The following is a 144,179-nucleotide window of genomic DNA, read 5'->3' on the forward strand; positions in this document are numbered from 1 at the left end:
GCCTGCTTCACCTGTGATGTGCCCAAGAACAAAGGCAGCGTTTCCTTCAAAGGGGAAATTATGTCATATCTAAAGCACATTCTGAAATGACGCAGTGTAAAACACAGTTTGACATTTAAATACCAGAGCAATAGGATGCGGTAAATGATTCTACACTGATGTATCTTATAGTTCCCTAAAATAAATAAATGAAGAAGTCTTATTGTGTTTTCCTGTAATAATGGCTTCTATCACTAACAATTAATTTTAGCAAATTTGTTAATAAATTATGATCCAAGAATTTAACTCTATTCATGAGTGATTAGAAATACAATTCATCAGTTATCTAAGATGACAGCACACAGAAAAACAAAACTTACAGGCAGAAACCTAAAGCTCAATAGTTAAAAAAAAGACTTATCTATAATAACTCTGTTAAAGAACAATACTAACATGCCTAAAAGACACATACTGATGAACCTGACCAGCAGACTTTAGCAAAGTTGGAGCTCTGTTATCAGCACCGCTCACCAATGAACCTGAGACCCGTGTGCCTCAACCTTTTGAGACAATACTACAGATACATTATGCAACATTGACAGGTAATGATGGCAGGATTAAATATAATTATAAGGAAGATAAGTGTTTTTGTCTGTGAACCTACATATTTCAAATAGTAGGTGAGAGGCAGGCATGTGGTGCAGATTTTCCATTTTTTTGGACCCCTCCGAGCCCGATAGGTGCGCACTCCTTGTGGTCCTTGATTGCAGCCTGGCTGTTAGAAATGAAGAAATTAGACAGAGTGTAGCTTGTGTGGACATCCTACGGGCATCCAACGGGAACCTATGTATCACCTGCACACTCCGTGCGTGCAGCATTTGCACCTTGCCTCTGGTGGAAGGTTGGCGCAAGTGTGTGGCAGCATAGCCGCCACCAGCGTGTGAATATGAGTGTGAATGGGTGAATGGGTTTGTGACTGTAAAGCGCTTTGGCCTTTGAGTAATGGCGCTATACCAGTATACGCCATTTACCAATTGCGCATGGTCAGTAAGGAGCCAGTCCTTGCACCTTTGTAACGACTAGAGTGTGGCACAATGACGCAGTACGACAGCATCACTCGTAGGTCCTAAGTGCGTGTAACTCACATTATTCTTAATATGTTATAATGCACTTACCACAAGCACAACAATAGTACGTTCCATTTTCATAATGTTCCTTAAGGTGGCTGTACAAGCCTTAAGAGAACTGCAAGGCACAACTGCACTCCCCTTAAGATGCAGCCTCTACGACCCTCCACGCGGCCCAGAGAACCCAAAAATCTGCCCCACCCGTATGGGTCAGCCCCTGTACAGGTCCATGTTACCAAGGCAGTACTGTGATTGATCACTTTTGGAATGAATTACTCCCAATGCTGTAAACCAGTGCAGAGTAGCCAAGTAGTCTGAACCCAGAAGAACTCCAGCTTTGACCATAGGTCTGTGTCACACAGCCACTACGTACATATTGCGGATTTTCCACGTATGAAATTCCGGTCTTCTGTGATACATGTGTAATTGTGACAGGGTTCTTCTCAGCAGCGAATAAATAAATCACTCTCAAATAAGATGACCAAGCCAGCAGACTCCAAATTTCAAAAATGGGATTTTATTGATCCCCCAAAAAATAATCATACAATAAATTCAGCTGATTTCGGGAGAGCCTGTTGCCACCACTGCAACCAAGACTGTCCTCTCTCACCTGGGAAAAGTTCACCCCTTATAGAGGCTTAGCCCCTCCCACATTCCAATTAACCAACAATTCCTTAAAACAAATAACTGGAAGAATTATCAGCATAACTCCAAAATACAGATATTTAACAGAAAAAACGGCAACAATTGAAATACATAATTAGGTTTGAAACAAAATCAATTAGACAGAAAGGGGGAACAAAGCAAGAAAAAAAAAACAATTCTGACACATGACGTCACTTCCTGTTTCCTGTGGATATAGATGCTGATGTGTCCATTGCTCTGGTTTGGCTGTTGGTGGAGGAAAATTTTGATGGTGAGTGAGATTCTGTTTAAAACCAAGTGTGCACCCTTACAATTAAACACAACATGAAATGTGAATAATTTGTGTCCTACAAAACTATAAACTGTTACTGGGCTGGGAGAAAAGAGAAAAAACAAACAATTGAAGCTCATGTTCAGGCTCTGTCCTGCAACCTATGATGCTACTTCATCACAGTAATACACATAATTCATGATTTTTTTCTTGCACTCGTCATTCGTTGATGTCCATCGAGGGTTTCAGTTTTGAGCTGTTCCGAATATTTATATCGCGTAAACGGCACACGTATTAGATTCAAATAACAAAATTGATGCACCAGTCACTAATGACTTGCCACAGTTCATGTTCTATGTTGATTTTTGTATTCTTTTCGTACTTCTTCTGTGGTTTTAGGTTCATTTGTGAAAATTTATTCGGAGATAATACAGACCGCAACTTTTATTACTTTTTCTGTGAATATTCAAGTATGATCAGTTTTTATCAATTTTTATCTGTACAATTTTTTTTATCTGTGTGACACAGCCTCAAGAAAACAAGTTTGTGGACAGAGATCACCTGAGTCCTCCATAACTGAGTCCTCCATAACATCTCACGCAAGCCATTTTCAGGGTTTACTCATAGTTACTGAACATGCATCCAAAGTACTACATTTTAAGTTATTCATGGTTACTATTCTGGGCATGTATCAGTTTGAGGATGTCTGTGCAGGAAAAACATTGTTTCATTAAAATCTTTCCATAGCAGTAATTCTGCTTCACGGCCTTCAGATGTTTCTCAGGATTTCCAGATGTGTTCAGTGGGGTTTGTTTGTTGAGTCTGAGCTTAGGAAAGCTTGTTTGCAGTCTTCCTGTTTGCATGTGCAGCCACTTGGGTATTTCCTTTTCCATAAAGATACTGTGGATCTCTGTGTATGCGGTTGCGTCAGTGCATGCTCATGCTGGTGCAATAACTCTCAGAAGTAGTACGATTAATTTATGTCCTACCTGCCTTTTTACTGAATTACTCTGCACACCCTCGGGGGTTTGTGCTGCACTCAATGTTGCAAATAAAGGCTCAAATGAAAAAATGCAAATGATCAGCCTGGATCCAGCACTGAATCCACAGGGACCCCTTACGCTCACACCCACACACACTCACAAAATGTCTCCTTCACTTGCTTTCTTTCCATCCATTTTCTTCCCTTCTCTCTTTACTGCTACAGGGAGAAACCGGATAAATATCAGCAGGGGTCAAAAAAATGCTTGCAGTAAATAACAAATGCATAATAAACAGAACCCTTCGCCAAAATTATATGTGTCGTAGTTTTTCCTCACACACACACACACACACACGCACACAAAAACACACAAAGGAATCCAATCAATCAGCAAAGGTTTCTTATCTGCTGCATGCGAAAATGGAACTTTAGAAATTAGCTCATTTATTTTGGACAATTAGGGTTATTGGAGTGTGACAGTTAAAATTCAGAGCTCACTCAGGCGTGCACTCAGCAACAATGGTAGGGAGCCAATTGAGTGCGAGAAGCATTTAAAGCTGTAGTATTTACTTATCAGTGTAACTGCCGCTCTGTGTTGATCTCATTAAAGCTTCCTCCTCTGTGTTCCTTTCTTTAGTCCAGACGCAGAGGGTGAAGAAGAGACGGGGGCAGCCGTCCCTGTCGCACATGATATTGAAGCCTGATCAAAACACAGCAATGGAGCCGTGAGAGGAGCCGTTTTTACAGCCAGCTCTGCTTTGTCAGGATCGACAGACTCTAGAGTGGTCAACAACATTCAGCAGGTTTCACATCTAGAGTTTAGACATGCTCAAAGGAAGCTGTAAATATTCTAATAAATCTGTATCACATCAATTGTAACAGCTAACAAAAGAGAGGGAGAAACGTCCAAGCTGCTGTCTGCAGGACAGAGAGGAAGACGTTTAACATCTTTCATGGTTAGTTCTCTTTTCTTCAAGAGATCATGCTTTTGAGCCTAAAACTTTGACGTCACCATAGAAAACCGTATGACTGAATGACACATGAGGACGTTTGTGGGTGTCCTCATCTGTGTGGGTTGGGACGCGATTGACACACGTCTTTCTTCCAGAACTTCATGTCTTCAATTTCCTAAAAATATGTCACTACTAATAATGACAATGACCCAAGCCTGAGCTGCACAGTGGCGCAGTGGTTGGCTTTCTCGCATCACTGCAAGAAGGGCAGCCTGGTTCTTTCTGCGTGGAATTTGCATGTGTGGGTTTTCTCTGAGCCCTTTGGCTTCTTCCCATGGTCCAAAAACATGCTTCATAGGTTAACTTGTGCTTCTCAAAATGGTCGTTACACTTGTGTGTTTATAGTTCTGTAAATGCCCTGTAATGAAGTGGCAAAACATCCATAGCCTGCCTTCCCCCTTTGTTAGTGTGGTGGGCTCCTGAAACCATGACAAGCAGGTTTAGAAAATGCATAGAGGAATCAGAGCACTTCTTATTTGAAAGTCCTGGTACATCGCCTGTCCGTCTTGGGAGAGGATCCCTCCTTCGGGTGGACACCCCCCGAGGTTTCTTCATTTTTTTTCCGGAATCTGTTTTTTGAGGAGTTTTTCCTTACTGAGATGGAGGGTCCAAGGGCAGGGATGCCCAGTTTAGTCTAGTCTGTTTGGTTTAGTTTAGCAATCAGCTGCCGTATTTTATAACATATTTTATATTTTGTGCAATTAGTGAAGCCCGTTGAAAAAACTGTGTTGTAATATTGGGCTTGAATTGAATTGAAACTTTTGACAAACAACATCCTTTCTAGTCAAACTTACTAGTGTTGCTGATGGCAGCTGCTTTGCTGTGCTGCTGTCTGCACCAACAGGAGGAAGATAGATCCATGCAAATAAGTGATTCAACAGTTTCATCATGACAAAGATGCTCAAACATTTTCAAAAGCTAAATTCAGCAAAAATTCGATCATGTTATTTGGTAAGAGTTTAAAGGATTCAGTATTCTTTATTGTCATTTCACCCCAGGGATAAAACAAAATCAGTGTCTCTGGTCTCGGATCAGCCGTTTACAGTGAAAAAGACAGGAAGTAAGAGACAATATGATATATTATGAATATATCATATGTAATATTTTAGTATATATTATTCCTATTGAGTATTGCACAGAGGAGAATATATCACATTATTCCACAATCCCATGATTACTGCACAGTCCAATAGTTGTTGCACTGAAATGTAGCACTGATGAGAGTGGACCTCATAGCACTGCTTTTTCAGGTTGTCCGTGGAGGGGGGTGGGGGTGGTTGTTACCATGATCTTCCAGAGTTCAGCAGTCTAAGTGCTTTTGGGATGAAACTGTTCCTCATTCTGGTGGTCCTGCTCTCTATGCTCCACAGCCTCCTGCCTGAGGGGAGCAGGGAGAACAGCGGGTGTGAGGGGTGAGTTGCTTCTTTCAGAATGCGGGAGGCTCGTTTCCTGCATCTGGTCTTGTAGATCTCAGTGGTGGGCTGCAACCCACTGTCCTCTGCGCGGCTTTAGCCCCCCCTTTGCAGAGCTTTTCTCTCTGCCACAGAGCAGCTGCCGTGCCACACAGTGATGCAGGAGGACAAAAGAAGTCAGGACTGCGATCCCCATCCCTGTGTGCCTGAGGAAATAGAGGCGCTGATTTGCCTTTTGGTTGTTGGTGCTCCAGGTAAGGTTGTTGGAGATGTGCACGCCCAGAAACCTGAAGCTGGAAGCCACTTCCACCGCGGCCCCTCCGATGTGAAGGGGAGGAGGGGGATGTCTGTCCTTCCTGAAGTCCACGATCATCTCTTTGGTCTTGTTCACGTTGATTCAGAGGTTGTTGTCTCTGCACCAGTCCTCCAGATGTTCCACCTCGTGCCTGTAGTCGGACTCATCGTTGCTGGTGAGGCGTCCAACCACAGCTGTGTCGTCTGCAAACTTCACGATTGGACAGCTGGGGTGACTCGCTGTGGAGTCGTGCGTGAGCAGGGTGAACAGGCACTCTCCCTCTTTTTTACATTCCATCACCCATAAACAGTCACCTGAGCACAGGGGTCAGCTCACCTTTGCAGAAATTGCATGCGTGACTTAATGAAATGCTTTACATGTGATGGTTTGTATACATATGTGCGTGTGAACTGTGGTGTTGTGTACGTGTTGACATGTTTGTATGTGAACATTTTTGGAGACAACAAGTATATGTGTGTGTGGACAGGCCCCTTCCCTTTCGACTAACATTTACACCTGACAGTAATGATGATAAACTTCCAGCAACTTGCTACTTTATGTTTCTACCCCGCCCCCCCCTTCTATAATGATCCTTCTATTTCCTTAACCCCCCTTTTTCTTCCCTTCTTCTGTGCCTTACCCCTCCCTCTCTCTAACATCCCTCTCTACTCTTTCCTCCTCTTCTTTTCTGTCCGGTTCAACGAAAAATGCTACAAATATGATCAATGTAAATACATTTTAGCCTAAATTATAAAAGGGGGTTTATACATATATACACCTTGTGTGTTAGAAGATTCATAACCTCCTGCTGTAACAGTAAAATATATCCAACACGAGAGGCCTTGAGCTGTCATTTGTTCACTCAGCTGTTGGACAGGACAAGTAAAGAAGTCTGTAAACATTAACTGTCGAAAGCAGCATTTGTTTTATTACAGACAAACCTTAGGTTCCAGATATGCACACATTAGACAAGGAGCCCATAATATCTTGAGTTCTCACAGGTATTTGCTATATAAGGTTTTTTATTACATTGAGACTCGGGTAAAATGTCAGGCATGTTACAGATGTCAGAGTCCGTATTTCAAGTCTTTTTATTTTATCTTCCTAAGATAATAGTGGCTAATTTTCTCTTTTCTTCCTGATTTTTAGTGCACAATAAGTTTTTTTTTTTTTTTTGTATTTGAATACGGGATTAAAATGATGCTGCATTCTGCACTGATTCTGTTGATGAGTTGCCAAAACTAAAATAATTTTAAATAAGAATGTCCGTAGCTTTTTCCCAGATTTTTCTGATTAAAGCAAAGAATATAAAATACACATCTACTGTTGGTACTCTGCTCGCTTACAGTCCTAATTCATCTTCTTTGTAACATCAGAGGAATGTTTTCCTTTTTTTTATTGCCAAATGAAAATGCAGCTCACAGACAAATGAAAATATGTTGCTGCAGCTTTCTTGGCTGTGGACTGCAGCAGCTTTGCACTTTGTGGCTGACAGACACAAACTGCAGCTGCTGCATTCACCTGCGTGTGCAAGCACGTTACCTGTAAAAACCCCGCTTCACACGCTGCTAATACCAGTGCCTTATCAACACGCAGCCTTCTCTGGGGCATTTCTTCCACATTTAGCTAAGGGACTTGGTCTGATTTATAAATGAACTGTCTTTTACTTAATTTCCTTGTCCAAGTCTGCATAATTCATCACAATCATTTCAGCAGTTGATTTTAATCAGGCCATTTGTGGAGAAGGCTGTTGAATCTGAACAAAGCTCACACAGTGGTCTTCTGGGTAACAAGAGGAAATGGTGACACGACCATCTATAAAGTAATAAATATTTAAAGTGTAATTTTTTTGCATATAAGTACTGTTTGTGTCTTCCTGCTTGTCATTACTTATGCAGGAGTGTTTTTTTTGTGTGCGTGCGCTATCGGCACCTCTTCAATATTAACGCCTCCACAGATGGATTCCTGATTGCCTGGCTAAATACGTGTATCCCTGCTTTTGAATTATTACTGAGATTAACATTATTAATGGATTTTCTGTTTGCAGTCAATTTACATCACACTCTTTGAGCAGCAGAGACGTGTTAGTGTCTCTCCACCATCATTTCCCCCTTCTGCCTTTTTATGCTGTTTTTTCTTTCTCTTGCTTTTCTTGTTCATTTATTAGATCCCACTGCCAGCCCATATAAACCTTTATGTATTCTGTCTGTAAATGAAGGAGCTCCTACACTTTATTACTCAGAGTGTGGCTGTGGTGTTATCTTTGTGTGGGGGCTTGACAGCATTTTGAAATGCAGCTTTCCTCTCTAGCTGCTGAACATGAACATGGCTGAACATGGCTGGTGTTTGATATTGATTAGTTGATGAGATCATCCCATTACTTAACTTTGAGCTTCACCAGGTCAAGATGATTGGTCATGTGTGGAGAAATTACAAAAAAAAAAAAGATGGTTTGTAAATTTGCACTGAAAGGCCTAATTATATTTAAATTAAAAATAAACGAGGATTGTTGTTCATCCTCACAGTTTTTTTTTGAGGAAAATTAAGGGTGAATAATTTTTCACAGACCATATTTAGTTAATTTTCCTAAAATTCCATCATTGTTTTCAGAATAATCAGTTTTGCGATGCAGAGTTCAGTTCAGCTTGAGACAGAGAGGAGTTCTGTATTTATAGCTTTAAGATGAGAACAAAAGTCACAGTTTTTAAAATAAAAACTTCCTCATCTGCAAACATAATGCAGTTTTGGTACCTGTCTGTATATGTACCTGTATAGAAGGCACAATCAAATGTTAAATGTTTGCTTGCAAAATCTCATCAATTCATTCAAAATCTTTTTTTTTTTGTGTCCTTCAGAAACCTGGTTAACATCCTGTCATTTTCTCAACTGTTTTCTCTAAAATCTCAAAAAGGATCAAGACATATTTCTATTTTTTTAAACACATTAAGTTAAAAAAATCTAATAAATATATATTTGTATGTGTTACACGTCTTCAGATGTTGGAGAAGATGCTTTGAAGCAAACACTTACGGCAGCTATTTTTATTGAGCCCCATGAAGAAAACTACAAATTCCTGTTAACTAGGTTTTTTCTTCTAACTTCATTCTATGGTTACTCTTTACTGACGGGGTATAAACAGGGTGTACATGAGATTCACAAGTGCCTGTAGGATGTCTGTGCGCTTGTAGGATGCCCACACAAAATATGCTGTGATTGTCTAATTTTCTCATTTTTAACAGTCAGCACTAACGCGCACTTGCACGTGAACAGCACTAACAGACTCCTTGCGCAGTGTGTGGGGTTAGGGCTAAGCCATCAGCTGCAAAAGATGACAAAGACTAATAAACTGTGAGCATTTGACTTATGTAAAACTGGCAAAAAAGACTTCTACTCTTTATGTTTGCATGCAGTTATAATCCAGATTTTGTTTCCTTTATCACACATCTTTCATTCACACGGTGAATGAAAGATGTGTCCTGGAAAAAACTGCTTCTTTGTCAGTAATAATGACCTCCTTCATTTACAACACACACATACTCACAAAGTTATCATTTGGTATCGGCAAGATCTGAGATCTCAAGATCTGAGGATCGGAACCAGAGTCTCCATCGAGGACAAAGTAAAGACAAGCCGAAAAACTGCAAGACTGAAGGCTGTAAAAGCAGATGCTTGGAAAACATAAATGTTTTTGGAGGTCTGAAAACCCAGTTGAGCCTTACGTTGACCATGTCTGCAGCACTGCCAGAAAAGCTCAGTAGACTTTTTTGTTGTTTCTTTTCTCATCATGCTGTACCACAGTAAACACTGAAAAGTTCTGTTCCGTTTCCCATTTAGATCTGTGCTAACATTTGGATCCCTGGTACTGCATCATACATGAGCTTTTGACCAACACTTCTTAGACCTTAGTCAAAATTAAAGGTGAGAGAGCAAAGAACCAATGTAATTTGAAAGCTAAATGATTGTGTCCTGACATTAACTGTTGGTTTCTTAGTATAGTTTATGTTTGCAGCTCTCATTGTTGTGTTGTCACTGCTCCAAAGTTTGCTCTGACTCCTGAAGCTGTGCCAGCTCAGGCGCCGTCCAGCCAAAGGTCAGCTTCAGGTGAGCCAGGAGAGCCAGAGTACCCTGATGGAAACTGGAACAAGATGAAAATGGAGTTGATGTGAGAACAAAGTGCTGTTGGAATCCAGTAATCCTTCTCAGAGAGGTTACATGCAGAAAATGTGGAGTGAATGGATGCTCCGAAACCCACAATCAAGGCTAACTGCAAAGCAACTAGCATCCACAAATGGCAACTGCTATCACAACTTAAGATTGAAGGGGTACAACACAAATGCAACCGGATTGCCAGAATTTCAGGTCAGGAAGATGGCTGTATCAGAGATCAGGAACAGAGCCCAAATAATTACCATTACGCTGAGGAAATGGTAAATGGCGTATACTTATATAGCGCCTTTCTTCCTACAAGGACAAAGCGCTTTACAGTCACAGACCCATTCACCCAGTCACACACACATTCACACACTGGTGGTGGCTCCGCTGCCAAACACAGGCACCTGCCTACCCCCAGAGGCAAGGTGGGGTTCAGTGTCTTGCCCAAGGACACTTCGACTCATGGGCGTGCAAGGCGGGAATTGAACCTGCAATGTTACGATCATGGGTCGACCTCCCTACCGCTGCACCACGGCCGCCCAACAAAGGCAAGGAAGGCAGTAACTGACCCGAAAGACAAGATCGTGGTTAGCACGAACACCAGGCAACCCTGACACCAGCTACAATGACTAAGTTATGAACCACCTGAAAGTCTCCTGGAAACTGTGAATGAAGCATTGAGAATTTCCTGCCACGACAATCTCTGAAACAAATGAACTGGTCTACACGTCAGTGATCCTAGAGTTGCTTGAATATATAAAACAACCATGGGAAAACAATACACACCATGGAAGCAACAGTTGAAGGCTTAAATCAAGGCAACTCGGAGAGCAGTGAGTCGACTGACAGAAACCCAAAGAGGTGCAGTAAAAATCAAGTCCCCAAGAGATACAGCCAGAAGCCCATACAATTGTTTTATGAGTGTAACATTTAAACAAATAAGATTTCTACAAGACTGTTAGTGTTGACTTGATTTTAGGGTCGTGTGCTGAGTTTAGACATAAATGAACAATTCAGAACTAAGAACCAGAACATGCAATTCTGGAAGCACTTTACATGTGCTGCCAGTATTTGTATCAGATGCACCTGAAACTGAAACTTTTTGCTCCTTCATTAATCACTGCAGATGTGTTATAATAGAGTAGGAATAACGGAGGCCCTCTCTGTTACAGAGGGTCCCTCTTTAACCCGCCGCCACAACAGAGGACACTTCCATCCGCTGCTGAAACACTCCACTAAACACACAAACACTCATACATGCTCTTACAGAATGAGCAAACAAGCCTGGCAGCCAAAGCAGACCTGGCACGGTTCCTAATGATGCCCGGCAAGCATCTGCTCTCGACAACAGTGGGTTAACACCTGCCAACTTTTACCAAGGTGTAAATGTCTCTATTAGTGAGCGCTGCTCCCACGTGTGCACAACGGATCAGAGATGGGAATGCGGGCCCTCTGGTTGCTGTTCAGCACCTTGCGCTCGCCAGGTCCAGCGGGCCTGTTCAGCATTATGTCCACTTCCACTTCACATCACTGATGTAATCTGAAAGAGCAGGTGGAAAATTAGGAAGGGAATTTAAGTACGCTGCCAGTTCAGATATTAGCCCAGCAAGTTTGCACAAGGTAACAATCCTCTGTACGTTTGCAGCAAACAATAGGAACATTTTCATCTTTTTTAAATGTTCCCTCATGTGCTTTTGACTCCAGAGATTTTTCAGACTGATGTTGAACAACCTGTGAAGTGACTGTCCTCCAAACTCCATGGATTCCTCTGAGCTAAATAAACAGATACCGGATTCCATTTTGACTGGAATCCTCATGGAAACTGGCTTTTCCTCTCAATAAAAATAAACATCCCTGCAGTTTATAGACAGGGAATATTTGTTTTATGAGCTTTTAGTTTAGAGAACAAAATTGCCTGTGCTGAAATCAAGTCATCACTTATTTTCCGAGTCTTAATATGCAGAAAATTATTATTTTGTTTTGCATAGATCAGGGATATGTTTATATTTCTTTCTAAATCTCCCTGAAAAGCAGCTGCACCACGTTAAAGAGCCTCCCGAGAGTTAAATCCAAATGTCAAATGTTCTCTCAATTCTGACCTTAAAGCCAGCTTCCCACCCAAAGCAAAGACTGTATTCAAACATGCTGAGTGTTTGAATACAGGATCCTTTCAGGTCAGCATCCATGCGAGGTTTACTTTCCTCAACTGCGGTAATCCCTGCTTTGTTTTTACAGCAGCCTTGTATTTGTGTTCACATTCCCCTCCTATAACATATCTATAGGGCATGTGGTGGGACAGACTGTGGTATGTTGCACATGCAGCAGACACCAGGTTGGTGGATGGGAACTGCAACGCAAAAGATTAAACTAAGTTGGATGTTTTTGAAAGAGCTGCTGTTACATTTCACCATATCCACCTATCCCTCTGAGAAATGAAAGCAACTGTGCAGCCAGCTCAGAAATAATCCCTTTTGTAACGCTGTTGGATTAATTGCATTTTCTCAATCAGCTGCTCAGGAAAAAGAATACAGAACAAATTTATTGATTCCAGGCAGAGAAATTCAGCTGCCCAGCAGTTTAAATTTATTATAGCTAAATACATTACTGGATTATAATGTTCTAATAAAACACAATAAGACAAATGGAAAACTGATCTTGTACCCGTTTCATCTGCCTAGATGGGGACTGGAGAGATGGAGAACTGAAGAGACGTGACAGTGAAGCAGCTCGGATCTGAGAGTTCTGGTCTAACTAGTCGCCGGTCCCTGATTTAATGAGCTTGAATATGGTTCATATTTTAGAAAAATGCTCTGTATTAGTCTTTTTACTTATGCCAGACGTCTGAGTGGCCCATCAATGCAACATATAACAGATCGTGCCGGGACAGGAAGTTGGGTACTAAGTTCAAAATAAAACACAGAACAAATTTTGGGAAAAACAAAATATTTATGGCAAGTTCACAGCGTCCTCACCAAAGGCCTGACACTAAACTGATAATATTTTCTGAGTAGAAATTTCTTCTTTAAACTCTGTATCATTCAGTTTCACAATCTTCTGTATGAAAACGTTTCCAAAAATAAAAAAAAAACTGTATTTGGAAGATAAAATGCAAAAGAGAATTTAGATATGAATCCCAACATAGAACAAGAGTCACATTAGATACAGCTTACAGGAACTGGAGGTTTAGGAGCTCAAAAGCAGGAAACAGAAACCTAAACTTTTACTAAATAAACCTAAAACCCATTGAGACGACTGTTTTTGGGCTATATAAATAAAATTGAATTTACTTAAACAGGACAAAAGCTGTGCAGACACATAAAGCAGATGACCTGACAAGGTAGAATTGAAAACCAGAGCCACTTTTACTCGCTGAAGACAGAAATGACGACGGCCTTGGATGATTAACATGAACCAGGAGTCCCTGATAGGACAGAATATGACCAAAAACACCCCTGAAAAACTGAACTAAACTGCAGAATCCTCACAGCAATTAAAAGCTTTTCATAATTACAGCATTCTAGGGAAAAAATTTATGGGACATCTGTGTTTAAAATATTTCCATCAGGATTAAACATGGTTCATGATGATAATGCCTGCAGCATATTGTGCCATTTTGATATTTTGTGCGACCCACCCGCGTGCTCCGTACAGGTTTGCCCTTTTTTCACCTGCAGACAGCCCGAATCCATCTGCAAAGGCAGTTCTGACCACACCATCAGCTGAAGAGGATACACTCAAACACACTGAGGATGATTAACCACTTGAAGCTGGTGTGACTGTGATGGGGAAAAACACAAAACCCGAAAACAGAACATGAAGCATAACCGAGACAAAATAAACCAAACACAGAGGCACAATCCTCACAGATGTCTATTCAAGAATTTTAAGTCAGCATGTTTAAAATAACTAGAAAACAATGTTCCAAACATGAAATCCTGGAAATAAATCCAAAATTAGAATACAGGTCAAAAATTAGCGAATAACACTGGAGTAAAAAAAAAATGTAAAAGGAATAAAATAACTAAAAGTTAAAATAGATAAATAACCAGATAAGTAAATACATAAACCTCAATAGACAGATATAAATCAGTAAAAGTGAATAAAAATATATCAAATTAGTAAAAGGAGAACATAAAATAATTAAAATATCAAATTGATTCCTAAATTTCAACTAAAAGCTAGATCAAAAAGGTATTTCTTGAGCCTTCCTTTAAAAACATGAACAGTCTCTGCAGCCCTGAGGCTCTCTGGGAGGTGGTTCCATAGGCAAGGTCCATAAAAACTAAATGAGGCCTCACCGTTTGTTTTAATTCTGACTGTTGGAATAACCAAACGGCCTGTATCAGACGACCTCAGGGTCCGCGTGGGCTCAAACTGGGCTCAGTATGCTCATATCAGATATATATGAAGGCCAAAGACCATAAAAACAGAATTGAATTACTTTCTGTGCAATCAATTCTGAATTGTACAGGGAGCCAATGCAGGGATTTTAAATTCAGTGTAATGTGTTCCTGTCCCCTGGTCCTCTTCAGCTAGGCTGAATTCTGCAGCAGTTGTTGGTTTGATATCCTTCTTCTGGGAAGACCAGAGAACAGGGCATTACAATAATCTAATCTGCTGGAAATAAACGCATGCATTTGCATCTCTGTGCTGGCAAGAGAGAGAACTGGGCGGACTCTGGCAATATTTTTAAGATGATAAAATTCTCTATTTATTATATGTTTTGTTTATATGTTTTGTTTGTCGAAAACAACACCCAGGTTTCTTACACACTGAGAAGTTTTATAATTTTTTTAGTTTAGATAAAAGAATCTCTCTCTTGTCTTCAGAACTGATCACTAAAACCTCTGTTTTGTCCTGGTTGAGCTGTAGGAAGTTTTCTGCCATCCATAATTTAATGTCTAAAATGCATTTTAACCCTTGTGCTATCCTAGGCACTTTAACATTGGGAGTTGGGTCATCTAGACCCACTAGACAGTGCTCTGAACCTTTTTTCTTCAATGATTTGTGATCTTCACTGGTGTCCATGGATTACATGAAATCTTTCCACCTTTATCCACCTTTGTCATGGTAGGAAGAACACGTCAATGTAAGGGTGGGGTCATCTAAGATAACACAAGGGTTAAGAGTATGTGGACTCACTCTTTGTCATCAGGAGACACAGCGATGTAGAGTTGTGTGTCTCAGCATAGCTGTGAAAACAAACGCCATGCTACCTGATGACGTCCCCAAGTGGCAGCATCCATTGATTAAAAAGTAGTGAGCCTAAAATTGAACCCTGGAGGACCCCACAATTGATTTCAAAGACCTTTGAGGAGCATGTGTCCATACTTACAAAAAATCTTTGATCTGTGAGATTGGAACAAAAAAGATCAAGATCAAGTAAAAGGCCATGAGTGGTGTGGTAGGGTCAATATTTGACATTCACCATTAAAGGATCAAAGAGAACTGATGTTTACTTAGGTAAAAACGAGGTTTATAAGTGTTCATGAATGTAGCACTTGATGTAATCTGCAAACTGCCTTCTCTTCAGTAAGATAAACAAAGAGAGCAAATCAGCATCTTGTAGGAATACTGACTGAGATAAAAACTCAGGACTTAATGTTATTTGGCCGAGGCAGCGGCTTCTTCATTTTCTATCATTTATGGCTTAGTTATTTCATTTAGGGGTTTTATATTCTTGCAGTGTCTGGCACTCACAATGTGTTACATTTGCATAGATTCTATCCTTGACACCACATTTCATCTGCAATAATGCTCCACCTGCTCCACTGGGATGGTTTGTGTTCCATTTGATGAACTGCAGGTCACAGATAGAGCTCCTGTCAGTCAGCCCATCGGCTGGTGCTGAGTCTGGCCACGTCAACGTGGAGTCAGGCTGTGACCTTGCTTGTGCGCTGTGTGCCCACACAAGAGCACAGCACAAACAGATTGATTGTTAGCTCATAATTAGAAAACACTATGGCTACATTTAGCAACAAGTCTTGACTGCTGACATTTGATATTGCCAGACAAGAAATGAAGGCCCTAAATTATTGAAATACTGAATAAAAACACACGACTGCATGTGCTAAAAAACATATTGTAAAACACTATTTAGTTAGGATCCATGCAATACATTTTGTGCAATGGATAAAGGATGCAAAAAAAGTAGTAATTAAAAGAGGTGTAAGTTTGTGCTACGAATTACTTTTGTTAAATACAAAAAGTGTTTATTTGTAGAAATTCATAATTATACACCCCCCCCACATAGGGACAATTTTAGATTCATCAATTGACCTGTGAAGACCCCCCAGGTCTAGAGTGTGTGAATTTTCAGGCTTCACCAATACTGCAGACTCCAACTTTTGCAGAGCTGATTGCAGGCGTCCTACCCCACCAATCACCTAGTTGAGAGGGAGGTTTAAAAGGTCACAGAAAACTGAATTTCTGGATGGAATTCGTTCCTGGGCCTGCCCCTGCTGTCGGCCTTGGTCCAGAAGCCTTTTAAAGCCTAGTTTTTGTCTGCTCTAGTGGATATGTGGTTTTAGCCTGCTTACATTTGCTTCTGTGGTTTAGTTCCTGTTTGGTTTCCTCTTTAATCAGTTTTCCATTGGGTTCTTGTATTTTGGGGTTTTGTTTCTGTTAATATCTTTAAAGCTGGAAAGCCTGAGAATTCATGTTAATCATTTCCCCCACACTTTGTTTTGTCCCAGTCATATAGGTTTCTTAGATTTGTCTTTGTTTTGTGACTTCTGTCACCCAATTAAAGTTTTTAACCCTCCTGGTTAAAAACTTCTACGGTATATTTTTAAGCTATTTTCTCGCTTTTCTCCAGGTCAGATATGTGACAACCTGGGATTTGAACCAGGACCTATTGAGGCAAGAAGACTAACCACCACATCATTGTGCAGCCCCAGAAACAGGACAAATGCACAGAAAACTAGACACTCTTGACTCTCAGTCTTAACTCACTTTACTGAGCAACAATGAACAACTAAACAGCTTTGCAGCAAAGATCTGATTAGTATTTCCAATGAAGCAAAACAATAAAAGCTTTCCTGGGTCCTAAATGAAGTTCTTGTTTTTGAAAATGTCATTGACTCATCCAAAAAACTCAGACGAACCTCAACAAGTCCTTCAATGTTCGTCCATGAGCGCGCTGCTTTTTTCTTGCTTTTCGACCATGTAGTTGGACTGATTAAAACCATCTCTAACATTTATTCAGTATTAACTGCTTTAAACAAGTAACTGCTAAAAACAAGGCACAAATTTTGGGTTTAGTCAACTTTGTTTAGCATCTTTAGCTATAAATGTTGCAGAACTCTGGAGGAGGACTATGTCTGAGTCAAAATGGGATACATTTAAACAGTTTTTCTTTGGGTGGATGACTGTAGAAATATTAAGAGATGGGTGTAGTGGCATTTACAGCATCTGTAATTTCTGTCGTTTTTTCAGATTTTTATGGGTCTGGTAATAATTGTCTTCTCCTTAAAAAAGGAGTGCACTTAAAGATGTTTTCCAAATTTAATGTATCTTGTGCAGATGCTGTCCTCCACCAACTAATGGAACTTAAAATAATTTTTCACTTTGCTATTGATATTGATAAATACTAAAAATAAATCTGCATGTTTTGAAGCATTTGTTGCTTAAACACTTGAATCAAGAGAACAACAATGTTTTATATGTTATTTTCAAGACATACGGTATGTTGCTTGTCTGATGGTAAATGCTTCATCACAATTGTTTGTTTTTATAACATTTTCCTAATTGAGAGACATAGCATTCAAATCCAGATTTAGCCCACCATCTGTATTACTTTAGGTATAGTAGATAAATACTTCTGCAACCATGACCAAAAGCAACGTATTAAAGGGAAATTTTCTATTTTACCATTCCGACACACGGGAGAAAAAATACAATTGAAACTATAGTATGTCTGTGATTTGGTGAAATATGCATCTTTTACATTCATTTGAAATAGTAAATATCAGACTCTGTTACCATTTTTTTATTCTCAACAAGTAAATAAAGTATTTCCAAGATAATGTTCACCCTTTGGCATATCCAAAGGGTGAGTCTTTCACTAATTTGCACAGGTAGTTACTCTTCCTAACACAACCCTGTATATTACCCGGACTGGGGACAGGCACAGGGAGACCCAGAATTGGACCCCTTTGTGGCTGTAAAAGTGTCTGTAAGATGTAAATAGTGGTGGACAAAATTGTTGGTACCCCTCAGTTAAAGAAAGAAAGTCCACAATGCTCACTGAAATGACTTGATTTTAAAAAACAAACTAATGAAACAGGGCTGGACAAAAATGATGGTACCTCCATAAAAGACTGAGAACTAATTGCCCAGGGGGTCATGATGAATTCAGGTTTGTCCTTTCATTGACATCACAGCTGTTTTCAAACCCATAATCAGTCAGTCTGCCTATTTAAAGGGAGACAAATATTCACGTTGCTGTTTGGTGAAAAGGTGTGAACCACACTGAACATGGACAACAGAAAGGGAAGGAGAGAATTGTCCCAGGACATTAGAAACAAAATTATAGACAAACATGGTAAAGGTAAAGGCTGTAAAACCATCTCTAAGCAGCTTGAAGTTCCTGTGACGACAGTGACACATATTATTCAGAAGTTTAAGACCCACGGGACTGTAGCCAACCTCCCTGGACGAAGAGGAACATTGATGACAAATTGAGGAGACAGATAGTTAGAACTGTATCCAGAGAGCCCAGAACAACCTCCAAAGACATTAAAGATGAACTCCTAGATCAGGTTACATCAGTGTCAGATCACACCATTCGTCGTTGTTTGAGCCAGAGTGGACTTCATGGGAGACGACCAAGGAGGACACTACTGTTGAAAGGAAATCATAAAAAAGCCAGACTGGAATTTGCAAAAATGCATGTTGACAAGCCACAAAGCTTCTGGGAAAATGTCCTTTGGACAGATGAGACAAAACTGGAGCTTTTTGGTAAGGAACATCAGCTCTATGTTGGTAGACTCAAAAATGAAGCATCCAACCAAAAGAACACTGTCCCTACAGTGAAACATGGAGGAGGCTCAGTTCTGTTTTGGGGCTGCTTTGCTGCATCTGCCACAGGGTGTCTTGAAGTCGTGCAAGGTCAAATGAAATCTCAAGATTATTCCTTGTGCTATCTTAGATGACCCCACCCTTACTTTGATGTGTTATTCTTACCATGACAAAGGTGGATAAAGGTGGAAAGATTTCATGTAATCCATGGACACCAGTGAAGATCACAAATCATTGAAGAAAAAAGGTTCAGAGCACTGTCTAGTGGGTCTAGATGACCCAACTCCCAACGTTAAAGTGCCTAGGATAGCACAAGGGTTATCAAGGCATTCTGGATAGAAATGTGCTGCCTAGTGTCAGAAAGCTTGGTCTCAGTTGCAGGTCATGGGTCTTCCAACAGGACAAAGATCCAAAACACACAGCCAAAAACCCCCAAGAATGGCTCAGAGAAAAGCGTTGGACTATTCTGAAGTGGCCTTCTATGAGCCCAGATCTGAATCCCATTGATCACCTGTGGAAGGAGCTGAAACATGCCATTTGGAGAAGACACCCGTCAAACCTGAGACAACTGGAGCAGTTTGCTCATGAGGAGTGGGCCAAAATACCTGTGGACAGGTGCAAAAGGCTCATTGACAAATACAGAAACCGTTTAATTGCAGTGATTGCCTCAAAAGGTTGTGCAACAAAATATTAAGTTATGGGTACCATCTTTTTTGTCCAGCCCTATTATATTAGTTTGTTTTTTTAAATAATTCTGTTAAACAACTCAAAAGTAATGGCTAATTTAGATTATTTAATTTTCAATACATTTTAATTTGTTACTTTTGAACATTTCAAGTCATTTCAGTGAGCATTGTGGACTTTCTTTCTTTAACTGAGGGGTAGCAACTATTTTGTCCACCACTGTAAGTGGGGCAAGGACTTATACTAAAATGAAAGTATCTTTTCTGGCAGATTTCTCTGTTCAACCCTTGTGCTATCCTAGGCGCTTTAACATTGGGAGTTGGGTCATCTAGACCCACTAGACAGTGCTCTGAACCTTTTTTCTTCAATGATTTGTGATCTTCACTGGTGTCCATGGATTACATGAAATCTTTCCACCTTTATCCACCTTTGTCATGGTGGAGAACACGTCAATGTAAGGGTGGGGTCATCTAAGATAGCACAAGGGTTAAAGGAAAAGCCCGCAGCTGGTAAAGATGCTCTGTTAGCAAAAGAAAAACATGCAAAAGAGTTTAGAGAAAATTGGTTTAAAAGTAAATCGACTCTCAGTTTATTGAGTAAGCAGCGACAGAAATTGTGTGTTGTCTCCACAGTGAAAACCAAAGGACTAGCTGGACCTATCAGAAAGCAGCTAATTGTTTGATAAATACACACTGGAGCAGGAGGAATGTTTCCTTATTAGAAATTCAAAATCCCTCCAGGACGACTATTGAACACAATAAATCATTTAGCCTGGCTGCCCGCCCTCACTAATACTGCAGCATCAGCACTGCACAGACAAGTCCTGTATGCACATCAATTATTAAGTTTGGCTAACATTATTAGCATATTCCTCTCAGAGAAATACTGTGGAGTCGATGGATGAAAACTGAATGCAGAGGAGGATTGATAGATGGATGGACTGTCACAATCCTTTCCTCCCTTGTTCATCCTCTGCCCTGGTCTCTTATCTTGGAATGTAAGTAAGTAGGAGTTGGATGGAATCTGACATGTGTATTATGAGGTGATTATTTATGGAGACGTTTTAATTAAAAGAAAAAACGCTTATTAGGAATCCTCGGTTTGCCCATTAATATCTGGCAGAAGAGGAGCCCGTGTTGTTTGGGAGTTGGCAGGGTGCAATAATGGAGAGGTGGCAGTGGGGGAGGGCAGAGATGAGAACTAGTTAGTACAAAATGTGATGAGAAGTGTGGTTGAGGGATGTGTCTGAGATTTTACAACACGATTTGCAAGCGTGCATGAGGTGCACTGCGGCTTTGTTAATTGTTAAAACCTTGTAGACACAATGCTTGTCTACACAATGCTGAAGCGTGGAGATGAAGTGACAGAGAAGACGTTCCATATATGGAGAATAATTGGAAGATTTTACAAGGATTTTTCTGTTCTAATAGGAGCTATAATTTTACTAGCAAGTGTTCTGCTTATTAGTAATGTTTTGTAGTTATTGTTATCGACATAAAAAGACTGCACGTTTACAAGAAAATGCAAAAACAAAGACTTCCAAATGTTAGGGATAGTTCTCATTCATCCAGGTGAAACTGTCCTAAAGTAGAGACATTGATGAAGCTGCTTGGATGAGTGGCAAAATATTTCATGCAATGACTCAGTTTCAAGACAATGTTTCAAATGATACACAAGCTGACTAGCAATTCAACCAGCAGTTCATGAACAAATGAGCAGATAAATTAGACTGTACAGTACAGACCAAAGGTTTGGACACACCTTCTCATTCAAATGAATGGGAAGGTGTGTGCAAACTTTTGGTCTGTATTGTATACACTTACAGTCATGTAAACACTTGCTTACAGTCACCAAAAGCAAAACAAATGGACAAACTTTACATGAAACTTTTTCCCAAAATTTGTGTCTAACAATATACTTACATTTTAAAATGATAAATTACTTTGATGCTTCAAATGTTTATGCCCTCCACTTTTTTTTTAAGACTGTAAATAGCCTATCTAAAGAATTATTTTTAGATCACCTGAATGATCTAAAAGCAGGTACAGCTTTACTGCAAGAGACCCACTTATCTATAGCAGCTGATCATCTCCTGTGCTGCTCACATTCATTCATTCATTCATCTTCTTGACCGTTTATTCCCTTTCGGGGTCACGGGGTTGCCGGAGCCTATCCCGGCCACTTGGGCGTAGGCAAGGGATACCCTGGACTGGTCGCCAGTCTGTCACAGGGTAGAATATCTTCAACCACACATCCATTCACTCTCACACTCACACCTATGGACAATTTAGAGTTGCCAATCAACCTATGAAGCATGTTTTTCGGAGAGTGGGAGGAAGCCGGAGATCCCGGAGAAAACCCACGCATACACGGGGAGAACATGCAAACTCCACACAGAAAGGTCCCCCATTGATGTTGTGTTTTTTTTTTTCATGTCCCCCAGCCAGGACTTGAACCGGGGGCCTTCTTGCTGTGAGGCAAGAGCGCTAACCACTGCGCCATCGTGCTGCTCACAATTTCCCAATTTTATTCATGTACTCTGGTAGTTACAACTCCAAACACGGAGGAGTTGCTGTTTTAATCAATACAAATATTCAACATAAGGATACAGTTATTGACCCAGAAGGCAGAATTGTAATCATTCATTATCAGTTCAGAATCACAACTTCTGCATAGCTAGTATCTATGGCCCGAATGTTGACGACTTCTTTCACAAATTCTTCACTTCTCTTTCAGTTCACTCTGAATCCACAATAATTATAGGAGGAGGCTTCAATTTGGTTCTGGATCCTGAACTTGATTGAATCAGAGCAGCAGCACACATGGTGGTCTGTGAATATTCTACAGCAGTACATGAATGATTTGTGTCTCTGCGACGCTTGGCACTCATGTCACCCAAACACCAAAGGGTTCACTTTCTTCTCTCCAGTTCACCTCTCACACTCTTGTTTAGACTATTTATTAGTCAAAAAATCTCTTTTAAAAGATATCAAAAGTTCCAGTATTCATCCAATTATTCTCAGTGATCATGCGGCAATGGTGCAGTGGTAGGGTGGTCGACCTCTGATCGGAAGGTCGACCAAATCAGATGTCTTGCAAAAATACAAAAAACAAGCATTTTCCATCTTCCACCCAAAGAAATATAATCTGTTTTTTCACAAAAATTACAATAATCTAAAAAATAATCTAAATAAATAATCCAAAAAAATACAAACTCAACGTCAGGTGAGTTATATGACCTGCGGGGTTGGTCACTAACTTCTGGGTAAACAAAAGAAACCAATGATGAGGCTGTCCAAGCTTTGTGTAAGTGAGGATGAAGAGTCGGCAATCACGTATGCACTCAGGGTACCTGCAGAGGAACAGGGACGGAGAGAAAGGTAAGTTTTAGTAAATGAATGGCGTGATTGTGTATCTGCATGTGCACATCCATTAGTGTGGGTGTGTGTGTGTATGTGCGAGCACAGCCACCTGCTGACGGTGCTAAGTCCCCACACATGGCTTCACCGTCACTTTGTGTGCTTGGTGACATGAGTGCCATCGATACAGAGGATTAGTATCTAAAACTCTTTGTATTGCAAAATATTTTTTTACAAAACTAGAAAAATACGAAAAATATTTGGTAACGCTTTCTTTTACAGTACAGTACTTACAGTGTACTTAAGTGGTATTTACATGGTACTTATAGTGTAACCACTGGGTACTTTCAGGGTACTTACATGGTACTTTTTATGGAATTTACTGGGTACTTACAGTGTGTTTACATGGTACTTTACTGGGTACTTACATGGTACTTTTTGTGTCTACTCTGTACTTACATTGTACTTACTGTGTATTTATATGGTACTATTTGGTTCATACCTATGTGGTACATACTGGGTATTTATAATATTCTTACTGGGTATTTACATGTTGTGCAAAGGTGTCTTTTATGGTACTTACCACATGTAAGAACAAGGTAAGTACAAATAAAGTACCTTGACCTTTAGGTCTGCACTCGCTGCACGTTTCATGGTATTTACCATGAATTTACCAAAGAAACTACCCCTTAAGTACAGTGAAACTGTAACTGTAAAATAAAGTCTGCCCTATTTCCACTCAACTACATGGTACTTTCATTACTAAATACCGGGTATGTTCACTTGAATAAGTACTTGGTACTTACCCCTTAAGTACAGTGAAACTGTAACTGTAAAAGAAAGTCAGCCCTATTTCCACTCAACTACATGGTACTTTCATTACTAAATACAGGGTATGTTCACTTGAATAGTACTTGGTACTTACCCCTTAAGTACAATGAAACTGTACTGTAAAAGAAAGTCAGACCTATTTCCACTCTATTACATGTTACTTTCATTACTAAATACCAGGTATGTTCACTTGAATAGTACTTGGTACTTACCCCTTAAGTACAATGAAACTGTACTGTAAAAGAAAGTCAGACCTATTTCCACTCTATTACATGGTACTTTCAGTAGTAAATGCCACTTATTACCTTCCCGTACAGTGTACATGAACACACTTGGTCTTCTGACCTCACCACATGAGACAATGCTAACCTGTTGGTAAGGGTAAAGTAACTACATTGTAAAAAAAATATACTGGCCTGATTACTTCTTGTAACATGAGGCAAGTTTAAAGAGAAACAAGACAGCTGTGAAAACAACAATCTTTAATATGATACATGTCTGCAGCATACAAAGTGTCATCACAATGAAATAGGTTTTAAGTACAAAACAGTACAAAGGAGAATTCTAAAAAACACATTATTGGCCTGAGGGTCGTGCTTTTTGTCCAGTTTGGTAAAGGTGCAGGACTTCTTCAGGGTTTGTAACTGCAAGAAAATTCACAATATGATCTCAAGTGAACATAAAAAGCATAACGACTTTGATGAAATACAAAATAAATTTTACTTATTTAATCATTTCTGTAATGAGTTTGATAAATCTCTATGAATTTTTTTATCGCTTTGACGGTAATGCTTGAAATTAATCAAGTACTATCCTCATTTAAAAACATGATAATAAATTATTCAAAACTTAACTTTTTTTAAATATTGTTCTAAAAATGAACTTTTTTAAATATATATTATATAATGTCAGGAAAATATGTAAAACAACAAGGCTAAATAATTAGTTTTAATACTAAAAACCCCCCGAGTGTGTGTTTTTGTTAAGTATGCCAGGGGAAGTAAAGTTGCAAATTCCCAGCGCACTTGAATGCAGCACAACTACCCCCAAAGTGAACGTGCAGATTAATCCGGAGAGCCTCGAGGCGCGCGCAACAGTTTGAATTTCTCTTCATCTGGCAGGTAAGCCAGTGTTTTTTTTTTTTTTTTAAATTTTGGATAAATTACATGTAAATATTTAAACTGATCAAACTTTATAAAGAAGCTAACCTCGTGATTTCAAGCCGCTATCTCTGTGTTTGAAACATGACGTAAGAGCATGTCTACCTTACTGCAATAATTTCAGTTATTTCATGTATACATTTTCAAAGTTTGTAATGAAAATCTACAAACATTTTTGTTACTTACCAGGAGAGAGGCACCTGTAAAACAAGCACGTAGCCTAAATGATAAAGTCTGTTGTTCTGTGCTCGTTTGACTGAGCGCACGTCTTTCTGGGAAAATCAAAGAAAGGCGTTTATTTAAAATAATGATGACGTACTTCCGTCTTTTTACCGCTTTAGATCAGCTATGGTGAAGAAGACATCCCAGACGAATCCGTGAAGCCACAGGAGAGTAAGCTAAAGTAAGCTAAATCCACCAAGTGGACATATTATTTACATTAATGAAGAGTTTAAATGCCGTTTCCCCATTTTCTTTTCTTTCGCCGTTTTTATTTTATTTTTATTTATTTATTTATTTTCAAATATGATAGAGACAACAATACCACCCAACAGTGAATGTAAATGTTTGAAAATTAAAACATATTTTTGTGAATAACTGTGTTGAATTTGAAATTGCCTATTTATTTATTTTTTCCTTTTCTTTTACACTGCCATGTTTTTCATGCTAATGCAAATTGTAGGTGCGAATAATATTTATAAAGAATAAATACACACAGCAATTGCCAATTAAAACATTGCTTTTGTCATTCTTTGTCTAAACAAATTTGATTTTTTATGGCAATTTTGATTTTTTTTCTTTGATTTCTTTTTTGTTGTTCTTGTTTATGTAACTAAAATATAAAGTTGTGAATAATTTATTGTCATGTTCATAAATGAGGATAATTGATTAATTTCAAGCATTACAGTCAAAGCTATAAAGAATTCACAGAAATGTATCAAACTCATTACAGAAATGATTAAATAAGTACAATTTATTTTGTATTTCATCAAAGTCGTTATGCTTTTTATGTTCACTTGAGCTCATATTGTGAATTTTCTTGCAGTTACAAACCCTGAAGAAGTCCTGCACCGTTACCAAACTCTGCTGAAGAAATTTTGACGGACAAAAAGCACGACCCTCAGGCCAATAATGTGTTTTTTGGAATGCTCCTTTGTACTGTTTTGTACTTAAAACCTATTTCATGGTGATGAGACTTTGTATGCTGCAGACATGTATCATATTAAAGATTGTTGTTTTCACTGCTGTCTTGTTTCTCTTTAAACTTGCCTCATGTTACAAGAAGTAATCAGGCCAGAATATGTTTTTACAATGTAGTTACTTTACCCTTACCAACAGGTTAGCATTGTCTCATGTGGTGAGGACAGAAGACCAAGTGTGTATGTACACTGTACGGGATGGTAATACGTGTACATACCCAGCATTTACTACTGAAAGTACCATGTAATAGAGTGGAAATAGGTCTGACTTTCTTTTACAGTTACAGTTTCAGTGTACTTAAGGGGTAAGTACCAAGTACTATTCAAGTGAACATACCCAGTATTTAGTAATGAAAGTACCATGTAGTTGAGTGGAAATAGGGCTGACTTTCTTTTACAGTTACAGTTTCACTGTACTTAAGGGGTAGTTTCTTTGGTAAATTCATGGTAAATACCATGAAACGTGCAGCGAGTGCAGACCTAAAGGTCAAGGTACTTTATTTGTACTTACCTTGTTCTTACATGTGGTAAGTACCATAAAAGACACCTTTGCACAACATGTAAATACCCAGTAAGAATATTATAAATACCCAGTATGTATCACATAGGTATGAACCAAATAGTACCATATAAATACACAGTAAGTACCATGTAAGTACAGAGTAGACACAAAAAGTACCATGTAAGTACCCAGTAAAGTCCCATAGAAAGTACCATGTAAACACACTGTAAGTACCCAGTAAATTCCATAAAAAAGAACCATGTAAGTACCCTGAAAGTACCCAGTAGTTACACTATAAGTACCATGTAAATACCACTTAAGTACACTGTAAGTACTTTACTGTAAAAGAAAGCGTTACCAAATATTTTTCCGGTGGGGGCAATGAAGGCTCTGTTGGTCGGGGGGTCTGGGTCGGCGCTTGGGTGGGGTAGTTGGGGGCGCCGCGTGATCTTCTTTGCTTGGGCGTTAGGGGCTAAGGATGGCGCGATTGGTATAAGTATAAGTATGAGTGACAAAATAAAATGCTTTACGTATGTTTGTTTGTATGCATATGTGTATGTGAACTGTAGTTGTGTTGACATGATTGTATGTGAAAATTTTTGAAGCCAACAGGTATGTTTGTAACACTTGAGTATGTGTTAGTGGACAGTTTCCACCCCTTTTTGACTAACTTTTAAACCAGACCGTAATGATGATAATCCTCCAGCATCTTGTCGCCCAATGATTTTACTCTCCCACCGCCACCTCTGTAATCATCCAGATCTCCTTAACTCCCCTTTTCCCACTTTCTTCTGTGACCTTATCCCCTGTCTCCTACATCCCTCCATTCTTTCCTCTTCTTCTTTTCCGTCCGGTCAAATGAAAAAAAAAAAACATACAACTGTAATCAATGTAAAAATAAATAAAATTTAGCCTAAATTAAAAAAGGGGGTTTGTACTAATACACACCTAGTGTGTTAGAAGTTCAAGAAACCCATGTTGTACCAGTAAAATATGTCCAACACAAGAAGCTTTCAGCTCCTATCTGTTTGGTCAGCTGTTGGACAAGTAAAAAAAAAAACAAAAAAAAATATTAATGCAAGTCAATACAGGAATCTGCTGTTTGATCATATCAGCTTGGAAAAAATGTCAGCCAGTACAAGTAACTTGGAAAGAATTCTGTCTCTCTGGTCTCCTATTACTAACTTCGTGACTGAGGGGGTGGGGTGCCTGGGCACTACCGCTCCTCGTCCATCTGCCCTTGTCTTGAGGCTGGGGTCAGGGTCTTCTGGCACCTGGTTCTGGATTTTCTTCATTTTGTCTCTCATAGTTAAGGCAAAACTATGATGAATATTACAGACTTCTCTCATCATTTTAAGTGGGAGAACTTTAACAATTGGTGGCTAACTAAATACTTTTTTGCCCTACTGTGTACAAAAATTGTTACCCATCAGGGGCCAAGAGCCTAGGAAAATAATTAACTTGATCCAGACTGTTGAAAAATCTGTGACTGGCCTTCAAGATCTTGTTGACACAGGAGCATTGAAAGCAAATTACCAGACATGTTGAAAAAGGAGTGGCTAGTGTACATGATAAATCTGATGATGAAATATCTGAAAATTGCTTTGATTTCTTGTTTCAGTTCTTCAAAGGACAGGAGAACATTTATGAGCAAGTGGATCAACATCAAACCAGAGTTGAAGCAAGACAGGACAAAAGTGTCCAAAAGTATGTCCACTTGTGGAGTGTGTGGCCATCCAAGGCATGCCCTAAAACTCTACCTATGCAAGAAGTTGGGGACAGACTGGAAAAAGGCAGTGAATACAGTTGGAGCTTGCACGGAGTGTTTAGAAGTTCATGAGAAAAGCATCACGTGTACCTCTGAATTTCTGTGTAGGAAATATCAGAATGTAAAATTTGTCTAAGCAATCATTACTACCTTTGTCCGAAAACTGGAGTCGTACCACAGGGAAGCAAAGCCACGTCAACAAGTGGCAAAATTACAGAAGTGCAAGAAGATTTTTTGGTTAAACTCTCACCTGAACTCGCACAGCAATGTAAAAAGGCCTTCTGCAACATTGTATCCAGAACAGTGAATACTACAGGGTACAAAATAGGTTTGAAAGAAGATAGAGGCCTGGAAGATGCACCAGTCATCATGATGATCTTGCGGGTGACAACAAAAAATGGACAGAAGATTGGTACACTCATTGACTTAGCATCTTACACCAACAACATCACCCATGCAGCTGCTGAACAATTAAATCTAAAGAGTGAAAATATCACCCCTCTTGTTGTACATGGAATTGGTGGAAAGAAGATCTCAGTAGAAACAAAAAGAAACTAGTTAAAAGCCATGATTTGCACATGACAACATGCTTTCAAATCCCAGCAGTTACTGTGTTTTTGACTTCACACTATTGCACACATAGAGCGACATCTTTCAATTTTTTTTCCAAAGGTCAAACTGGATTAACTCAAAAGACCTAGAAGGATAGACTTACTCATCAGTCAAAAGAAAGGCAGGCTCGCCCCCCGAAGGATTCAATTGATAGGTGACCTGGTACTGTGTGATGACCCTTTAGGAAAGACTGTTGATGGCACCACCCAGAACTGTTTGAAGAACTCACGTTGAAAATCCACATGTCAGTAACTCACTTTGCACGTTCAGTGAGGTCAGCTGCTGAAAGATACAAAGAGCAGAGAGATTTTCTGAGATGGTGGCAATGGAGAAGAAAAGCAGAGAAAAATACCTCATTAACACTACAATTCTCCTCAGCATCATCAATAATCAGGCTCAGTGAATCTGTGCTGAATGGCTCTGAGACAAAGTGTCTGGAGGAAGCTTTTGCACGGATCTCCTCACGAAGAAGAAAATATTACACTTTGATAAATGACAAACCAATGGAGCATGAAAGCATGCATTGCAAACAGCAATTACTTCCAGAGCCCCTGCAGAGGATCTCCACGCAGAGCACATTCAGTTTTCCTGTGCACAGTGTGCAGTGGATTTACCAAAAAACACATCCAAACTTCTAAAACAGATCAGTTCTGCAGAACGCTGGTGTTCAGTTTCCAAAATGCAATGCTCGTGACATAAATCACGTAAAAAGTTCCAGCAAGGTTATCCTAGGAAAACACCAAAATGGGGTTGGTAGGGGCTTTGAGGTCAGACTACACACACACTCACACAGAGATAAACCAGTGGCAGGCCCTGCTACTGGAACTCTCATATTGTCTCAGTCCAACAATGCAGCAGCTGGCACAAACAGGGATCTATTTAACAGCCACCAATTGATGCTGCGCCACCAGGTGTTACTGTGTGCTTTTCCCATCCGCATTTTATGCATCAGCAGAATTTCTTTATTTTCATAGCTTAAATGTTGGGGCAAAAAGGCCCTGCCATAAAAGCTGACATGTATGCCTACCTCTTGAAACAGGGCAGAGTGAAAGGTGTGACATTGTTCTTTCTCACACTGCAAAGACAAATAAAAGCTGAAATTTCACACAGATTCACTGATGAAGTGTGCTGTAACATTTATTTATTGTACACTTTTATTGACGTTTGTGTACACATGCGGATACAGGCGTCACTGCGACTGCAGGAGCATGCGTTTCCCAGAGTGCTGTGCTTTCATGGGACCTTTTAAATGGACACAATCTGTTTCTGTTACAGAAGTCTTTGGGGAAAACAAATGTTAAAGTTCAGATTCTCCTAAACCAGCAGCTCTGCTAGTTGATTTACAATTGATACAATGATGAAAGGGGGAAAAAACTATAAAACAGAGTAACAATTGGAGTAATTTTCCTTTGTGGTGTGATGACAGTTGGTGGAACCCTGCAGAGTAAAATCAGAGCGTGGACAGCATTTCTAGTCCACGTTTTGAAGCACAAGTGGTTCCGGTTCAGTGTTCTGTTTGCTGAGGTGCAGCTTATGGGACACAAAACATTCCTCACTTGGTTATGACTAGTGACATTGTCCCAGAGTAAACACATTGTGAGCACAGATGACAAACACACTCAGACAAAGAGCAGCACCTGGTCAAACTCCCTGTGTGCCCAAGCCCACGTTAAGAGCTTATGGTTTATTAGAATGGATCTCTTCTCCACTGTTTTTCAAAACCATCCCTATTGTTTTCAATGCAGCCTGACTATTTGCTAAAACTGATCCACCTGCAGACCTCTCTGAGCAAATGTAAACATGCAGCTCAGACCTTAAGCATTAATCAGTCAATCAGCCTCTGCACCTTTGCTTTCTTCTACCCGTCTGTGATCCTGTCCATCATCTTTACGATAAGTCTGACAGCTGTCAGGCTGCCTTTCTCCTTCTCCCTGTGTGTCTGAAACCACTCTGGCCTTCCTGCCAGGCACGCAGAGACAGACACAGACATGATGTGATGGCCACACTGTCTGATAGCTCCCTGATCCGTCACGCTGTAACTGCACTTGACTGTGGAGGAGCCAGTAAACTGTCTGCTACAATAGGGGACCCGTCCAGGAGATTGGGTATGACCAGGTAGGTCATCTTGCAGATTAAGACTGTTGGAGAAAGAGCTGGACACATCTAAAGCTTATTCACACCTCAATGACACACACATATGCATGCATGCACACAAAAATCTGCACTCATATAGAAATGCATACAGACAGACATGTATTCACACAAAACAGGCCCTATAGACATAAATAAAATGTTTTTACCCCATTGGCAGATTTTCTTCAAATAAGCATAATAAAATCTGCCAATGGGGTATGAAAAAGGGTCTTACTAAGAGTTCTTCTTTTAAGAAAGATATTTTAGTCGCTACGACATGTTTTTCTCAAACTAAGATTATTTTCCTATTGAGAAACTTCCTTAGGATAATTTTTCTTGCAAGAAAAAGAAAAAGACAATTTTTCTTGAAACACGAATCTTTTTGCTTTATAAGGAGGTTCCGTTTTTGCAGTGCACATGCACATAGACAAGCACACACAAACACATCTACGCAAGCACACACAGATCAAAGCATGCACACACGCACACAAAAATGCACTCACACAAAAATGCACGTGCCTGCACACAAGCATGCACGCACACATGCACACCAAAATACAGACACACATTGAGGAGTTTGTATGGTATATCATTGTGTTATAATTTCTCTGCCAGCCCAGATATTTTTTGTATTGTATTCACCTCTGTTAACCCTGCAACAACAGTGAACACGCACACACACACATGTTTAGAGGAAACACACATTCTTCTGACTTTAAGCCTCCCTAATCCCTGAGAATGATTTGCAACAGTTTGACGTAATCCTTTTGCATTTCAGCCCTTCTCACTCCCAAATGCCTCTTCCACTGTAGCTTGTCAACAACCCGCATGTGACAGCTTTATGTAATTGGAACCATCAAAGGCTTTCCAACAAAGAAGTGATTTGCTAATTTTTTACAATGCAGACACAAAGATCCATGCTGTTATTTAAAAGAATGTTGGTTGACTAATAAAGGCTAAAATCTTGGCTCTAATGGTTAAAGTTATATCATTGTTTTTGCACAAAATGCAAAGTTGCATACTTTTAATGATCGTTTTCTACTTGGATTAAGAGGTCAATATCCGGTCTGTAGGGTCTGAAAAAGGGAACATTCACATGTGCTTCATGGTATGATTTCAGGAAGTGCAGGTTTTGGGTAATGTAGGCAGGCGCCCAGGGTGCAGTCCCACAGGTGGTGCCAGCAAAAGATGGGGAAACCAACTAAAAACTGCAGTGAATATGACTGAGAAGTAAAACAGGTAGAGCGGTGGTGGACGGGGTTACCCTTGGCTCACACTGCATCCAGTTTAGCTCCGGTGCAACAACCGAAGCGGTGTTGCCACAGCAAATGACTCTCATTGCCCACGGGTGGCTGCAGTCCTGCTGCAGCCCAGGCTCTGTCCTATTTGTCGTTATCCTCATAAAAAGAATGTGCAGTATCATAAAGGATGGGGTGGTTATGGACCTCTGTGATCACCCTCTCGTTGTCTATGGTGTTAAATGACTGATATAACGCCCAACCACACACTTTGTGACCCAGTGTCAGCGGGAATGACGTAATGTTTACAAAACAGTGAAAACATAGTGAGTACAGCGGAAAATTGGTTTCATTTTGAAAAATGCACCGTATGCAATTTATGATGGCTCGCATGATTTCTGATTTAGGTCGTTTTATTTGCCCTAACTTCACAAAAAAGTGCTCTGGCTTGCTCATTGGCTGTAAAAACAATGGACGAATCGAAGTGTGACGTCACCCAAAGAAAATGCATTATCTCTGGCTCTCGCGAATTGAGGCAAAATCCTTCACCATTGCTTCCTGATACCGGTGCTGCCATGTTGAAACAAGTCGAGGGAGATTGGTCCGAGTCGCTCCGAGTCATCGTATTTATGGACAGTAAATTCAAATATGGACAGTAGTTGCCATAGACAGGACTCAGAGCATCTCGGACCAATCACCCTCGACTGGTTTCAACGTGGCGGCGCCCGTATCAGGAAGGAATAGTAGTTCCTAATTGGGAACACGAGCAGGGAGGGATTGAACTGTCCATTGTTTATACAGTCAATGTAAATATGGCATCTGGCCAAAATTTCAAGCCTACGAAACGGATTGTGAGCGCCGGAGAAGCCCTGTGAAGGCACTTTGCACTTTTCAAGTTGCATAAATTCTTTGTGGAGTCACCGGAGCGGGACTGGACACAGACTCACCGTTTTTGATTCCAGACGGCATGACACCCAAACTGCTGCTTTCAAATAGGTGTAAATAAATAAATAGTTCTTCATTCATAAAATTAACATACTTTATTGGGTATACCAGATTATGTAAATAAAACTAAAAAAACTAAAAAAGAAAAAAGAAATAAACAAAAACAAATCTGTATCAAAATGAACTTGTTCAAATCATCTCACTCGTATTGACTCTGGGTGTTTGACAGGCATAAAAGTCTTAAGTCTATTTAAGGTTGTGAATAATGGACAAAAGTTTAAAGGAAGTATCAGGTGCACAATTTAGAAAGAAAAGAGGAAGAAAAACACTAAAAAGATAAAGGTATGGAGGCCGAGTCTGAAATTAACACTCGCTAGGAGGCAAATGCGACTAAATTTGCAGTTTGGCGAGTAAAATCTTGAGGATCATCTGCCATATGGCTAAAAAAGGTTTGCACTTAATTAGGCTAGTGTTGTTAATTAGCTTATTGGTGGATTTCATCTTAGCTCTTCTGCCGTTCAGATGCAATGAACACAGTTTTCTTTTTTATTCAGTTTTGTGTGGAACTGAAGCACACATAAAAGAAGAATACATTCTTTAGTTTCTATTAACATCCATCCACAAAGCCAGCAGAAATTACCAGAAATAATTCCTTCATGATTTCTGTCAGAGTTGCGTTCCGCTCAAGAAATATAATACTAGGAACATGTGGCGATCTTTAACAGGATCCAGCTTTTTAAAGAAGGCTCTGGCACCCCCGTGACCCCAAAAGGGACAAAACAGATTAAAAGATGCATGTCAAACTAACTTACACACTGTATCCTATTTTGTTCTTGTGTTTGTCTGTATGCAGGCTTTGAGTCCTTGGGGGTGGGACTTGAATGGAGTGGGGAGGGGAGGGGGTGTCAAAATATCCAGGACTGCCTCTGATTTCAGGACAAAGCTCATTCTGATGGCTCACTGTACAGCAGCAGATAGCTGATTCAGGCTGGATTTAATTTTCATTGAAGCTCATAACTGATTTAGTTGCTTTCATATTTGACAAGTTGGCTAGGCTTTTTCTGTCCTAGCTCAAAATATTTTTTTAATAAGTCATTAGAAATAGCAATCACCAAGTTTCCAAAGTTTCTAAAAAAACAAAAAAAAAACACACAGTTCACAGTTGTGTCTTATTTACACTTTAAGTCAGGTGATGCTGGGTCCTCATCTTCACCTTCATGACAGCTCAGTCATACTAAATTTAATCTCACATTAGTTCTTCTGTGCCTGTGATGAAAAGAGCTTTTTCACAACTTTCTGTCATGTGCGGGGGGTGGCTCGAGAGCCGGTAGGACAAAGACGCAGAGGTGGGTCTGGCGTGGAGCCGAGCTATGGCGGGTCAGGCATGCCAGTGGAAGCGGAGACCGGTTGGGGTTCAGGCGGCACCCTCCTGGGAGCCGGGACGGGTCGGGGCGCAGGCGGCACCCCCCTGGGAGCCGGGACGGGTCGGGGCGCGTCCGGGACCACCTCTGAACGTGGTTGTGGTGCATCCGGGACCACCACCGGAACATGACGGGGATGGGGTGCATCCGGCACCACCATTGGAAAGGGATGTGGTGCGTGCCGGACCACCTCTGGAACAGGAAGGGGACGGCGGGGACGGCAGGGACGGCAGGGACGGCGGGGACGTCGACCCCCCCTCATGGCGAGACGGCTCCCAGTGTAGTCCAGGGGGCTCCCACTCCAGGCATACGAGGAGAACTGGGCCTGGTCGAAGACCCAATAAGACCTCGTATGCTCGGCTTCCTGGCAGTAGGCCTCTAGCAGCCGCATGTCCCGCTCTGCTGGGTCCAGAAAATAGGGCTGGTCCATTCTGTCATGTGCGGGGAGTGGCTCGAGAGCCGGTAGGACCCAGACGCAGAGGCGGGAGGCAAACAGTTCCAAGGCCAGGGGGTTTAATAAACAACAAACAAAAGGCGCTGCAGAGCAGGATGGCAAAACAAAAATCACTGTGGCGTGGCATGAAACATGGCATGAACGGACGAAGACACATGAAGACGTTAAACACACGACCAGAAGTTAATGGACCAGCACAAGAGGAAGGCAGAGACAAGACTTATATACAAGCAGGGCAGACAAGACACAGGTGAACACGATCAGGGCAGATGGGGAACAAAGGAAGTAAAGCACAAGTAACAAGACAGGAAACCTTTCAAAATAAAACAGGAAACAGAACCAAACAAGACAGAACAAGAACTAAAATGAAAAAACACGAAACAAACTCAAACCATCACACTTTCAAAGCATGTAAGGATATGACTTTTCCTTTATCTCAGTGAGGATCAGGTTTTCATTCATTTTGTATTCCTTTATTCTCTATAAATACTACTCAAAGTGAATTATTGTGATTAAAGGTAAATCAGGTCAGGGAGGGCCAACAGATCTTTTGCTTTTTGATTAAATTTTAATGTTTGATTTATTTGTGGGGGAAAATGAAAACAAGGTACAACTAAAAAGAGTAACATGAAATAAAGTAAAAACTATACCAAAAAAAACATTTATACTTGCATGTGTAGAAAATAAGAGGGAGTGTTAATTGTTCCTAATAAATTTACACATTAATTCATTGCTGTAGGTTTTTATTATAGTTGGCTATTGTGTTTACATATTTACTAAAAGACAAGACCTCCCCACAGCACTGAGACCCCTCTGACCAACTTGACTAATGATACACATATGAATACAGACAGTGGAAATATATCAGTGCTTGTTTTGCTGTTTTATTGTATCTAATAAAACAATTAATACGGTCGATACAGTTGGCCATGCTATATTACTCAAATGTCTGGAAAACTGGGTGGGTCTTAATGTGCCATTACCATGCTGGTTCAAGATACAGACAGATTGTCTGTATTTTTGGACCGAAAGACCTTCTAGTTTCCAGAGCACCTCATCATTGTACTGTAGGACTCCAACTGAAGCAGCTTGGGCAACAGGCAGCTTGTCCAGGGCAAAAATCCTCTGGACATGTCATGCTTGCTTCAGGAGCCGCCCTGCAGCTCATACTTTGATCACTTAAATAACCAAATTCTGTCTGTTTTCATGCTTTTCATTGAGCTACCAGTGGGCTTTTTCTTCCCCTCTTGTCTTCATGTGGAGTCGTCTTTAAAGTTTACTAGTTAAACGCCCTCCTTTTGCAGCTGTCCAACTGGTGTTTTGTGGTGAGTAATCACTTTTCCCACCTGCAGACAAGCTTGCTGTATGGAAAGAGAACATAGGAGAATGTGGCTGTGTGTTTGTTCTCTGCCTGCATGCACATGTGTGCGTTTGTATGTGATTTATGACCATAGATTTTACCATAGGCGGTGTTTTCTGCTTGGAAGGAGGCTGGTATCCTTTAGATAAGTAGATGAAAGTAGGATGTACTGAATTTAAGTTAGAGGATCAACTAAAAAAAAGTTTAAATTGCAGTTAAATGGGTTAAATTCTATTTTTAGTCTGTAATAGTTTGTATTAATATATTTCATGTTAATTGCATTGATTTAGATTTAGGAATTGCACTTTGAGAAACTAAAAAAACTATTTCAGACAGCCCACCCACTCAATATGCCCCTACAATTGGAGAGGTAGGGAGCAGCTGTGGGGGTAGATGAAGAACTTGGATTCGGCCAAACCCTCTAGTGTCAGACGTGTCCCCCGGTTTAGCCAGCACATGTCCGGGCCAATACCATGTTCTCTAGTGAGCAATTGGATGATCCAGAAGAGGACTGGTGAAATGTCATGTGGTCAGATGAGACCAAACTAGAAGACCACACCCAATGTAAAGCATGGGGATGAAAACATCATGGTTTGTGACTGTTTTCTGAAAAGGGGACAGGACGACTGATCCATGTGAAAGACAAAATGATTGAGGCCATATCTGGTTAAATTAAGGAGAAAATCCTTCTTCCAGCAGGGAGAGCATTGAGGATGAAACATGGCTGGATCTTCAAGCATTACAACAAAGGAGTGGCTACGTACAAAGCATTTTAAGGTTCTGGAATTTTCTAATCAGTCTTCGGATCTCAATCTAACTAAAATTCTGTGGAAGGAGTTCAAAGTCTGTTTTCCAGCAACAGTCCCAAAACATCAAAGCTCATCAGAAGATCTGGATGAAAGAATGGACCAACATACATTGTTGGAAAATCTTTAGAAGACCAACAGAAACGTTTTTGACCTCTGAAATTCTCAACAAAGGGTACATAACAAAGTACTGAAATCAACTTTTGTTATTGACTAATTACGGATTTCCCACCATTAATTGCAAAACAGTAAGAAGCTTTCTGGCTCCTCATCTGTTGAAAATGGACCAAAAGCGAGCTAAAGTATTTCCTTTACTCAGCCATCTAACGTTGTTGTGCAACCGGAGGTAATTTGCATTTGCCTCAACTTCTCTTAAAAAATCTTTCAAAAGACGTTGTTGGTGGGAGGAAGAAGCTCACAAGAAGTTGATTACTCGTAGTTTTGTCATGGTGCCCATTACTTTGCTTAACTCTTCCATCAGAGAGGCAAAGAGAACACTCTGGTGGAAAAGACAGTGGTATGCAATGGAATGTGGTTCATCTTCTTTCATCCGCGTTACAGCCCCCCTCTCTTTTCCTAACATGGCTGGAGCACCTTCTTGTGAGCCTCGTTCTCCCACCAACAACATCTTTTGAAAGATTGTCTAAGAGAAGTTGAGGCAAGGAGATGCTTCAAGGCTGTCTTCGCCTCTTGTGTGCGTCCCAAGCGGCCTCATACCCAGCAAGTCTTTACAAATCTCTTTGGTTTGTTTGTAACAAAAAAAAATCTAAAACCAACCAAAGGTTGAGCACTATCTGTGACATCCATGGACTCATCAATGGCCAAAGAAATGCATTCTGCACTCTGAAAAGCATCCTAAAGCTGTGACAGCACATGAGCTGCTAATATTTCTGATCTTCTGATTGTGCAGGTGGCTGACATTGGGATTTGTTTCATAGAATGACTGAGTAATAGCTGTGTATTTCTTATTAGAAGTCAATGGGATTTTAGGTTCTTGGAGCCAACAGCTACTTCCTATTTGGAAGAGGGGGTCAAGCTGTCCAGTGATATATACGTCCATGGAGGATCTACTTGTTTTTGTAGATTGTGAAGGGTTGGTGCTCAGAGCACAGGGTTTTAGAGGAATTCTCAGAGATGCGTAAATTAAGATAAGATAAGATAAGATAAAGATACTTTATTGATCCCAGCTTGGGAAATTCAGTTGTTGCAGCGTCGGCGTTAGGCTCAAGATACAAACTTACACACAATAGATGACAGAGAACCAAAACAATCAATCGGAAAGAAACATCAGTGAATTAGCACAGTCGTATTGCATGCCACTTCAGGAGAGAGAAAATAGACGGACCATAAATGACTTTATCTATTGCACATGGATGACAAGTTATAGAGTCCAATGGAGTGAGGAATGAAAGATCTCCTGAAGCGGTTTGTGTGACAGCGAAGCTGCCTTAGTCTGTTGGAGAAGGAGCTCCGCTGACCATCCAGTACAGGATGGAGAGGATGCTCAGGATTATCCATGATGGATACCAGTTTATTTAAAGTCCTCCTCTCCATCACAGATTCAAACGTGTCCATTTTGCAACCAATTACAGAGCCCGCTCTTCGGATCAGTTTGTTCAGTCTATTGCTGTCCCTAGCAGATATGCTGCCCCCCCAGCAGACCACCGAGAAGAACAGAGTGCTGGCCACAACAGACTGGTAGAATATTTCAAGCATCTTGCTGCACACGTTGAAGGACCTCAGCCTCCTCAGGAAATGGAGTCTGCTGCTGGCCTTCTTATACACAGCAGTGCTGTTGCTCTTCCAGCTCAGTCTGTTGTCGATGATTACTCCCAAGTACTTGTACTCCTCTACCTCTGCCACATCTCTGCCAAGGATGTTGAGAGGCTGGGAAGCTGGTGGTTTCTTCCTGAAATCCATCAACATCTCTCTGGTCTTTTCCACATTCAGCTGCAGGTTGTTTTCTCCAGACCATCTCACAAATTCATCCACGAGATCCCTGTACTCCTCCTCCCGCCCACCATTAATGCAGCCAACAACAGCAGAGTCATCAGAGAACTTCTGAAGATGGCAAGACTCTGAGTTGTACTGGAAGTCACTGGTGTATAAAGTGAACAGGAAGGGAGAGAGCACAGTTCCCTGTGGGGCCCCCACACTGCTTGTCACCCCGTCAGACAGGACACCGCTCAGCCGGACAAACTGCGGCCTGTCTGACAAGTAGTCTATGATCCAGGAGACTAAGGCGCCGCCCACACCCATCCGCTGCAGCTTCTCACCCAGTAACCAGGGCTGGATGGTGTTGAACGCACTGGAGAAATCAAAGAATGTGACCCTCACAGTGTCCCCCCCTCCATCCAGGTGAGAGTGAGCACGCTGCAGCAGGTGAATAACAGCATCCTCCACCCCCAATCGTGGCTGGTAGGCAAACTGAAGTGGGTCGAGAGATGGTTTCACCAGAGGTCTCAGGTGGGACAACAAAATCCTTTCCAGAACTTTAGCTGCATGGGACGTGAGGGCAACAGGACGGTAATCACTGGGTCCAGAGGGTGCAGTCTTCTTGGGGACAGGAACCAGACATGCTGTTTTCCAGGTGTCCGGCACCTTCATCTGACTGAGGCTCAGGTTAAAGAGGTGCTGGAAAACAGTGGAAAGCTGGGCGGCGCAGGACTTCAATATCCTGGGGCTGATGCCGTCTGGGCCAGGAGCCTTCCGTTGGTTAATTTTTTCCAGCTGTCTCCTCACCTGGTCGGTCGTCACAGTCATTTGGGGGGGCTGGGTTGGTGTAAGGTCGGGGGTGGTTTCAGTCTGGTCAGGTAGACAAAAGGAAGATGAGGGAGAGGGGGGTTGAAGGGGGGTTGCATAATGAGGGATGGGTGGTTGTGAGGATGCCGGAGGGGGGGTAATCCTAATTCTGCTTTGGTGTTGTTTTTCATGAGGAATGAACATCACAAAAAAACGTAAGAACTCCAAAAAGTCCATTTTGCATGATATAGGCCCTAAAAAGATGCAAAAATAGATGTTACCATGTAGACATTGAAAAAATGTTTCAGTCTCCTTTTTCTTTTAGAAAGTTATTTACTGTGTGCCAGCCTTTGAAACACGTCTCCTGCACATTTCTGCCTTCTCTCCGGTTAAATCTAGAGAGGTGCTGTGAGTGAATTTAGAGTTTCTCTGCTGAATCAAAGACATGCAAAGAAACTGAAAATATTTTTCAATCAGTCGTTTAGAGTAATGATGTTTGCTTTGCTGTGGCAACAGTTGCGTGGTACTCATCTCCATTCAGCATGTATGGCCCATGCATTGTCATTAAGGGACTATTTCATGGCACATTAATTTAAATGCTTCTAAAGAATGCCACATCAGCACATTTCCCAGCTCATAATTCTTTCTCAGAGGGAAACATTTGGATGTGTCACTTTCTGAAATTTACTTTTTTCTGTTTATCTTGGTCACAGGGCTTGATGTAATATATTTATCTTGAGGTCAGTATTTTACTAATAATCACATAATGAAAGTGTAAAATGTTTGCCGTCACGCCACCAGAACTCACCAAATGCATAATTTCATGGCTTTTTAATCTGTTCCCAAAAAGAACCATTGGGATTTATTTTAAATGCAGTTTTGGTGAAAATTGCTCACGTAGTAATGGACTACTCTCTGACATTTCTCATCCATGCTTCCATCCAGCCATCCATCATCTTTTGCTTTCTGGAGTTTGGGTCAAAGGAAAAGCCGTCTCAGTAAGAAGATCCAAACCTCTTTCTCCTTAGTTCTTCCAGCTCGTCCAGAGGAAAACTTTCTTTAGCAAGCCCAGAAATATTAGCTCTTCAGGTATTTTGCCTGAGTTGCAGTAAAATGCCTTTATCAAGTCCTCATGTGGATTAGATGTGCAAATCCTTAAACATTATTTTCTATGTATACTTTTTCCCTTCCTTATTGGAATCTTAGTAAACATGTTTTTTTTGTATCAGTGCACCAACCTAAAATGTTGAAATAGCTCTTGTATAGATGATGTTTTACTATTAATTGCATCATGATAGGATGCAGGGTTAGCATTCCTGGTCCTGGGGCCTTTCTCTATCTGTTTTTTCGACATAGCTAAAACAAATTTGATAGATTATTTAGGATCCTACGTAGTTCAGTAATTGTGCGTGTGTGTCTGTGTGTGCACAAGCGCGTGTGTGTGCATGTGTGAACGTGCGCGTGTAATACAGGAAGGATTAAGGGCTAAAATGTTTTTAATTTCATTTCGAAGAGGAGGGCTTTCATTAAACCATTGTTGTCGTTCCTCCCTGAATTTGCACATTACTATTCATGGGTGTGTAAAATAGACATGCACTCAAGCTTATGGTTGCTCATTTGAAATGTCCACAACACACACAAACACATGCATAATGTGTATGGGCAGCATGTTGGGATGGCACAGCTCTAGGATATTGACTTTACAAGTATTTATGATGCATGTTATGACTTTTATTGGGCAGTTTGAAATAATTTCAGAGGCTTGTTAATCCTACTAAAGACTTACCAAACACACCAGCATCATCATTTTTTGATAGAAAGCTTACTGTTTTTCAAAACTATATTGAACAATAAAGTGCCCTAATTTAGAAACACCAGAAATGTAATAACCATCATTCCATCTTCTATACCTCATTATTCCTGTGCATTCCTGGAGTCTGTTCCAGCTGCTGCAGGGCCAAGGCGGGGTACACACAGGACAGTTCACCAGTCTATCACGGGATAGGTTCATTAACTTGTTAGAACAAGCATCGTAAATATTTTTTACAACCTTTACTCCGACAGTTTTCCTTTAACTGTGTCAGGATTTTGGTTAATGAATCTACATTTATATTTTGAAAACACATCTCAGTCTCTGTCAGAGCAACAAAAACAGTGTCAATAAACCCAGCTGAGGGCATTGCTAGCATAAACCCTAAAACTAGAAAAAGAAAGTTTGTTTCTTAATATTGATTGTTTGTCATTAATGGTTCCATTACTGAGGTCATAAACATTGCTACCTTTTTTCTCACAGCACAATCCCTCTGTTGAACTTCCCGTTGAGACACATTTAAGTCCCTATTTGAAACTGTGTAGGTGTCAGTGAAATGACAGCTTCTCTGCAGTCAAACCTAAACAGCTCTTTACCTTGGATATCTGTTTGATTCAAAAAGCCATCCAGAGTAGACAGATTTGAAGTGAACAAATCAAAAAGTGTTTGCTATCCCAGAGGATACAAGTGAAGGCGAGTGTTTGAGCCGGTAACAAGTGGTAAAAAAGCAATTAACTTGCAGAGGCATCTCTGGAGAGACGACAGCACTTTGCAGTTCTTTCCTCACATAAATTAAAAGGATCCAGCCTGAGGCGCCGAGACACTGTCAGCCTCTGAGGCCTCTCAGCTTTCACATGATGCCACTGCAGGGCCGAGTGGTCCAGCAACTGTGCAAATCATTAATATCCTTTATGTGTGTAGACGAGCGAGAATTTACATCCTTTCCCTCTTTCTGTTCTATTTTTGCCAATTGCATTTTAAATGGAAACAGCAGATTGGCTCCTGGTTGATCTATGTCATCAGATGTCACTAAATCTTACAGCAGACGTGGGCTTTTCTCAGAACTGCAGATTCCTGCTCGAGACTCTCAGATGATGCTGTCGTCACTCTATTAATGTAATCCAGAGGCAATTAATGCTGGAAAATCTTCTCTGGCACGGAGTTTAATCCCATTAACCACAAAACACACAGTGTTCTGTGGTTAATACTGTGGTTATAGTGAGATTTTCTCTGTGCAGTCATGCTGGTCAAGACAATGTTGTGTCAACAAGCAGCAGCTTGACAAGCTGATTATGTGATCTTTGGGAAAATGTGGTCCTGCAATATGGCAGAGCTTACAGATAAGCCTCCCCTCTGAATTAGTAAGTCAAACATGAGAGTTGGTCCACAGCCTGCAGGCAGTGGCTGATGTTTCAGAGTGTCTCTGCACACAGGCGTATTTAGACAAGTTTTTACAAATGGATGACACAGATGGGATTTCATTTTCGGATACGATGACTATTAGGGCTGCACGACATGAGGAAAACTTGCGATTTGCTGTATTAGTGATCAATATAACGATATAACTTGCGATACATGAACATAGACCAAAAAAAAAAAAAAAAACATTATTTCAATTTCACTGCAACAGTTTAGTTTAATAAGAGTCAACTTAACTCACATTACATTCCAAACGACCCTAGTCTACATAGGAGGCGATTATCTAGCATTAAAGGGGCCCATCAGATTGGTCAAATGCATAAAGCTATTGATTTGACTTGTAAAATGGCTTACACTTGTATTGCGATTTTCTACCTTCCTCGCAGGCACAAAGTGCTTTACAGTCACAGTCCACCTCCCCCATTCACCCACTTTACCAGAGGTAAAGTGGTGTTCAGTGTCTTGCCAAAGGACACTTTGAGGCAGATATTGAACCTGTGTCAGAAGTCAGAGCTCTGTCTCCCCCTCTGGTCACCGTAGGGAGCTGTCTCCAGAGTTCTGAACACACTACATCTCCCAGCAACCCCAGTGTGCAGTTTCTGAGTGCCACACACCTGACTCCCATTCGCCAAATCACTCACAGTATATTTAGGCATTGCACTGAGCCTTACTCAGTGGGAAGACTTGTTTGTGTCACTCTGCCTGCATTAACGAGCGTTATGTCCGACCTGATCCAAGAATAAAAAAGGTTGTGGTCAGTGGATGTGTATTAACTACCCCAGCCTTAAATTAAATGACTGTGAAGTACTGTTTTTCCCTGCCTTGGGTTCCTGTAGCTCTGGAGCAGCTCCACACAGCTCGCTTCTTCACAAAGCTCGATGGAAGACCACCTTTTTTACCACCACTGGACACTATGAGTACATGGTCGCGCCCTTTGGTCTGTAACGCCCCCTCTTTGTTCCAGGCGTTTGTCAACGACGTCTTCCATGACATGCTGCAACGCTTCATTGTCGTCTACATTGACGACATCTTGATTTACTCTGACATGTTTGAGGAGCATGTCCGGCAGGTGTTACAGCGGCTAATCGATCATAAACTGTAGGCAAAAGGGGAGAAGTGTGAGTTCCCTAATACCTCAGTTGCATTTCTGGGTTATGTGATCAGTGCGGGGTCTTGACAATGGTCCAAGATGGAGGCGGGACTGCAGTTGTCCCAGCCAAAGAGCTAGAGGGGTTCCTCGGGTTCGCCAACTTTTATCAGCGCTTCATTCGCGGCTTCAGCGTGGTGGCGGTTCATCTCACCTCTCCTGAAAGGCACTCCCACATGACTAATTTTGACCTCAGTGGCCGCTGAGGCATTTCGGATGCTGTAATAGGGCTGTACCGAGGCGATCCTGTGATTTGGGAATGTCTAATTCCTTTATCTTGATCTTATTTTTTTGGATTCTAAAATGTGTTATTTAAGTGAAACAGCTTTTCTTTGTGTTTTGATTTTTCCGAACCTCCATCCCCCGGACCCAGCCAGTCAGTTCATTGTGGAGGTGGATGCCTCTAACACAGGGGTTGGAGCTGTGCTCTTGCAACGCCAGGGTCAGCCAGCCAAGATGTTCTCGTTTGACTACCTTTCCAAAAATATCACATCAAAAATATCACATCATATCTGGTGGACTAGGAGGGGCACGACCAAGGGGAACGCTCTTGGGTCGCCACTGAAGACATCCTTGACTCCTCCCTGATCAGCGACTTATACCTTGGCATCGGAGGGCCCCTCGCTTCCGGAGCCGCTTGCAGCAGGGGGCAGAGAGTACAAAATGGTTTTCTTCAGTGGAAAAATTCAGTCAAATGCTTGCCAATGCCTCACGTGATGCAGGTGGTTTAGAAATGTATGTTTCCACCGGCCAAGGCCCGGTGGAAGAATCAGACAGCTTCTGTGACTCATGATGCATTTGCTACTGAAAACAGAGAGGGTATCAAAATTACCTAGTCATCAAGGAATAAAATTTGGCAGCAGTACACTCAGTGAGCATGGATGAGACTAATTTACTAAACATACCCTCCAGTCTCATAATTACATGTAATTTTACTGACATAATTAACTAATTTAATTACCACTCCTCAAGAGCATCAATTATTGATATTACAGAGCATTCAGATGGCAGGCAGGGCTCTCAATGTGGCACGCATTCAGAGGGTGGTAAACACATGCTGGCTCTCCAAGAGTCTTGGCCAGCTTCCTGCTGGCACTCACTGAAGGGGTGCGAGAGGTAGATGCAAAAGGAGAGAGAGCGCCAGCGGAACAGTGTGTGAAGGAGGAAGAGGAGGAGGTGGAGGAGAGCATGGCATCACTGACTTTCAGCGTTCTTCTACATTGTCAATTACAGCTCAATGTCAGTCTCAAGAGGAATGTCAAAGTTGGACAAAAAAGCTCTCTCCTCTCAGATGACTGGATGTCAGCCAAATGTGCTGACATACTCCCCACCCTGTGGCTTTTATTTGTGAATAATATGTGTCCATCATATTCATCACAAGAAACAATGTCTTAGAAGATCTCTGCATAAACCTTCAGGCACAATTGACAGCCTGTTACTGTAACTCACCTATCCTCCCCTCCTTTACCTAATGACATCCATTTCAGTTCAGCTCACGATGAGCAAGGCAGCTTTTTTTGTGCAGCACTCAAAAACATTCATTGTGCTTTACTAAAAACAATACAACACAAATTTACTATTGAAATTATAAATTGCCATTAAAATCCCTTCACATAAGAATAAAACATTAAGGACAAAGACCTTCAGCTGTTTCACCCTGAGCCAAAAACAACTCTTTTAAGTCCAGACCCGAACCTTTTCATAGAGGAATTTGTCTAGCAACCTGTAGCTCAGGAGCATCAAGCACCTCTTTTGCCCCTCCATTGTGGAATTGAAACAAATGCAAACAATTTGAATAAACAATGGGTTTGTAGATTCGTTTTTTTGTTTCATGAAGATATGTTTATTTTTTCATGAATTAAATAATGAGCAAAATAATGGTTAAAGCTTCATTCTACTCTCCATCCATCCATTCATCCATCCATAACAACAGAAAATGCCATGTTTGACTTAGCTTCTGAGCATTTTTAGCTCTGCTGCTGCAGAATGATCTTATTTGACATTTGGTGAATTATATTTTGAAAGGAACTTGTATTTGCTGCTGCCAAAAGTGAAATAAGTCAAAGAAAAAGAGTTGGTATTTGTAGAAAAATTAACTTAATTACTGTGAATATGTAAAAGCTACATTTTATAAATGAATTGCATCATGGCCACAAAAACCTGAACAAAGTTTATTTTGAAGTTTGGCTTCATGTACCTTGCTGGGTTTTGTTCAGGAAGAAACTGGACCAAATGGCTTTTTTAGCATTAAGACTGTTCCAGATTTTAACCACGTGAAACTGTAATTAAACCTTGTCTTGTCTTGATTCTGTGCAACAGTAAGTATGTCCCTGATTATCTCAGATGCTGAGATGTTTCAAGTGGGACCAACATGTCAGAGATGTACTTTGGAGCTATAACATGAGCAGAGCTGTTTAAAAGTCTATTCACTGAACGACGTAAATGGCCTGAGGAAAGGACTGATGTGGTCATAGATGTGCTTTTTGATTACAATGATACTGTAATTGACAATGATCCAACGGCTGGTAGACAATTGGTAGGGAATACCTGCATACAAATACCATTCCTAAATTCATTTATTGATTCAAACTTGTCCTGTTAGAGCTAAAGGCCTCTCGTGTTATTTTACTGTTACAATAGGGGGTTATGAATCTTCTGACACACAAGGTGTTTATTTGTATAAACCCCTTTTGCATATAATATAAACTTGAGAAATGTATCTTATGTAGATGTAAAAGGATTTATTTAAAAAAACATTTTACAAATGTGGAAACATCCCTTTTTAAAAATAATTTTAGTTCAATTTATTTTCAGTGTAACCCTTGTGCTATCCTAGGCACTTTAACATTGGGAGTTGGGTCATGTAGACCCACTAGACAGTGCTCTGAACCTTTTTTCTTCAATGATTTGTGATCTTCACTGGTGTCCATGGATTACATGAAATCTTTCCACCTTTATCCACCTTTGTCATGGTAGGGAGAACACGTCAATGTAAGGGTGGGGTCATTTGGATAGCACAAGGGTTAAAAGTTGTATAGGAAATGTTTCTTTGGCTTAGTAAATAAAGGTGTAAAATCTTGGCTCATAGATAAATTTTCCCTCTATTATTGACCGACGTATCCACTGATGACAGAGTGGCTCATCTTAATCCCGAGCGAGCCACTCTGGCCTGCAGGTGGAGGAGGAGGCTGAGCGCTGAGTGCTGAGGTGAAAATGAAGTGTCTGACATCAGGAGGTGTGTTACTGCATGTTTCCGTGTCCGGGCGTTCAGAAAAGAAAGTGGTGCGAATCAAAAGGAGTGCCTTTGTGAGAAGGAAGTGTAGTCATGTGTTTCATTTGCACTGTAAAGAAGATCGTCATGTTTTGTATGCACAGGATATTGCATGCATACATTTGCGTCCAGGCTGACATACGTGTTTGTGCACTCACATATGACTGTGAGTGTGTGTGAGTGCCCCGAAATATCTCCTCTGTGCTCCACTCTAATTATATTCATAACAGCAATCTGAATGTGCAGGGTCCATGATGAATGTGCCACCCAAGTGTGACTTGCTCCTAATAGGATTCTGGGATACGCCAGCAGTCGACAAGAGAGGGGCCCCGGGTGGCAGACAGCGCCTCATGCCTCCCTGTCGCATAAAAGCACACGGCAACACTCCGACTGTGCACACACACAAACATCCACTTCACTCAAAGTTCACAATTGTGTCAGTAAGTTTTCTTTTGTTTTCGCTCCTCATTTTGCACTCACTTATCAGTACCCTTCACTGCCTATCATTATAATTTTAAATTATTCCAATTTCAACTATGAGGGACTGCTTTGTGTCTTCTCATAAGCTGTGATAACACATCAGTTGTGAAAGTATTTTTTTATGCACCATGTTTAATATGCTTCTCCTGAACAAAGCAATTAGCTTTGTAGTTTCTCCTGCAGAGCATCTTTTTCTGTTCCAGTTGTTACATTTTCTTGTTCTGTTTTGGATGAAGAGAAAGACAAAATCTTGATCAATGTGCCGACTGTACACGACCGAAACAAAGGATGTCTTCATCTGGACAGTTTTCTGCCCCTCTGCAGTCTAACTTTTAAACTAATGTACCTGTCAGAAATGTACTTTACCTGTCAGTCTACAAACTTGCATCTACGTTACTGCAGTGACCTTTGGAATTTAGACATCAAAAAGAGACGTTCTGTTCAAAGGAGTGATATTCCTTTCTTTATTCCCTTTTAAATAGCTGACCTTTTTTTTTATCTGGGCTTTTGGGGCATTTTTCACTCCAGCTTTGTGTTAACAGTCTCAGCTGTGTCCTCTTTGTGGAATATTGTGTCATGTGCGGGAGGCTCGAGAGCCGGTAGGACCCAGGCGCAGAGACGGGAGGCAAACGGGTTCAAGGGCAAGGGGTTTAATTATAACAAAAAGCGCTGCAGAGCAGGATGACAAAACAAAAACTCACTGTGGCGGGGCATGAACGGACGAAGACACATGAAGACGTTAAACACAAGACCAGAAGTTAATGGACCAGCACAGGAGGAAGGCAGAGACAGAACTTATAAACAGACAGGGCAGACAAGACACAGGTGAACACAATCAGGGCAGATGGGGACCAAAGGAAGTAAAACTCAAGAAACAAGACAAGACAGGAAACCTTTCAAAATAAAACAGGAAACAGAATCTAACCATGACAGAACAAGACAGAAAGCAAAAACCAATACAAAAGAAACTCAAACCATGACAGTACCCCCCCCTCAAGGAACCGCTCCGAGGTTCCCAAAGTCAACTGAGGGGGGGGGCCCGGAGGTCAACCTCGACGGGCATAAGAGTCCAAGGAGTCTGGAGGACGGCCGGGGGTCCGCGCCGTCCGGCGAGGCAGGTCCGGCGGACGGCCGGGGGGCCGAGCGGTCTGGCGAGGCAGGTCCGGCGGACGGCCGGGGGGCCGAGCGGTCCAGCGAGGCAGGTCAGGCGTGGAGACGTCGTCAGGCTTGGAGGCGTCGTCAGGCTTGGAGGCGTCTTCAGGCATGGAGTCAGGCATGGAGTCAGGCATGGAGTCAGGCATGGAGTCAGGCATGGAGTCAGGCATGGAAGAGTCTGGCGGGTCGGGCCAGCAGTCAGGCTCTGGCGGGTCGGGCCAGCAGTCAGGCTCTGGCGGGTCGGGCCAGCAGTCAGGCTCTGGCGGGTCGGGCCAGCAGTCAGGCTCTGGCGGGTCGGGCCAGCAGTCAGGCTCTGGCGGGTCGGGCCAGCAGTCAGGCTCTGGCGGGTCGGGCGTGGAGCCGAGCTCAGGCGGGACGGGCGTGGAGCCGAGCTCAGGCGGGACAGGCGTGGAGCCGAGCTCAGGCGGGACAGGCGTGGAGCCGAGCTCAGGCGGGACAGGCGTGGAGCCGAGCTCAGGCGGGACAGGCGTGGAGCCGAGCTCAGGCGGGACAGGCGTGGAGCCGAGCTCAGGCGGGACAGGCGTGGCGCCGAGCTCAGGCGGGACAGGCGTGGAGCCGAGCTCAGGCGGGACAGGCGTGGAGCCGAGCTCAGGCGGGACAGGCGTGGAGCCGAGCTCAGGCGGGACAGGCGTGGAGCCGAGCTCAGGCGGGACAGGCGTGCCAGTGGAAGCGGGGACCGGTTGGGGTTCAGGCGGAACCCCCCTGGAAGCCGGGACGGGTCGGGGCGCAGGCGGCACCCCCCTGGAAGCCGGGAAGGGTCGGGGCGCAGGCGGCTCCCCCCTGGGAGCTGGGACGGGTCGGGGTGCGTCCGGGACCACCACTGGACGTGGCTGTGGTGCGTCCGGGACCACCACTGGGCGTGGCTGTGGTGCGTCCGGGCCCACCACTGGGCGTGGCTGTGGTGCGTCCGGGCCCACCACTGAGCGTGGTTGTGGTGCATCCGGGACCACCACTGAACGTGGCTGTGGCGCGTCCGGGACCACCACTGAATGTGACTGTGGGGGACGGCGGGGACGACGGCGACGTCGACCCCCCCTCATGGCGAGACGGCTCCCAGTGTAGTCCGGGCGGCCCCCACTCCAGGGAGATGAGGAAAACTGGGCCTGATCAAAGGTCCAAAAGGTCTTAGTCCTTTCCGCTTCCTGGCAGTAGGCCTCAAGAAAAAGCATGTCTCGCTCCGCTGGGTCCAGAAAGATTGGCTGGTCCATTCTGTCATGTGCGGGAGGCTCGAGAGCCGGTAGGACCCAGGAGGCAAACGGGTTCAAGGGCAAGGGGTTTAATTATAACAAAAAGCGCTGCAGAGCAGGATGACAAAACAAAAACTCACTGTGGCGGGGCATGAAACATGGCATGAACGGACGAAGACACATGAAGACGTTAAACACAAGACCAGAAGTTAATGGACCAGCACAGGAGGAAGGCAGAGACAGAACTTATAAACAGACAGGGCAGACAAGACACAGGTGAACACAATCAGGGCAGATGGGGACCAAAGGAAGTAAAACTCAAGAAACAAGACAAGGCAGGAAACCTTTCAAAATAAAACAGGAAACAGAACCTAACCATGACAGAACAAGACAGAAAGCAAAAACCAATACAAAAGAAACTCAAACCATGACATATTGTTCAGAAAGCAAGACTGATGGTTCTAGTTTCTTTCTGCAGAACCCTCCTTTTCCTTCCTTTCCTGCCTTCTGTCATGGCTTAGATCTTAGTTTTACCAAATAACAAGACTGTAGTTTTCACTATTATCTTTCTTCATACTAACTGTCATGAAATGGGCGGCACCCACACAGAGCGGAAGCAGGTGCCTGTGAGATCAAGTCATCTTACTTCCGGTTAAGAAAATAAGCAGAAAAATCTCCTCATATTTCATTGTAAATTTGTTTTTTATTGTGCCAAAGGTAATATATTATCATATACAGTATATCAGGGGCGGTTAACACATTGCTCTTGGCCAATGAGCATGTGGCTCTCTGCCTCTTATCGTATTTTCTATATACCATACTTACACGACTACATGACGCACTTAAAAGTCTTAAACTTTCTCCAAAATGTACAGAGGGCCGTATGGTGTGCCTAATATGTTATTGTGTGACTTCGGTAAAGAGGACGTAGGAGGGGACAGCATGAGAACGGAAAGAAGGGAAGTGAGGACATGAAAGAAGACAAAAGAAAATGTAGAAAAAGACAAAACTGGAGGTATGCATGATGCAGAACAACATTGTTTTGGAAACCTTGAAAATGCCGCCTGCAAAGAGACACGCTCATGAAGCACTGTTTAAACTGCAAGCCATCAGCTACATGGAGGAACATGGGAATTGAGCAACTGCAAGAGAATTCAAGATTAATAATCCGTGGTTCGCAAGTGGAGGAAGCTGGAAAACAAACTCCGACAAGTTAAGAAGACGCAGCTGAGTTTCAGCGGAAACAAGGCGAGTTTGCCTAAGTTGGAAAATGGATGTGAGCGCAGCAACTTCCAGCCGATTACAATGAAAAGCTGTCCATTTTCCACTCCTTTTTCTGGAACGCAGCGCCGGGTGAGTTACGCCACCCATTTTGAATGGATTGTAGAAGCTTGGGCTAACATGTTTGCTAGCACCGCTTTGGAAGTGCAGAAAAGCCGACATCATTCATGAGGAGTTGCGCGGCAATGGAGATGCACTCTGATAATGACGAAAGGGAACATGGCGTGTTTGTTAGAAATTTAGCCCAGCTTTTCATTTCAGATACAGAAGATGAGGATTTTGATGGATTTTTGGATGCTGACTTCTTCTTTCACTTTCGGCTTCTCCCATCACCACAGCGAAACAACCCTCCCTCGAGGATGAGTCGCATGGTAAACTTGGCAATAGTTTTAAGCTGGATGCCCTTCCTGACACAACCCTTTCAATCCAACTGGGCTTGGAACCGGCACAGCAGCAGAGAAGGGAATAGGGAGCAGCCTGAAATTTAACCCAGGTTTCATGGACGGAAGTCGCCACAAACCAGCATGAGCTAAACCGACCACCTTTTAGATGCTGACTGATGACTGAAAATGAAAAAAGAAATCCCAACCAACTCAGTTGCTCCCACTGCACTAGCATGCATGTTTCACCAGTATGTGTGAACGTGCCCGTGCCCTAAAACCTGGTGCAGCTTTTGAATGTGTCAAATACAGAAAAAGGCCCCCATAACTAAAACTGCGCCCAATAATCGAGTCCCCCCATGGTCGTGAAAATACCGCACTGTGGCTCTTTGCCTCATTTTATTTTTTAGTTTTTTTTTTGCCTCTTAAACCAAACTCAAATCACTCAGAGGGTATTAAAAACAATTAATAAATAATAATAATAAAATTAATTCTGAGCTGCTTGGGTCCCGTCGCCTGGGGTGCTCCTGGCTTGGGGGTCTCTCCTCCCGTCTCCTGGTCTGGCTGGTCGGGCTGGGGAGGATCTGGTTCACCTTATGAACACACGGTTCACTTCGGCAGCATCCATGTATCTCCACCCCCACGTGCACACTGCCACACTACTCCCTGTCTGCTTCATCCCTCTTCCTAACCCACAGTATATTGATGGACAGATATCTTCCACTCATCTTCGTGTCAGAATTTCATCTTTGGATGTAATATTTGTCTTTCCAGCAGATCTGGTATAATTGTTACACAGCTTAAAATAATAACTTATTCAAATCAGCGCTTGTATCCCCCACATTCTCCACCTCTTTTCCTTTTATTCCCTTCTACGACCCCCCACATTCTTCCCCTCTCCCTCCCCACACACACTAAATGTAACAAATAAATAAAAAATATTTTAAAAATCCAAAACGGGTTTATACAAATTTGCACTCTGGTTTTTCAAAAATATATAACTTCTTTTTGTGATCGTATAACCTGTCCAACACAAAAGGCCTTCAGCTCTAATCTGTTTGCCTAGTCGTTGGACAGAACAAGTTATAAAAGAAATAGCGAAAGAGAGAAAAAGAGAAAAGTCATTAATGTGTAAGTAATGATGGCCTAATTGAAAGCTTTCTTTTGTTTTAACCTGGGATGCACAATCATTTCAGTGTAAGTTTCTGCGGGTATGAAAGTTTCTGCCAGTACGCTCCACCAATGTGGTTTTACTTTTATCCTGATAATTGGCAAATGGCATAAAGATCCAGTTACAAAAATAAAATGTGTAACCTTTTTGTTGCAACTGCTCACAGCTTACAGTTTCTAATGCTGAGAGGAGTTCTGCTTGTCTGCCAAGAACTGCATGCCTTCACTGAACGTTCACATAGCTAAGGATGAAGCCCCCAGCTAGTGGTGTGCACAAGAAAAAAGTGGTTTAAAATCAAAACAAATAAATTGACCTTATGCACAAGATAACACCCACTGTTCACGACAGTTACACAGCCTAGAATGGATCCAGCTGTTGTGATGCTGTGGATCCACAACAAGAAAAGGCTCTGGTGCTAAAAATTTCTCTGATATGCTGTCTTCAACAACTTTTTACGTTTTTTTCTAAATAAGTTGAAATAAAGCTAACTCTGAGCTTTGAGTTTGCAGCTGAATTAATTTTCTGTTTCACTTGCTGCCGATTTGTTTTTGGTAAATTTGTTTTCCAGTAATCAAGTAATTTTGATTTGATTTTACTTGGTGTTTTTCTTTAATAAATGACCATAAAAATGTAATTGCGCAGTATTTGTCTCCGTCAAAGCAGACGTATTAGATAATGACAAAAAATCTAGCATCCTGCCTAAAAACCACGAAATCACAATCAAAGAAAGTAGAGCTGCTGTTTGTAATGGCATGTGATTGTACAGGTGTTCAATCACAAGAGTGATTACAGGTTTTATTCTGGTTGGTCATGTTAGATAGTGGAAAACGGGCAAAGAAGTAAAGAGAAGAGTAAGACATATATGAACAGGGTCTGCACCAAGGTCCCCAGCAGGCTCCTCAGCAGCTCTCTGATGGGTGTGACATTGATATACCATCTGTAGCTGTGTCACAGTGAATTACAGTGAGTGAAAGGGGAACATGAAAACGGGAAGACACTTTCAAGATGGAGTAGAGTTGGTGGGGGATGAATAAGAGATGGAGAAAGAGGGATAGGACGTGAAGGATGAGGGATCAAGCGTCTTCTCCAAAGAAGTTTGCTCCCCCTTTTTTTAGAGACAGACCCTTATCCTGGAAAAAAAAGCCTTAATCCTTGACCTCCAATGTGTTTACCTCCTCCCTCCTGTCCCTCTCTGCAGCTGCTGAGGGACAGTGGTGTCTCAGCTCTAAGGCTTTGTATTCCTTATGGGAAACTGCCTAAGAGATTGATCTGCGCAATGTGAGGAGCACAAAGACCTTTGGGTTTATGTGCCGCAGAGCCAGAATACATCCAGCTTGAGAGTAGTCATACCTGTCTCATCCCATCACAGCTAAACGGACAGATGATGGGGAAAGATCAGAGGAGGCAGAGAGGGAGCAACATGATATTCACATTCACACATTGACAGACAGACATGTGTTTAATGTGGAAAACTATCCTTTCAATTCCAAACCACTGTATATGTAGTAGAATTTTATGATCTTAAGTACAATATATATCAGATATTCAAAATGTAATTTTTTATTTTTTCCATGTTTTCAGAAAAAGAAGGAAAGACTCAACTTTACCAGGTCAAATTGCAGAAGGGAACCTGAACCAAAACCTTTACATTTTTGTGCTATAAATGAATGACTCAGAAGTAATATATTACTTTCAGTAATTAAAATCAAACATGGATTTTAACCAATTTAATTTACAACCTTAATTTGGATTTAGAAAGAAGTACCATGTTTTGGTTCTGTAGGAGCTTCTGCAGTGTGAAAGGTAAGCAGGCAAACAAAAAAACAAAAAAAAAAAACATCACATAAGATCATGATGTCACAAGAACAGCTGGCTCCAATTGCAGCAGGTTTATTAGCTCAGCTAAAAGTCCACATAGCTTAATCAGGGTCAGGCTGGCAGGAGTCAATAATAAGAGGAAACTTAAGTAGTCAGGATACAGGGAGTTTCAGGGCAGGCAGCAGGCAAACAGATTCAGAGTCAAAACAAGGTCAGGAAATTTAGATCAGGTGATGCTATAACACTCAGTAATGCAGGCAGAGTGGCAAAAACAATACTTTGCACTGAATGAGGCTCAGTACAGTACTTAACCCTTGTGCTATCCTAGGCACTTCAATGTTGGGAGTTGGGTCATCTAGACCCACTAGACAGTGCTCTGAACCTTTTTTCTTCAATGATTTGTGATCTTCACTGGTGTCCATGGATTACATGAAATCTTTCCACCTTTATCCACTTTTGTCATGGTAAGGACGGGGTCATCTAAGATAGCACAAGGGTTAAATGTACTGTGGGTGATTGCAAACAAGAGTCAGGTCTGTGGCTTCCAGGAACTGTGTGCTGGGGTTGCTGGGAGATGTAGTGTGTTTACAACTCCGGAGAAAGTTCCCGTCAATGACCAGAGGGCGAGATAGAGCTCTGACTTCTGACACATGATTAAAAGTTGCTGATTTTTGTGTGGAATCTTTTGGCACATGTACCAAAACACTCACTTCCTTCTTGCAGCCATGCCAGGAAAACAAGATTGTTGTCATGTGAAAGTGTTTTACAGTCCATATGTTCTGCTGACATTCAGACCATTATGCTTAGGGGTGTTTGAAAAAATCGATTGGGTAAAATATCGCGATAGTTTATTTGGCGATACTTGTATCGATTCAAAATGCTCTCAGGACGATATTTATTTAATTATTCCCGAGCGTCCTTCAGCGTTTGACTCTTGTTTTCCACTTTAACCTCCGACGACCGCTAGTTGGCAGCAGAGCACACTGAGCCTCTTTGAGCAGCTCTACTCCACACAAGACAACAGGAAGACTGCAGCCAGAGGCAGCTTGTTTCGTTGTTATGAGACATGAACTACTTCGTTTTAACTTGGGATGGATACCAGACAGAAACTTTGTGCCATGTTGCTGTCAGCAACATGAAAAAACAAGGATTGTGGTGCTTTTTAGCAGCTCAGATAAATACGAGTGAAGCACTGCAGCTGCACAGCGGCTAATGCACTGAGCATCGGCTAAAATGCTATCTGCAAAGCGGGCCAAAGTTCTGCAGAACCTCACAGCAAGAGATTTTAGTTTAGCGACATGATCGATCAGAGGGATGTGTACAATGCTCTGACAAAAGGCTGACATCGTGGCGATCAGAATTACTAGTTTACCTCCGCCTGTGAGAAAATGTGGCTGCACTCCTGCAGTGCAGATTGCTATGTAAACAAAGCATCTTTGCCACATTAAAGCAACTTTCCTTCACCCTGTCATGCTGCCTCATCATCACACTTTATTGTTTCTCGAAAGAATTAGTGTGTGTGTATGTTCCATCCCCCCCATTCAGGCTCCTGAACTGTTAAAAAGTACTAGAGAAGCTACATTAAGCAATGTTGAAAATAAACAGCATCTTATTTCCCCAATAGAAACTTATTGGTTAAGACACATTCATTCTTTGTTTTTTCTTATACTGAAAAATATTTTGTTGGGGAAATCAGACAATGTTGACTGTTCCCATTCCATATTTTAAGTTACCAAAACAAAAGCACTATGAATTTGTTTGGGTAAAAGCAACTTACATGAGATACAGTTGCAGTGCTTAACATTGTGATCATTAAATAAACAGAATTTGACCATTTTATTACATTGGAAGACATATTGAAATTCAGGTAGAGGTTTTTCGAAGTCATATTTTTTTTTTAAAAAGGAAAGAAAGTATGTTCCGGCAAAATATCGGGATACATATCGTACCGTGGTGCGCGTCTCAGGATACGTATCGTATCGCCAGACTCTTGCCAATATGCACCCCTAATTATGCTTACTTTAAAAATCTTCATTCTAGCTTCCAGTTTTTTAATTAAACTTGTCCAGAGCTTTAAATACCATCCATCAGAACTCAGTTCAACTTACCTAAAAGCTGACAACACAAATATTAAAGCAAACCCGAAGCATTATTTGAGGAAACAGACAATTGCTTCATTTTTAGTAAAAGCTTTAGCATCTTCATTTTGTTATAATGAATGCTTCCAACAGCTCTGTTTCATTAAAACCCGGCCTATTTACTCTGTGGAGTTGCTGTGGCCTCCTATCAACAACTTGGTAAGACATAATCCTTTTGCATTCTTTTGGCAAAAAATCTTCACATAACTGCCATCTGTCAAATTCCATGGTTAGAGGGCCAATAACATAAAAAATAAACTTCTTTTAAGTATATTATAATGTTCATTCCTCACTATAAAAAACCCCAAAGAGGCATTTTGGCATTTCATCGAAAAGCCTGCACTCTGAGTACCAACAAACCAAAGAACTTCTAAGTATTTCCACAACTTCCACTATCATCATATACTGTCATTTATTATTGAACAGAGATGGTGGACAAACGGCAGCAAAAAGGATCATTTGCCCAAGTTCAATAGATTTTTTCCACTTGTTTATGTTTATTCTCAAAGTTGAGCAGTTAATTTGTTTTTATTTATACACTACCCAGTTCAGACAGACACAACTGCATTACATTCTGGCCTGGAGGTGAGTCTGCCTGTTGCTGGGAATGGAGGGGATTGTACAGTCATGTCATTTTGTATGATAAAATACCAAGAAAAGTATAAACTTCTTTGACTTGTTAATTCTCTGTTCTGTCTTCTTAGTCAACATAGAGTTTACAAACTGCTGACTTCCATATTATTGTTATTAAATCTATATAATTTTAATGAAACGTGCTTCCAGAATTTGAACCCAAATTCTACTGTGTGCTTATAAGTTACTCTTCTGCTGTTCCTGTAGTGCTGCAGGCTTTTTTGACACGGGTCTTTTAGCAATGAAGTCTGATTACAATCTCATAATTGTGTGTAGTTAATGTGATTTTCACTTCAGCTTGGCTCTGCAAGCATGTATTGTCCATTCAGACTTTATTCTGGAGCTCACCCACATACTGTGGGGAAAATAATAAGCACCCCGCGGCCCTGACAGGGCTCCTCAGCCTTTGTGATAGATGGCATTCCTTTTTCTCTATTTCTGCTGTTTCCACTGTTGCAACACACACTTTCACTCAAAGGAAACCCACACTGGCTCTGTGTATGGTGCTAGGCCCAGTGTATCAGTGAAATCCACTTTCTACCTCCATTGTCTGCTGATTTATCTAAGAATCCTATTTTGCTGTTTGATGGTGTGAACGAAGATAGGGGCCCATCATTGAGAGCACAAGGTTACTGAAAATATCAGCACAAAGTGCCCTGCCTCCGCCTGCACTCCCTCACACGCACACAAGCATGCACTGGAACAGGAACACTATTTTATTCATTCACTCTGCAGGCAATAAACAGACACACCCCTGAATGCCCTGACCCCTGATACAATAAAATAGACACAATAGCCTCCATGACTGCAGAATATCAGTCCTCTCAATCTAGATTTAGAGTCTTCTGTGTGACATGATGGAGAGTCTTGACAGCCAATCAGATGCTGATTGTGATCACAATCTGTAGACCTATAGAGAGAGCAATTTTGAAACTTCACATAGCCGCAAAGAATACATCTGATCCTTGTATCATATGTCAATAAACTCTTAACTTTTCTTATAATTGTTTCAAAATTCCATCACTGTGTGTACATACGGATTGGGAGCGCTCACATTTAAAACTAAATGTGGGGTTCAGCCTAGAACATGGTCTGTGCTCACATTTAGAACAAGGTATGGCATGAATGTCTAATGAATAAACCATTTACACAAAGAGCAGTTGCTGAATTTTCTAAATGTGGTCAGACTCAAAAGTTGAGGTAAACAAGGGAACCTCTTCACATCACAGGAGTCTCCCAATCACTGGAAGAGGAATGGAACCCTGTTCTTTATTGACAGATTATATTTCATTAACAATCTGTCATTACTTCTTTCAGGAACCCAGGATGACAAAGATGTAGGAAAAGACTATCCATCAAAGTTGTCCTTAAAATTAATTTAAATAATCCTTCTGTTCTAGCTTCTCCATGGAGTGTGACTCCACAGAGATACAGTTTTTTTGGCATCTAATTTGTTAGCTTGGTACGTTTGTGGCTGTATGGAGGGCAACCCTCAACAGAAATGCACACAGACTGGGCCAGGATTGAGCCACAGCATTAATCCAAGAGGAGCCTTTACCTCAGCTTGGCAGGTCCCACTCAAGTGGGGGCACGGATGCCTCTCGGGCCCTAATTTTAAGGAGACCCTGTGCGAGAGTCATTCCCTCACACCTTGTAACAGACCTATTGGAAGGCTTGATCTGTCCTTTCTGCTGCTTCAGGGCCTTGATACACCCTTATACTGTTGTAGTTTGCTGCTGCTTGCAGGGCGTTTAAATATGTCTTATACCATTTGTGCTGAGTTGACCAAGAAGACTGGAAGACGACATAATGTTATGTTAATAACTTCTCAACCTGTGGACAGAGAAACAAGGTCAAATGCTTCTATGCCCTGCTCTGCCGTGGGTCCAGTAAAGAACAGTAGAACTACATACAATTTCTAATCCAATAGTTAATACGTGTTTTGTTACTAGACATTTTAAATGCATTACAAAAGAGTATTAATAAATATCTGACTCATACATATTTTGTTTTAAAAATGTATTTGGAAGTGTAGTAGCTAAAAGGAAAACTTCATCCCAGGATTTGTAAATCTGGTTGAAAAATTATGTTTTTTATCTGGGTTCACAAGAAGAAACAAAAAAAAAAAAAAAACGCTCCTTTCCTTAGGAGTGAAGATCAGAGTACAGACAAGCCAGCCTCAAGGTGGGAATTTATTTTACAAGTTTAGAGCTTCAATACAGACCCCAAAGAAAATTCCCCCAAAAAAGAGGAAAAAATGGAAAAGACAGGAAAAAGAAGAGAGCCCACCAACAACCATCCTTCTAAATTTAACAGTGTGTCCAGTTAAGTAAGCATGTACAAGGAGTGTGATTGGTGCTTTGCCTTTGTGTGTCGTGGTAATTGGATAATGTCTTCATCCGCTCTGATAGGTTGGATCTTTTTGTTTGTCTATCAAAAAGACGTTTGGTTCTTCTACCTCTGAAAGACCTTTCCATGACTGTTAAATCTGCATTGGAACATTTGGTTAAAAGCCTTCAATGGTTATGTTGTCTTGGAAGGCTGAGTGAAAAAAGGAGGCTATGGACAAGAGAAAGACAAGTCTCATTCGAGACCAAATGTACCTTACCTGAAATGAGCTTATGGAGGACTGCAGCAACACCACACAAGCACCCGTAGAAGATGTCAAACCCAAGAAAGTTTTGGAGTTTCATCTTCAGTAGATGCAGGCAACACGAGGAACACTCTAATATATGCTCTCTCTCCAAATGCACAGATCCACTGAAAATCACACGACCAAAAACCTTGGTATGGGTGGTGTGAAACTAACACCTCCATGCTTTATAGTGTAGTTGATTCTCAAGGAGGGGCTACAGTACAGCTCTGATGTGCTGCATGTGGGTTTCTGGGTCTGGGGGAAAAAAATCTAAATTGTATCATATATCAACAAATACATTTGATCATGTCCAAGAAGACATCATTAAAGAGAAACTGGAAAACGTCAGCTGTGGTGAGTTTAAGCCATGACCAAGGATTTATGATCAAATCTTCCACTCCCAAATTACCACCAAAGGGTATGGCATTTCAAGGTCCAACTTGGTGAAGATTTGGCCCCCAGATCACATTAAGTCCGTAAGGAGGCAGAGGGTAATTTTTTAGAGCTTTGATACTGTCTTTACTCCTGGTCCATAGCCTCCGTTTATGAAGAGGAAGGGGGTAGATCTGGCCCTTACGGGGTTATGTCCCCAGCAGCAAATAGAAAGCACAATAATGGACACGGTAAGGGGACAGAGAATAGGGTTTGCAATTGGGGGTGCCAAAATCCTGTCATTTTTCAGCAGTTTTATTTAACAAATGTTTCTGTAGCCTTCTAAACAAAAAAGAGAAATAAACACATGGAAAGAAACTTTAGTTTTAGGGTTTGTTGCCCAGTTTTAACAGCTGCAGAACTGCTCCTACACCTGCTGTGGTTCCTGTCTCTGGCTCGACTCGCGCCCCTGACTGTCCCCCCAACCACGGCTGGATGAAACTCGTCTGCTGGACTTTATATATGTAGTCATAGTGTTAGATAAGTTAATTCTTCTCTATGAGTTCTTTTTTTTTTTTTTTTAACTTGTCCTGTCCAACAGCTAGGCAGACAGATGAGAGCTGAGGGCCTCTTGTGTTGGACATATTTTACTTTAACAAGAGGGGTTATTAATCTTCAGACAAACCAAAGGTATGTCTGAATAAACCCCTTTTGTAATTGAGGCCAAACTTTATTAATTTCAATCATGTTTGAAAATCTTTGGTGTTGGACCGGACGGAAAAGGAAAGAGGGGAAGAAGAGAGGGGGACGTTAGAGAGAGGGGGGGGTAGGAGGGTGATAATAGGAGGGGAAGGGGGGTAAGACCATGAAGCAGCATAAAGCAACAAGTTTACTGGTTGTTAATCATTATGGTAAGGTTCAAATGTAGTACAAAAAGGGCGGGGCCTATCCACACACACACTCAAATGTTATAAACACACCTGCTAGCTGCAAAAATGTCCACCTGTCGACATGTACACAAAACAGATAGTGTTCACACGCATACTTATGCCTTAAAACCAACTAGTGTGAAATATTTCAGTCATTCAATCATGCAAACTGTTAGTGCAAAGGTGAGCTAACACCTGTGCTCAGGTGAGTCTTTATGTTCTTCTAAAATGGATGGTGGAACGTGACAAGAAGGAGGGAGAGTGCCCAGCCATCCCCACCCCAAGACCCCCACCGCAGCAGCAGCGGCAGCCGAAATCCCCCCAACGCCACACGGGAACCGGCAGGGAACAACCGCCGCCCGGGCGACCAAGCCCGCCACCCAGGCAGGGGCCAGCAGGACCGCCGCAAGGCCCCCAGAGCCAGAGAGCAGGGAGGCACGGAGGGAAAGAGAGCGCCGCCCCAGCCCAACCAGGAGAGCAGCCCCCCCGCCGCGCTGGGAGTGCCCAACGCAGGGCCCCACCGGAGAAGGATGCCCACAGCCCCAGACGAGCACCCCACCACCACCCAGGAGTTCCGGGCATCCCCCCGCCCCTACCCCAGGTACGAGCCAGGACCCCCCAAGGGAGACCCGCTCCGCACTCCAGGCAGCCATCCGCCCGCCCCACGGTTGGTCCAAGGAGGAGCAAGGCAGGGGCCCGCCGCCCCCGCCCAGGAGGGGGGAACCGCGGGGAGGAAAGAGGGCCCACAAGGGGTGTTATAAATATGGCTCGACCAGGCTCGGCCATGTTGGAAGTTTGGCGGGCCCAGCGCTCAGGGGCAAGGACCAGGACACACCCCCCAGGGACACGAACACCCCCGGCTCAGGTGTAATATGAACCCCCCCACCGTGCGGAGAGAGCACCGCCGGGCCCAGGGAGCCAGCACCCAAGGGACACGGCCGCCATCGCCAAGGGGCCCACACCCCCCACCAGGGAAGGGGTACGGGACAGATGGACCCAGGTCCCACCTTCCTTGCAAAATGTGTGTGCGTGTATGTGTGTTTGAAAGGGTGTGTGTGTGCATGTGTGTGTGTTTGTGTTGGAATGTATATATTGATGGGGGAGGGGTGTGTGTACTAAGGGGGGTGCAGTTAAAATTGGCGAGTAGGGCACTAAGGGGACATCTCCTGATTACTCACAGTGATGTCCCCTCACCCTCCCCACCAAGGGGCCCTAAAAGTCTAAGGTGCGGTTAAAATTGGCGGGTAGGGTGCCAGGAGGACATCTGCTGCTTGCTGGCAGTGATGTCCAAGCACCCCCCCTACCAAGGACCCTACATGTCTAAGGTGCAAATAAAACCGAAAGAGGGGGGGCCCACTCCATACGGCAACCATAGGAGGGGGGCCACTGCCAAGTAGCCCCCCCCAAGGCGCATCGCAGGCTAGACCCCCCACCCCCTCACCCTAATATGAGGTTATATGAGGAAGGGGGTAAGTTGGGGACAGCTGGTAGACTGTCCCCCGGTGGTCAAACAGCTGTCCCCCAGCCCCCCCCCACCCCCCCCACCCCCCAGCAAAGGGGCCAGGGCCACCCAGCCCAGGGGCCCCACCCCCTGAGGCGCCGACACCCCAGGCCCGGCACCACCACCCCCACACAGAGAGAGAGGAGCCAGAAAGCGTCGCCCCCCCCGGAGCAAGCCCAGGCCCCCACCCCCAAACGCCAGCCCTAGAGGAGCTCTGGTCAGGCCTCGACGGGACCGAGGCAGCCAACCGGCCGGGGAAACCGCCGATGGCCTCAGCGGAGACCCCGACCCGTCAACCCCCCCCTGCCCCGTACCAATAGTGCCGCCCCCCCCCCCCCCTCCCCCAGAATGCCCCCCCACAGGACAGGGCCGACAAGACCCCCCCCCCACCCCACCCCAGACCCCGCAGCCGAAGCGGATGACACCCAGAGCGACCGGGGGCCCCAAGAGGGTTGTCCCGTCTTGCCCCCAAAACCAGGGAAGGGCCGATCCCAGCCCCAGGTGTAGATGGACAGCCCATCCGGCGCCGCTGGCCCCCCCCCCGAGCAGGGCCCCCCGCCAACCCCCCCAGCGCAGGCAAAGGGACCACCCCCCCAAGCCAAGCCAGACCACCACCCCACCCCCCCACCACACACCCCCACACCCAAGCCCAGAGGACAACGCAGCACCCCAGCCCGCCCCACCCAGGCGCCGGACCCGACCCCCCGACCAACAGAGCCCCCACCACCCCCCGCCAGGCACCGGAGGCCCCGACCCCCACCCCGGCCCACGGCAGAAGGGCAAGGAGCAACGACGACCAGGCCCCCCCACCCCCTAAGTCATGGAGTTAGCTATGGGAGACCAGAGAGACCGAATTCTTTCAAAGTTACTTGAACCTTGGGCTGACATTTTTTCCAAGCTGATATGATCAAGCAGCAGATTTCTGTGTTGACTTATATTTATATTTTTCTTGCTTTTCCAATTTATTAAAATAGTTTTTTTAGCAATGCAAAGAGTTATGAAAATGATAGAGCCTAATCCTCCTTCTACATCGATGGCACTCATGTCACCAAGCACACAAAGTGACGGTGAAGCTGTGATTGAAACCTTAAGCCAGAATGATAGATCGGCACATACCTGCTGCCAGAGAGCCTGGACAGGCGTGCAGAACCATAGTGCATGCATGTAATTGTCGGGCAGATTACCGTCACAGTGCTGACAAATGTCAACAAATGAGTTGCTGAGACCCATCTTGAACATCCTCTGTCCAGTGTAGTAAATTCTGTGTAGAGTTTTGAAATGGATTAGCTGCAGATTTGGACTTTTTGTCAGTTTAAAGGTGTTTAGACAAAGTTCTGACCAAAAGCTCTCATCTGTGCTGATGCTCAAATCCGCATCCCATTTTGTTGTCGGAAGTGAAATATTATTATCTAAATTACATAAAAGTTTGTATATTTTGGAGAGAGTTTTATTCATTAAGAAATTGATCAGAGTGGTAACTACATCTGGTAGCTTTAAATCGTTGTCTCTGTATTTAAACTTTTTAGTAATAATTGATTTAAGTTGCTGATATTCCAAGAAGTTATTTATTCCATGTTTGTCTTGAAGTTCCTGGGGAGTTATGAATCTTCTATCAATAATTATGTGCTCTAGTTGTTTTATGCCCCCTGCTTGCCAAGCTGGGAAGTGGATAATTTTTTTGTTTATGAGGATGTCTGGGTTGTTCCAGATGGGTGTCATTTTGCACGGTTGAATTGATGATTTTGATATTTTGAGAAATTCCACCTAGGCTGTTAAAGTGGCATTTATATTAATACTTTTGAAACAATCCTGTTTTTTAACTGTTTGGCTAATAAATGGAAGATCTGATAGGTTGATCTTTCCACATAACGCCTGTTCCAAGTCTAACCATGAGTTGGTTTCTGGATTATTTTTTAACCATTTTAAGATGTATTGTAATCTATTTGCAAGAAAGTAATTGTGGAAGTTAGGTAATTCTAATCCTCCACAGCTTTTTGCAGATTTTAAAGTTTTTAGACTAATTCTTGCAGGTTTATTGTTCCATAAAAAGCTTGATATGGATGAGTCTAATGTTTTGAACCATTTTAATGGCGGTTGTGTGGGAATCATTGAGAAGAGATTATTAACTTTGGGTACGATTTTCATTTTTACTGTGGCTACCTTGCCCATAAGGGACAGAGGCAGGTTGGTCCAGCGTGTTAAATCGTCCTGTATGTTTTTCAGTAATGGGGTGTAGTTTAGCTGCACCAGTTCTGATAGTTTGGAGGAAAAATTGATACCTAGATATTTGATATTTCCTGATTTAACTGGTATTGTGAGTCTTTGCTCCGCATTATTGTTCAGTGATAATAAAACAGACTTATTCCAATTAATGGAATAGTCTGATATAGAGGAGAATTCATTAATGATTGTTGCCGTTTCATTTACAGAATGTAAATTACTTAAAAACAGTAATATGTCATCTGCATAGAGACTAATTTTATGATGGCTGTGTTTGGTTTTAATTCCTTTAATGCTCTCATTCTGTCTTATTGCTGCAGCTAGAGGCTCAATAAATATAGCAAAAAGAGAAGGAGAGAGTGGGCAACCCTGTCTGGTTCCTCTTCCAAGAAAAAACCTGTTGGAAGTCTGTTTATTAGTTCTAACTGATGCATTGGGGTTGTGGTATAATATTTTGATCCAATTGATGAATGATTCTCCAAACCCAAACTTATGGAGGGCAGCAATAAGGAACTTCCAATTTACTCTATCAAAGGCTTTTTCAGCATCCAGTGATAGTATAGTCATTTCCTGTTTTTTGATGGTGGCAAAGTCTATTATGTTAACGAGTCTGCGGACATTGTCATCCGAGTGTCTGCCTTTGATGAATCCAGTTTGATCAAAGTCAATTATGTGAGGAGTGATTTTTTCTATTCTCTGTGCTAGTGCTTTGCAGATAATTTTTACATCTGCATTAATTAAAGAAATGGGGCGATAGCTTGAAAGACTAGTGGGGTCTTTGTCTGGTTTTAGAAGAAGGATAATGTTGGCGGAGTTCATGTTAGGTGGTAGAGATTGGCTTTCATTGATAAATTTTACCGTTTTATAAAATGTTGGTGCCAGTTGTTCCCAGAATTCCTTATAAAACTCTGCAGGAAAGCCGTCAGGCCCTGGTGCTTTACCATTAGGCATAAGTAACAGAGCTTCATGAAGCTCAGACAACGAGAGCGGAGAGTCTAAATTTGTGATTTGATCTTCGTTTAACCTGGGCAGGTTTACATTGTTGAGAAATGAGTTGATGCTTTGTTCTGATGGATTGATCTGTGGAGTGTATAAGTTTTGATAAAAGTCTTTAAACGCATTATTAATTTTTACCGGGTCATGGGTGACATTCCCTGTTTGGTCCATAATAGATGTGATTGTTGATTTTTCTTTAATTTTAAGCTGATTAGCTAGAAATTTGCCAGATTTATTTGAGTTTTCATATCTTTCCAGTCGAAGCCTTTCTATCTGGAATTGTGTTTGTTTATTGATGATGTCATTTAACTGCAGTTTTAAATTTTTCAGGTCACCCAGTATGTGTTCCTGTGCAGAAGCAGCATAAGCAGTCTCCAGGGTTTTGATTTTATTTTCTAGTTCTAATAAATCTGCTTTCTCTTTGCGTTTTTTATGCGTTGAATAAGAGATGATTTTCCCTCTCATGACTGCTTTTGCTGTTTCCCAAAGAACACTTGGTGATATTTCAGAAGTATTGTTGAATTCTAAGAAGGTTGCCCACTCTTTTTTAAAGAATTCAATAAATTCCTGGTCTTTTAACAGAGATGTATTAAACCTCCAGATTGAACCCGAGGGTGTGGGTACTTCCCTTGAAATAGTAACAGAAACTGGTGCATGGTCACTGATAATAATTGGATGAATGTTTGAACTTTTAATGTCTTTTAAAAGAGATTTACTGATTAATAAATAGTCTAAACGGGAGTGTGAGTGGTGAACTGGAGAAAAAAAGGTGTACCCCTTAGCGTTTGGATGACATGAGCGCCAAGCGTCGCAGAGACCCAGATCATTCATGTACTGCTGTAGGATACATGCAGAGCGCCATGTACGCTGGTTTGCTGCCGTGCTGAGTCTGTCAAGTTCAGGGTCCAAAACAAGGTTGAAGTCTCCTCCTATAATGATTGTGGAGTCAGAGTGAACTGAGAGTGAGGTGAAAAATCTGTGAAAGAAGGAAGAGTCGTCAACATTCGGGCCATAGATACTGGCTATGCAAAAGTCCTTATTCTGAATGGATATATTAATGATTACAAATCTGCCTTCTGGGTCAGTAACTGTATCCTTATGAGTAAATGTAACATTTTTATTAATCAAAACTGCAACCCCTCTTTGTTTGGAGTTGAAACCGGTAGAATACATAACTGGATACTGGGAACAGCACAGGAGATGACCAGCTGATAAAGATAAATGGGTCTCCTGCAGCAGAGCTATATCTGCTTTAAGATCATCCAGGTGATTTAACACTTTCAATCTCTTTGGCCCAGAACCAAGTCCACGCACATTCCAGCTAACGATGTTAGGACTGTTCATAGCTGTTCTAACCGGGAGAGTGCAAGGCTAAATAGTGCGTGTGCCCGTCCGTGTGCGCGTGCACGCTGTGCGTACCTGCTACACTGACAAGCGCTGTGCGTTGTGGGTGAACGTGTCTTGGCTATGAGCTGCATGTTGCGTGCGTCCTGTGTGAGCCTAAGTGAGATTTTTGCAGTTTATCAACGTGTGTGTGCGGGATCGCGTGTGCATGCTCTTATGCGCGCTAGTATGCGCGCGCGCCCGTTCCGTGCATAAATAAATACTCACCGTGGTTGCATTGACTTTACCTGATTCACATATGAGGACATGGGAAGGGGGGGGACAAGAGAAAAGAGAGAGGAAAAGAGAAAGAACAAAAAACAAAAACAACGAAACAACAACAGAAACATGAATGTGAGAGAAAGAAAAGACAGTTTTCCTGAGAGGTGTGGATTATTGATGATCCGATTATTTCCTATTCAATTAAATAAGTTTGCGGGTTTCTTCTGGGCAGCGCAGATGTCAGTGCGCCTCTGAAAGCCTTCAGCACAGCCAGGGTGTTACCTCTGGGTCCTGGAACAGCTTGCCGTTCACAAAAAGTTTATCAACGGCAACCACCCCACGGGCTCCAGCAGACAGGTGCTTCCTCCTCAGCGGGAAGAGGATTTTCCGCCGGCGGTGGATCTCGCCTGGAAACTGATCATTCACGCTATAATGTGTGCCTTTCAGCTCTCGTCCTCTGCTTTTTACCAGCTCCTTTTGTTTATAATGTTCAAATTTAGCAACAATAGGACGGGGACGCTGATTGTCCGGCCTTTTTCCTCCGAGCCGGTGAACCCTGTGGAAGGAGATCTTCTGGACCTATTCCTTGGGGAGCTTCAGGTGGACCTCTATGAAGGACTTAACAATGTTCTCCGGGTCTTCTCCGGCCTCTTCTGGAATCCCTGCGATCACAAGATTGTCCCTCATGCTCCTCGCCTGAAGATCCAGAAGGGTTTCTTTGATGGATCGGTTTTCCTCAGAAAGACGGGCGGTGTCGTTGCCCAGGGTCTTCACGATCTCTCTGAGGGCCTGGTTCTCCGCTGCGAGCTCCTGCACCTGCTGTTGGGTGAATTCCAGAGACTCTCGCAGACCTTGGAATTCCTTATGGAGGATCTCCAGCAGATTTAAACGGCAATCAAGGCTGGAGAGCTTTTTATCAATTGAATCCAGGATATCACTCATGTTGCTGCCTGGGGAGGAGGCAGCCCCCGGGGAGTCTTCGGGACGGTTGCGTTTGGTGGACGGAGTGGCGGTGTTGGATTTCCTCATGAGGCAGGTATTGAAACACTCGTCGATGTAATTCTCCAGATCCTCCAGGTCCTCCAGGTCATCCAGGCTGGCAAATGCTTGACAAACTTTTTCAGATTTTTATTTTTTAACTTTCTGGATTATTTAAATATGGCGGTGTAATGAAATAAATCAAAAATGTTTGTTCACAACTTACGCGCCGCCAAGTAAACTCACCACACTCCTCTCGTCGGCTCTCGCGATACTACAGCATCACGTGTCTTCTACCTCTCACGTGTCTACTACCTCTCACGTGTCTACTACCTCTCACGTGTCTACTACCTCTCACGTGTCTACTACCTCTCACGTGTCTACTACCTCTTCTCTATGAGTTCTGGTAAATCGCCTGTCCGTCCTGGGGGAGGATCCCTCCTTCATGTGGGCACCCCTGAGGTTTCTTCGTTTTTTCTGGAATCTGTTTTTTTAGGAGTTTTTCCTTACCGCGAAGGGGGGTCTAAGGGCAGGGATGCCAGTATAGCTTAGTCAGTTTGTTAGTTCATTTTAGTATTTTCCTATTGAACTCTTTGTATTCATGATCCTTTTGAGTTCATGTTTTACTTCGAAGCCCATCGAGACGACTGTTGTTGTGATTTTGGGCTATACAAATAAAATTGAATTGAATTGAATTGAATAGAACTATTTTAGTCTCTTGAAACCACTGTATCCCATCCAGGCCAGTGATATTTTTAACTCTCTGTTGGAGAAACTCTCCCAAAATGAAAACATGAAAAAGTACTGACAATTATTTGGATGTTTAATCAGGGTGGGTCAACAATTCTATTACCTGGGAGGTAAAGAGTAAGAAATGTCCTAAGTAAAAAAAGTAATAGTGAGCGACCTTGGGAGCATTTCAGGCAGACTACTCAGTGCGTTTACTTCGGTTACTCCCCTAGGGCGGTTTAGTTAATCAACTCACCTATTCAGTGTTCTATTTAAGTCCAGGTGTGCAAGTTTTTCCTCTCTGCCTTTACCGCAAGCGCTGCTGCGTTCGTCGCCCCACCCACCTCCCCGGCTTCCACCTGTGAGCTCCATTAGGGGTAGTTTATTACCCAAAAAGTCACCACAGCTAATCAGCTTCCTCCGTCTAACCTTGTCTTGTGCATCGTCTCCTCTAACACCAGCTACCTTCATGTCTTTGTTCACTGTATCCAGAAACATCCTCTGGTCTTCCTCTAGACTTTTTGCCTGGCAACTCTACACTCTGCATCCTCACGGTCTTTCCTCTTGACATGTCCAAATCTTTTCAGTCTGGCCTCTCTGACTTTATCTCCAAAACCTCTAACATGAGCCGTCCCTCTGATGTTCTCATTCCTGATCCAACCTGGTCACTCCCAAAGAGAACCTCAGCATCTTCATCTCTGCTACCTCCAGCTCTGCTTCCTGTCTTTTCCTCAGAGCCGCTGCCTCTAGGCCGAACAACACAGCTGGTCTCACCACAGTTTTCTACACCTTTTCTTTCACTTGAGCTGAAACTCTTCTATCACACATCACACTTGACCCTTTCCTCCACTCATTCCTACCTGCCTAGACTTGTTTCTTCACTTCATTTCCACACTCTCCATTACTCTGGACTGTTGACCCTAGAATCCTCTACTTTCTTTACCTCTTAAAAGAAAAGTGCTAATTCATAAGGCTGTTAAACAAGGAGGCTAGCATGGCTTTGAGGAATGTGAAATGATAGAAAATTGGGTGCCGTCTTCAGCCACATGTTGTGGCGAGGGTTTTAGATAATCTATTAAATGTTATATAGAATACAAGTTTAATGACGTAGAGTCAAAACTTTTGAATGAAAATCAGTATTTTTTGGAATGTAAAGTAAGACACTCCTACAGACTGTTTCCCAATGTTTATTATTGGTCAAGGGGGTGGAGGGTGTGAGAGGGGAGTGAAGGTTCTGTGTGGGTATTTATTTTTAGTGTGCAGCACTTGGTACATTATATATGAAAAGTGCTATAATGTTACAGCTCCTGGGGGGTATTCCAGAAAGCAGGTTATGCTAGCTCCCACGGTAAGTTTGAGGCTAAGGAAGTTGATAACCTCAGCTTTCAGTTCCAAAAATGGAGGTATGTTTCAGGGTATGTCAAGTTGCCATGACAACTCATGCTCTGAACATAACCTGGTCTGGAGCAGGTTTAGTTGAAGGTTAGTTTGTTTTCAGAGAGGTGAAGCAGCATGGCGTGTCCATTTGAAGATGATTTAGTGGATGAAGAAGCTCAGATAATACTTTTTCCACTGTGAGAGGATGATAAAACCACGAATGGATGTTGGAAAAATAAACTTTTTTACTTTGATCTAACTTAATTATTCTCTTAAGATAAATCATTTTTTTGTTAGGTCAGCTTTAAAATAACACGTAGTTTTCGGACAATAATTTTCCTTTCATTCAAATTAATTCAATTAAGTAGGTTTAACTTTGGTGCTGCTGTTAGATCGGCACCGCAAGGGATCGTGGGATATCATTGCCTGTCTGGATGGATTTGGGTTTAAGTGTGGGTTTTTGACCGAATTTGTTTAGTTGTTTAGCTGTTTTACTGTGTTTTGCCGAGTTATTTGTCCTACTATGCTTAAGCCTTTGCACCATGAGTGAGAGGGAGGGAGAGGATGATGAGTTTATATAGCAACCCTAGTGAAGGTAGTATAAGTATAAGCATCACAAGGAAAATGGAAGTAAGACCAGAAACTTGTGTGTTTACTTTGTTCTTTTTCTACACGCAGAAACTCTTTTTGATGATGCAGCCGTGTTACTTTTTTGATGGACGTATAATCTTCATACGCCGTCATTAAAATGTCCAACTCTGTCTCACTAAAGTATAGCGCTCTCTTTTTTTTCACCATGCGTTTCCATGGTGACTCCGGAAATCCGGCGATCCATTGAGAATGTCTTTATGTACTTGCTGTGCACGTGCATTAACCCAGGGTTACCAAGTCGAGCGTAATTACACCAACTCATAACCGGTCTTCTCGAACCGACATACCCAGAGTAAGCAAGATCAGGCGGATTTCAGCCAGAGTTCAGGCTTAAAATCAGGGAAGTTTAAACATGCTTCCTGGAAGTCTGACATGTATGTTTTTGTTTTGTTGTGTGTGTGCAATTGTTTTGTGTGTATACCCGTGCTGTGTAAGTTTCAGCTCCTGCAGAGGCCCAGCCCCTGGACTGAACCCCTTTCTGCAGAGCTGATTGAAGCTCTCCACCAATCACCAGGCTGGGAGGGAAGTTTAAAAGCTCCCAGAAGCCCCTGCTCCAGCAGCATCAGAATTCCTGAGGGGAATTCGTTCTTCAGCCTGGCTCCTGCTGTCTGCCTGGCATTAGCCTGTGGAAGCCCGTGGCTTTCCTTCCTTTAGTTTTCTAATTGTTTTGTGATTCCCCAGTTAGATTTAATCTTGTCGTTTGGTTACATTTTGTGTAGTTGATGGGTTTTTGAGGGCTGTGTTTTCTGTTAGCAGTGTGTGCTATGAAGCCAGAGAAGATCTGTTAATCATTTCAAACTTTAAGTTTTTTTATTTTTGTTTTGTTCGTTTATTCCCTTGGGGTTTGTGTTGTGACTACTGCCTCCTGTCACCCTATAAATAGCTGAATGTTTAACTTAACCACACCAGTTATTAATTTTTCTTCATGTGGGCAATATTCTTCCTCCTCCCTAAAGGCCCGTACACACCGGGACGAATTTCGCGCGCGATATTCGCAGACGTTTAACGCCGCATGACTAAACAAAGGGCACCACTGTGAGTGTGCATACCGACGCGAAAAACGCCACGTGTAAAAGCGTCACTTTTGAAAAAAACGCCTCGTGTTCGTTTTTTTGGTTTGACGCGCCGCGTCAAAAACTATACGACCAATGAGAATGGCGCTTTTGCACACGTGTCTGGAGCTTCTGAAGTTACAGTAAAACACAACTTGGGGGCGCTCAAACACAAAACTGTCTTGCTGAGCACACATACTTCACGGCGAAGAAGATATACGCCAAGTAGCGTCTACACTGCCAAAGAGAAATAAGACGAAGAAGATGCACTCACTGACGGACATTCTAAAATATCCCCGAAAACGAACATGAAACATTTTTAGCTCTTGTACCAGTCGATAAAACTCCCCATGTTCTTCTCTTCTCGTAACTATGGGATGTACCCAAAATCGACGTCTATCCTGCGTCTTTCATCATCCAACAGAACAATAATTTCTTCATCGCTGGAACTGGAGCTAGAGCTTCTGGTGCTGTAAATATTCATGTTTTCTTTGTTTGATTCTGACAAGCGCGTAAATACTTGCTCTCTTCTTCTGAGTGAAAAGCGACTTTAGGCAAGGCAAGGCAAGTTTATTTGTATAGCACAATTCGTACACAAAGTAATTCAAGGTGCTTCACAAAACAGAAAAATGCATTAAAATCACAATACATCATAGAAATAATCAACGTAAAATTTACTTTAAAAGAAACCTTTCAGTCATATACACGGCTAAACAGAAATGTTTCAAGTCTAGATTTGAACATGAACACAGAAGAGGCCTGTCTTACGACTTCAGGGAGGCTGTTCCAGATTTTAGCTGCAGAATATTGAAACGCCGATTCCCCTTGTTTAGTTCTGACTCTGGGGATCAACAGGAGGCCGGCCCCTGAGGTCCTCAGAGTACGAGATGGTTCATATGGCACTAACATGTCAGAGATGTACTTTGGTGCTCGGCCATGGAGAGACTTGTACACAAGCAGAGCTGCTTTGAAGTCTATTCTTTCAGGTACAGGGAGCCAGTGCAGAGACCTGAGCACAGGACTAATGTGATCATACTTCCTGGTTCTGGTCAAGACTCAAGCAGCAGCATTCTGGATGTACTGAAGCTGTTTTACAGCTCGTTTGGAGAGGCCGGTGAGCAGGCCGTTACAGTAGTCTAACCTACTGGAGACAAATGCATGAATAAGTATCTCCAGGTCTGGCTTTGACACTATGTTTTTGATTTTGGCAATGTTTTTCAGATGATAAAATGCAGCTGATGTTACTGACTTGATATGGCTGTTAAAGTTCAGGTCAGAGTCCATGATTACCCCTAGATTTCTGACTTGATTTGAGGGTTTAAGAGACAGAGAATGAAGGTAGCTGCTGACACTTTCTCTTTGTTTCTGTGGGCCAAAAATAATAACTTCGGTCTTGTTTGAGTTTAGCTGGAGAAAGTTGTTCTGCATCCACGCACTGATCTGTTGGAGGCAGTGGCTGAGTGAATCCACCGGCCCATATTCACCTGTTGTCAGTGACACATAGATCTGAGTATCATCTGCATAGTTGTGATAAGATATGTTATTACTGCGTATTAGCTGCCCTAGTGGCAGCATGTAGAGGTTGAACAGAAGGGGTCCCAGGATCGATCCCTGGGGCACACCACAAGTCAAGGCCATGTAGTCTGAGACACAACTCCCAATTTCAACAAAGTATTTCCTGTCTTCCAGATAAGACTTGAGCCAACTTAGGGCAGATCCAGAGATGCCAACCCAGTCTTGGAGTCTGTGTAAAAGGATCCCATGATCAACAGTATCAAAGGCAGCACTCAGTTCTAGCAGGACTAAGACAGTGACTTTGCCATCATCAGTGTTCAGGCGGATGTCGTTGGTTACCTTGATAAGAGCAGTTTCTGTGCTATGATGGGGTCTAAAACCTGACTGGAAAACATCAAATGAATTGTTTAATAAGAGAAAATCAGTGAGCTGTTGGTAGACAACTTTTTCAAGGACTTTTCCTAAAAATGGCAGATTAGAGATAGGTCTGTAATTATTCAGTACAGTGGGATCAAGACCGCTTTTCTTCAGGAGAGGTTTAATGACTGCAGTTTTTAAGGCCTCTGGGAATATTCCAGATTGAAGAGACATGTTAACTATTTGAGTAATTGATGGCAACACACTGTTCAGGACAGACTTTAGAAATCTAGTGGGTAACACATCAAGGCAGCATGTAGACGAGCTCAGACGGGTGATGGTCTCTTGGACAGTTTGGTCAGTGACAGGTACAGAAGCGTAAAGTTGCGCAGCGCCACCTTGTGTACAGGGGGTATTTCTGATTTACATTAAGCGCCATCTAATGTCAGGGAATGAAATTGCATGTTCGCTCGGCTCATCGTCAGCGAAAATCGCCTGGGTGTGAACACAAAAAACGTGGCGTAAAACGCTGGCGAACATTCGTCCCGGTGTGTACGGGCCTTTAGGAGGGACGTAACAAAAGATTGATTTGATTAGATTTGCTTACACTTAATCACTTTTATTTACAAAGAAAGGTAAACTAATATTTGATTTAGAATACTATAATATAAGTCTAAAAACCAAATTTCGACTGTTTGTTAATTCATTCTTTTATCGTTTCCTTTGGGGGCAACTCATTGAAAAATGCCTAAAGCTGCAGCTGGTAAAGTGTTGGAAAAAACTTAAACACCTTACACAGAGCCAATTTTTATTATGCTCCACACCAAACTACTTTTGTATAGAATGAGCAAATGAATTATGTAGGTCAAACTTGCTTTTATGTTGCTTGAAAATAATCAAAATTTATACTGCAAATATGTGGGTCTTTGCATGTGTAGTGTGTGCATGTGTAGTGTGTGCATGTGTAGTGTGTGCATGTGTGTAAAGGGCCTGCATTAGTGCAGTTTCACTTCAGCATACTGCATTTATATTTTAGAGGGTTCTTAACCATTCTCAAGAGTCCTAACTTGGCAGCCGAGAGTGAATAATGTATGATGGAGATGCAGCAGAAACAGGGTCTGCTTTTATCACACTCTTCAAGTCTAAAATGAATTGTATTTCTGAAACTCTTATGGGGAAAAATATATTAATCACTGTGGACCTTTTTTATAGATCTTCCATTCCCTTTTTATGTGTTGTGTTTTTAATAATTAAGTTTAAGCCCCCTCTCTCAGGATGCAAACAAAAACAAAGAAAGACACTGAACAACAAAAGATAATAGTGTTTGAAAGTCAGAAAAACAGCACCACCGATAACACCTGAGCGTTCTGATGGAGATCCAAAGGATCTTGTATTTTATGGCTCTTTTACAGGCTTTTGTGTTCTCACTGGTGTTTCCATGGAGATGTAGATATGTTTTCCTCTTAAGAGTTTAATTAGAGCAAACACTATCAGATCACCAGGCTGTGGTACGCAGCTCAAACTGTTTATGTCCCTACAATAATGGCAGAAGTGAGTGCAAGAACAAAATAATTTGTTTTGAAGTGAATAATACGACATCTTAGGGCATTTCAAAAGATTTCAAAATAAAATACTATGGCTCAGTTGTATAGAAAATACAAAAAAAAGGAAGTAACTTCCTCTTTATATCCAAATAATCTGTGTTGCCGTAATAAGGAAATGACATAAAAATATACAAATCCTCGCAGACTATTTTGTCTCTTCAAGTCCTTCAGTTATCTATTTCTCCAGCCTTTATTTATTGCCATACTCCGCTCACTCCCCCCACCAACACACTCACACTCAATGATAAATCACATTTAAAGCATGACAACTGTCCCGTCTACAAAATCCTCAGAGAGGAAAATAAGTGTTTGGGGAAATTAAGTGTTAGGAAAAGGGACAAATAGTGCATGTAACTTTAAATTAACTGGGGGTGGTTCAGGGGCCCCTCAGTGGAAAGGCCTGACTCTCTTTCTCTCAGCACTTACAATGTGGAGGCTCTTTCATCTGGTAAACAAATGTCTGGGATCTAAAGGCTTTCCCATCGTTGTAATGCTAACCTTGGAAAAGCAAAGCCACTCCATTAGCATTTGAAGGAGCTAAATATTAGCCAAGAAAGAAAGTGCTCCCACTTAAAGGCATGAGAAAAAGTGCTCTGCCTTTGGTCCTTAACCATCTGTGTTGGCTCCTCTCCCTGCACTGCAAACACAACATCAGCGAGGACTCAGGAAACTATTGCTGCATACTTTCAGCTCAGCCTCTGAAAATGAGCCTTTCTTAAGACACATCTATTCATTCAGATAGGCTCCAGCACTTTGCTTCATTCAAAAAAAAAAAAAAAAAAGCTTTTAGGACTCAAAACCAAGCAGTTCATTTTTCCTTGATGTTCATTTTTAAAATCTCAAACGGATTGTGAGTGATTATGGAAGCTCTGCTAAAACCAACCTGATGATGGGATACAACCAGGAAGGTAAAGACAACTGTCATGCCTTCAAAGTAAAATGTCCACTACATTTTATCAACATTTATTTTAAATTATATCATAAACAGAAAGGTATTCTTATAGAACTGTGATAAACCAAACACACAGAACTTTCATCCATCCATGTTCCTAAACTGCTATATCCCTTTTAGGGTAACCTGACCCGCCCTGCTACTATTGGGTAAACCTCAGTACAGGTCCCCATTCTGTCACAAGGGACACGTGAAGCATGTTTTTGGACTATAGTTGGGTAGAAAACCAAAGTGCAAAAAGTAAACCAACACATGTCATCTGAGAACATTTTTATGGAATCATGTGGTAATCAAATTCAAAAAATCAAAATAAAAAAACTTGTCATTTTCTTGGACATAGTTTCTGCAGAGCAGCAGGAGTTCATTAGAAATTCAGCTTTGAGTTGTGGGTGGGATGATTTGAATGAAAGAAAAATTCAGAAATGCAGTTTTAAGGCTCATTTTCTTTAAATCCACCATCAGATAAGTGCTACAAGAACATTTCAAAAACACCAAAAACATATTTTTCATTGGACTGGGTCTTTAAAAACGCAATTTAACCCAAACAATCAAGCTTTGACACTTCATGGCACTCTGATCTGCTGACAATTATTTTGTTTTTGGTTTTTACCTTTGAGTCTACCTTTGCTATGTTAAATAATGTGTTATTTTAGTAAATTAATGCTTGGTAAAAATACACAAAAATGTGTGTAGTCCATGAAAAAACATGTTTCTTCTTAGTTAATGTATTGGGAAATCAGGCCCTTAAATATAGCATGTATGTCTAACATGTTCCTGATTTAAAAGAACTTTTGAAACTCAGAACATCAGACTGTTACAACGACTAAGAAACTTTTTTTCTGGGTTTTATCAAGACCTGAAATTCTGATTTTTGGTTTAACTATAGCAAACCATTTGCAATTTTAGAACATTAAGATGGAAATTCTAAGAGAACAGATGTTTTAATTTAGTCATTGTTTCAAAGGAATGTCAACGTCAAATAAAAATTGAGATGGTTGAAATGAAATACAAGAAATAATTCATTAAAATTTGTCGTAAAATTTGCTCGCTGATTTTTGTTCCTGCAATATTGTTACAGCATCTGCTGAACTATTCCTACCTCTTAAACCAGAATTGGTCTTTTGGTGATGTTTCTACACGACAGAGAAGCCTCTAAGAACACCTTCTGAAAGATGGGCAAGTACAAAAAAACAGACAAATATTTGCATTTTCATTCAAAACGATTTCTGTAAAATGTTCATTCTTGTGGCAAAAGTGTGCACTACTCTCTAATAGTAGTTAATGAAAATGTAGCCCAACTTTCAGAGACAATATTAATGCTATTAACAATAAGCCTGATCACATTTTGTGAGGTAAGCCCCTACCTCAATGTAAATGTATCCCACCATTTGCCAGTTTATGTTTTTGCAAAGCTTTTTTTTTTCATCATGTCGCATTGCTAAAATGTATTAAGCGCCACTATTATGATACAGCATCCAAAAAACATAAGCAGTAATATGGAATTGCGCTTGTTGTGAATGTGCTTGCATTTGGATGATTGCCATTGCCTGCTTTCCCCAAGGACTAAGCGCAATTAAAGCGTTAAATTCACAACCTCCTCTTCTTCTCTGGATCGATTTGTCCAACCTGATTGAACAGAAAACAAGATCTGGCTTGTCTCCTGTGCAATTACTGTATGCAATGGCACAACAACAGTTTCGCATTTTTTTTAAAAGAAAGACAGAAAGTCTCTCAAAATCTGAGGGCATGGACATTTGCAGCTTTCTGCCCTCCAGTGGGCATTTTACACAGACTATGACATAAGGTGCAAGCTATGAACAGTCCTGTTGCATTCAATGACTGACAGTTGTCTGTTGCTTTCTAGATCCATAATTTCATTGGTTGGTGTGAAATCCTGTATTAGATATGCAGATTCATTGTTCTACTACAAAAAAGAAGTAATAGAAAGCTTCCTGTTTATGGTCAATCACTGGTCACTGTTAGCCTCAAACTGACAAAGTTGAATTGGCACATTTAATGTAATTCATAATTTTCAAGGAGTTTCAGTTTTAGTGTTTTAGTCAATCACTAATGCTTAAACCAGCTGTCTGCAATTCATTTTTTCAAAGATCTGGATCTAATACAAGAATTTCAGGCATACTCCCCACTTTCCAGGGCCTCAGCAGAAAAAAGCATCGTTCTGTGTGAAATGACGTTCATTTAGCTCTGTTCATGCTATGGGTAACTTATATCCATTCATTTTTTAGACCTGCTTGATCCCTGTCGGGGTCATGGGGTTGCTGGAGCCTACCCCGCCTTTGAGCAAAGGCAGGGAACATCACGAACAGTTTGCCAGTTTGTTGCCTGAGTAACTTCAAACAGTTTAAAAATGAATGGGAAATAATTATTTTATTCTATGTGAAAAACTAATCCAGGTGGAGCATGAGGAACATGAGGAAGAATGAGCTAATAGCCACCATAGGCTTCATCCAATTTTAACTGATGTTAAACATGGATGGTATAATAATAATAATGGATACAAATATACTATGTGTGTGACTTTTTTATTCATATAAATGTAAAAAAATAAAAATGACAGCCTCAATAATGCCTTGACTTCTACAGTAGACCTTATTGGCTTTTCTCAAGTAGAGCTCAGACTATACATTTTCAATCTGGTTGACCAGATTGCATCATTTTGTACAATTTCACACGCCATTCTTCTTCATCGTCTCTTCAGAAATTATCATCATCACATCCCTCATCTGGTTTCATCCTGATCTCTTTGAGTTTGCTCAGTCGGTTTAACTCTAGAACTTTCATACGATAAAGTTATCTTGCCCATATAACCGCGGCTACCGTGTTTAAAGTCAATTATTTTACCTGAGTGGTTCCACTGTGGTGTAGTGGTTAGCACTCCCGCCTCACAGTAAGAGGTTTAGCATATTCTCTTCGCCCATCCATGGGTCTTTCTCCAGGAACTTCCTCCCACAGCATGCTTCAGAGGTTAACTGGTGACAAAAATGTTCCTTAGGTATGGATCCTTCTCCTCACTTTTAACATTGTTTTTGAAATTCTTCCAATCTGCTCTTGATGTCCGTTTTCTGCTGGAGGATGTTACTCCAGGTATGAGATGAGAAGTTATGGTAGGGAGAACACTCCAATGTAAGGGTGGGGTCATCTGAGATAGCACAAGGGCTAAAGCTAAAAGTTGAAGCTGTAATGTTGAATGTTGTCAGTGGTTATGAACCCCAGGTAGGACATGAGGACGTAGGAAGTTCTTGCTTTTTTATATTTTATTATTATTTTTGTGTCAGTCTTTTTTCCACTGCTAAGTTTCATCCGTCTCCAAAAATGTGTCAAGTTTCACACAATTGCTTTTAATCTTGTGTGTATTTTTAGAGGTTCAGTTTGTTTCTCTTTTCTCTTTTTTAAATATTTGAGTAAAAAAACTGTTGAGCACTTTGAGCAGAGCTTGTTTTATAAAGTGCCATATAAATTAAAAGTATTTTCACCCTGCAGACAGGAGAGAGGGCTGTTCAGGGAACAGTCTCAAGAGCCCCTAATTGGCCGCGCAGTGATAAATTTGTAATTAGGCTCTTACTCCTTATCTGCTTTAGACCTAGACAGACCCATTCAGGGCTCACATCAGAGTTCAAGTGTGAGCCGCTGTCGCCAAACTGGACTTTTTGGGTCATGTGGCTCATTAAAAGATTCACCTTGACTGCTAAACTTTTTATGTAGAGCACTTTTCATGCTTATGTAACACAAACGACTTCAAATAGTAAAAACCTTTTTCAATTTGAAATACAGAAAACAGAGACCTTGACAGACACACAAAAAAACAATTATAAAACACACACCATGTGTACAACGCCCCTCCAGCCCCAACGCATACCAATGACCCCCCCCCCCCCCCCCCCCCCACCACACCCCGACTCATATTTACAAAGGACGCAACCACACGACCCCCCCAATCAAAGCAAGAGGAGGGAGGTCCCACTGCAGCGATCCTCTTCACTGAGGAGGCTTCATCCTCAGTGGTGAGGATGATCCGTCTGAGGAAAACACTGGAGGTAAAACAAAATAAAAAACACCAAAGTAAAAACTGAGAATAATAGCCTGATAAACAAGCAAACAAACAGACTCAATAAAAACACACGAAGACTTTAGTGAACGGAACTATATAAAAAAGTAGAAATACATAGAATAGTTGACATATATTCCTAAATATCAGCTAAAAGCCAGATAGAAAATATTGGTCATGTGCCTCCCTTTAGAAACAGGAACATACAAATGAAAATGAATCAGAAATGTAATGGATATTTGGTGCCTCTTTGGGAGACAATTACAACAGCTAACTGCTGCCAACCCCTTCAGACTTCACAAAGCACTACTTGAGGTTCAAACCTTGAGGTTTATTATTCTCCATAAAAATGCCTCATAAAAAAAGGACTTGAGACATGCTGGAGAAAAACTGATAAAGATGCTCTAATCTATTTCTTCTGAACAAGTTAGCATTTTATGAATAGATCAGCAGTCCAAGATCTCCATGCAGCAATGACAAAGCGTCTCATGCTTTAAAGGAAGCATTACGAAGCTCAAACATCCCTTCATTCATTTAGTGTTTTTAATTATCACAAGGGAAGTGATGAAACAAAAAGCTGCATGAATCACAAGATGAATAAAATAAAATGGTTGTATTTGAAACTCAAAAATAGAACTCTGAATTAACATGAAATTACTTTACAATGACGACAATAAAACCTTAAATGATGAAAGAGGGACTTTGCCAGCAGCTGAGTGTGACAACCAAAAATCTTCTTTCTGTGAGGATGCCCATTAAATAATGCCTATTTGCTAGCTTCTGCCTCTCTGCTTCATTTTAACATAATCAAGAATTCAATAATAATTCAATGGCATTGTCTTTGTGTGGTAATAAGGACTAAAGTGCTGGCATGTGGCATGGAAGTTTGACGTTTTTAGACTCCAAGTGTTGGCAGAGACTTGCAGGATCATGGTCTCCACCAGCCTGCATCCATCTTGGCGGAGAGATGCATTTCAGGAATTTTGAACTGTGTTGCCATATTTGGTAATATAACAGGATCAGTTCTGCTTTTTCTTCTATTTGTTGTGTAAATGTCCTTCTCTGATGATGTTGTATTAGACGGTTTACAATAGTGACACAAAATGCTTATTTGACTGCCTTCCTCGAGAAAACTGAATGATATGTTTGTGCTTTGGACTTGATCAATATTTCAAATATTTAAATACAAATTTTCGTGCCATTTAACAAAATACGAAAGAAACCCCTCAAGGAGTATTAGAGATCTCCTCTTTCATTCATTTCTGTGGCTGTTTCTCCAAATCCGCCTCTTCTCTGAGAGGAAAATCCAGAAGGAAGTTGGTTGTAGGATCAGAGCGCTGCAGGCCTCTGCAGTCAGGGCCGCTGACAAGACGGACAAGAAGCAGATGGTGGTCTTTGTCATTTCTTTCTCTTTTCAGCCTTCTTGCAAGCTTCACCACCTTTTCCTCTGCTTGCCTCTCCCGCTCTGCGCTCCACAGCGGTGCTGCAGACAGCTGAATGGGCTCTAACCAGCACTGTGCAAGCCGCCCAGAAAGACGGACCTCCACAGCCAGATGGTGAGATTATTTAAAGCAATTAATTCTTTGAGAGAATCAGTGGGAACATGTTTGCGGCAGAGATTTGGGGGCGCATAGCTGAATATGTTGAATGGCATTCCTCCTTAGACACTTTCGGAGGAAAAAAAAAAGTTTTGTGGGGGTGAGAGGCTGAGGGCTGAGGTGGGAGGTTCCAGGAAAAAAACAGACCGAAAGGCTTTTCAATTTAGCAAGAAAGAGCATCTAAACTATGAGAACTGCCATGGGAACCTTTGTTAATGAACAGCAGCTGAGGGCTTGCACCGGAATGCCACATTCCAGGGACAGAAATAAAGATAAAAAGTTTTTCCCATTATTTGTGGGAATGATCTATTTTTAAGAAATGACCAAAACAAATCAGCTTTTTCAGTGTTTTCAGAATTCAGCATTTATCAAGAAATCAACATGCATTTTTATAAAATGTAAAATCTTTTAGCCAGGAACCAACAACTACGTGGATCTGATTTGAAAAGGCTGTAAGTTTCCTCATGTACACAACAGTCAATCCCTCACTGACTCCAACTTCTCCTTCTTTTATCAGACAGTTTTCTGTTAGGAGTTAGTGTTTCCTCCATGACCTTCCATGACATTTCTGGAGTTTGCATGTTTGCAGCATTTAATCTGAGTAAAGGTGATTTGAAATGAAGCCTCATTTCCACCGAGCAATGCTGAACAGGGTAAAGGCTTGTTCACACCGGGACGAATTTCGCACGCGATATTCGCCGACGTTTAACGCCTCGTGACTAAACAAAGGGCACCAATGTGAGTGTGCACACCGACGCGAAAAACGCCACACGTAAAAGCGTCATTTTTTTAAAAACGCCTCATGTTCGTTTTTTTTGGTTTGACGCGCCGCGTCAAAAACTATACGACCAATGAGAATGGCGTTTTTGCACACGTGTCTGGAGCTTCTGAAGTTACAGTAAAACACAACTTGGGGGCGCTCAAACACAAAACTGTCTTGCTGAGCACATACGTCATGGCGAAGAAGATATACGGCAAGTAGCGTCTACACTGCCGCGAAGAAATAATGACGAAGAAGATCCACTCACTGACGGACATTCTAAAATATCCCCGAAAACGATCATGATACATTTTCAGCTCTTGTACCAGTCGATAAAACTCCCCATGTTCTTCTCTTCTCGTAACTATGGGATGTACCCAAAATCGGCGTCTTTTCTGCGTCTTTCATCATCCAACAGAACAATTATTTCTTCATCACTGGAACTGGAGCTGGAGCTACTGGTGCTTGAAATTTTCATGTTTTCTTTGTTTGATTCTGACAAGCGCTTAAATACTTGCTCTCTTCTTCTGAGTGAAAAGCGACTTTAAGAAGCGTGAAGTTGCGCAGCGCCACCTTGTGTACAGGAGTATTTCTATTTTACATTAAGCGCCATCTAATGTCAGGGAATGAATTTGCATGTTCATTCGGCTCATCGTCAGCGAAAATCGCTTGAATGTGAACACAAAAAACGTGTTGAAAAACGCTGGTGAAAAACGTACGCCGAGATTCGTCCCGTTGTGTACGGCCCTTAAGGTGGCACGGAGAACATCAAGCTTTCTGTGCTTGTGCCAATAGCATCTCTTTGAAAAGTGGAGGCAAAAGTGTATTATTTAAAGTATGTCATGAGAAAAAGTTAAAGCACATCATGATTCAAAAACAAGATAAAAATGATGTTGGATTTTCTTTGTATTTTATGTCACTTAACTCAAGGATTGCGAGGAAGATAATCGCTCAGGAATGACGTGTTGTTTGTTATGTTATTAACAAATAAAGATACAAACTGCACCAGGACTGTTTATGTACATTACAGGCTGTTTTATCGTTTGACTTGATGAAACTCTACCAAACAAACAAGTGAACTCCACTCTGCTCTTATTATGTTTTGTCCACCCATCTATTTTCTTAACCCGCTTTATCCCTTTCGGGTCACGGAGCTGCCAGAGCCGAACCTGTTAGGCGAATAAATCTTTATAAAATTTAATTTCATATTTAAGATGATCTGCCCACACGATAACGCACACTAGCACAGCAGATAACACTGGCCATTTTCATAATGGATGACAGATGTTTTGGAAGCACAAAACACAACATCATTTATGACACAAAACATGCATTTTACAGACTCTGAAGAAAGAGGGCATGAGGCCTGATTGCTTAAGTTTTGGATGAGCAAACAGAGCGAGACGAACTACGTAACACGGGGGTTGCAGGACAAACCACTCCTACGGGAGTCAGGGGGGAGGACGGACCAGAGACACAACCCAGACGGTTGTGAGACCGACTACCCACGCAACGCAAGAGAGACGCACTGCAGACGGACCAGTGTGAATACGGGGTCACACACCCAGGCACACTCACAACCACTTAGGGACACTTTACATCAATCAATCAACCTATGAAGCATGTTTTTGGGCAGTGGGGGGAATCCAGCGCGCCCAGAGAAGGCAGAACATGCAAACTCCAAAAAGAAATGTTCCAGTTAGAATCCGAACTAGGGTCTTCTCACTGTGAGGTGAAGGCACTAACCACTGCCCCACCACGCAGCCCATTGTGCTTTGTCAAGTGGACTAAAGAAAAGTTTTTCTAACATCCCCAAAACATGAATTTTCTTACTGCGATCAAAATGACACTGATTATTTCAGAAGGTTTTCATGGAAGCCAAACAGTATGCACATAAGTAATAACACAAACTACACCCTGATCTGAGAATTGTGCTCTTTAGTTTGTTATAAACAAGGTTTGTGGGTTTTTTTGTCATGTTTTGTATTTCTCCTGCTTTCATTTGATAATCATCCACAGCTATCTTTATTTGAACGGATCATCAGCAGTTCAGTGTCTGGTCTTCATCCATATTTTAGTTTATTAAAGTTCTCATCACAAGCATGGCCTCCTCCGTTTTGGGGTTTTTGGGTCTACACGACCACTTCCCAACACCTGAAAACATCTCTGAAACTTTTAGCTTCATTCTCCAACTAACATTTTGACACCACATCATCCACAAAGGAACAGGAAAGATGGGATGTCCTTCCTTTGAGTAGAAATCCTAAACTGTTAGCAGTTAGCACACTGCGAGATGGACTAACGTGAAAGAAATGAGTAGCTTTTTTTTTTTTTCAGCTCACAGAGCAAACAACAAGCAGCACCGCAGCTGTACAATAGACACAGCAAAGCTGCACCTGCTGTCACTGGGACACAGGAAGACAAAGGGAGCGCTCACACAAACATATGTCTGCTCATACGTGTTGGTCGGCCTCTCATACAGCTAAATAATAGAAATCTAGAATGCAGGTCTGCAGTGTTTATTGCCCACAGGATCTGGGAACCTGGGAGGTTGTAGAACCCTGACTGAGAATAGAACATCACTGAGTTGTGCTATTAGACAAGGTGCATCATGGTTTCCTTTAGCACATCTCTCGCATACAGTTACCATAGGACCAAATGATAGCTACAAAGACAACCACAGAAAATAGGACACATGTTTATTTTCTAGGTCACTTTATTAGTCATTATTATAAAAACAAAAGTTTGTTTGAGTTGATAGGTTTGTTCTTAGTAGCTGTCCCTCATTTTGTTGGAGGTTTGTGTGTTTGCATGCGCGTGTGGACATACACAGGGAACATGCAACGCACCTGTACAAATGCACAGAGAGCGCTGTTGTGCAAACTGTGTCACCTGGAGATCAGCCCCATTTGGGACACCTGATGCAGAAAGAGCAACAGCTGTGGGAAAAGGAAAACCCAGCTTCCCTCGTCTTCACCACATTCAGTATGACTTACAGAGAAAAACAGCTCAGCTCACCATTAGTTCCTAAACACCTGTTATACCTTGGTCCGGGTGAATTCTCGATTCTGATTGGCTGCTGGGTGTGCATTAAAAAGTGATATACTACAGTGATAATGCACGCCTAAAAAAGTAGTTCCGATCACATAGCATGTTCTATATCACTGCACTGGCTTCTTTAAAAGAAACTTTTGCTTCATCATCTGGACAAAAACAAGCGGTAAGAGGTGAACTTTCTCACTGATCTGATGCTTTATTTAACCCATCGTAACCATCAGCATATACATCTCTTTCCTTTGCCCCTGCAGTCAAGGTCTGTGCCAGCTGAGACGTAACAAATAGTCTGCTTTTAGAGAAAAAAGTGATCCAAACCGCAAAAAAAATAACAAAAAATGGAAAAATGGAAAAATTCACTTCGCGGAAGCAACCGTCTGCCACTTTGCGGACGCTACTGGCTTCCACACCCTTACATGAACACTCTACCAATGATGAACACTAGCTTAAAATGTCAACAAAGTTCCGGTATGCATGTACTTAAACAAATTCAGAATGACACACCTGGAGCAACATCCTCCAGAGAAAGACGGACATCAAGGGGCGGAGTCACTTGTCAAAGTTTGACAGGTGACTCCGCCTCAGTCACAAATCAGCTGTTTTTAAAGACGTCACACGCCACCATCTGATGACGACCCTGACGAAGGTGGAAGGCATTCCGCCGAAACATGTCGGTAGGTTTTACACAAAACAAACCCAGTGTCTGATAAAAAAAATAATTTAAGTGCTTAATAGAACTTATAGACACAATGAACTTCATTGAATCAAATTCAGAATGAGTTCACAACTTACTTCCTGTAAAATGTTTTTGATTCAAAGTCAGAAATTGTCTCTGTCCAAACCGACAAAACAAGCCAAATCCCCTTTGAGTGGGTTTCGTCTGCTCTGTCTCTTTATCTCTCAGAACTGTTGGTTCTGTCACCTGCTGAAGGACAACAAAGAATCTTTGATTTCTCACAAAAATCAGAACCAGGCAACCAGCCCGAACAACCAAATGTTGTTTCTGAAGAGCTGAACATCCTGAGCTGGGAAACATTTAAACACAACAGCTGTCATGCAGAAACTTAAATCATGAGCCATGATTGGAACTGAAAAGACAGACGCCAATGGATTTGGGGAAAAAAGGACTTTATGTGGTCTGTAACATTACATTGAAAGATTTTGTCTTCATATGTGCTGAACTGGTGGCCTGGTTAGAACAAACCTTGGCTGTGCTTCCATTGACTATGAAATCGCAAAAATAGGATTTGGGATAATAAATTTGCCTCATGGAAACACAACAATTTTGTAAAAACTTTAACTCGGAAAACAAGTTTTTGCCCTTGGAGGAGGAGGTTTTTGAGGCATATTGAAATTGACATAGTTTGCAAAAATGGAATGGAAACACATTTTTTAGAATTAAATGAGTCACGTGACCAACAAACAGATGGCTATCCGCGTCTTGGTAGGAACTGGCTCCTTTGGGTGCTGATCAGCAGGCGCCACATAAGGTCCCACAGCATCACACAGCTCATCAAAAGTTGAGCGTCTCATGTGGAATTCTTGGATCCACAGCTCCTCTGTAAAACCACCATTTCCCAAAATGGTTTCATCTGTAGCCGCTCCCAAGGGAAAGGAGCCTGCCGCTCCATGGCCTGAAGAAGACGCTGACGTCTCCTTGGACAGATTCGTGAATGTGTGTGTGAATGTGTGTGTGACTGTAAAGAGCTTTGGGGCTTGTAGGTAGAAAAGCACTATATAAGTATACGCCATTTAGCATTTACCAGATGATGATGAGCGCTAGTGCCGGGGCATAAATTTGAATCTATCTGCTGTCAATCATTGTTCACATCCATCGCCATGTTTTTGAATGACTTATCGCTCAAGTTGGTTTGGGTTTATACAAATAATTATGATTTAATGGAAACAGTGTAATTGTGAAATTGTGTTTTTCCAACATTTCTAGAATTTTGTAAAGTTTTGCACGTATGTGTAGTGTTGGAAACTAAGCTAATGACAACTGAGATGACAGAGAGCAGAATCCATTTAACCAGAAACACTATGATGGATGAATGCTTCTAAGATTTCCAGTTTAAACTTGTTTTTGTTCAAAACAACCTTCCTCACACTCCACAAAAACTCCAACCAAACCACTTTTGACTTAAGGGCCGCAGAGACTGTTCCTGTTTTTAAAGGAAGGCTTAAGACCTACCTTTTTAATTTGGCTTTTAGTTGAATTTCAGGAATTTACTTGATACTTTAATTATTTATTTGCTCTTTTTACTAGTTTTATATGTGTTTGTATATACATTTATTTATTTTAATTTTTTTTGTCACACTTATCATTTTATATGTCTTCCACTTTCGGCTTCTCCCATCAGGGGTCGCCACAGCGAACAAGTCGCATGGTAAATTTGGCAATGTTTTACGCCGGATGCCCTTCCTGACGCAACCTTCTCAAGCCGGGCTTGGAACCGGCAGAGGTAGAGAGGGGAACAGGGAGCAGCCCGGAGTTGAACCCGGGTTTCACGGACGGAAGGCGCCGCAAACCAGCACGAGCTAAACTGGCTCCCCATCATTTTATATGTCTATTAAGGTTTATGTAATTATTTGTTTTTTGTTCATGTTTTAAATATATTTTAATTTTAATTTTATTCCTTTTACATTTTATTTGTAACTCCAGTGTTTTCCTCTGAGGGATCCTCCACATCAGTGACTGACCCTTTTCAGTGAGCGGGGTCGCTGCACTGGGACTGACCGGGTCTGACTCTTTTGATTGGATCAGGGGGGGGGGGGGGGGGGGGGGGGTCCTGTGGTAGTGTACTCCGTGAAATTGGGTGGGGGTCACTGATGTGGACATGTCCCCAAAATATCGTTTCCCCACTTCAGGATAAAGCCAGGTCTCTACATTCCATCATTTTATCACTCTTTTTATCATGGTGTGTGTGTCTGTGTGTGTGTGGGGGGGGGGTTGTCGGGACTGTTTGTCTTGTCATCTTGTTTTTCAATTTTATTGTATTTTATGCACAGCACTTTGAGTGACATGTGTTGTTGTAAAAGTGCTATATAAATAAAGATTGATTTGATTTGATTTGATGTGATTTGATTCAATAAAAATCAAAAGTGACGTTTTGAACTAACATTTGTATACACCGTGTGCGTATAGATACTGTGGACTCAGTGCTGTCTTGGGTCATGATGTGTTGTGAAAGTATACTTAAGTGTGTCACAACTCACTGCAGCTGGAACCACATCCCGGGGAATTTCTTACACAGATGTGGTCATCATGCAGTCTCCACTGAGTGTCCTCATGCAGCACGTCTGACCTAACACCAGAGAGCTCTGCTGAAACACAGCTTGAGCAACACTTCCTCCAGCCGCCCTTTGCTCCACCACCTGACATGCTAACACAATCGGGTTTTGTAGTTTGATTTCTGTCTCCATGTTGTGTTGCCACAACAAAAAAACTTCACCCAACAGATCTACCTAACAGGTACTTCACCTATGAAGGACTAATGAGTCTGTGGTTACCAAGCTTCAGTCTCCAGTCAGCACCACCTTAAACCTTTGGGGAGCTGCAGTCTGAGCTTTAGAAGTAAACATGGAGAAGCATCAGAGAAGAAACACCAACAAAAGGCAAAAGTCCATCTGCATGATGTCCCCTTTCCTGATGATCAGCTAAAGTTCTGCATCCATGAAACTGGGATGATGATGCCTCTGCTGAGGGAATAGAGGGTGACATATAAACAAGAAGACAATGACAGCAGTCTGGTAATCATGAAAGATGACATTTTGCTTTCTACTCCTAAGCTACCTACTTTGAACTCAGGAAGATGCTGACACTGTCACTACCTTGAATATGTGAACAATTCAGGAGACAGAGTTGGAGGCTTGGTCACCCAGGTGGAACTGAGGGGATCATGTGTGGGTCCTTGTGAACAGTGTGGTTTTAGAACCCTTTTGGGATGTTCTTGTAACATGACTGGAGTGGTATACTTGGTAACTTACTGGACTGTTAAAACCATCCAGCTCCACAGTTCTTCTACCTTTTGTCTGTCTCATCTCTGACATGTTTAGAAATCGGTTCTGTTTCAATTATTTAGCTTTGAGTTTGTTTCTTTGTAGCCACTATAGTCAGATTTTGATCAAACTTTAGCTTTTGTACAGACACAGTTGTAACCCCCCAGGAAGTGTAGCACAGGGTTTGTGTAAAAACTGAACTGAGACCCCTTTTATGTTATGGTCCAAATATGTTACCATAAGAAATGCAGAGGAAATGAGACCACTTCTACAGGAATAAAGAAAGGCTGCTGTCCTGAAGTTTTTATACTTCATCCTACTTGTTAATATTTAGGTTTGAAGTTCAGCTCAAACTGGGGCATTGTTTTTGATTCTATATGTCCACTGAGTCCTCATATTGACCTTCCTGTGTACCCCAACAACTGTTGTACTGTGCTTGTCTTTCTCCTTTAACCATTTTAGAAAATGGAAAGTTTTTTTTGTCTGACAAAAAAAGGAAAATAAAGTATTTGAGATTGTGGCGAAAAAATGTTGATGTTTAATGAAGTAACAGAAACTTTGTACATAAAGCAATGCACATGGCATAAAACATGACTTTTAAATTAAATTTTAAAAGAATATGTATACTAAAATAAGTCAAATAATTTTATATTTGCTGTGTGAAATGGATCATTACCACTCCTGTTTTAGATCTGACTCTTTGACAACAATTAAAAAAAGTTTGTGGAGCTGAGATGCTGTATGGTTACATTTAGATGGCATGAATGTCTTCCAGTAAGAAAGACACAAATGAATAAAACCAGTGTGCGTGGCGGGCAGCAGGAGGGAGGGAGGTTATGGAGTGCAGAGGAATGTTAGGCACAAAAACCCACAACTATGGAAAAAGGTTACTGTTCTAACATTTAACTTAATGCAACAAAGGGAAACTTCAAAAATGTCAGTCCTGTAGACCCGCTTCTGACTCTGTTTAACACTTGTGTTACATCTGTTGCCTTCATTTGTCAATTCTAAGGAACAATACAAAACAAAATTCTGGAATTATACAGTTCGGATTTTATTTCCAAACTTCTTATTTTTTTATTTAATTTATAAATGAATGATGTAGATTTTTTTAAATCTCGTTTTCTATCCTGCGTGGGAAATGGGAGGATTTGCGCAGGTACTTAGATTAGGACGACTACAGTACCAGAGGTCATGCGTAATTACGCATCAAAAACTAGACACTGCGGCCTTTTTAAGTAAACTGGAGTTTCTTTGCTTGATGGTGAAAAATTCAAGTAGAGGTAAGACCAATTTTAGGCGGACACCCTTAAAACAAATGTCTTATTTTCAAATTCTACCCGACAGATGGGGTATCTGCAATTCCCTCCCTTTGTTCAGCGATTTGGATTGCATTAAAGTGCTTCTTTCGCTCCGTGTTTTTGCTGCCCAACAGGATGCATCTCTCTTGCGCAGGGCCAGAGACTCACGCGGGTCTGGAACCGCAGCGCGCGGAGGGAGACACGCCTTCGTTTGTCGTGTCGGTGCGCAGCGGGCTGGCGCTGATTGACCAGCGTTTCTCTCTGATCTGTCATCCGCCTGGATTGGCGCCTCCCCTCTCCCCTATAAATCTATGAAATCAATTCATTCTGTTCACACCAAGCCTGCTGTAGGAGGAGGAAGAGCGCAGCTCCACGGAATGTGTTGACGCGCCAGAATCCCCACTTTTGCCTTTTCTCGTCGATTCGCGGCGTCTTTGTTGCTTCCATCGCCGCAGCGCAGACTCAACAGTCCCTGTTGGCCGTATTTACATTCGCTTTTGTCTTCTCTCGCGTCTCCGTGAGCTGTTGGTGATCTAAGATGAAGGCTGTTTCTCCAGTCCGCCCCCAGGACCCCTCCTCCAGCAGCAGCCAGCTCTCGCTGCACTATCTGTCAAAGCAGAGCCTGAACATCGCCCGGTGCAGGATGGAGGAGGAGGACCTGTTCTGCCTGCAGTACGACATGAATGACTGCTACAGCCGACTGAAGCGCTTGGTGCCCACCATCCCGCAGGATAAGAAAGTCAGCAAAGTGGAAATCCTCCAGCATGTCATAGACTACATCCTGGACCTGCAGCTGGCCCTGGAGACGCACCCTGCTCTTCATATACAACAGCGGCTCGGAACATGCCCTCCTGCAGCCTCCAATCCCAACAGGACCCCGCTGACGGTGCTCAATGTCGACCACCAGGTAAGCTATACCCCGCGGCGGAAACCTTTGTACCGGAGGAGCCCGCTTATCTCCATGACAGACGGCTGTCCGGGCGCCACGCTCGGACTGCGCGTCATGCTCGTTATGTGTCGTTGTGGGCCCTTTGGAACTGAAAGGAGAACATAATTGAAAAAGCAACACATATTATGCGTCGAAGCCGGTTCATGCGTAAAACGCGCGTTTGCCGTGGGTTTAGATTCCACACTTGATTGCGGGTTTATAATTTGCATGATAATGTGTCAGAGGCCCACCTCACCTCGGGATTGGTGAAGTACCTCAGCCCGCAGTGCACTCCACTGCGCACAATGAGGGCAATTTGTCATTCAATAGGCTAAACGAGAATTTATTGCGGGAACTGCATGCAGTACTGCTGGGTGTCATTTGCTTTTTGTGGTCTGCTCTTCCATGTTATCCTCACCCCGCAGAGTTGTACTATTTCACATTTTTCTGCTTCTTTTTAGAGGACATCAGTAGTCAAAAAACCAGAAGACTCAGTTTTATGCCGTTGAGATGTGGGAACTGCACTGGTAAGTAAAACAATTATTTAAATCTTTTTAAAATCATTCAAAATTTTCTAATCAAATGGAACAAAAATAAAAATCCACATAAAAGTTGGAGAATCCTGTCAGTTTATATGCTGCAGGCCGTCTGCCATGTAATCCCACAACCTCCAGAGTGCTTCAGTGAGGCCTGGAGATGTCAGGTGAAATAGTGATAGAGGAACCAAAAACTGAACCCCCCCACAAAGGCAGCTGCGCTTTGTGCAATAACTGTCACTTGTGCAGTAATGTGAGAGGAGGAGTGGGTTAAAACCTCAGCTTGCCTTCTCCCCACTCCTCCTTTCCTCTTTCCTTTCCGCCATTTCATTCATGCCACATGGCTGCGTTTGGAGCCAGCTTTACCGTGTGACAGAGTCCCGGCACACCTGGACGTGAAAACATGTGCGAGTGGCGGCGAGACTCTCCCAGCCTCGGTGAGAGCTTGGGTTGCCCCTCGCCAGCCTTTTCCAACAGCCCGAGCAGCTCTGTGGTTGTTGTTTGACCTGGTTTGTTTTGGGTTGTTGATCAAGCATGGCCTCTGTTTTGTCGGTGGCGCCAGTCAGTCTGGAGCTCAGCAGCTCACCCCCCCGCCTCTATTCATCCCCTCCGCAGGTGTGCAGGCTGCACAGAGCCGCTCCAAAGCCAGCAATGCTTCGCCAGGGACTCACACCCAACTGGAGGCACAATCACAAGGGGATTGCGAAACCACTGGGAGGAATTAAACCCAAATAAAACCACCATTCACATCAGAAATGTTTCCCCTTTTTGGTACAGTCAAGAAGGACTCCGTGCTTAAACACCTCCCTCTCACTTTGCTTTTGCCACATTTCTCTCCTAAAACCTAAAAATATCTCCATGCTGAGATTTTTTTTTTTTTTTGGAAACCCATCTGCCAAAAGCTTTATGGAAACTGTTTGTGAAATGTGCTTAAGAAAAAATTAAATAGACTCCAGTTTAAAGCTTTACTTAACGTTCTGTGTGATTTGATCATCTATTGTTTCAAATAGATGAGTTGTGTTAAACAGGGAAGTCTTCCCTGGAATCTTCAATTGTTTGATATTGTAAAGAAGAACAATTCCGATTGAAAAGAATTAGGATTGTAAATAGAGAGTCACAAATGTTCTATAAAAGTACATTAAAGAAAACCCTATATGCTTAAATAAACTATTGTAATTATAAGATATTTTTTATTAAAACCTTCTCTTTGTTTTTGTAAATATTGTGTTTTAACAATAATGTCCTCACATGTGGATAGCTCTTTTCAGTGTTTTGATCTAGGTAAAAATGTAGCATGTCAGGTGGATTGCATTGAATGTGCACTGAAGCAGCTCTCTGCGTGTAAAAATCTGCTGGAACCCACATCGGAACTTTCTTCGCCTCCTCCGTTTTCTCTTGGATTGTTTCATATCTGTGAACTGTGAGGAGTTTGACTTTGACCTGCCCGCAGGGAGGGGCGGGTCGCTGTGATATTTGATATTCTAGGAAGAATGGATATAAATAAAAGTGACTTGATCTGATTTTTTGTTGCACTCATGTTAAAAGGTAATGTAGAAGAATTTTTGACAGCGTTAACTAATTTCAAATAATCACTGAAACACATTGTATCTTGTGTATTTGCAGACCGAGCTTCTCCCTGAGAAGTTAATGGTTGACCCAGGAAATCATTAAGCTTTGGTTATGAACTGCTGAAAGAGGTGAACGTTACCTGACCCTTGTGGACAGGAAATCTCTTTAGGTTGATGATTTCTTTGTGGGAACATCAGCAGCCATTCTTATTCTAAAAAATAAAATCACTTTTTTTATGACATGGAACACAGAATTTACCTCACCACCCTCCTGCCAGTGTGCGAGGGCACTTGTACATTTCTGTCAGCTGCACTATTGAACTTGATCTTCACTGGCTTGTGAGGAATTGTCAAAACTATTAAAGTTTCCAGGAAGAATTGTGTCGTCTCACGTTTTGTTGGAGTGGAACACCTGGTTTATTAGGGGATGACGATGATAAGGCAGGTGCGGTTTCACACCGTTGAGTCCATTCACTGAAAATTATGTGAACGTGAAGGAGGACAAAGTTTTCACAGTTACATACAGCAGGGGTTCTGCACCATCGAGCCATCAAACCTGCTTTGCAGGATCCACAGATCAAGCCTTTTTGTTTTTGAGCTTTTCTTAAATCCATCACACACAAAATACACAGAGACACACAAATCACACAGGCTTGGCATAAGTAGGATGAGAAAAAACTGTTCATTTGTGATGCAAGTATCAGTGCAGTCATTGTCTGTGAACTGAAAGTTTTGCGTTTGTGTGGATAAGATCTGAAAACCATATCAACATTATTATGAAAGCCTCAGCTTATGCATGAAGAGGAAGAACGCAGAAACACTAAAAAAGGTTCAACGGTTTGATCTTTCCTAACTTTCCTACAAAATAATCTTGCAAGCAAAAAATGCATTTATTAAGCAAACGCTTTTCTGTCTCGAATGACTTTACCATGGTTGCTTCTGAAATCAAAAAGCTGCAGCCCCTTCCTGACCTTCGTTTAGTTGTTTCCAAATCAACCTGCTGAATGCAGGTCAAAGCAGCAGTTTAACACTGACGGGCTGATGACTGAAACGGCCTGTGGGGGCTGCATGCACCTTTGAAAGGCATGCCCTCCCCTATCTGCTGCAGCCATCAGAGTGTGTGTTTATGGTCCACAGTGAGAGACGCTGGCTGGCCTTGATGCCCTTGACAGGAACCGTCCTCATGATGTGAAAAGTGAGTGTGTGTGTGAGCCGCCAAAATAAAAGTGTGTTAAAGCGCAGGTGGTCAGGTAGACAGTCAGACTTTCCTGATGCGCTTAAAGTCCCGCTCCGATCATCTTTTGATGGACATTGAAAGTGTTCCCAGTGGTCTTTTAATGATGATTTATTGTTTCTTTTAGCCAAAATAAAAATAAAAAAAACCTGTGTAGTTCCTGCAGAGCGGCAGTAACTCATTAAAAATTCACCTTTGAGTTGTGGGCGGGACTGTTGCCACAAAGCAAGCCCACTCCGCTTTCCCCTCTACATTACTCTCTGTTTACACTCTCACCTGCCAGCTTTAAGCCCCCCACAACCCCAGCCTAACATGGTGCAACAAAAATGGCGAGCAATATGAGAGCTATCCAGCCGGACAGTTTAGATCCAGGTTCCAGCTCAGACGAGGAAAACAAAAACCTACATGAATCGGTTCTTCTAAAAGTGTCAATGCATCCGAATGAAGCGGAGCGGGGGTCTTGTGGCCTGCCCAGTGTATTTTCTACGTCACAAATTGACTCTTTTTCCAACAGCATTTTTTTCATCTGCCTTAATTCACAAGGATTTGAATAAAGAAATTCTCAGAAATGTGGTTTTAATCCTAATTTTCTTTATCCGTGTCCTCTATCATGAGAAAAATCCCAAAAGAATATGTAAAAAATAATAAAAACATCATTTTCATCGAAGTGGGCCTTTAAAGACAGTGGAGCCCGACTGCTCAAACCACACTGTTTGTAAGAACATCATCCCTGGATCTCCTGCTCATTTCTATAGATACAAAGGGAGGCAGTGCATTTAACAGGCAGTCCTATACGCTGCATGGTTGTTTGTGGTACAAAGTTCAAGCTCGGTTTGTAACCCTTGTGCTATCCTAGGCACTTGAACATTGGGAGTTGGGTCATCTAGACCCACTAGACAGTGTGCTAAACCTTTTTTCTTCAATGATTTGTGAAACTCACTGGTGTCCATGGATTACAAGAAATCTTTCCACCTTTGTCATGGTAGAAACAACACGCCAATGCAAGGGTGGGGTCATCTAAGATAGCACAAGGGTTATGTGGTAAATGTCATCACTATTTTACTGAAAGACAATTTTAAAATGGGAGAAATTTCGAAGGAAACAGAGCAATAAACCAATTCTATAACGTGAGCGCTCTCGTTGGAAACACGATCTCCTTTTGTGATAGAGCAGATACATGACTGCAGACCTGTGCTGCAACCACAATAACAAGTCTTTTTTCGTTTCTGCAAACTGTTGCTGTTCACGGACATCTGATTCGTTTGCACTCCTGATATACTTTGCTGCATTCATACGTCAACACACAGTTTCTACTTTCTTGTTCTTAGCTTGCACATCCTGTGTGTCTCTGCCATAATCAGTGCAGCGTTTTGCAAATAATCCCTGTTGAGTGTGTGACAGAAGTGGAGCAGCAGGACAGAGATTCATGTGGATTCTGCTGTTATTTTCCAACAGACTGAGTCGAAAAGTTCGGAGTTCATTTAGCTGCAGTCTTCCTCTCCAAGTGTGCACTCAGGTCCAGATCGTGGGAAAGCATCACATCCAGTTTGATAAGGAGGCCAAACTGCATTGCTCTGCCTGTTTTCCACTCTCAATCGATACAGTAGGCATGTCGGCCCCATGAGCGGTCCTGCGTAAATGCCTCTTTCAGCACGTTATCGCTGGCATCAGATCCAGGGAGACGACTGAGATGAAACTGAAGCCAAATGTTTGCACAGATGTGCATTTTCTGAAGGTGCATCAGTCAGTTTTCTCCAGGACCATGTGATGTGTCACAGAATTCTGTTTCAGTATCCCTTTTCCACCAGAGCTCAACTCTAATGACTGCAACCAAAAAACAAGGGACATGTTGTTTTCCTCGTGGAAGGAGGAGGATCCACAATTTAGAGCGACTCAGTGTGACACAAACGCGTGAAGTGAGGACGCTCGCCACCATCTCTGCCTTGAATTAACCTTCTGCATATGTTAAGCTGCAATAACAGGTTTAGCTATGGTGTCTCGCCTCGTTCTCCTTCTGATTTAACTCCACATTACAGAGTTCCGCGGGGGCCCATATCCCTGCGTGTTAATCACTGCTCTTCCTGCCGCACACAGAAATATATGGCGACTGCTTGCAGAGGAACAGTGGAGGACAAAAACGTGCTCGCTCTTGGACACTACTTGATTACAGACTAATTGGTCTAGAGTGATTAAATATCTCATGCTTCTTGCTAATTGCAGCTATTTAAAGCAGCTATTAGCTTAAAATGCCTGCCGCCAACAGCCGTTTACTCATAAACAAAATGGGAGATGCAGCAGTTCATCTGTACCTCTCAGACAGCTCTGTACTGTGAAACTGCTCAGAGCGTCCCACATATTTAACCTGCCATGTTTTACGCAGGAGGCCAATACTGGATCTGAATCCTTATGTTTCCTTCGTGGGGAATTCAGATAAACTGCAGATGAACCTTTTTCTTTTTTCTTTTTGTATATTCTGTATTCAAACCAACTTTTATTGAGAGCTGATTTATGACACCGTTCGGAATAATTGTGTGCAACTTTTTGTCGGTACATTTTTTTGGGCTCAAAAAGAAAAAAGCAACAAAAAACAATTAATTCTTCTTTATTTTAATTTAGCCCCCTCCTTTGGCTCATTTTAAATCACTTGGGGGGGAAAAAGACAAACAGACTGTCAGATTCAAGCCTGAAGCAGCAATCAGAGCAGCTCAGGACAGTGAATGTGTGTACGCCCTCCAGCTAGGCTTCAGCCACAGCCTCTTTCATGACAACGAACCACAACAGCGGGAGTGAAAAAGAGGAAAAGGACAAAAGCTGCCACGAAAGGAAGAGTGGGGTTAAAGCGAGGGGGGGTGGGGGGTGAGGAGGGAGGACTTGGCATCACCCATGCCAGCCAGGCTCCCAAGAGACGAACGATGAATTACTGAAATGAGATCTCAGACAAACACCAAGCTGTTCGGCAGGACGCCACCCCCTCCACCGCGGGACACGGTGATTAGCGAGGGGGAACCAGGGGTCTGCCAAGCCCTTAAAGGATCTGTGTGTGTGCGCAGGGGCGTGTGCATGTGAGGGTGGCACCGGGACAACAACCATGTCACAGAACATGACCCTGAGGTGCAGCCATCAGAAGGGCAATATGGCGTTAAATACCGCTGCTGCATCAGAGCGGAAGGGCTCCAACTGCCTCCAATCAAACAGGTTTCTGTTCATCTAATCAGCTTAATTAACAGGGCTTCATTTACACGTCTTTGCCTCAAAAAGGAAACAAAGTGGCACGTTTGTGAGAGGAAACTGTCTTTTCAAGTCACGCGTGGACACATTTTGGCACGCTTTCCATCCAAATTCCCTGTTGCCTGTTTAAACCCACCTAACTGCTGCTGCCTATTGTTGATCCAGGCCTGCTGTGTATGCAAACATTCAACAAAATTACGCCTGAAATGTTAATTAAACAAAGCAAAAATATTCAATGGCTTTGCAGCATCAGAACAGCAAACATTTACGTTTCCAATCTGCAACATCCTGCATGAAGAGCAAAAATCATAGTTTTCCAGCCTCCCTCTGACACAAACATCTCAAAATTAGGGACTTCAGTGGCCTTTCAATCGTTCCTTTCCGCTTCCAAAGCAAAAGTCGCTGTCCACCTTCTTCAGACGCATCTTCAGTGCCGGCAGGGATGGACCAGCTGATTGGAAAACAAAAACCGCTGGTGGTTTCTGTCCTCCAGCATCTTTAAAAAGCTTCACTCAAAACCAGAGATGTTTTTCGGACTTTGATGAAGGAGACAAACAGAACATTAAGAGACTGAATTTCTGATGTTTAGAATTCTAATCTGACCAATCAGATTTCCACAGATGAATCTTTTCTCTAAATGGAAACACTAAGTGAAAATGGGATTTTTATTTCAGCTGCCGCCTGAGGAAAAACTGCCTCCCTGAACAGAAATCACATTGGTGCCTGAGATGAAAAATGAAGACAGTGAATAATTACTTTATTAATATTATATTTGGAAATAGAAAACTTTTATTTCACTGTGATGTTTCAGTTTCATATAGATTTAATAACCAGCTGTAATCATTTTGATTTGGATCATTTAAAATGTTAGGGAGTAAACCTTGAGCTCTTTGTGATTTTTGTCCGTCATCTCGTGCGATGAGAGCAGAGATTAAAATGAGATCATTTTATGCACTGACTGTAGTCTGCTAATATTTCTACATTGTGAAAAAAAACACTGAGCGCAAAACAAGATTTTTTTTGTCTGTAATTTTAAACTGTTGTGTACTGGATTGAGTCTATTCTGACACTTCAACTCATATCTTTGCTTCTGCCTTTCTCCATGCTAAACCCAGGAAGGAAATTTAAAATGCTTTTCATTGAAACATTATGAGATATTTTCACCCTATAATTCTAACTATATTCATTCCCATTCAATTATTTTAACGATTCTGCCACAAAAGTTTCTATAATAATTTTGCATAAGATCCGGTGTGTAAGCGCGTAGCCTCCATCTGATGAGCTGTGTGACTAAAGCGTGTTCATGTTTGACTGCAGGTCAACACTTTGGACCGCGGCCTGCTTCCTAACTGCTCATCAGATCAGGGGAACAGAGAGAAACTGCAGAGGAAGCCATCTCTGTGCAACATAGTGACTGTCAAAGCAACCAGCAAAGGAAGCAGCGACAAGCCAGTTATAGTAGACATACAAGCAAGTCTATTTTGTGTCGATGCAGCAAAAGACTCCTTTTAAACACACTAAAGCTGATAGAACAAGTTTAATTATATTATCTGTGAATCACCTCAGAAGCTGATTATTTTTCTTATTTCATTCATTTTACAATTTACAAATGGATTCTGTTTATGTTAAAGGTAAACTTGAAAATGGAGAACCTAAAAATTTTGGTGTAATGACAAATTAATGTGTAACATTTGGACGGAGGATGTGGGGGAAAATGTATTCACCTTACAGCAGCATGCAGTGTTAGTTGTTTCATTTAGGAGTACCACAGGGGTCACTGTTGGACATCTTTTGATCATGTCAGAGAAGAAGGGGAGGGCTTTAGGGCAAGAGGGTGACATGGGGGGAGGGGGTGCCGAGAGCAAGAAACAGAAACAGTGAAATGATTCATCAAAACAATTATGAAGAACCAATGTGTGATTTGACATCCACTGGTACGGTGTGTGGCATCCTGAAATATGCTGTTGAATTACTAAACGACGGCGACCCCCCCGCTATGCAGACCCAGCAGCCACTTCCCCCACATCCACATCCACCCCAAGAATAATTAAACCAGACTCAGGTACCGCTGGGGAACCGGTCATCCAGTGGGGAAAAAACTTAAATCTGGCTTTGTTATTGATAATATACTCATGTGATGAATTTGATTATTTATGCAATTTGATGAAACCAGAAAAAAAAAATACTATAAAACTCACACAAAATAAATTGTATCTGACTGGAAAATGCAGTAACACATGTCTAGAATACTAAAAAGAATACATTTGATATTAGGTAGCAAAAAGCAAATTAATAATCGCAACACATCATTTATCATCATGTGGTCAAACACTTTTCTGCGTGGTCTACAGATGTTTGATGAAAAATTACAGTTGCTTTCATCCATAAATTATTTTTTACAGAAAAATAACAACATTTTCTGTGATGTCCCGATCAGATTTACGGTTCTAACAGTTAGGATCAAACTTCACGTAATGTTGTAAAAAATATTAACTGTAAACTCATAGTCACAATCTTTAGTTTCTTTAGCTTTAAAACTCAAATTTTGCACACCTCGTTTTGTTTTTAAATGTGGAGGTAAGTCCAATAATTCATGTATAACCTCGATGATTGTCGAAACAGATTTCAATAAAAACTAAAAAAAATATGTTATCAATTGTAAACATGTTAAAGAACTCTACTGTGGATCTCTTTGCCTTTTTGCAGATGTGTTTGTGTGTGTCCTGGTTATGTGTTTGCAATATTCAATTCAAACATGCCAGACACTAAACTATACCTTTGCTATGTCTCCGGTTAACTCTCTATGTTAATATTTAAGTTAGAACAGAAAAACGGATTATTTGCTTTGAAGAAGGGAGGAATCACTGATTGGAATTTGTTTCCTCTAACTCATTTTCTGTTTTTTAGTTGATCAGCAACACATTTTAATTTAAATCTGAAAAAAAAAAAAAAATTAGAAAACTCAAATTAGAAAAACATCAAAGTATAAACTGGTTACTTGAGGGTAAGGGTGAGAATTTGAAAATGTTTCTCCAAAGACCCACTCTAATACAAATTGTGTTTTTGGTGTTTTTAACATGTTTGTGTAGCATTTTTCTGTTGATGGAGGACATATGTAAATAACACAAGCTTAAAACTGTATTTTCTGAGTATTTCTGTATTCAAATCACTGAATCAGGAGCAAAACAAAATTCCATTTGATAAAAAAGTTTGTGACGTTCAAAAATACTCTATCCTGAGCCCTTTGGATACGGATGGGAAGTTGGGAAACTTTCAAATGAATTACTGTTGCTCTGCAGAAACTGTGCCCTAGAAAGCTACACAGGTTTTTTGATTCGGGCTAAAAAAATAATCATAATTAAAAGACCACTGGGAACACTTTGTAGATCAAAAGATGGTCAGGGTGGGACTTTAAATAAAACCAAATACAAATCCTGTCAGGAACTGCTGGTGGAGGACCCAAAATGCAGGAGACCAGGCTTGGTGACAGAAAACCAAAACATGACATGACAAAACTACCAAAAAGGTGATATAGCGGAGCAGATGACCAGATGAGGATGACCAGAAACCAAGACAGCTAAATAGGCTGAGGGTAATTAACTGAACTGAAGACAGCTGTGGATCATGAATCTGAAATTGGAGCGACTGACAAAAAGAAAACCAAAAACAAGAACAAAACAAAACCACTGAATCCTTACAAATCCAGACTGCAGAAACTGAGTTATAACTAAACACTGAGGGTTTTTTTTTTACATCATTTGTGTAAAATCATTTTAATTTCCAACTAATATTCTCTTTGTGTCATTTTTTTCCCTCACTCTGGATTTATTTGAAAAACTGACACAAGCTGCAAAATTCAGTGTGAAATTGAATCAAAATTTAGCCGCATGGCCCCTGAACCCCCCCCCCCCCCCCCCCCCCCCCTCTACGTTCCCATATAGATATCAAGCCATCGATTAGAGAAATGCTGTCATCTGGTTGGCAGCAGTTGCTGCTGGCATTGGCACTGATTCAACAACTAATTCACATGCTAATGTCTCCCAGATCAGGCCTTGCCCCTTAACTAGTTCTCCTTATTGACTCGATTACCTGATTGGACAGATGGCCACCTTTCAATATCGCAGACGTCTGTTTGTGTTTAAGCTTGTGGTTTAGGTGGTGAAGGGTTGTCAAACCGATGCAGGGGTGTGGATAAATAAATGTGAATAAACAACAACAATCATCTTGATAAACAACATTATGTGGCGTCTGAACCTTGACGACAATCCATTATGGCCATTACTGTCACATCATGTGCTACAGTTAGTTTTTAATAGCTCTTATTCTCTTTCAAGAACTAGTGAAGTAGCGTTGCTGTTTATGTGTGTGTGTGTGTGTGTGCGTGTGTGTGCATGTGTGTGTGTGTCCATGCATGTGTGTTGGGGAGAGCTCAAACACTTTATCAGTCAACGCCTAATTGATTTGTCCTCGTGTTTGCCAAGACTGCAGTCAATAGGGTGGAGTGTGCTGAAACCTATCAAAGCGGAGCGAGGAGTGGCGGCACGAGCAACAAGGACGAAACAGCATGTGGAGAGGAAAAGAAAAACAGGAAAAGAATCACAGAAAAAATAATAATTTCCCTACCTCCCAGATCTCCTCCCCCACACACACGACTCTCCACCACCTCTTGCTCCGCTCTTCCTCTCGCTGCTCCTGCTCTCCATTTTCATGCCTGGCAGCAGTCCTCCTCAGGAGACGCTTTGCAGTTGTGTGAGGAGAATGTTAGTCTTGTGTAGTTGGCATGTTGCGTTCTCAGACCGTTGTGTGTGCTTTTGCATTTCTGCCTCCATTAGAAATGTCCCTCTAGATGGGCTCATTAGCAAAATACAAGCGCATACGGCTCACCAGAACAAGGCCTTGTGGGTAGTGCCGCTGACTGAGCTTTGTTTGAGTTCGTAGGCGACTCATGAACAGATTTAGGCATGAGCACAGGGCAGCACAGGGCAGCACAGGGCAGCACAGGGCAGCACAGGGCAGCACAGGGCAGCACAGGGCAGCACAGGGCAGCACAGGCATCGTTGTGTTTCTGTGAGGACATTTGCCAAATACTGCACCTCAGTAGCACTTTTCCTGAATCTGACCGTCACAATAAACATATAAGTTCATTTCAAGGCTTGGTAGCACAGTGAAGCCAGGATGTGTGTGAGGATCAGTGACAGGGCAGTTGCCCCCGACACCAATGAAGCAAAGTGCCCAGCACCAGAATCCAGACTGAACAGCAGAGCAGAACACTTGTCAAACCTGTGCTGTTCTTTCTGCATGGGCAGAACCTCTTTGTTGCAGCACAAAGAAAAGGAGAAAATTTTCCTCATGTCAGCCCCCCCCCAACACCACCACCACCCCCCCTTAAAAAAAAGAAAAACAAGCAGGCAGCACTGGGCAGGCTTCTACCCTTTGAATTGATTGAGTATTCATTATTAAACACACAGATGGCCCTCTGATGGGCCGGGAAAGGCTGTAATTGTGTGAAATTTCTCACAGCTTTACCCAAAATGACTTGGTAGAGAGGTGCAGCATTAAAGGATTTTATGTGCTTTTAAAATATTCCAGTTTCAATCCTGGCCAGCTGTAATTGTTAGGACGGAAATATAGTTTTTTTAAAATTTGTAATTGTTAAAAAAAAAAGCATTTAAGAAATGCCATTAACAAAAAGACTGAAACAAATGTGTTGCACTTCGATAAGTATATTTGTGACTGAAGCTGTAAATGAGCTCTGCAAAAAAAAAGCAAGAGTCCAAGAATGAAACATTCAGATCAAGAATTCAACAAAAGAAGACGTCTGAGAATAAATCCATTTGCAAAACAAACGAGGGTGAGGGAAACAGATGTTCTGTCTGAATGAAACAAATCTGGTGACCATGGCGACCATGTCTTTGCAGCACAAGGCTGCAGAAATACAACAAAAGATTTTAGGACAGGTAGCTCATTTAATCTTTTTCTCAGCTTTAGAGCAAAATGTTTGTATTGAGCAATTGTCTCTGCACAAGATAATGTGTATTGTGTTGCAGTTGTGTAAGGGATGGAGCCAGAATGCAGGAGATCGGGCTTTTGCCAGGAGCTTTAGCTTAAATAAGGAACGGATGACCTGACCAGAGAGACCTGAAAACCAGAGAGCAATTGAGACGGTGGACTTGCAGAAAATGTGAACCAGGTGGAATGTAAAACTTAGCATAAAATGCAAAAGGGGTTTCTACAAATATACACTAAGTTTATAAATAAAATCCAATTGAATTGAAGATCCATGAACCCCTTTAGTAACAGTAAAATCTGTCCAACACAGGAGGCCTTCAGCTCTGATCTGCTTGCTCAGCTGTAGGACACGACACGTAAAAATTAATAAAGAGATAAAGATAATATATGATAAAGATACCTTCATAGTAGTAGGTTTAAAGGTTGACATCTGGACTTGGTTTTTAAAATTGAAGACGTTTCACCTCTTATCCAAAAAGGCTTTGTCAATTCTGATTTTATGAAGATACCTTCTTGAGTCAGATCTGGGAAATTTGCTGGTTGCAGCAGCAGCTGCTAACATGCTGCAGTTTGCACAGAAAAACAAACAATGTGAAGTAAGAAAAAATGAACAGCAGAGATGCAGCTTCTCTGTGGCACAAGGAGGATGAGTTTGAGCTGAATTCAAATTCATTCCATACCTCTGCAGCTTCTCCCTACCCCTACATTTATCCTTATTATATAGTTAAATAGTTACTACCACTCGATGACGTCATGAATAGCCGCCGGTCGTCTACGTCAGCGCATGGCTGCCAGCGTTCCAGAAATACCTAACAGCATCGGTATTTTAACCTTTAAAAGTTTCCCAAAAAAAACACTCCATTCTCACATTTAAATGTAAACTTTTGCTTTTCAGAACACACCCACGAGAAGAAATGCATTTCTCCTGCTCGTCATTGCCCTACCGGGCAGAGGGATATCCAGCCCTTAGTCCCTACAGCTTCTCCTTAAAAGAGAAGTTAGAACAGCACTAAAGCTCCAAATGTCTTTTAATTTGGAGGGTCTTTTAATTATGATTATGCTGTTTTTAGCCCAAAACCTGTGTCATTTTTCAGGACATATCTTCTGCAGGGCGGCAGGAGTTCATTAGAAATTCACGTCTGAGTTGTGGGCGGAACCATTAGCGTGTAAGTGAGCCTGCGCATTGCAACAAAAATGGGGAGCAGTATTGGAACTATCCAGCCATACAGTTCAGATCTAGATTCCATCGTAGACGAGAAAAGACAAAGACGTTCATGGATCTATTTTTCTGCAAGTGGATGATCAGAAAGGAGCAGAGCATGGAGCCTGTGGCCCGCCGACTGTAGCTTCTGTCACACCAACATGCTTTTTCCAATGGCATTTTTTCATCTGATCCTAATTCTCAAATGCACTTTTAAGCTAAATTTCTTGAATCTAGTCATCTACAAATTGATGGATTAGAATGGAGGAAGCTTGTGGCCATCTTTTTTAAATGGCATTTTTTGTCTGCTCCTAATTAATCACAATTTGAATAAAGAAATACTCAGAAGTGCAATTTTATGCAAAGTGGGTCTTTAATGTTTACATGGAAACATGAGGGCATGTGTTTGGTGTGGGGTCTCTTTGTTGCAGAATGATGTTGAAAAAAGCAGATGTTGTTGTCTCACATTTGAAAATGTTATGGTTATTCCAAAAAGTGACACAAATCCACTGAAAAATGCAGACATGAAGACTGCAGAACACCTCCTTAAATGTCTGAAAAACTGCAGCTTCTTTATCTTCATTTTTCTTGTTTCAAATCCAACCCTTAGTTGGGTAAAATTTTGTATTAGGGTGAAAAATATAAACTTTTTTGGGTTTTTTTAATCATGAAGTTCATATATTTGTGAACATGTCTTAACAGATGTTAGACCCTCACAGTATAAGCCCAGAATGAGATGATTCACAAATATTTACTTTCATCTGTCAAAGAAAGAAACCTGAGTAAATATGTAAAATAAAGTCCTCAGACATGCAGGACACTTAATTTTTTTCTCTTTTTCAAAAGAACCATTCCTCTAACAATGTTCATTGTTTCGGGGAGAATCAGTGGAATCTCAGATGCAATAAACTCGGAAATGAGCTGAACAGGTGCATAGGTGAGCAAAGATAAATATAGGCTGGCTTGATGACAAAATTTCTCTACCTGTCCTGGATAATAACTCATTATGTTAATCACCAGCCCTATTAATCATTTTCTCATTTGAACTGTCAAGATGTGATTGTCGCACGAGGAGACTGTGCAAAGTATAACAAAAAAAAATCTCCTTTTGCCATTCATCAAAGTCACACAGGGAAACTAAAAGGAAGTGTGTGCCGCTCAGTTGAAGGTGTTGTTAGATTGAAACGCATCCTTATGTCTGTAGCGTTGAAGGTGACCAACTCACACACACAAGTGTGTCATTCAGGCATAGACTCTGATGGAACCACAACACAGTAACAGAAAATACATTACCAAAAGAAAGGAGCTTGTGCGTCTCAACTTTTTAGTAAAAATCTGCACTGTCTGTGTGTGTGTGTGGGTGTGTGTGTTTGTGTGTGTGTGTGGGTGAATGCGCTCATATATTGTAGCTGTCTCTGTGAAAATGCCCTACTGGGGTGGCCAGCTGTTCTTGTGGCCATAAAAAGGAGGCAGGAATGTCTGTTGGGATGAAAGAGGATGCTGAGATACCAGGAGAGCTACACACTCTTCCTTCAGAGCAGCAGATGTGGGACACACACACACAAACAGTTCAACACACAAGAGGAACACAAACACAGATGCACACAACAAAAGTGAGGAACTCCCTGAAAGACAGACACGTGCTAAAAGCATAGACATTGAGTGAAACATGTGAGTTTGAGCGTTTTCTCAGACAAAGGCTGGTACTTTTGAGAGCACACGTTTTTGCACACTAACATCCAGATCCAGATATGAAGACACACGTGCACTGTGCCGACGGCGAGGTGGTGGAGGCGTTATCGCTCCATATCTGTGCTTGGAGCCACAGCAGTCTCCAAGGCTGCTATCAGCTCCCCCATTATCTCTGTCTGAGAGCATGGAGGAGGAGGAGGAGGAGGAGGAAGAGGAGGATGAGGCAAGTGGTGAATGCTGCCCCCCACTCTCCCAGCACAAGCAACCCCCCCTGTATGCAAGCACACACGCCTTAAAACACACTCACCACTGACTTGTAAGGAGGTGGAAATCAAATTTTCCTGAAGCGATGCATTTGGAAAAACAGGGAGAAGAAATAAAAAACAAATTCTGCATAAAGAAAGGCATGAGGAGAAGAGGAAGAATATGAAAGATAATAAAGAAGGAAGAGAAACCGCAGAGATGAAAAGAATGAAATGAGGAGGCCTTGTGTTGCCTTCCCCTTAACCCAACACCACATGAACTCCTGTGGATGAAGAAGAGCCGGACGGTGACTGGGGTTGTTTATAGTTCCCCCCCACAGATAATGAATCATGCTGTAATATCTGCCTTCCAATGAAGGCCTGCATCTGATTACATGAATGAGCAGGAGGGTGAGAGTCTGCTCCGTACAGGGTTCACTCTGCTCAACAAGCAAAAGTAGTTCTTCGTCTCCTTTGGAGTTGAGAAACAAATTTAAATCAGGCGTCCGCATAATGAGGCTCTGGAGCCACAAGCAGACCTTTAGTTCCTCTGTTCTGCTGCTTTGGATTTGAAGAAAAGTGCAAACAATTTGAATGAATGATGTGTTTTGTATAATTTCGATTATTTTCTTTTAGTTAATTGAGTTTTTATTATTTATGTTTAGATTTTTAATGTCAGATTTTTTAATTTGGGGCTTTGATGATGGTTAAAGGTGTATTCTACTGTCAGAGTGGTTTGTTATTAGTAGAAATTTGATGCATCTCCTGCTGAATAACAGTCTCTAGTTGCAACGTTCTTAAATTACAGGATTTTATTTTTATGCATAGATCTGAAATAAAACTGCCTTCCACACCGTTGTTGTCATGTTTCTAATTTAATAAAGCAGAAATGGCAGATTGGATTTCTTGCATTTTTAATTCAGCTCAGTCTGCTGAAGCAGGAGGATCCACGACACAGGGTGTATTTTATTCTGAATGGAACTTTTATGTGGAGGAGTTCATTAAAAATTCCCCTCTGAGTTTTGCGTGGGACTGTTGGTCTGGATCATTCCTTTGTCCACGCTCTCCCTCTAACTTACAGCCCCCCACAACCCCAAGCTAACTCTAGCATTCAACAAAAATGGCAATAAATACTGGAGCTACACAGCCGTACAGTTTGGAGGCAGATACCAGCTCGGAAAAGGAAAGACGGACCTCTTAGTCTGCAAATAGTGCATCAGAATGAGGTGGAGGTGAGCTGAAGTATATTGCCCAAACTTTTTCGAATGGGGGGGTTTTATCTGATCCTCGTGCATCCTGGCTTGAATAAAGAGATACTCAGAAAATCAAGTTTAATCTCAAATTAGTATATTTATGTCTTCCATCATGAGAAAAATGTTACAAAACATGTTAAAAAAAACATTATTTTATTTGGAGAGGGTCTTTGAGTCATTTTACCCGAACTAGATAAGGTTCCTATTTAGACTAGGATTTTTTTTTTCTTTTCATCTTAGATGTGTTTTTTTGTTTCTCTGTCTTCTATTTGTGAGTTATGTGGAGTCATTTAAATCCTATTTGCTCAGGGGAATTTGTTTCAATCTCTCAGAAGCTCACAGGTCTCTGCTTTTCTAGTTAATCTGTGGTTGTTGCTTCTTTATATATAGATAGATAGATAGATAGATAGATAGATAGATAGATAGATAGATAGATAGATAGATAGATAGATAGATAGATAGATAGATAGATAGATAGATAGATAGATAGATAGATAGATAGATAGATAGATAGATAGATAGATAGATAGATAGATAGATAGATAGATAGATAGATAGATAGATAGATAGATAGATAGATAGATAGATAGATAGATAGATAGATAGATAGATAGATAGATAGATAGATAGATAGATAGATAGATAGATAGATAGATAGATAGATAGATATTCATTTGAACATCTATCATCTAAAAGTCAAATACATCTATCACTTTATATGATTTTCTGCAGGTTTTACTGAGAAAATCAATTGGTAGCAATTAAAAATCCAAGGAATATTCAATTTATCATTATTCCCTCTATTATCTTGTTGCTTTTCTTATGTAGAAAGAAAAAATATAGATTTTGTGAGATGTATTTGTCAACATGGTCATGAATGTGTGATCATTTGGTTCTGATTTTGCGATCAGAGCTCAAATCTGTGTTTCCTCCGTAAGATGCTGGGAAGTCAGCACCCCTTAGACATAGCTTCCTGCTGCAAACGACAGTAAACACTCACACCTCAGTTTTGAGGCAGCAGACGCTGTTGGAAATGAAGAGAGGCAGAAGTCTCCTAACACACTGCTGATGAATTTTCAAAAATGTCACAACAGGATGGATGAGAACCAACCTTTTAGGGTTCAAAACACGTGGAGACAAGTCAGCTTTCACTGATTTCAGACGTGTCGCTGTAAAACCATCCATCACAAATGTTACAGGCATGCAAGCCTGTCAAACGATCTTTCCTTAATGTGAAGCAGGATGGAAAGCGCATTCTTCATTTTCTAGCTCCGTGCTCTGGATAAAAGCAGCTAACAGCTGCTGATGTGCAGCATGACAGGGCACAGGCCGCTGAAAGAGACAGACGCTGGAGAGCCAGACAGATGACAGATCCTCGGTAAAAAGTGAGAGGCCAGATGAACAGGACAGGAATGGTGCTGAGGGGAACAATATTTTGCATAAAAGAGCTGATGAGGGGAAATTGGAATGAGGCTGGAGGAAGTGAAAATTTATAATTAACAGACATGTACAGCAAAATAATTTGTTCACAGGTGTGTGAGTGTTAAAGGGGCGCAGCATCTTTAGAGAATTGCTCATCCACCAAAACTGCAGCTCACCAAATTCCAGTTAACAATTTCACAGCCAAGGTTCTCTCTAAGTTAATGCAGCACAAGCAAACAAATAAGGCCTTTCTTTCTCTGTCTCACACACATATTGACACACACAGGAAGCCACACTGGTGGGACCATCCGACAAGGCCAAAGTGATGTTGCTTTCAGGGGACCCGGAGTCGGTCCCTCCACAGATGGGCTGGGGCTCTGCACCCTCTCCCTGATGCTCCATTCTGCAGCTGTGCCAGATTAGCTAGGTACCATCAATGCTAATTTGTGCTGATACAACCAAAAGTTTTATTGAGATGAGAAAAAAAGAGATAAAACAGACACACACATAAACACACTCTCACAAACATAAGGCGGTAAACTGAGGATGTCTCCTTGAGGCGATGACAGAGGATGTTCCTCTGTGTGCTCTGCACTCAGGCCAAGGTGACAACTTTAGCTCATTATCGTTCACAGTCAGCATGACAGCATGATTAATAGGTGGAATTCTGCTCTATGCTATGTAGAAATCTTCATCTTGCTGGTTAAAAATGGTTAAACTAAAGGCTGGTTGATGAAAATTGATACTTTGTGTCAGAAAATAACAAGAATTTAGGAGAGTCTTAAATTCTTTTAGTGCATTGACAACAAAATCATTATAACATGTTTAATATCATACACAATTGAAATTGTGGGGAAAAAAGTCTTCTGTGTATGTTTACTGCACACATGCAGCAATGCATGAACAGCCAGGACTTCTGCCAGTAGGTTTTTGATGGTTTGATTCCTTGCCACCACAGTGGCCCATGTGCAAGGCTCAGACATGTGCAGGTTGCTGTGTTGCAGATTGAAAAAACCTTCTATTTGAAAAGGTTTTGGAAAAGTTAAATGAAATTGTGTTTTGCTAAGCACAAGAGTCCAAAAAGTAAGATCCTGACAACAAAATCAGCTTTTTTATAGCAAATTCATTTTCAGCACGGCAGTAATGATGTTTGCTTTTGCGTAAACCTTTGGAAGAATCACACTAAACAGTTTTTCATCTGAACATTTTATCAGTATTGTTCAGAGTATGTTTGTTAATACACCCCTGCTGATGTTAATGATATTAATTTAGTATTTAAAAGGTCCTAAAATGAAAAGTGCTCATTTGAACTATTTAAGCATTGAACTTTATAAACTATGTGGAATACACCACAGAACACAATTCTGATGATTTTCTGTTACACTGATGTCATTATGGGTTCTTCCTGGTTAAATCTGTACAGATTCTGGATTTACATTTCTATTCAGTCAGCTCGTATTAGCTGCTATCTTTTGTTCACAGACATTTAGAAAGCAGCCATCCTTTCCTATGTGGAAGAGCGTGAAAATCAAGTGTTTTGAGTGTCACTGAGTGATTCTAAAGAAACATCTGTCTTTGTGTATAAAGTACCACTTGGATCATGTTTTGATCTATTTTCAAAGCATTCCCAGTGGTAATTATTATGTCGTTAAAAGACAAAATAAATTAACCAGTGTTGTTTTCTAGGACATAGTTTCTGCAGAGCGGCAGGAGTTCATCAGAAAATGTGGGGGGGTGTTGACATGAAGCACAGAGTAAGCCCAACTCTCCACTTCCCATCATCCATCTGCTAATGTGCTGTCCTGCTAGCTCACAGTCCCTTCACACCCCCAACTTTACATAAGTGGTGCATTGGTGAGCAATATTGAAGCTATCCCACCTTTGATCCAGATTACAGCTCAGACTAGGAAAACAAAGACATACATGGATCTATTTGTCTGCAAGTGGATGCATCAGAATGGAGCAGAGCAGTATTTTTCTTATCCAACAGCATTTTTGCAATTTGAATAAAGAAATATGCAGAAATGCAATAATTTAGCTTAATTTTCGGAATATATGTCCTCCATCATCAGAAAAATACCACTAGAACATGTTAAAAACACTAAAACCCTGTTGGCTTGGTCTTTAAAATAAGCTAAAATTCCCTGCAGACGACATGCTGCAAAAACATCATTTTGTTAAACCTCTGCTCTCCTTTCACATCAGAGATCAGATCACAGATGTGGGGGATCAGGCCTATTTCTCCTTTTTTTTTTTAAATAAAAAAGAGCTTGATGTGATACAATTATAACACCTTTCCTCTTCTAATCAACCTCCGACGTTTTACACGTTTTTCCAAACCCAGTTTTGTCATCAGGAGATGTGAAATGTTCAGTCTTGTGTGTGTTTTTAGAGGCATTTTTCACCCTTGACGCCATACATGAGTTCCATTCATGAAAGGAATTGATCAACCGAATGCTGGATGAGCTCCAGGAAGTTTCTATGCTGAAGTTTTCTGCTCTGACCCTTTCAGTTCACTAAAAGCTCAGTGTCACAGACAAAATCCGGTTATGAAATGATAATGAAGCAAATCTACATATATGTGAAAAGTATGTTTTTTTGTGATTTTATTGTAACCTTTAACTCAAATGACCACTTTTACAAAGATGATCTGATAGCAGAAACCTGCAAAAACAACAATGTTTGTTTTTATTTTTATCCCAGCCCACTACTTTTAAAAAGCTGCTTTAATAACCATGAAAGCAGACACCCCCCCCCCCCACACACACACACACACACAAACACACAGCCTCATATGGCATGAACACAGAACTTTGTCTCTCTCCTGCACACATTCACTCTAGTCTATACCACATATGGCTTGCCTTAATATGGTAACTCCTGCTGAATGCATTATTAATCATATGCATTATGTATCCCTGCTTGCCTATTTTCCCCAGATAACTAATATGCAGTGTAATGTCATTGGCACACACTCTGCAGTAGAAATAATGGGGAGGTCTGTTCACTTTATGAAATACTATTCATCACATCAGAGGCAAACAAATTTGATTTCAGCTGTGGAATATTCACTGTTTCAGACTGATATCGTTGTCATGCGAAACCCATAGAGAGGCATCATGTGGATTTTCTTATTACCTTATCGGAGCTATGTGAAAAATATAATGCTTCGTGACTGACTCATCAGACAACACAGTAGGATCTGCCGGACCTCACAGCTGCAGAAAAACAGAGAGGATGGAGTGACGGAAGCTTCAGAGCAGCTACCCTTGACTGATGGATGCTAACTTGTGTTTTTTGCTTGCTTGATTACTTGTGACAACCAGAGGTCAGCATCATGGACCTTTTTTCCAAATTCACTCACTACTCCATAACCCCTTAGATTATATAATGCAGGACTATCCCTGGATTTAAATTTAATTCAGATATAAACTCCCTTTTTTCAGGCAAATGTCTCACCCATTTGCCGAATTAAAACCTAATAAACATTTTACTAACAATATTTATGAATCCATTGTGTTCTGACAGTAAAAACTTGGATAGTTAAAAAAAAATGACGCACATTTTTTCAAATGACAGACAGACGACAAAATGGTAAAGGCTGTGTGTGTGTTTATTAAGTGGGGAGGGAATTCAGACACAACCTTTGTATTTATTTAGAACTCCTTCAATGGATACAAGAAAAGGATGAATGAACTCAGTTCAATTGCCTTTGAAGAGTTCGCACATGAACATAACTGTTGGTAAAAAAGATACAAAATTTTTATGACATTTTTGAATGAAGTGTATTCTATTATTATTTCATCAGAGTATTTATTATGTGGGCTGCCGGGTGGTGTAGTGGTTAGCACTCTCGCCTTCCCTGATTCAAATCCCTGCTGGGTTCTTTCTGTATGGAGTTTGCATGTTCTCTTTGTGCATATGTGGGTTTTCTCTAAGAATTCCGGCTTCCTCCCACAGTTCAAAAACATGCTTCACAGGTTCATTGGTGTCTCCAAATTTCCACCTGGTGTAAATGTGTGTGTGTGTGTATGTGTTTGGCCTTGCAACAGACCGCCAACCTGTTCAGGGTGTACCCCGCCCTCACCCTCAACAGTAGCTGGGATGGACTCCAGAAACCCTGTGACCCCAAAAAGGTTTCAGCAGGATGGATGGATGAATGGATTATTCTGACTTTTTAATATTTTTTTACTGAAATCATTGTGTGATTGATATTCAGTTGTGTGCAGCCGTAAGTGATGACACCACTTTGAGCCTCCTCCATGACGTGCAGACGAGTAAATCTGTAACAAACATGATAATCCCTGGCGTGTCTTCTTGATTGCAGTATTGCACCTGCAGGTGAGCTGATCTTTTTCAGAATAACGAAGCAATAAAAGCCGGTGAACCGAGAACTGCCTTGTTAAGTACAAAAGGTATGTACTTTTAAACTCTCAAATGAAATCGTTAAAATTACCATTACGCAACACTAAAATGTTAGTGCTAAACATGCAGTTTGAAGCAACAAAGCACAGACCTTCAATAGTTTGTGTTCAGAACACCTTGTTAATCTTTGGCTGTGCCCAAATTCAGACTGACAGATGGAATAATGATCACTGTAGGTACCTGCAGCCACATTTCCTTTTTTTTTTGGCTGATTCTTGTTTTGTTTTTTCAGATTTTAGTTCCGTCCTGAAGTTTTCTGTCATGTCTTGCAGTTTAATCAACAGAATATTTAGGTGTCTACCTTCACGCCTCTCGGGTGTTGCATCACAGCCCTCCCCAGCCATCCAAGTGTGGAAACTCTGATGTTGTACGTCTGATCATGCATTACTTTTACATTTTTTACAATAACTCCACATGCTGACATGAGTTTACTCCTTGTTCAACAGGTAAAAAAGAATGAAGGAACATTTTCTCACAGTTTTAAGTAAAGGTTTTATGTGTTGAAGTCAAAGTGCTGCTTCTCTGCTGTCTTGAGCCTTTCCTCATATTTCTGAAAGTGCAAGCAAAGGACCGTCATGGAGAACGCTTTCCCATTTCCCGGTTGCTTTTGCAGTCATATGTGACTGGATGAACCTACATCTGTCTCATCTGTGAACCACAAATCTCATTTTAGACGAAAGTGTTTTTAACCTTACAGTTATCCCTTTTTGAGAACATTTCCAGCTCTTAGTAATACAAGCTTACAGCATTTTAGCTGCATGTGGTGGCACATAATGCAGGTCCTGTGTGTTAGAGTGATGGTATGACTGTGGCAGTGAAAGGGAATGGTATGGGGTATTTTATTTATTTTATTTACTATTCTTACGTATTATTATGTTGTTGTTTTTTCTTAGCTTCATAATAAACACTTCTTTCAGTAATTTATCTTTCAGAACTCTGTAATTGTGTTTGTAAAACTTAATAAAAAATACCTTGGGTTAAAAAAAACTTACGGTTATCTCTTTTTATGATGCATCTCACAATAGGTTTACCATCTTACCTCCACAGACAAAAAGCAGATGGATAAAAAGTGATCCCAATTTGATGTGTTAAAATAACAAATAACAAATGTAAACTGTGGATTATTTGAATGCACTTGCCCATGTCTTCTACAGACATTTGAATGTACAAAAACATTATGTCAGTGTGATTGTCTGTGCACATGGGCCTAAGGTGGACTAGTGGCTTGTTCAATGTAGCACCACCATCACCCTGTAATGGCGCTATGGATTTTTGTTTGTTTTTTTCTCAAAGTCTGCTCATTTGACAGAGGAGTTAAACGTCTACACAATTTAATTTTGTAATGCAGCAAAAATAAATCTCTGCCATGTTCTTCAGCTCTGCACATTCTGTCAAAAAAGTAATGACAAGACAGAAATGCTGAATCTATCTGGTGGGGTAAAGGTCATGTGACCTGCTCAAAGAAGCAGACCATCTCCTCTCTGTTCTCTGAAACAATCAATCTTTCATGGGAAGTTTCAGTAAAACTTTGAGTAAAAACACAAATGTTGGCGCTGGATAGCAACACGTGATAATGCAAACTATCACACCATGAGTCAGTCTGATGTAGGTCCCAAAATAATCATTCAGTAATCACAGAAAAAGATTAAATAAAAATATGCATTTGCTCTGCATACTATCCAGAATGGGGTGAGACAAACCAGGAGACAATTTGAGCAAACGGGATTTTAACCCAAAAAGCATTTTCTAAAAGCAAAGACAGAATGCTTTCAATACAAAAAGACAAAAAACGTATTGTAAAAACTTAGTTTGCGTCTTTTTCTTCTGTGTAATAGAAGGTTATCGTTTAGTTTGTCTGCTGACCTATTAACCTCAATCTCTTCTTCAGTTCCATCATAACAGGTTTGAACTAAATTATTAGTAAAGATTCCGTTAATTCTTTTCATTTACAAGCAATGAGAGGAGAAAAAAGGAAATGTTTACATTAAATATCCATGTCAGTCTGCCTGAGATAAGACAGAACCACAAGCCCCCTAGAAATATGTAAAAGTTCTCAAAATCTGAAAAGATTCATTAACTAAACAAAGTCTGCCAATGGCTGTGAGAAAAATGATTTAACTTGGAATTTCTATTTAAAAATAAGAATCCAGCCACAAAGACATTTTATCAAACTAAGAATATTTTGCTATAGAAAATCTTTTCTGATAAGGTTTTTTTCTTGCAAGACAAAAAATTAGACTTTTTTTTTTTAACATGGGTCTTTTTGCTTTTTTAAGCTTGAGTTTTTGCAGTGGACTTAACTGAGAAGGCCTGTTAGGCTGAAGCTGGAAGCTCTTTCTCACCCAAAAGAGAGGTCATGTGAGAACCACAAAGGCAGAGCATGCCAGTCTGTTGCAGAGGCGCTGCTAGGGCCCCACAAAAAGATCCAGTCGGACTGAACCATATACTAAATATGGGGTGTGGACGGGGGATCCTGCAGACGATGATGTTTCCAAAATGAAAAAATATATTTTTACCATGACATTGCAAATTGAAAATAAAATATTTGTGATTATATACTGGTTATTGGAATACTAAAATGATTTTTTTCTGTTTTATCATTTCTTCAATGGGGCTCCTCAGGGTGGGCCCTCTACAATCAGCCCCCCAGGTCTGTGGACTCCTCACCACGCCATGGATTCTGAAAAGAAATCTGATAAATTTGGGGAAAAACAAAGCTGCTCCACAGTGGTGATGTTGCACATTTAAGATGCAAAAATATAGTTCTGTCATTTTATTCTAATGTGTTTTTGAAATTTTGAATTTTTTAATCTGAAAATGTTACCAGATATGAACATAACGCAAATAAATAATCCAATGTACAGCCATTGTGGCTGCCATAATTATGCTGATAAAATTCAAAAAATTGTTCTTTCTCTCAGATAAATTTCCATAATTTCTAAGAAAGGTTTCCCCTGAGGCTGCTGCTCCAAAATAAAAGGCATAAATTCTTTATTCTCCTGTTTTTCCTTGTAAATAAACTCCAATCCACACTGTGCCGGGTTGGGAAGAGAAACTTTTCACTTCTTACTTTGAAATGATGCAGAATTATTTTAAGCTTGTAAAAAACAACCTTGTTTTTGAGAAGAGACTTTGAGTCAAAGCCTTCCAGCTTCCTGAGAGAATGAGCTCATGTCGAGTTTTTAAGCTTTTTTTTAAAAAATGCAGGAGAAATAACATATAAAATTAACACACTGTTGCTTTATTTTCTTTAACCAACTTTAAAGATTTAAATGGGTCTATTTCTGAGAGAAAAGCTGTAAATAAGGAACAAAGATAGACTCGTGTAGCTGCATCTTTCATCCGTGTGTCTTCATCTCTCACAGAGGACGCTTCATCTCTTTTGCCCTCTCCTGCTCTTTCATTTTCCTGTCTTGTCATCACTGTCCCAAAGGTTTTCCTGAGTGTTCATCTGAACTGTTTAACCCTTGCTGCGCCTTCAGCTGGAAAACAGCCAGCAAACTTCACGGAGGCAGCCACTTGTCAGCGCCGATCATTCCCCTCCAGCCTCCAACCACCTCCCAGCGCAGAGGAGCATATCCGATGAGGAGCAGGCCTTGTTGATGAGAGAGATTCACTAATTGTTTGATTATACAGATCTCCATGATAATGAATCGCTACTCCACGGTTCGGGAACATGGTGTGCAACCCGAATTACCACCCCAACACTCAAGCTGTGAAAGTTGATTACTCATTAGCGGGTGACTGAGTGGCACAAACAACCTTGGCACCCCCTTTAAATTCCCGTTCTGCATTTTTACTGTATGTTCTTGTAATCGCCGCACCGATGCACAGGCTTATCCCTTATCCCAACAAGCTGTGCGGCATGAAAAAGCTTGTAAATGGGGACGGACTCAACTGATTGTTCTAGCTTTTCTCCTGGTGCTGCACTTTATTTATTATAACATATAAAGTTGATGCTAAACTTTCTGAGTTCTGTCTCTATGACTGAGCATAAAGCTGGTTTCATAGGTTAATTTATTATTCTAAATTTTCCCAAAACGTAACTGTGTGTGTGTGGTTATGTGGCCCTGTGACTGACTGGCGACCTGTTCAGGGCGTACTCTGTCTTAACCCAAGTAGTTGGGATAGGCTCCAGCAGCCCCATGATGGGGCTGCTGGAGCCTATCCCTGCTGATCATCTGCTGATGCTGATGATGGACAGTTGCTGATTGTTAGGGTTGCTGATGATAGACAGATGGAATGACCATAAAACTATCCTGTTGTGTGTTTAAACCTCTATATAATGCGTAATCAACCTTTTGAGCTTTCAAGTGTATAACCATGTTTATTCCTTACGAAAAACAACCCCAAAATGATATTTTGATCCATTCACGTATTTCTGAATATTCCTCAAAAACTGCTCTCTGAGCGCCAGCTCCTCCCAAAATGAGAGGGTTCTCAGACTGTTAGGTCAAACTGTTACATCACAAAGTGACGGTGGAGCTCCACCCCCCAGGCTAACACACACACACACACTTTCTCCATGGAGCTAGCTGCCTTTAGCCGGTGATCGGCTAAGGGCTTTCCTTTTCCATGCGCAATATGCACATCAATCTTTGCAAAAGTTGGAGGTTGTTTGTTTTCGTGGGAGAAACGCAGGCATGCTGCTGATGTCTAGGTTGACATCATTAAATGGGCGACACCCATATAGAGCAAAAAGTAGTCAATTTACTTCTGAGTAACTGAGCTGCGAAAACAACTTCTATTTGATAAAAAAGTTATTTAGTGTGTCAAAGGTAATCATATATGTGGATATAGCTTACTTTGAAAGGCTCAAGTATAGCATGATGTAGGCCCTTCAAAATCATGCTGGTTATGGAAGAAGTTACCTTAAATTTAATTTTAACTAATATTGTGCTCTGAGGTAAAAGAATGACTGCAAAAAGTTACTAAACCCCTCAACAATGAGAGCTGATGTTGATCCCACTGAATTCTGCAGCGGTTCCCATATAAATCAATTGTAGAAACTGTTGTATTTTTCCCCAAAGAGCCGCGTTTCTGCGTTTTCGGGCTTGGAATGGTTCATTCAGCTCGATTCAGCCACTGAGATCCTAATTCTGATTCAGTGCTCAATGACCTGAATCGGTAAAATAACGTTACTCTGTGATTAATGAATCCCATCTGCAGAGACGCCAGACCCTGATGAGGCTGTTGCCAAGTAGCCAGATAAGAACTGTATTAGTTCATAAAACCGGTGTTGACCATCAGGAAGACCTGCTGCTTCTGCTGGAGGCACACAACGACACATTTGCATTTACAATCTCTGTCTCATCTATGTAACTATGAATGAAATCACAAATCCACATGAATCTAAAATGTAGATTTTAGTAAAATTGTTTATTTGTGTCAGCGAGAAAGCACCATAAAAAACAACAATGCAATAAAAGCAACAACACTAATTAATCATATGAGGTAATTGGTAGAAAAGGCTTGAAGCAGAAGACAGACAGCTGTGTAACAAGAGTGGAGTGTGTGGTTTAGTGTGTGTGAATCGCACAATGAATATGTGCTTAATTGCATATGAGGTACAACCAGGAGTGGGCGGCTGGGTGCTTTTGTGCATATATGTTTGTGAGTCCATCAGTGTGGAAGTAAGTGCAACTGTGCGGGTGTGTGTGACTGCTGCAACAAGACAAAAGTTAATGAGGTTTGAAGGCTGCTGTGGCAGCGGCGGCCTTGTCTTTGTCTCTGTCCTCTGCCTCCCTGCTTCCTACCCTGGCCTTTATTAAAAGGATAATGCAGCGAGGGTCTTTAAGTGTGCAGCTGCACACAGAAAGACAAGGGCGACAGAGGAGCCAGACAAGGTGGGGAGAGACAGAGAAAGAGACTTCAGGGTGGTGAGGAGAAATGAGGCTATAGCTGTCGCACATGAAAGACGGAGGCAGAACAGAAAAATCTTAAGAGAAGCAGAGAATTCCAGACTGTAAGATGTAGGAAACAAAGACAGGGAGAGGGATGGTTCTGGAACAAGCAGCGGTTGGCGTAGCAGGGAATCAATGTGTGCAATAAAACACAGCAAGAAATGAGCCTCCCAGACAAAGCTCGCCATATCTCAGTATTCGTTCAGTTATTCCGTGAATCCGTTTCCGTTGTGATGCGCAAAGGCCTTGGAAGTGGGGAGAATGAAGGAAAATAGTGAATAGGCAGTTTTCAGATAAAAAGATGAGGTCTTAACTGTCCTCCTTGATGCATCCTGTCGTGTCGGAGAGGCGTCTGCAGACAGAGGAAAATGCCACGATGACACACATCATGGAGGTGAAGAGCAAAGCAACTGTGAGCTCAGACACTTACAGAAACCTTTCATGTCTGCATCATCCCTGCGTCCGCTCATACAGAGATGTCAAGCTAAAAATGCAGATTTATTGTTTAGTGTGAAAAAGGTCAACTTTGTGTTAGAAATTCAGTCTGTGGGGCTTGAGACAAGGGGCAGATGAATCCCTTAATTACACAATCATTGAAATGTCAGGGCATTTTTGACATATTAGGATTCTCTGGAAAAAGATAGGAATAAATCTAATGTTTAATTAGACAAAAAAGTTGAATCTTTTTGAAGCGCAATATTTAAAAAGCTACACACACAAACAAACTCCTTTTAAAGGTTGATATTAATGCAATTTTAATTGTATGCTCAAGCTTTTTTGAAAGTTTGAACATTGACTGTATAAGAGAACTGGACTGATTGACCCCTCCCTCCTGGTACTCTAAACAGGAAGTACTTGTTGGCTGCAAGAGGCCAACATCTCATAGACTTCTAGAGAAATAAACAGCTATTACACATTCATTCTATTGGTCAGGATAACCATTCTTGCTCTGATTCCCTTTTTAACTTGTTATTTAAAATGCACACTTTCTTCATGATACTATTTCTGTAGTTCAAGTTATTCAAGTTATAAACTGACCAATCGGATGCCTCAATAGAAGTAGGTGGTGCCCACTGGCCCCCATGACCGTGTTTAAAACATTTGGTCTGGTTTGCATGCCTTCATCTTATTTGAGAGCAAACAACAGTTGCACATCCAGAGATTGTTTGGGCCAAAACAAGCACCAATGACAAAAAAGCATCAGGTTTCCTGATGAGCTCCTTCACGTTTACCAGGAGCTGCTTCTGTGCTGCTGAAAAGTTCCAACCCCAACTATTTTTGGTTCGTAATCTGTCTGCATCCACAGTGCTGCTGAACTACACCAGTATTCTCTTGAAGGGGTATAAAGAATTTTATCTTCAGGTGGACCTGTGTGTTTTTGTTATCACTAATTTTGGGGTATTCAAACTCAGTCATAAAGATGAAACGATCCCTTCGAAAAATTCGCTCCTAGCATCAATTCTTCTTTCAATTTAAAGAAACAATGACATCATTTTCAGACAATGCTGCCTTTAACTTGGATTAAACAAACAACCACAGCAGGACTGAACTGCACTACTGGAACGTACCCTGCCTAATAAAAACTAGTTTGTCCTCAGAAAATAATATTTGCTCACTTTGCAAAACATTCTTGTTGTATATTGAAAAATTCCCACTAATACAAAGACATTAATGCTTTATGTAAATCAACGTGTTTTTGAAGAAAAAAACGCAGAGGCACATTAAAAAGTCATGCTACGTTCAAACCATGCAAGCGATAAGAACGCGTTAAATGAGCATGCTTTTAGTATACAATGGTAACACTGGACATTAAAGTGCATCACAGTTGGTAGAGGCTTAGTGCAAAGTGTCCAAGCGGTGCAAGACGTGCACCGCTTTTTTTAACACAGCTCTATTCCAATATATTAAAGACTTAGTGTCATACAGTTCCAGCCAGGCACAAAGCACAAATATTGATTTCTCCCCCATAACCAATTTTCAAACGGTTAGTAGGCTACTTCCATGTTTTAAAAAGGATACTACCCATATGTCATTTCCAAGCCCCTCATTGGTCAAAGTTCAACTGGTTTAACTTTGGAATGCATTCAATGGACATGTGTTTTGTATGTAGAGCCCATAAACTGACTTCAAAATTGCATGTGACCACAGGAGTTTTGATTGAAGCTCGACCCACGCATATATATGCTTGTGTTTAGACTTTTCATTGAGTCACTTGAGCACGAGTTGCAGGGCCCGGTGTGAATGTGGCATTAGAGTAAAAGAGCTGCTAGTTCTGACCAGTAAATGTTTTACAGTCAGATGAATCTTTTCAGCTCTCCATGACTTGAAAAAAATGTATAGATTTATTTTGTTTGCAACTGTCACCAAATTTATGAAATATAATGATGCAATGACAAACCTATTACTTTCTGAGAAGCTTAATGATTCACTGAAACCCTGTTATCCTCCTGTGGAAGAATCAGTGCACAGAGTCGAGCAAATATTTTCGTTACATACTGCTCCCAACAAGCCAATTAGTAACCTGTTAATTGGTGCAGGTGCACATGTCTAAATCCAGGGGCATCATTATTTATTAAAGGATCTCTGCAGACCTCCTGTTGGTTGAAATTACCATGACTTTTGACCAATCTCAGGTCTCAGGTGTGAGTTCTGCAGCCAAGATATGAGACCGGATGAATTGGTGAGTAGAATTTAATTAGTTGATGGATGTAATGTAATAAATGTGTGGGTGTGTGTGTGTGTGTGTGTGTGTGCGTGCGTGCGTGCGTGCGTGCGTGTGTGTGTGTGTGTGTGTGTGTGTGTGTGTGTGCGTGCGTGTTGTGTGGGAGAAGGTGTGTGCTTTAATTTTCTGAGAAGAAACTGTTTTCTTTGTGACTCCTCCTCTGTTGAAATGATGAAAAGAAAAAAATGAAGAAAATCAATTCTTTGCAGTCCTGATCGATCTGAACAGAACATTCTTGAGAAGAAAAGAAGAAAATAGGTGAGAAGAGGCAGAAAGATCCTGCAAAAGGAGCAGAGTGGAAGGAGAGATGAGAGAAGCAGTATAGAAAGAGGTGTGGGGGTTTTCCACTCTTGCCATCCCCAGCAGAAAAGAACAGTGTGAGGCTGAGAATGAAAGCAGCAGCCTTCTGAGGGACGTCATCAAACAAACCATCATCCTAGATGTCAGATTCTCTGAAATACGCACACACATCCACACACACTTTCAGGACAGCAAAGACAGAAGAGGAAGTTTCACCTCTAAACTTAAGTTTGTCGTTTGTTAGAGCAGAGACTTACAGAGGGAAATGGACCTCAGGGAGTTATTTAAGTCCCACGCCGATCATCTTTTGATCTATTTTCAAAGCATTTCCAGTTGTCTTTTGATTATGATTATGCCATTTTAGGCCAAAATCCAAAAACCTGTGTCGTTTTCTAGAACATAGTTTCTGCAGAACAGCAGGAGTTCATTAAAAAATGTACCTCTAAGTTGTAGGCAGGATTGTTGGTGCGGAGAAAGCCACACTCATTTCCTATCATCCTTTTGTTTACACTGTCTTCTGCTAGCTTACAGCCCCTCACAACCCCAAGCTAACATTAGCGGTGCAACATCATTAGAGCTGGGTTTTGAGCCAGAAGTTCATGGATCAAGTCCTTTACAAATTGATGCATTAGAATAGAGCGGAGCAGGGAGCTTGTGGTCTGCCATTTGTAGCATTTATGTAACAACTATAAGCTTTTTCAAACTGCATTTTTTTTGTCTGCTTCTAATTCATCACAATTAGAATAGGGAGATACTCAGAAATGCAATTTTGTGCTGAATTTTCTTCATAAATGTCCTCCATCATAAGAAAAATGCCACAAAACACATGTTATAGTTTTCATCAGAGTCTTTAATTACATTTGCTACCTCCCTGCTCCGATTACTAAAACAAAACAAAACCGTAACCGTAACAAAACCGAAAGTCTTACCCATCTTTGGAAAGTTTCCTTGAGCAAAAAAATGTGTAGACAAAACCAGGAGTTTTAACTTGAATTATGGTTTATTGTGACTGTTGTTTCCACACACCACAATCACTCTGCATAAAATGCAACAATAAACGTACAAAAAGATTCAAAATCCAAAAGTCGAGAAAATTGCTAAAACAGTAGTGGACAAAATTGTCTGTACTCCTCAGTTAAAGAAAGAAAGTCCACAATGCTCACTGAAATGACTTGAAATGTTCAAAAGTAACAATAAATTAAAATTTATTGGAAATTAAAAAATCAAAATCAGCCATTACTTTTGAGTTGTTGGTTAACAGAATTATTTAAAAAAAAAAAACTAACGAAATAGGGCAGGACAAAAAAGATGGTACCCATAACTTAATATTTTGTTGCACAACATTTTGAGGCAGTCACTGCAATGAAACGGTTTCTGTATTTGTCAATGAGCCTTCTGCACCTGTCCACAGGTATTTTGCCCCACTCCTCATGAGCAAACTGCTCCAGTTGTCTCAGGTTTGACGGGTGTCTTCTCCAAATGGCATGTTTCAGCTCCTTCCACAGATGTTCAATGGGATTCAGATCTAGGCTCATAGAAGGCCACTTCAGAATAGTCCAACGCTTTTCTCTGAGTCATTATTGGGGGTTTTGGCTGTGTGTTTTGGATCGTTGTCCTTTTGGAAGACCCATGACCTGAGACTGAGACCAAGCTTTCTGACACTAGGCAGCACATTTCTATCCAGAATGCCTTGATAATCTGGAGATTTCATTTGACCTTCACAACTTCAAGACACCCTGTGGCAGATGCAGCAAAGCAGCCCCAAAACAGAACTTAGCCTCCTCCATGTTTCACAGTAGGGACAGTGTTCTTTTGGTTGGATGCTTCATTTTTGAGTCTAACAACATAGAGCTGATGTTCCTTACCAAAAAGCTCCAGTTTTGTCTCATCTGTCCAAAGGACATTTTCCCAGAAGCTAAAGGAGTTCACCTTTAATGTCTTTGGAGGTTGTTCTGGGCTCTTTGGATACAGTTCTAACTATCCGTCTCCTCAATTTGTCATCAATGTTCCTCTTCCTCTTTGTCCAGGGAGGTTGGCTACAGTCCCGTGGGACAGTAAACTTCTGAATAATATGTGCCACTGTCGTCACAGGAACTTCAAGCTGCTTAGAGATGGTTTTATAGCCTTTACCTTTACCATGTTTGTCTATAATTTTTTTCTAATGACCTGGGACAATGCTCTCCTTTGCTTTCTGTTGTCCATGTTCAGTGTGGTTCACACCTTTACACCAAACAGCAACGTGAATATTTGTCTCCCTTTAAATAGGCAGACTGACTGATTATGGGTTTGAAAACAGCTGTCATGTCAATTTAAGGACATACCTGAGTTCATCAAGACTCCCTGGGTAATTAGTTCTCAGTCTTTTATGGAGGTCCCATCATTTTTGTCCAGCCCTATTTCATTAGTTTGTTTTTTTAATAATTCTGTTAATCAACAACTCAAAAGTAATGGCTAATTTTGATTATTTAATTTTCAATACATTTTAATTTATTGTTACTTTTGAACATTTCAAGTCATTTCAGTGAGCATTGTGGACTTTCTTTCTTTAACTGAAGGGTACCGACAATTTTTTCCACCACTGTAAATGCCCACTGCAGGAACTGTAGTGAGCATTGTGGGTAATGTTTTGCTGTTTTGTTCTGTTTAGGGTTCGTTGTGTGTTCTTGTTGTTCACGGTTGTATCAATTTTGGTTGTTGCTTTTTTTGCTGTTGTGGTTTTGATAAATGGTTGTGTTTTTGTGGTTTGCCCCACAAGTTGGTTGGTTCCTCACAAAAGCCAAGCTGCATTGAAAATACATGTTCTTGTCCAATGAGATATGCTATAAATGATTGTCTCTAGAGCCAGTGGACTCTGCCAGTTTTTGTCTTCAAGAATTGTGGCTGCTTGTGGTGATGTGTTAGATAAGGCAAAGGCACAAGTCAGCAAAAAACCTTGCCTCCTAGTGTGGTTTGGTAGTTGCTAGCACCCTACTATCTAGCCTAGTTGAATCCAGTACTTCACATCTGTATAGTAGATGCAGCCATTACATTACCATATTTAGAAAATACCAGTTTTTCCGTTGGTTAGATCATTTTATTTGGTTATATTTATCTGTCCCACCTTAATGCTGCATTCACAACGAACACAATTCCCATGTCAGGGGCGTTTGGTTTCTGTCATGGTGCCTCTGGCTGCTCTCCTCCCCCTCCCCTCTCTGCTCTGCTCCTGAGGATTCCCAGCTGTGATCACTCAACTCATCAACCCTTCAGCCTTCATAAGGAGATCCAGCCATCTAACTTACCTTTCACTCTCCTGTGTTTCCTTCCGGGTTCCAGCTTCTGGGTCTGTCTCGGTTCTTTGAAATCATGACAGTTTCTATGTTACGTCACTTTACAGATGAAATCAGAGGTCCTGCAGAGCAATTTGTGCATCTGGTGCAGTGCGTCTGTCTGGCAGCAGAGCGTTTTGGGCGCCCCGGTACAATTTGGGCATTGCAGCGTAGTACGTCTAGAGTTCTGAAATCTGAACTTTGGCAAAGAGGATGCATTGCATTAACCAATCAGGGATCCAACTTTGGCTTGTGACGTGTTGAAAATGCGATCAGGTGGTGGAGTCCATAACCAACATGGAGCAAAATCTGACCGCTTTCCTCCTGAACTTTGTAATACTTTTTCTTTTTTCCATCGAGCCAATAATAGCCTGTTTCTCTCATTTTATTCTTTTATTTCTTCCCTCCTTGGACAAATTCAGGACAGCAAGTTGTCAAACAGGGTAATAGAGAGATGAAAGTAGCCCTGACAGCAACCGTTATTCAGACGCAGTTCCACCAGTAGGTGGTGAACCTCACTGTACTGGGAGAGTCTCTAAATGACTTCATGAACCCAGACATGACGACGTGTTTACTGAAGCTTTTGCAGAGCTCTTTAAAATGAATAATGCATCATATGGGTCTTCCATGCATTGTAAATGAGATATGCAGACAATGCTTCCATGTATTGATGAGGCTAAAAAGCATGGACACACGTCTGGAGTGTTAAGTTTATGAAAATCTTTGTTAAGCGTCGAGCAGTAAATTTGATACGCGTCAAAAGAGAGTTGGACCCGCATTCTAGGTGAATGCTGCATAAATGTCTTACAGGACATCCGGCATCCGGGTTACAACCTCAACTTTACTGGTATTTTTCCAAAATAAAACATGAGTCAGTTTAATAAAATAGAAACAGTACCAGTACCAAGTGACCCACAGACTGGTACTTGTCTGGAGGGTTGGGGAGCATTGACTTAGATAACATGTGAAATGAATTTCAGCTATAATGTTGCTCTGTTTTATACTTATCATGTCTACTATGAAGTTTTTTTTTTTTTTTTAACCAAAGATTATATTAAAAAACAAATGTAGGAATGATTGAAATCTATGCCTTGGAGGGTAAATAATAAATTCTGTCAGAAAATGAAAAACTGGGAGCAGGTTCCTGTGTCTGCAAATTAATTACGGTGCATTCTTAGGTCAACAGCAGCAGCTCTTCAGCTCCAAGATTAGGTAAGGAATTTGACTCCTGAGGTGTCCTTGCAGAAATGAGCTGTGCAGCAGTTTGCTGCTGCTGCTGCTGCTGCATGCACAAAGCAGCAAAGCTCCTCAGCACGCCCTCAGCATGAACAAAGAACCTCTTCATGCCACTCCTCTTTTCATTATCTTGTTCTGGGGAGCACTGGGGGTGTTCTGATGTGTTGTTCTGATGTGTTGCACTTAGCTGTGATGGTTGTGCACGTTCCCCACCTCTCTGCCATGCTCCCTCTCACTAAAGCATCTCACATTAGCATAGTGTTTGATGTTGAGTTAGGAGACGTTTAGATGCTCCCTGTACAACAACTGTGTCAAGTGTTTGCAGCTTCTATTTACTTCTGCAATGGCATCAAACAAAGCCCACCTTGGGCCACAATGACACCGCGGCTGCAGTGTAGGATGACGGAAAAAGAAAAGAGACAAGAGCGCCTTGTTTCCAGGTTCCATCAGCACAAAAAGAAAAGTCAGCAGCGCTCTGAGAGGACAGCAGGTCTTCTTAAGGTCACAGCCAGAACAGGAGGAGCCTGTTCAGAACCACTTAAGCGCCACACTCTTTCTTTTGCTTGTTTTCTATCCTTAAGTTGTGCTTTTTAACTTGGAAATCTAAACAGAAAATTTGATACACCGACATGGAAGAGTGATGGAATCTAAACAAAATTTTCCTTTGCATCATTTAAAGAGAATGAAATTGATTCTGGTTTGATTTGTTTCAGAGCAAAAACACGGAAGAGCTGCGGATGGTTCTCGAACTCTGAAGATAGATTTGTCTTTATCTTTTTCTTCATATTTTGAATTGTTTTTACCTTTTTACGTCTATTTATACCTTGCCTTGTTTGCACATGAGAGCATAGGACACCGAAGCTAAATTCCTTGTATATGCACTGTACTTGGCCAATGAAGCTGAGTCTGATTCTGAGATCTCTGAAGCATAAAGTGTACATGGTTCTCAGTGGGACAAGTGCTCGGATGCAAAGCACCAGTCTGTTAAAACTCATGCTAGAACAAGACACGCCACTTATTTGAATTGTTTACTACTTTTTCATGTTTCTCACCTCACCTTTCTGGTGCCATGAGTTCAAAATGGTGACCAAACTATACATTGTGACAAACCTTCATGTATTGTATAGAAACTCTACCATAGAAGCCTACAAAACTGTTAGCAGCTCAGTAACGTGAATATAATATGACAAAAAGAGAACAGAACAAGAAGAAGCATTTTATTAGAATTAATTTTATTATGTTGTTAAATGCTGCAGAGAGTTTTAAATGAAATATTTCTATAAGAAATAATAATTAAATGTGATTTTCTAAGCGAGTGTCGGCCAACAGAGAGCTTGCTCAGCCTGACGCTGTTCAGGTTCCTGTCATCTTTGGGTTCTCCTATAACCTTCAGACATGACAATCAGAGCTCTTTTGATCGGAATAGGCAACAAGTGTTCTGTGTTTCTGTTACAATTTAGTTCCAATGCCGCACAAAGTTCCATTTAGTGACAATATTTTAAAAGAATGTTGTTTTTGTTAAATAATAGCAACATTTACATCAATCAGCATAACTAAACACATGTAAAACACCAATTTTACCATCATTGGAGCACATGGAACAAGAGTGATTGCTCATTCTTCTGGGTGTGAAAACAGAATCTGTGGTCTATAAATCCTCTAAAATGTGCTACGTGTCTGTCTGTGCTGTGTTATGCGTATTTCTTCCCCACCGTGGAAGAGTCCAGGACAAAGAGGGGTGATAAAAAGGACGAGGACTCTGTGAGAGGAGGAAGATAACAGCAGAGAGGTGAACAGCAGCACTTGTCACAGCTGATGTTGCTTCAGATTGCTACAGAAAGAATTTAATGGAATCACAGTTGTGATTGGCAGAGGCCCGAAATCTATTGAGATCTAGTTGGTGGAAAGCAGTATTGTGTTAAAGCAGGCTGCCAATGCAGGCTGCCACCAAGTCTTTGGGGTTTCCAAAGTCATTGCATTTGCAAGGCATCAAAGAATTCAGGACTTCAAAACAAAACTTTGGGGGCTATGATTTAGAGATTTTAATTTTCAAACTGTTTACGCAAAAAGATACATCTTTATTTCTAATTGGTGCTTTAACTGTGGTAAAATACAGAAAGGATTAGACGAAGTGGGACGGTTATGGTTGGCTTTATTTGCAGTATGTGGTTTTGGATGTACTCATCGTCATTTGTGCCAACACTAGATCTTTAGCTCGTGTCCGTCTTCCTGACACCGTCCAGTTGATGCAAGTGTTCCTCTGCTGATAAGGACAAATGCTGTGAGATGGTGAGCATCCATAGCAAGAAAGAAGAAGCTATCTGTGAGGCATCTCTGCTCCTTTCACTTCCATCTGCCACAGGCTGAATGAGGCAACAGGGCCTCTGGCAGGGCATTTCTGAGGCATGTGTGCAATGCATTTCCTACTAATATTTACATGCAGAAAATCCTAAATTGGTTTAGCTCCGTACATTTCTGCTTTCTGCACAGGACAGGTGTGCAGCAACACTGGAAGAGTTCCCAAAAGGTTATTGGCGGGAGATCTTTTTTCCTTCAATTCTTCGTGCAGCAGCAGTGGGAGCAGTGGAGACAGCCATCCTGCCCATCTCCTTCACCTACAGCGACTCCCTCCCCAGCACTGATAACACTCCACACAACAGGTGAGCGACTGCTGGCAGAAAGGAGATTGCCTGACCTTATTGTTTGCCTTCTCCTCCTCTTTGTTCTTCACAAATAAAGGGGTTTTTAATAAACTGAAAGGTCCTCTGCTGCGGCCCATAGAGAAAATGAAAGGGGCCAGCGAAGTATGGTACATTGTGGCGGGGGAAAAAAGAGCAGCTCATCAGAAAATAACAAAGGTGCACATTAAAGATAAGGCACCCGTCAGAGATTAATCCAAGCCTGCTTGATTGTTTTCTTTAATACCAGACCTGCTACAGCAAGCGATAAGTTTGCTGAGTAATTTGGTTTTCCAGGGGACAGGCAGCGGCCGGGTGCTCGAAATCATATTCAGGTGTGCTCCATAATTGATTTCTCTTTTTTCCTCCACCACTCAGTCCTCAAAGACGAACAAGACGAAACTCCAAACTGCTTTGACTCTCTTTTGTGCTTCCTTTCTTCTGCCACCTTTTTTCTTCTGCTCTCTTCAATTCTCATCATCCTTTGTATTAATAAACTTGCTTTGTTGAAGACAAAAACCGAGAGCTGGGAGTATGCTTGAGGAAGCAGTTTCCTTTTCCTGCAAGCAGCACCATTGTGCAGGTTTCTGGGGAAAAAAATCGAGAAAGGACGAAGGCTTCAGAGAAAATTGACAAGATAGCTCTGATGAGTTTGAGAGAAAGGAATCAAGAGAACAACAGATGATATCTATTATTGGTAATGGAAATAGCATTCACTGCATCTCAATGTAAGTGCACAAACATAGCTTCTAATTGTGTTGTGAGCAAATTTTAGGAAATGTTTGTTTTTTATGGGAACACTTTCAATTTTCCTGCAGTGCTTACAGTTTCCTGTGGTCTTTCATAAGCTGAGCATGTGTTCAGTTCCTGTTGCTGTCTGTGTGAAAAAAGCTTTTACAGACTTGACTACGGTGGCCCTCAAGGGAAAATCACATGGACAAATCAAAACAGAATTCCAAAAACTGAAACACTATTTTAAAAAAAATAAATAATGAAAAGCATTTCGAAAAGCAAAAGGAGAAACAGGAAAAGGTAGGTATTATGGAGCATCACTGATTGGATGATGACTTTTGAGTTTTGAAAAAGACGGAAAGCAGAAGGATTTTTTACATGAACTGGGGTCAATAGTTTATTGATCAATCACTGAACTTTTGCAGAGGGCGTGGTCAGATGCTTGAAGAAATGTCTCCTGTCAGAAGATAATTAACTTCTGCTTTAAAAGATGAACAAACATCATCAATTCAAATCAACCAACGAAAGGCTCCTGGCCCAGACAGCATCAGCCCCAGGATCCTGAAGTCCGCCCAGCTATCCAAAGTTTTCCAGCGCCTCTTTAACCTGAGCTTCAGTCTGATGAAGGTACCGGCCACCTGGGAAACTTCATGTCTGGTTCCTGTTCCCAAGAAGACTGCACCCTCTGGACCCAGTGATTACCGTCCTGTTGCCCTCACGTCCCATGCTGTTAAGGTGCTGGAAAGGATTTTGTTGTCACCACCTGAGACCTTTGGTGAAACCATCTCTGGACCCACTTCAGTTTGCCTACCAGCCACCCCTAGGGGGTGGAGGATGCTGTTATTTACCTGCTGCAGTGTGCTCACTCTCACCTGGATGGAGGGGGGGACACTGTGAGGGTCACATTCTTTGATTTCTCCAATGCATTCAACACCATCCAGCCTTGGTTACTGGGTGAGAAGCTGCGGCTGATGGGTGTGGACAGTGCCTTGGTCTCCTGGATCATTGAATACTTGTCGGACAGACCGCAGTTTGTCCGGTTGGGCAGTGTCTTGTCTGACGTGGTGAAGAGCAGTGTGGGGGCCCCACGGGGCACTGTGCTCTCTCCCTTCCTGTTCACTTTGTACACCAGTGACTTCCAGTACAACTCAGAGTCATGCCATCTTCAGAAATTCTCTGACGATTCTGCGGTTGATGGCTGCATTAATGGTGGGCGGGAGGAGGTGTACAGGGAACTTGTGGATAAATTCGTGAGGTGGGCTGGAGTAAACCACCTGCTGCTCAATGTGGAAAATACCAGAGAGATGGTGATGGACTTTAGGAGGAAACCACCAGCTTCCCGGCCTCTTAGCATCTTGTGTGCAGCAGCTTGCTCGAGATTTTCTACCGGTCTGTTGTGGCCAGCACTCTGTTCTTCTCTGTGGCCTGCTGGGGGGGGGGGGGGGGGGGGGGGGGGGGGGGAGCAACATAGCTGCCAGGGACACTTATAGACTGAACAAACTGATTAGAAGAGCTGGTTCTGTAATTGGATGTAAAATAGACATGTTTAAAACTGTGATGGAGAGGAGGACTTTAACTAAGCTCATATCCATCATGGATAATCCTGAGCATCCCCTCCATCCTGTTCTTGACGGTCAGCGGAGCGCCTTCTCCAATAGGCTAAGGCAGCTTCGCTGTCACACCAACCGCCACAGGAGATCATTCCTACCTCACTACATTTGACTCTATAACCCGTCATCCATTTGCAATAGATAAACTCATTTAAGGTCTGTCTGTTTTTCTCCAGAGCTGTCATGCAAACCAACTGTTTTTTACTGATGTTTCTTTTTCTGATGGATGGATCTGTTCTCTGTTGTCACCCATTGTTAGTGTGTTTGTATCTTGAGCCTAACGCTGATGCTGCAACAACCCAATTTCCCAAAATGGGATCAATAAAGTATCTTTATCTTATCATCCAATCTGTGATATCCCATAATTATCCGTTTCTAATGTGCTTCATTTTTTTAATCATTTCATTCATTCATTTTCTATGCCGCTTTATCCCTTTCGGGGTCACGGGGCTGCCGGAGCCTATCCCGGCCACTTGTGGGCGAAGGCAGGGGGGACACCCTGAACAAGTCGCCAGTTTGTTGCAGGGTAGAATGTCCTCACTCACACACCCATTCACTCCCGCACTCACACCTATGGTCAATTTTGAGTTGCCAATTAACCTATGAAGCATGTTTTTGGATGGTGGGAGGAAGCCGGAGACCCCGGAGAGAACATGCAAACTCCACACAGAAAGGTCCCCCATTGATGTTCTATTTTTCATGTCCCCCAGCCGGGACTTGAGCCGGGGGCCTTCTTGCTGTGAGGCAAGAGCGCTAACCACTGCGCCACCGTGCAGCCTTACTCCCGCCTTTAATCATTTCATTATTAACATTTTCTGAGATGTTTCCTTTTATTTTGTTTCTTTCTTTTTTTTATGGGTGACATTTTTTTTAATTTTTTTTTGGAATTAAGTTTTATTTTCTGGAAGTTTGTTTTGAATTCTAAAATGTAAATTTGCTATTTTATTAATTGCTTTGCTTTTTTAATATGTTTTTGTTGGTGTGCTTTGTAAATGCTTGTTCAAGTTCAAAACGATTTGAATTAAAACAGCTCCTGAACCAGTGTTGTGCACTCACTTAATAACTCCTGCAAGAAAAACTTCAAGTATAAAACACTCTGAAGGGGTTTCAGCCTAACTGGGCTGTGATGGCTGCCACCCCTCAGGGCAGCAACCTCCTGCACCTCACCCTACTGATCATTTCTCACTTTACATTCTGCACACTTTTAGATGTTTTCTTTTCAAACATAGCACATACAAAAACATTTGTTTGGTCTAAATACTAAATTTATTAACACATATTTTAAGTTTTATTTCAAATTCTTTTCAATAATTTCATGTTGTGTTTTTTTTTTAATTTCTGGTGTTGAGGGGACTATTGTTGCTGCTGCTGCCATCTGCAGCTGGAACCACCAAGTCAGGCCTGACACAAGAAAGCATGCCAGTTAGTGGAGGCCTTTTATTCAACAGGCAGCTAATTGAAGTGAACCATTGCCTGGAGAAGAAGAAATTCTTTTTTTGTTTTACTTTAGTTTCTATTTGATGTTAATTAGTTTCATTGTATTTTATGTTAATTTACCGCAGTATGGACATGAATTTTGTTTGCTGTATTTTGTCTTGGTCTTGTCTGGGTCTTTTTCAGGTCCCCCTTGTGTGTCTAGTTGGTCTGATCAGCCATATTCAATTCAATTTTCAATTCAATTTTATTTGTATAGCCCAAAATCACAACAACAGTCGTCTCGATGGGCTTCGAAGTAAATATGAACTCAAAAGGATCATGAATACAAAGAGTTCAATAGGAAAATACTCAAATGAACTAACAAACTGACTAAGCTATACTGGCATCCCTGCCCTTAGACCCCCCTTCGCGGTAAAGAAAAACTCCTAAAAAAACCGGAAAAAACGAAGAAACCTCAGGGGTGTCCACATGAAGGAGGGATCCTCCTCCAGGACGGACAGGCGATTTACCAGAACTCTTTGAGAAGAATTAACTTATCTAACACTACAACTACATATATAAAGTCCAGCAGACGAGCTTCATCCAGCCGTGGTTGGGGGGACAGTCAGGGGCGCGAGTCGAGCCTGAGACAGGAAAAAGACTCTCCTTACATATATATATGCTCCCTTGTGTTTCCAATTACCGGAAGTCAGGTCAGTTTGCAGGGCTGCACAGTGGCGCAGTGGTTAGCGCTCTTGCCTCACAGCTAGAAGGCCCCCAGTTCAAGTCCCAGCTGGGGGAACTGAACCAGATCATCAATGGGGGACCTTTCTGTGTGGAGTTGGCATGTTCTCCCCATGCATGCATGGGTTCTCTCCAGGGTCTCCAGCTTCCTACCACCATCCAAAAACATGCTTCATAGGTTAATCTAAATTGTCCCTAGGTGTGAGAGTGAATGGACATTCTACCCTGCAACAGAGTGGCAAACTGTCCAGGGTGTCCCCTGCCTTCACCCACAGGATGGGCTCCAGCAGCCCCGTGACCCCAAAATGGAAAAAACAGAATAGAAAATGGATGAATGAATAGAAAAATGAATGAGGTCAGTTTGTCCATTTATTTGGTTGAGTTGTCCTCCTCCGTTAAATTGAAAGTTTCAGTTCCTTGTGTGACTTTGACCTCTTTTAAGGGCACTTTTTTGTCCACCTAGATGGACAAAAGTATTTTTGATACAATTTTTGCTGTCCTTACACTGCTCGGTCCACATCATGGACTAAAATAAGTGTAAACAGCAGCCTTTATAAAAAGCAAAAAAAGTTCAGCAGAAAGTCTAAGTTTCTCAACTATTTTTTAAAAGAATACAGCCACAATGTTTCCCTATGAGGAATAAGTGAACCTGTTTGAATAGTTTCATTCCACAACTAACACAACAGAATTATTGACCGTATCAGAGAACTGGAGCGAGTGTGACCTCACCCGTAGAAAATGAATTACTTCCACCTCCAACCAAATGAAGTCAATTCAGTCACAACTTTTTCATCATGAAGACACCGCCAAGTTGGAGCCATAGTAAGCAGTGATTGTCTGAGTAATCGTTTTTATGCCAACCGCCCTCACCAATCAGGATTGAGCTTATTGGACGTCCACACCACTTGAAAGCCGGCTACACGTGATCCATCAATCAAACGTTGTAAACATTCTTTCATTACTTTCATTGAGGAATCTGATTGGACACTTTACAACTTGAATACTTTTCCTAAAGAAAAAATATCCACCCATCTATTCATTCATCTTCATTCATTCATCCATTCATGCATTTTCTTTCGCTCATCCAGGACCAGGCTGCTGCGGCAGCAGTCTAAACAAAGATGCCCAGACTTCCCTTTCCCTGGCCACTTCCTCCAGCTCCTCTCATCATCCTCAAAATATCATGAAGAAAAAAAAAAGGATTATCAAGAACATGTTCACAAAAATATATCAGAGCCAGAAGCCTTATTCTGACCAATAGAATAACTGAGTATTAGCTGTCTATTTCTCTGTAGAAGTTGATGTGACTTTGGCTTCTTGGAGCCAGCAAGTACTTTTGTTTGGTACGCCGGGGGTCACTCAGTCCAGTTCTAATATACAGTCAATGTAAAAACTGCAAGTATTTTTTGCTTTCCCTTATTGTTTTTTTAATGTAATCTCAAAGTAAGTTATTTTTCCTCTAAATGAGATTTCAAAAAGGATTTAGTGTCTCTTGACTGATAATTTTTTGTAGTATTTCATTTGTACAGTTTCAGATCTTGTCAGTCCTCTTCTGAGTCTCTAATATTTCCACTGTTGAGTTTTTTTTTTTTTTTAACCAGATTTTTCCTGTTTTACACATCATCCCCCATTCTCTTTTCTCTACTTTTTCTCCTCATTTTCAGAATCTTCTTTCTGGACTCAACCATGACAGACAGACAGAAGGTCTTGAGCTCTTCACTCACAAACAGGATGCTCATTTTCAAAGAAGGTTCATCAGACTTTTCTTGGACAAACATGATGAACAGTTTACAGTCTTGCACACACATTTTAAAGTTTAAACTCCATGTTTTAACATAATTAGCAATAAGATGTCAAACATCTGCAAAACCTTTCATGGTAAGTTTTGTTCTTACCCGAAATCCTAAAAGCAAAAAAGAAAAACACAATATATTGATAATTTTGACCATTTTCATTCCAGCCTTGGATGACAGTCCCTCATCACTCCCCTTCATTCCAGCTTCTTCTGCAGAAGGTGGCCGGTCCTCCAGGGCTTTTTTTCCAATTAGGACTCCATCTTTTTAGAGGATGTCATTATAATTAGAGATCCATTTAGCTCTTTCTGTGAAAAGAAAGAAACCTATTTTGTGATTGCTGCGCAGAGAAGAGAGAGACAGAGAAAAATATTTCTGCAGTGCTGATCTCAAGTGGTTGTCTTTTTATGACTGGGTGGACAGGTTGCATGCATTAACGGCTGCACTTTAGGATAGAGGCTGGCCTTTTTCGCATTGCTAACGCTTGAATGGAAATAGACTTCTCTGAAATAGCGCTCAAAATCAATACCGGGCTTGTGTGTTGCTCTGGGTTCACAGCAGAGAAGAGATGATAATGAAAAGAGAAGAACTTCAAGCTGCAGCATCAAATGTTCAGCTTCTTCTTATTTTTTCTACTTTTCTCTGGTGTTGGACAAAATTGTCTGTTAAAGCCTCAAAAACCTCTTTATTTTAGGATGAACTTTATTCATTCTAAAAAATATGCTGGAGACCAGAAAGAAATAAGAGATATGGGGAAACACCAGAAAAAAGAAGGAGGGTAAAACAGACATCAGGATGGGGGGACAGAAAAACAGTGTAGAGGAAACAAAGATCAACACAATAAACGAGAAGTTTAGCGTGTGATTTAATGGTAGAGTCGTGTTTGAAAACCAGCAGGAGCCTTATTAAAACGAAGCAGTGATTCAGTCTGCTATCTCCAGCAGCAAACCAAATGCACTCATACGTCTTCCTGCTGCCTCATATCATCCGGTGTTTCCACTGTGTCAGTAATCTGCAGCCTTTTTACAACTATAGAAAAACCATTGACTGTATAAGAGAACTGGAATGAGTGAGTGTGACCTTCCTCCATTGAAAATAGTTTACCCCCCCGGGCTGCTTGGGTCCAGTCGCCGGGGCCGCTACTGGCCTGGGGGTCTCTCCCCCACCTCTCCTGGCCTGGCTGGTCGGGCTTGGGAGGATCTGGTTCCCATTAAACACACAGTTCACTCTGGCAGCATGCATGTATCTCCACTCCCACATGCCCACTGCCACACTGCTCCCTGTCTGCTTCATCCCTCGTCCTAACCCACAGTGTGTTGATGGACTGATATCTTCTGCTCATCTTCGTGTCAGAATTTCACCTTTGGAAGTAATATTTGTCTTTCCAGCAGATCTGGTATAATTGTTACACAGCTTAAAATAATAACTTATTAAAATCAGTGCTTGTATTCCCCACATTCTCCACCTCTTTTCCTTTTACTCTCTTCCACCCCCCCCCCTCTCACATCCCCCCCCCCCACACACACACACACACACACACACATACACACACTAAATGTGACAAATAAATAAAAAATAATAAAGTAACAAAAAGGGGTTTTTACAAATTTACACTCTGGTTTTTCAAAGATATATAACCTCTTTTTGTGAAAGTAAAACCTGTCCAACACAGAAGGCCTTCAGCTCCAATCTGTTTGCTCAGTTGTTGGACAGATTAAGTTAAAAAAAAAGTTTACTTCCAGCTCCAACCAAGTGAAGCCTTTTTTTGTGATACACATGGTGCAATGTTGGAGCCAGACATAGTCAGTGAGCAGCGATTGGTCAAAATCATTCTTTTTCTATGGCAACAAGTCTAGCCAATCAGGAGTGAGCTTGTTGGAGGACTACACCCCTGCCACTGAAAACAGTGGTTTCTACACAAGATCTGTTAATCAAACATTTTGAATGTTGGACGTGAGTCTCCATATTTTACTGAGACATGTAATTGGTCGGTTTATAACTTGAACAACTTGTACTACAGGAAAAAAATCATGAAAAAATAGAATTATCAAGAATATAATTTAATAATAATAATAATAATAACCTCGGACCATCTGTCCCCTACCCCATCCATGGTAGGGGGTACTGGGCCCTTGGCAACGGCGGCTGTGTTCCCTGGGTGCTGGCTTCCTGGGCCCGGCGGCCCTCTCTCCACGAAGGGAGAGGGATCCCTGAGTTCTCTGGCAAGACCAAGAGCCGGGGATCACATCACATCTGAGCCTGGGGGTGTCAGAGTCCCTGTGGTGTGGGTTCTGGTCTTTGCCCCTGAGCGCTGGGCCTCGCCAAATTTCCAATTGTGGCCGAGCCTGGTCGGGCCATGTTTGCAACACTTCTTGTTGACCCCCTCTTCTCCTCCTCCTGGGAGGGACGGCTGGCCCTTGCCTTGCTCCTTCCTGGACCTACCGTGGGCCGGGTGGGTGGCTGCCTGAAGCGTGGGGTGGGTCTCCCTTGGGGGGTCCTGGCTCGTACCCGGGGTTGGGGCAGGGGGATGCCCAGAACTCCTGGGTGGTGATGAGGTGCTCATCTGGGGCTGTGGGCGTTCTTCTGGGGCGGGGCCCCGCGTTGGGCCCTCCCGGCGCGGCAGGGGGCTGCTCTCCTGGTTGAGCCAGAGCTGCACTCTCATGCCTCCCTGCTCTCTGGCTTTGGGGGCCCCGTGGCGGTCCTGCTGGCCCTGGCCTGGGTGGCGGATGTGATCACCCGGAGGGCGGTTGTTTCTCTATCTGCTACCGTGTGGGTGTTGGGGGGTTCTGGCTGCCGCTGCTGCTGCGGCAGGGGTCTTGGTGTGGGGATGACTGGGCACTCTCCTTCATTCTTTTTTCATTCCATCATCCATTTTAGAAGAACATAAACAATAACTTGATGACAGATTCTAGCTCACCTAGTTTGCATGACTGAATGAAATATCTAACACTAGTTGGTTTGAAGGCATAAGTATGTGTGTGTGAACATTATTTGTATTGTGTACATGTTGACATGTGGACATTTTTTAAGCCAACAGGTATGTTATATCATTTGAGTGTATGTGTGGACAGACCCCGCCCTTATAGACTTGTATTACATCTAAACCTCATTGTAATGATTATAACCATCCAGAAAACTTGTTGCTTTATGCTGTGTTACAGGCACAGCCCTCTGCTTTGCTTTCATCCTGTTGTGTTTCACTTCAGTTAATTTCCTGATGATGTTCACCTGGGACTGCAGCTTCATCAGCTGTGACTGGCCGCCTGCTGGTCATGTGGTGCTCCTCTACCAGGAAGCCGGAGCCTATTAAAGCACACCTGGGAGCTGAGCCTGGCAGAGTCTGGTGAACTGTCTCTGGCTGACACTCACTGCGATCCTGACTCTCTTTTGGCTGCATGCTTCTGACTAAGCTGTTTTCCTCAGGTACGTGGTGGGAGGTTGTGATCAGGCAAGTTTGGGGCCCCATACATTTTCACACGCAGGCTGAACTTTGTTAGACACACCAGGTAAGGGGTTGGTGCCATTTCTTGTAATGTTTTGTATGTTTGTATTTAGACTAGTTAGGTAGTCTTTTGTTGTTCTTTTGATTTATGGGTTTAGTTGCAGAGTTAGGCCTGGTTTTGTTATATTGAGTTTATTTATTTGGCACAACCCAAACGTCACTTCCTCCCCCACAGGTAATTGTTTGCAGCAGCCTGAGTCTTTGAATATTATAAACCATATTTATATACATCATCCTTGACTACTTGTCTTATTTCATGGTTGTACTGTTGCGCCCTCCCCAGGGACGTAACAAGTGGGGGCTCGTCCGGGATCACGCAACCCTGGAGTAAGCAAGTGGGTTTTTTTGTTGTTACCGTTTGCGTATTCTTGTAGAATCAATAATGATCTTTACTTTGCAGGCGTTCCTTGATAGTCCGAGGATCGAAGTCCTTGAGTCTTGTCGTAAGGCCGACTTATTGTGTGTTGCCGCCCATTTTGGTATACCAGTGTCTAGACATGCCATTAAAAGAGAGCTCAGGGCTGAGCTTATAGAGCATTTAGTGGAGTTAAAGGTCCTTGTTGCCAGTGTCCCGTCTGTCTCTAAAGATGAAACTGCCGGTGTGGCTGTTGACAGCAACGCCGTGGGTGTTGTCACGCCTCCAGGAAAGGTAGAGGAAGCTGAGGTCCCTCCTGCGACTTTACCACGCTTTGATCCTTTGTCCCCCGAATTGGGGAGTTCTAGCAGGGATGCTAAGCTTAAGCTTCGCCTCACGCGGCTACGTCTGGAGACAGAGGAGAGGGAGAGAGAAAGAGAGCGACGGGCAGAGTATGAGCTCCGCCTGCAGGTTCGCAGGATGGAGATTGAGGCGGACAAGGAAGTCCGGCTGAAGCAGCTGGAGGTTGAGGCTTTGCAACACTCTGCAGCACATTCTTCGATGGCAGACACTGCTACTGCTTTAGAGGTTTCTAACGGGAAAAGGGGGTTTGATGTAAGCAGAAACATAGCGATGGTGCCTACGTTTCGTGAGTCTGAGGTGGATTTCTACTTTAAAGCTTTTGAACGTGTGGCAATAGCTCTTGACTGGCCAGAGGACATGTGGTCCATATTGCTTCAATGTAAGCTGGTGGGAAAAGCTCAGGAAGTTGTATCCTCTCTTTCTGTTGCTGACAGCTTACAATACACAGTGCTGAAAGAGTCTATATTGCGTGCCTATGAACTTGTACCAGAAGCATACAGGCAGAAATTTAGGAATCACAAGAAACCTAGTGGTCACACATTTGTTGAGTTTGCAAGAGAAAAAAGTGTTCTCTTTGACAAGTGGTGTTCGGCCAGTGAAGTTCAAAACAATTTTGAGTCTCTCCGTCAGCTTGTTCTTCTTGAGGACTTTAAGGGTTCATTACCAGAGAAAGTCGTTGTGTTCCTCAATGAACAAAAAGTTACATCATTGTCAAAGGCAGCAGTGATGGCTGACGAGTTTGTTTTAACCCATAAGACTGTGTTCTGGTCTCATTCTGAAGGGTTAGCAGGACCCCGCCCTCTGAGAGTGGAGCCTAGATCGTTTCCTCAGGATAAGCCCAGAGAACTATCAACTTCCCCTCGTGGTAGTCGTGAATGTTTCTACTGCCATAAAAGGGGCCATGTTGTTGTAGATTGTCCTGGTCTGAAACGCAAATTGTCATCCACATCACCTCAACCTAAAGGCATGGGTCTGCTCAAAAGTTTGCCAGGTATGGACAAGCCTCAAACTTTAGACCCATGTTTCAAACCTTTTGTGTCTCAGGGTTTCATTTCAGAAACAGGCCATCCAGACAACCAACAGCCGGTGACTATGCTGAGAGACACGGGCGGCTCACAATCTGTCATACGGGAAGGAATATTGCCATTAACTGAGGGCTCTTCATGTAAGTCTAATGCAATAGTCCAAGGGATTGGCATGAAATACTTTTCAGCTCCTTTGCATCTTCTTCACGTGCGTTCTTCTCTTGTTGAGGGCTTCTTTAAAGTAGCAGTTCTCCCTGCTCTGCCCATTTCAGGTGTGGATTTCATTCTCGGAAACGACATAGCGGGTGGAAAGGTTGTACCAGCTCCTGAGGTGACAGAAAACCCTGTTGTGGACTTAGGTGTTGAGAATCCACAGCCAGGTTTTGAAGGTTTCCCTCATTGTGTTGTCACCAGGGCTCAAACACAGAAGTACGGTCTTGATTTGTCTGATTCCTTTCTTGCTGGAGAATGTGTTTCGGTG

At 41.7% G+C, this 144,179-nt stretch overlaps 2 protein-coding genes and 3 long non-coding RNA genes across 6 annotated transcripts in view; 3 read left to right on the top strand and 2 right to left on the bottom strand.

Moving 5' to 3' along the window:
• Positions 1–21,509: 21,509 nt before the first annotated feature.
• LOC144984643 (uncharacterized) lies at positions 21,510–104,735 on the bottom strand. The gene is made up of 3 exons (XR_013648468.1): positions 104,391–104,735; positions 29,116–29,294; positions 21,510–22,933 (listed from the first exon to the last, which is right to left on the bottom strand). It is a non-coding gene; the product is annotated as an uncharacterized LOC144984643 (long non-coding RNA).
• On the bottom strand, positions 24,239–25,274 carry LOC144984642 (uncharacterized). Its single transcript, XR_013648467.1, has 2 exons — positions 25,118–25,274; positions 24,239–24,415 (listed from the first exon to the last, which is right to left on the bottom strand). It is a non-coding gene; the product is annotated as an uncharacterized LOC144984642 (long non-coding RNA).
• On the top strand, positions 24,611–26,172 carry LOC144984641 (uncharacterized). Its single transcript, XR_013648466.1, has 3 exons — positions 24,611–24,892; positions 25,273–25,334; positions 25,977–26,172. It is a non-coding gene; the product is annotated as an uncharacterized LOC144984641 (long non-coding RNA).
• id4 (inhibitor of DNA binding 4) lies at positions 90,504–102,908 on the top strand. Of its 2 annotated transcripts, none has more exons than XM_004077612.5 (3): positions 90,504–93,180; positions 93,663–93,728; positions 101,085–102,908. In XM_004077612.5, exons 1-2 carry the CDS (start codon positions 92,812–92,814, stop codon positions 93,708–93,710), a joined length of 417 nt encoding a protein of 138 aa, XP_004077660.1. In that variant the 5' UTR covers positions 90,504–92,811; the 3' UTR covers positions 93,711–93,728; positions 101,085–102,908. The 2 variants fall into 2 exon arrangements, with proteins under 2 accessions (XP_004077660.1, XP_004077658.1); XM_004077610.5 differs by lacking the exon at positions 101,085–102,908 and adding an exon at positions 94,353–95,683.
• A 37,462-nt stretch (positions 104,736–142,197) lies between the features above and the next one.
• Positions 142,198–144,179, top strand: part of LOC111949001 (uncharacterized) — a 2,417-nt gene continuing 435 nt past the window's right edge. Inside the window, exons 1-2 of the mRNA XM_023964651.2 lie at positions 142,198–143,838; positions 143,971–144,179. The exon at positions 143,971–144,179 is cut by the window's right edge and continues 435 nt beyond it. Coding sequence (XP_023820419.1) covers positions 142,338–143,838; positions 143,971–144,179 — 1,710 coding nt within the window. The 5' untranslated portion in view covers positions 142,198–142,337. The remainder of the gene's footprint in view (positions 143,839–143,970) is intronic.

This window comes from Oryzias latipes, chromosome 16 (assembly GCF_053564925.1).
Source record: "Oryzias latipes strain Hd-rR chromosome 16, Olatipes_Hd-rR_3.1".
Classification (NCBI taxonomy): domain Eukaryota; kingdom Metazoa; phylum Chordata; class Actinopteri; order Beloniformes; family Adrianichthyidae; genus Oryzias; species Oryzias latipes.

What these genes read in the sequence shown, in the direction of transcription:
- id4 (XM_004077612.5), top strand. Translation starts at nt 92,812, where the DNA reads ATGAAGGCTGTTTCTCCAGTCCGCCCCCAGGACCCCTCCTCCAGCAGC. An exon ending in TGCTCAATGTCGACCACCAG is followed by an intron (nt 93,181 to 93,662) that starts GTAAGCTATACC and finishes GCTTCTTTTTAG; the next exon opens with AGGACATCAGTAGTCAAAAA.